Source organism: Hetaerina americana, unplaced genomic scaffold (genome assembly GCF_022747635.1).
Source record: "Hetaerina americana unplaced genomic scaffold, ioHetAmer1.1.p SCAF_2, whole genome shotgun sequence".
Taxonomy (NCBI): Eukaryota; Metazoa; Arthropoda; class Insecta; order Odonata; family Calopterygidae; genus Hetaerina; species Hetaerina americana.
The window spans coordinates 66,322,013-66,466,191 of NW_027286763.1; the positions used below are offsets into that span (position 1 = coordinate 66,322,013).

The 144,179-nt window shown below is 36.3% G+C and overlaps 5 protein-coding genes and 1 long non-coding RNA gene across 8 annotated transcripts in view; 4 read left to right on the forward strand and 2 right to left on the reverse strand.

Moving 5' to 3' along the window:
* Window positions 1-1,354, forward strand: part of LOC139687558 (26S proteasome non-ATPase regulatory subunit 8-like) — a 4,650-nt gene extending 3,296 nt beyond the window's left edge. For both annotated transcript variants that reach the window (XM_071584769.1, XM_071584770.1), the window contains one exon: window positions 1,123-1,354. In XM_071584769.1, coding sequence (XP_071440870.1) covers window positions 1,123-1,257 — 135 coding nt within the window. In that variant the 3' untranslated portion in view covers window positions 1,258-1,354. The remainder of the gene's footprint in view (window positions 1-1,122) is intronic.
* Window positions 1,355-7,592: 6,238 nt separating this feature from the next.
* mRpL17 (mitochondrial ribosomal protein L17) lies at window positions 7,593-9,130 on the forward strand. 2 transcript variants are annotated; one of them, XM_071585105.1, is made up of 3 exons: window positions 7,593-7,965; window positions 8,036-8,246; window positions 8,355-9,130. In XM_071585105.1, exons 1-3 carry the CDS (start codon window positions 7,768-7,770, stop codon window positions 8,474-8,476), a joined length of 531 nt encoding a protein of 176 aa, XP_071441206.1. In that variant the 5' UTR covers window positions 7,593-7,767; the 3' UTR covers window positions 8,477-9,130. The 2 variants fall into 2 exon arrangements, with proteins under 2 accessions (XP_071441206.1, XP_071441205.1); XM_071585104.1 differs by having other exon boundaries at window positions 7,594-7,965; window positions 8,328-9,130.
* Window positions 9,112-30,155, reverse strand: LOC139687795 (nuclear RNA export factor 1-like). The gene is made up of 12 exons (XM_071585103.1): window positions 29,745-30,155; window positions 29,472-29,558; window positions 29,289-29,390; window positions 26,087-26,225; window positions 25,813-26,012; window positions 25,020-25,129; window positions 18,662-18,698; window positions 17,583-17,827; window positions 17,084-17,252; window positions 13,604-13,771; window positions 12,877-13,019; window positions 9,112-10,558 (listed from the first exon to the last, which is right to left on the reverse strand). The coding sequence occupies exons 1-12, from the start codon at window positions 29,877-29,879 to the stop codon at window positions 10,459-10,461; spliced, it is 1,635 nt and encodes a 544-aa protein (XP_071441204.1). The 5' UTR covers window positions 29,880-30,155; the 3' UTR covers window positions 9,112-10,458.
* Window positions 30,156-30,231: 76 nt separating this feature from the next.
* On the forward strand, window positions 30,232-46,489 carry PQBP1 (poly-glutamine tract binding protein 1). The gene is made up of 6 exons (XM_071584973.1): window positions 30,232-30,361; window positions 35,579-35,721; window positions 36,615-36,790; window positions 38,980-39,145; window positions 41,205-41,368; window positions 46,047-46,489. Exons 1-6 carry the CDS (start codon window positions 30,292-30,294, stop codon window positions 46,189-46,191), a joined length of 864 nt encoding a protein of 287 aa, XP_071441074.1. The 5' UTR covers window positions 30,232-30,291; the 3' UTR covers window positions 46,192-46,489.
* A 6,103-nt stretch (window positions 46,490-52,592) lies between these two features.
* Hus1-like (Hus1-like checkpoint clamp component) lies at window positions 52,593-58,420 on the forward strand. Its single transcript, XM_071585549.1, has 7 exons — window positions 52,593-52,750; window positions 52,827-53,033; window positions 53,108-53,217; window positions 53,304-53,411; window positions 53,517-53,691; window positions 57,630-57,743; window positions 58,335-58,420. Exons 1-7 carry the CDS (start codon window positions 52,699-52,701, stop codon window positions 58,418-58,420), a joined length of 852 nt encoding a protein of 283 aa, XP_071441650.1. The 5' UTR covers window positions 52,593-52,698.
* A 4,161-nt stretch (window positions 58,421-62,581) lies between these two features.
* On the reverse strand, window positions 62,582-71,177 carry LOC139688042 (uncharacterized). Its single transcript, XR_011700721.1, has 3 exons — window positions 71,112-71,177; window positions 64,696-65,023; window positions 62,582-62,690 (listed from the first exon to the last, which is right to left on the reverse strand). It is a non-coding gene; the product is annotated as an uncharacterized lncRNA (long non-coding RNA).
* Window positions 71,178-144,179: the final 73,002 nt, after the last annotated feature.

The window sequence follows — 144,179 nt, forward strand, 5'->3', positions numbered from 1 at the left end:
GGTTACTTTCTGACATAAAATTTTGTACATGGCTTAATATAAAATATGAGGAATATTGAAAGATATTGATGGTTCACTTTGATTATATATTAAGAATCTATATCAGGATTGAGCTTTACATAAGGTAGTGAGTATTAGTTAAAGAGCCCAATGTCATCATCTTTGTATAAAAAGTAAATGCATGGGTCATATCTTTAGTATGTTTTAACGGGCATAGACATAGGTTCTTTCATTGATTGATGGATTGATTCTGATTATAATTACTATGTAAATTTTTTGTGTATGTTTCACCTTGACTCAAACAAACTCTTGTATTTGCATCCCATGCGTTGATCAAAAAACTCAGATTTGGTGGACCAACATATCATACCAAGTAGGGGAACTCCTTTTTAAACTATGTAAATGAAAAATTTTGTCTCACATTTGTTTTGGCCACAGGTGACCCTAAGGTATTTTTGTAATCCAGCCTTGTCAGTGTCTAAAAATCGTACTTTCTATATTCAAATTAAGTAGTTATTTGTTATTTTCACATTGCAATATTAGATATTTAAAACCATTTTCACATCAATCATATAAATGATAATTATACCATGTGTGTGTGGATTTTGGATTCATTTATATGAATTGATGGAATAAGAATAGAAATCCAAATTTAAAAATTGTCCATACTAAAAAGAAAGACTCATACTTTTCCACAGATTTTATTATACGGTACAACACGTTTCACCGACTTGCGGCATCATCAGCAAGTCGGTGAAACGCGTTGTACCGTATAATAAAATCTGTGGAAAAGTATGAGTCTTTCTTTTTAGTATGGATATTAAATACTTCCACGAAGTGAAGCCTGAAACAATGGAATATATTTAAAAATTGTCCTTGGGATAGCATTAGGTGAAGCTTTAGATTCGACCCCTCTCAATTGAAAAGGATAAATATTTGTTTGTGAAAATGGAGTTGGGTTACTTGATACCGTGGCACCTAGAGAAATCTTATAATTAAAAGGAAAATTAGTGTGATAATAATTTACAATAATTATCATAAACTATGGAGGAAATGAAATATAATATAAGCCTTCCTCTTAATGATTTTAATTTAAACATGTTACTTTTCTTTCTTTTATAGAGGAAGTGGGTTATTGACAGTGACTACTATTATTTTAGTTCTGATCAGAAAACCACCGAAGATACAATCCTGCCTTCCAGTGAGTTAGCTGCACAAACTATTGAATATGCCAGAGAATTGGAGATGATTGTTTAATTTTTTTAAATGTAATATTTGTGGTCATTGATATCGTGACAATTTAATATTTAAATTTTTCAACAAAATAAATTGTTAATTAATAAAAATTACAGTGATTTGTCTTGATTTCCTTGTTTTTTCAATCTTTCAATTCCAATTCGCAAAACTTATTCCCTTCGTTTATGATCATAAATGTTGTTTTTATTCCAATATGGAATTTGATTTGCACAGCATCAGCCGGAAACTTAGGGTCATTATGGAACACAAGAAAGGAAGTACATGTATCCTTATTTTTTTATAATGTTTGCAAATGACATACCTGTATAAACCTAAGTCAGTAATGGCAGCAACCATTACTGACTTAGGTTCATTAGCCAGTACTGTGTAAAGTCGTTCCTTTCAAAACCTTATTAAATGCATCCTCCAGAGTGGCAACTGCCAGAAAATCATGTTTGCAGATTGCTACTGTTTATGGAGAATTTCATCTTAATTAAAATATTTTGCTGTATCTATTTGCATCTAGCTGGACAATCAAAAAATTCCAAAGCTGAGAAATGCTGTGGTATGAATTAGTTTTTGTTCACACGAAGTATAATGTAATTGTATTTTTTCAAATAGTTTTATTTACTAAGAATTCCATTATGTTGGCTGCTTTAAATTAGAGTGAAAACAATTTTAAGAGTAAAGCAGTAAAATATTGGGAGATAGAATCATGACCAAAAGTGAAACGTGTTTGAACTATGGGTTGTCAAGACATTTTTTATCCAAATCTTGTGTAATTCTTAGAATAAACATCTTAGGTTAACCAGTTATGAGTTACAATACCTATCATTCTGTATTGCGTTCATAAACTTACACGTTAAAAGTCATTAATCCTAATTTGCTTATTGCAGCAAGTATCTTAAATTATGCAATGCATATTTTTGCAATTTTGCATATAATTTTTAACCCAACAGAACAAATACAGCATCAATAAAATTTTAAGTAATATAGACATGATGCATATATTAAACCATATGTACTGTAACTGCAGCTTATTTCTTAGCTCTACTTATTTTCCACCATCCTTAATTTCATTCAAAATATCTATTCTTTTCTTCCAACCAACATTTTCCAATCTGTCACATCCCTTCTTTTTATCTCCTGCTTGCACTTATCCTGCCTTTCTCTTAGCAACCTAATCTCCTGTGAAGGCTGCGTACCACCAGGTTTCAACCTATACATTACTTTCTACTAACAACAGTGCCACCAATGTTACAGCTGGCATTTTCAGGATGATGTGATTTTCATGGGCCTTATTGAGGCATCTTGATGAAATTGCTGCTCTCTGATTGGTCAGGTTTTGAGCAACTGTTGTTACATTCTGTGGAACTGGTGACCATCTTCTGTTTAATTTGGTACACCACAGAGCCTTAAAGAATGATTTTGCCTTTCAGTAGTAGCAGAATATACATGGGCTTATGTCATAAGTTAAATTTGGATGAAGCCAACATGATCTTGATTGAGTCACATTACTCTCCTAGGCCCATCTGTGAGGCCATTGGAATTGCTAAACATCCTGCAAATTTCAAAACTGTCATCAACAAAGAGCAACATAAGAAGTGAAGTGAAACTTGGAGGCTTGCAGTTTTCACAAACTTCACTCCTCAATGACTTTTGCCCTATTAACCTTATCTCATCCCCTACCATGTGAAGCCTTTCTTCATTTGGTACCCTCACAGTCCATTTTTTTCATTCTTCTAAAATACATTAAAAAGTTACCTATATTGATCTTCTGTGCTCTGGGACCAAGTTTCAGTACCATATAATTACCTTTCAAATGAAAGTTTTCACTAGTTTTTCAGCTGTGTCAAAGCATCCTTACCCGGCACAATTACAATAGAAATTTGATAGATAGATAGATAGTTTTATTCACCATAGAACAATACATAATTGTATGGGCTTCGTCAAAAATTCAATTACATCAATTGTATACAGGTTCTTAGGAATAATAATGTACATGACATATATGAGTATTAAGGATTTAAAAAAGTTGAATTTCCTACATTGGCTCTTTCTGTGTACTCTTGGACGCTATAAAAAACATTATTTTAAAAAAGAAATGTTTTAACATTTTTTTGAATTTATTTTCTTGGGGGAGTATTCGTTTTAACTCTTCAGGAAGCCGATTAAACAGTAGTCTTCCTGAAACTTCTGGGGTTTTTTTTAGTACTGCTACTCTGCAATGGCCATTATGAAGATTTTCCTTGCCCCTGGTGTCGTGCTTGTGAACGTCCCTATTTCTGATCAGTGAAGGTGTTTTCGTGCAGGCATACAATATCACATTATACATATATATACTGGGAATGGTCATGATTTTGTGACATTTGAAATACTCCCTGCAGGATTTTCTTGCATTTAGTTTAAATATAACCCTTAACGCACGTTTTTGAAGTGTGAGTATTCTGTTGATGTTTCCATGTGCTGAACTCCCCCAGCAGACTATGCCATATCGAGCTATGGACTCAAATATACCATGATATACTGGGATTAATACTTCTGTATTACAGTAGTTGGCAAGATTTTTTAAAAGGAATAGGGCTGAACATAATTTTTTACTACATTTTTCCATTTGAAACCTCCAGCTTAACTTGTTGTCTATTTCTAAACCCAATAAAGTGGTATGTTCTAACTCAGTAATCAATTGGTTTTCTATTTATACAGAAATATTTGACGGAAGGTCTCTATTACTAAATACCAAGTAAACTGTTTTTCTTGCATTTAGTTGTAAATTATTTACATGCAGCCATTGAGCGACTGAATTCGCCATAGCATACATGTCTATTTCTAATTGAGATGATTTAGTATGACCTGCTATTAGACTTATGTCATCTGCATAGAGCACCACGTTATTATTCTCTGGAGAGATTATGGCTTTTTCAATGTCGTTCACAAACACCAGGAAAAGTAAAGGCCCTAATACAGAACCTTGTGGAACACCATATTTAATAGTTTTCATTTTTGATTTGTAGGTAGCACCATTTTTTCCGACAATTTCTACATACTGTTTCCTATTTTCCAAAAAAGATGTAAGCCAATGATGAGCTACTCCCCTGATACCATAATGTGATCATACCATAATGATAACTTCTTAAGTCAAATTTTTGGCTACTCAAAATGAGTTGAATTACAGTCTTCTCTATTTTTTATATGGCAAACTAATCCTGTATGTTCTAGCAGATATGTCAAATTTTTGCCTAAATTGAAAAGGGAAATTCACATTTATACCGTTTACTGAAAAATATCTCTAAATCAAAGAAAATTTCCATTTTGGCTATTTAAATTCTGTGAGAAATATGATATCTTTTATGGAAGAATTCCCATAAGAAGTATGGGAAAAGGATTGGCTCCTCTTAGATTATTTGAACCATCTCTTCCCTTGCTAGTAGTAGACCCATATCAGGACTCCAAAGCAAAACTCTCCTCCCTTTCGGACATTCTGAATAGGTTTTATTGATGTCCACTGAATTGAGCAGAACTCATGAAAAAAGGTAGAACTTGGAAAATTAGTTTCAGGATTTCTAAAATTCAGTTTCTATCCTTAAATGCCAAGATTAATGAAGAAGGACATTGTGGCTGAATTAGGAATTCCTCGCATAATTTGGTTGATATTAAAACAGAAAGATCATCAAGCTAGCTCCTATCTTTCATAATCTCATTTATAGTAAGTTGAAGATCAGCATTCTCTAATCTTTCGGATTTTTAAAACTATCTTATTGGAGGTATGGAAAAAAGCTTACAAACAGATGTCATATATACTGACTTCAATAAGGCTTTTGATACTGTTAGTCATGAGCTTTTTAGAAAGTTTGATGCTTTGGGAATGAGTGGTACCTTGCTTGCCTGGATGGAAGGTTATTTGATTGACAGAAGTTGTAGTAAAAATTAATGCATCTAAAAGTAAATGTTTCTATCCATCATCAGGCATTCTGCAAGGATTCCATCTGGGTCCACTATTATTTAACTTATTTATAAATGATATTATAATGGCATTATACCCAATTCCTTTTCTTTTGTATGCCAATGACTAAAAAATGTATTTGACAGCTCAATCAATTGATGATCACCTAACTCTGCAAAACTCCCTTTATAGGCTTAAAAACTGGTGCGAGCATAACCATCTAGCTTTCAATTTAAAAAAATGCTGCGCTGTAACATTCAGCTGGCGAAGGAATCCACAGCATTATGAATATAGACTAAGCAATTATCCTATGGCCCGAATAACAAATTTAAAACACCTTGGAGTTATACTTGACTGTACGTTAACATTCCATCAATATTATAACTATACTCAAACTAAAGCATACAAATTACTTGGATTTATCTTCTGAAACTGGAAAAACTTCAAACATATAGAGCAATATAAAGTTCTGTTCATCTCATTAGCTAAGTCACTGTGTGAATACTGCTCTACGGTTTGGTCACCTTATTACAAACTCCATATTCATACAAACAAATGTGTTAAAAAAAATTGCATTCAAATTCAATCTTCAAAAATACCTCTATACATGGGAAGGTCCAGAAGTACCCGGCCTGAACTAGAGATGGCGGTAGTTGATTGAAAAATATCACTGTATTAAGAAGTATGCTATATATGAAGCATATGTTTCAAGTTTGAAGACGCTATGTAGTTTAGTATTTGGTTGGCCACCATCAATGGTGAACGTTTTCTGTGAATTTGTGAAAATTGGTCTTCATTGTATGATACAATACTTTTATTTGAAAGGCCTCAGCCCAACCAATACAAAAGCTTAACTGGAGTCTGATCCTTCATTTACAACAGTAAAATATTGGGTAGCAGAGTTTAAACGAGGCTTTACGAGCTGTCGTGACGAGCATCGCATTGGTCGACCAAATGAGGTCATGACTCCAGAAACAGAGAAGAAAATCCACAAAGTGATGCTGGATAATCGTCGACTGAAGGTGTGCAAGCTAACAGACATAGTATGCATTTCAAAAAGTGCAGTACCTCAGCATAAGGAGCTCTCAAGGGATAGCTCCAAAATGATTTCTCCTGCTAGAGAAGTAATACTGGGTGTTCCCAAGGGTACTGTACTTGGCCCAATTTTATTTTTAATTTATATTAATGACCTACCAGATAAGCTTAAGTCCATTAAGAGAATAGACCCATTACTGTATGCTGATGATACAAATATTATTGAGTCAGCCTCCTCAGTGGACTTTCACAGAAAGGGCAGCTGAGTTAGCTCAGATTTTCAATAAATGGTGTCTTCTTTACTTCCTAAGACCCTATTTAAATAAGTCCAGTCTGATTTATTTCACTAATAAAAACAAAGTTTCCACTGTATTATCATTAAATGCAGCATGCATAAGCATTCCTCAAAATTCCAGTACCCAATTCCTGGGAGTTATCCTGCATAGAAACATGTCTTGGGAGGAACTCATTTTCAAATTACATAGAAAGTTAGTTCCCATGCCTGGGAATCGAAACCAGGACCCTTTAGTTAGCAGTCCAATGCTCTACTCCTGGACTACCGCGACACACATATATAATATGTTTTAAATGTCATCTTTCATGCAAAGGGCAATATTTCTCAGTACAAGCCCAACCACGATTACCATAATCACTACACAATCAGTCTTCTGTCAGAACACACAATACTGCTCATGGACTTAAGGTAATTCAATAAACTTCCCCGAGAAATCAAATGTAAAACAGGAGTACCTATTTTCAAGAAAAAGCTGTTCAACCTATTAAATAATAATATGTTCAATTCTGTAAATGAATACCTGGAATTGTCACTACACATCAATTCCGGCTTAACTAAACAATATGTAAATATAGTAGCGTATTGGTCTATAGATATATTTTATTTCTTCTAAAATGGTGAAATTTATGTCTGACGTGTCCTATATTTGTGTATGTATGAATATGCAACAAATCTCAGGGCAAATAAATGCATTATAATTTATGTCTTGCCCCTTCCTTGGGTCCACCGTTGGCTTACAGAAGACCATGCATAGGGATTGGCATTCGTTATTTCCTATTCAATTGTATGAATCGCACAATAAATACGATTTAAGAAATATTAATATATCTAAGGATATGTTAAAAATATTTCCACGCTGGTTAAAATGTGGTATTATTATTTATCTTTTGTATCACATTAGTTGGGTAATGAAATTAATAAAAATATATCAATTGATTGTTGTGGAATATTATTTCGCGCTTGAGCTAAAACACTTTTCTTTTGAATTTAAGGTATTGCTCGAGCATAAAATTGTATGATTCCAAATGCTTCAGTAATTAATAAGTTCAAATCAACGTTTGGCTTTGCACGTGAGAAACAGTTGAAGCGTGTTCATCGTGTTCACCGGATCCACTGAAATGTGTACAGTTTCTGCCGAAGATTTACTCTTGGCTTGCGATTTAAACTCATCCTCACTTGGGAAAAGGTTGAATTAATATTATGCATTTTTAGTGAACCTACAACTTTTCCTTTAACTCGTAAGAAACTACACCTTAAAATGAATCAAGCTGATATTACCAAGTTAGTGTCTAGGCTTCGTATTCCACTGAACCCAAGTGCAAGGAAGCTTAAAAATGTAGATGGGCCATTGGGTAGAATAAATAAGCTACGGAAAACAGTAACTGGACTATTTAAGTATGAGCGCATTGAATTAAATTACCATCGAGCTGATGAAGCCAGAGGCTATGCTGAGCGGGTAGGAGAACGTTGAAAGTGTTGGTAAACAATGATATTTCATAAGATTGTATGGCCAAATTTTTTTACAGTTGATATCAGAAGCCATTCGTAATGGTGATCGTCATAAGGAGACGATGGAGATGGCAGATTTTTGGCTTCTGGAGAAGCAGCTTGTGCATAAACTTTTTAAAGTGTTTGTTCCTAGGTTTGAAAACTCAAATCAGTCTTATACACGCATGCTAAACGCCCCAAGACCCTACCCTGGACACAGATATTTTAAGTCTGTCTTAGAACTGAGAGGTAAGTAGAAACAAGCTACTCCATAGACCAGTGTACTTATATGTTTCATCTTGCAGAAGCCCACTTTTTATTTTATTCTAGGGAACCCTTTCCCACCATTAACGCCAGATGTCAGCAGCAATAAAAATTTAATTCATAACGTGCTATTGGAGGAGGCTAGGAAGGAATATACAGCTGCAAAATATTCTGCGAATACAGCCGAATCATCAGCAAAGAAAGAAAGCAGTTAATTAAATTGAAAAAGTTCTACACGAATATCTGTATAGCATGTTTTTGAAACTCATTAGTATTTCCTGTAATTTTGTCCGCTGTTAATACAAAGATTTTTCGCACACCTTGTTATTAATTGTAATTATTTTTGCCCTTACCTTAACACCAAGAAAGGTGGGGGATGCTTGCAATGTCTTCGCAAATTTGTTCCCATAAAGTTTTCAGCACTATCAGAAGAAATTCTGTAAGATTCAGGGCTGGCCGATGTTACCGGTCTGTTGGGTAAGGAAGTTGCTAGTACAGTAGTATTCCACCAGCTTAGGGTAGGTTTTGGACTGATAGTAATTATCCAGCTTATTCTGGACTTATCTGAATCTGGAGGTATCACAAGAGTCATTAAGTCAAAGAATAAGCTGGATTATTACTAATGCTGTACTCAGTCCAATACCTACCCTAAGCCGGTAGAATAATAATGTAGAATCACCTTTCAGGTTTTGGACTTGGAAATAATCCAGCTTATTCGTTGACTTTATGACAGGTATCACAAGAGTGATCCCGAGGCAGGCTTCTTGATTGTAATTTCATGAATAAATTATTAATGACAGCTATCAAAGGAGATCCCCAGAGATAGTTTAATGATGACAGAAAATAGGCAAACAATTAAAACATTTTATTTGATGCATTACATATAATGTAAAATTTATGGAAATGATTGCTGTGATTATTTTAAATCACAACTTGTTGATATGGCATTTCCATTTGATTTCTTCGCACATTTGCTGGCAGTAATGTTTTCAGATGACCACATGGTGAAAGAATGTATTATCAAGACCTTTAGTGCGATTTATTCTAGACAATAACATTATTTACTAGTAAACTAGTAAAACCTCACAATGCTCCATCAAGGCCTATTTTCCGTGAATTAAATTTGCTACCACTCCCATGCATCTACATTATGTTTTTAATTCTATATATAAAAAATAACATCGGCAACTATTCTCTTAACTCTGCCTATCATCATCATTACACCAGAGGCAGGAATGACTTCCATTATGGGAATATAAGAACTAAAGCATTGAAATTAGGACCCAATGAAATGGGCATCAGATTATACAACTAACTACCCAAAAGTATCAAGGATACACAGGGAACTGCTGCATTCAAGCATAAATTAAAAAGATATCTACAGCGCAATATGTTTTACTCGGTTGATGAATATCTCAACAATATTCCCAACCAGTAAGTTCATACTTTTAGTTTCTAACAATGGTCATGGTCTGATTCATGTTTGTGATCAATGATTTTTCTGAATTTGATATTGTATGTGCATGTTACAGCCGATGTTCATGGGTTTGTACCAAACACTTATGTAACTATGAGCATCTATTCTTTTATGTATCTTAACTGAGCCTGTGTCTTTGCTCCTCATTTGACGTGCCTTATATCATGTACATACTCCACCCACCTGGTATTTTTGTATTGTGATCTCTGGGCAAATAAAAAGTAATAATAATAATAAACAAGGTTTCCAAACAAATTTACGCCAATTGTCTTCATAGAAAAATTTGTTGATGTGGCAATTCTGACATCAAAATGTAATTAATAATGTGAAAGTGGCAGAGAAAATAGTCGAGAATAGAAAATCACCAACTTTTGCAAACATTTAACAGCCAACAAATATTCATTGTAAGGAATAATCTTAAATCAAGGATATTTTTGGATGAAAAAATTACGTCATTCTTGTTTGAGCAAGAAATTTATCTCTACCTGAATTTCATTTGGTAACTAATTGCTTACACTTTCTATTTTATTGCCCATGCAGCCACCAATTGAGTCCGCATCATGAGCCGTTGTGTGATGGTAGAATCCACTTTTATTCATGAATCTAGAGCAGCTTATTTTCATTACATATATAAAATTATGTAAAATATTCAGTCTTGATACCATATATGGCTTTACAATGATTCACTACCCTCAAAAGGTGATGATAACAAAAACATTTCTACGATTTGAATACATGAGGAGGAATGGTTTCTTTCTCATAACAATCCATGAAATTTTTTAGAGCTTCCTGGAAATCCCATTCTGTTTCAACCAAGCATCTACAAAGACAAAAATATTTTAAATTTAGAAAAAACAATGGTATTTTGGCATGCTCCCTAATTAACCTTAAGATTACAAGCCTTCAGTTTAAGTCTTTTCATACTTGACTCATGCACATGAATTATGAAGTAATCTAAAATGGTTGACAACATACAATTACGTTAGTGAGCTGTTCATGTATAATGCTATACTCAAAGTAAGACAATGGGATCTGGTAAAGAGTGATGCCACATGGAAATCCCTTATATTTTGCACTATGTATAAACATAAAATAAGTTACTTTCCTGCTTAAGTGAGGGAAGAGCTGACTATTCCATATTCATTGTTGCCATCTTATACCATCTTTGCATTAGTTACAAATCTTTAAGTCATAAGCCAAGTCTCAATGACCATGCAACACAATATTTATGTAATGCCACGCAATTGTAACCTCACATTCGGTACTCATTTACTTGAGAACACAAATAAAAAATTCACAAATTGAAATGAAAAAAAGAAAAAATTCAAGTTTCTCTATAATTATCCACCGTCTGCAAAAAATCAATATGGTCAAAATTTCAAGAAGTTCTCTCGGGATTCATGAATACCATTCGCTGGGAAAACCTGAGATCCTTCATGGTCAAAATTTGTAAAAGTCACTCCAACAATTTTACTGTCAACAGATATTAAGAAAAGAAACGAGTAAGATCTACTTGTTTTTCTAAGTTAAGTGGCTGACCTCTATTAGAATTTTAGGAAACTAAATTAGGTAGAATCCCTGGGATATATAGCTACCAGGATACCGAGCCCTTGATATATTGGCAAAGGCATGGGGTGACATTTATTATTATCATTCCTCAAAAATCATGATAAAAAAATTTTGAAAGCTGATGATTTATTTATTTTAAACTATGGTTCCCCTACTAAGACTATTGAAATTACATGGAACCACTTCTTAAAGTGTCATTAGGTTGCGTCTGAAGTGTGATTAAGGAATTTTGAACAAGATATATGCGGCCGTAAGCATTATTTATTAGATGCATGATAGAATTTCTGTTTTGTGGGTTATATAGCATCAGTCAGACTTAAACCCCAACCCTCACCTTGTGCAACAGACATGATGGAATTATGTGCCATACTGATGCAATGAAATACTGAAAGCAATAAAACTGTTAGTACTAAAACTTGATATTGGAGGATTGCTTGTCATGTATTGTGTGAAACCTTAGAATTATGACGTAGGTTTTATCTTATTCTTTTGAGATTTAAAGAGAACAAACAACATACTCTGAATGGGTGGAAGGTTTCAGGAATTTTTTCAAGGATGCTGTGAAGAAGGTGGAATTCATCATTAACACTGGGCTACCTTAAAGGCATGGATACAGACCAATGGTTTTTTTAAATTTACATAGGAGGGTAAGAAAGTCCTTCTCTCTTCAGTGAGGATTTAAAAGCTAAACTCCTAAATTATTGCAATGAAAAAATTTCTCATAGATAAACCAACAGAACTACCACCAAATTCAACTGTAAATCATTATAACAGATATAGAACTTTGTAAATTGTTATTTTATTGAAAAAAATGAGAGATGCCCACACAGAAACTGATTTTCTACATGAGGAGGTTCCATTAACATTGAAACATATAATAAATGGTACTTAATTTTCTTTTTATCTTAATTTTTGCTCACTACCCTAATGATAAATATATGCTGCTCCTCGATATTATTAGCTCTGAATTTTCATTAATATTAAGATAGGAAGATTAAAGTGATAAAGCTAATTTGTACTTTGCTTTCCTTTAATCTATGAATGTGAAAGAAGTGATGATTAATTCAAATTAACTCCACTATTTACTCAGGGTTTTCCATGGCATTTTTTTAAGCCTTACAGTGCCTACAATAATTTAGTTATTTCGCATTAGTCCGAAAACAGCACATTTTACATCGGATTATTATCAATGATAACAATGGTCACATTTACAACCATCCAAGCCCTAGGTGGAGGAAACCCCACCCAGGCAGGAATTGAGCCCGCAACCCTTGAAATAGCAGACGAGGACATTACTCCGCTGCCACCGGGGTCGGCGACTAATAAAATGGCCAAATATACCCCGGGGGCACAAAATTTTTTATTCACAAAAATTTTAACCTACGGTCTTTACTTAAACATTTGCTTATGGTTTTTTAAATATGATGTCATGAATTTTAGTTCCGAGTCCTGAATACTATAACACAGCAGTTTTAGAATGAGGAATAAAAAGCAACATATAATAGTTGTATATTATATAGCAAATTATTGGTGGCAATGCCATATTAGTTTAAAAAAATTAATACTTACTTTCTGGACCACCTAAGATTCATTTCAGTTATTTTGGCTAGTTCTTCCACCATATTTTGTCTTATTTCACAGTTCTTGCCATCAAGGTATGATAGATCATTTGAAGGGCTGGCAGGTAGGGGTGGCAAGGATTTCAATGAAACCTGGAAGACAACAAAGTTATTTGAATATTTTTCTTTATGGACTATTCCGGTGGGTCATGTGCCCCAGAGATCCTGACATGTCACTTATGACTTACCACAAGGGACAAGGGGGTCTTTACAATTTTCTTCATTTATTTAAGCTAAAGAATTTTAAGCACTTTAAAATGGTTTCAAAATTGAAACATTCCGCCTATTTCCCAGTCTCTGAGCCAAATTTGTCGATGCTATTACCCTATAAAGTGCTTAAATATTTGGGGTACATCTCCAATTTGTTAGCTTTAATTTTTCATTTCACAATTAACTCTGATTATTGTAAATTTTAAGAATTTTTCTCATCTGTTAAATGTGCTTTAGTTATATTACTGCCACATTCTAAAAAGCATGGCAATTTGCATTGTCACCAAAAGCCATTGAAATATCAGGCATAGCTTAGTACAACAGGCTGGACCAAAATTTTGAAGGCCAGTTTAAAGTTATTAGGAGATCATTTAGATAAAAAGGGGGATCATTTCTAATTATTTAAAAGGGTAGATACTACTTCTAATAATCTACCCCAAAATATAGATAAGTGTACTCATTCTCACCTCAGCTTGCTGCCCAGTTGCATTGGTAATAAATAGCATATCATTTGTAATGAAGAAATTATTTCCGCTACGGCTTAATACAAACACACGACTGAAAGAACACAGAGAGTTCTCTAAGCTGCCTAACTCTCTGAAAATTCCACGCACAGTCATGACTGCTTGAGTTGCCTACAAAGAAATTAAATTTGCACTTGAATAAAATATTCACTAAATATAGCATAATAGGTAGACAGTAGTAATATTCACTACATATAGTAAGCAGAACTTAATGGGAGCTTATTCATACAGTATTAAAATTAGAACTCAAATGGGAAAATGCTCAGACAAAAAATAAAGTTACATCTATTAACAAAATGCGGCAAAATTTGTAGCCACTTCAGGCAGAAGTTATGGAACTTGTCATTTGCTAGATGCAAAAATAAGCATTCCCACAATATGCAAATACAAGATTTAAGGGCAACATATTAAAACCCTACTTTGAAGAATTAAGCTTTAGTAAATTCTAGCATTTTGCAAAAACATCTTTAAAATATAACATTCAAAGAATAACTCTCACATTTTCACAAAGAAATGAGAGCCCACATTTTCTTGAATTCAGAATGAAGTAGTCAATTTTTTTTTTTAAGTTTCCTAGTTCCCAAATTATGCGAATAAGATCCATTACAGGCGATATTATTAGAAATTCATACTGTCGGTTAGAGAGGCAGTTTCCTTTATGGCTTGTGGTTTCCTATTAGTTCTGGCATGCAAAAATCACCTAGCATGGGTTTAACTGGAATATCACCCAGAATTACATGTCATTTGCCCTACTGTTTATTCCATTGATTTTTCTGAATATAGCCAATGGTTGTTGACAGAGAGATAAAATACTGTATCTTTCTGTATATACGAGATATCCATCATTTAACGTTAATCATTTTTTCTGTCATTACTCAATATATTGACATAAAAAGAGATTGCACTATATTTCTGCTCAAAAAATAAGCAATAAAGAGATTAACACCATTAATAAGCAAGGATATACTTAATACTCTCAGCAAGGGATTGAGATGGTGCAGTAGCTAATGTGCTGGCTTCTCACCCAGAAGACCCAGATTCGAATCCTGGAGGTGGCAGATATTTTTCAGTGGTATCCCAATCCCTACTTGAGGTGCTTTGTGGAGAGCACTTTAAGTGATCACGACGTCCTTTAACTAGGACGTTAAGCTACAGACCCCTTGGCGCCCTTCAATAAGAGTAGCTTCAAGCCGAAACCGGGTTTCTCTCCACCCTTCATACTTTCCTGTCCATCACTAATGACCAAATGACCTAAGCCGTCAGTCGCCTCCATTAAATATACAACTAAAAGCTCTCATTTCATTTCCGTGTTCTACAGATAATTTCCTGGCACATTGGCCATAATAATCCAATGATTTTATTCACTAGGTATAGCTACATAATACATACTACCTTGAACAAAAAGTTCCCGGAATAACCACCGTGTGGCGCTCCCATCGTTCCGATTTGAGTTCTGTTTTTTTTGTTAAATTGGTACATCTGTTGTTGATATTCCCTTTAAATCTTAGTGTCATAACTTGACATTTGCAAAAGTTACGTAGCCAAGAGTACATCTATCTCTGTGTGTGTTGGCGATTTTTTACAATTTCAGAAATGGATTTAAATTTGCAACAACGAACTTTATTAAATTTTGCGTAAAAAACGGATTTAGTGGCGCACGGACGTTGGAAATGTTGGAAAAGTGTTTCGGCAACGATTCTCTAAAAAAAACGGCCGTTTACCAGTGGCACGAGCGGTTCAGAAGTGGTCGTGAGTCAATCGAAGATGATGAACGCAGTGGCAGACCATCGACATCGAAAGTCGGTGAAAAAATTGATAAAGTAAAAGAAATGTTGGTCAATAACCGCAAATTAACCATCAGAGAAATAGCGGAGGACTTGAACATTGCCTATGGATCCGCCCAAGACATTGTGGTTAATGATTTGGGTTTAGCAGCAAAGTTGGTGCCAAAAGACCTCAATTTCATGCAAAAAAGAGACCGTGTTGACGTCGCAAAAGACATGATTTGCGAGGCTGAATCCGATCCCACATTCATCAAAAGGATCATTACTGGAGACGAGACGTGGGTTTATGAGTACGACACGCAATCCAGACATTAGGGAAGTGAATGGCGTTCACCAAATGAGCCGAGACCAAAAAAACCACGTCGTTTTCAGTCAAAAAAGAAGGCAATGCTGACGGTTTTCATGGATTACAACGGTGTAGTGCATCATGAATTTTTGCCAGAAGGCCAGACAGTAAACAAAGAGTATTATTTGGGCGTTATGAGACGTTTGCGTGAAGCAATTCGCCGAAAGAGACCAGAAATGTGGGCAGAAAACTCGTGGATTTTGCACCATGATAACGCACCGTCGCACAGTGCTATCATTATTCGTAATTTTTTGACGAAAAATGCAACAAATACCATCCAACAGCCACCGAATTCACCTGATTTGGCTCCCTGTGACTTCTTTCTGTTCAATCGAGTTAAAAAACCATTACGGGGAACGCGTTTTAGCAGCCGAGAGGAAGTAATGGAAAAATCGCAGGAAGCACTGATGGACATACCAAAAACCGACCGTAACTTTTGCAAATGTCAAGTTATGACACTAAGATTTAAAGGGAATATCAACAACAGATGTACCAATTTAACAAAAAAAAACAGAACTCAAATCGGAACGATGGGAGCGCCACACGGTGGTTATTCCGGGAACTTTTTGATCAAGGTAGTATGTTCCAGAATTATGAATTGTTTTTCAAAAAACAAATAAGGTGCCAAAATTTTAATTTGATGTTGTAACAATATTTTCTTCACTGATGCACATACTAATCCTTGAATAATATCTGATATATTTCATGACAATTCTCATTAATTTTAGTTTTATAGTTGCTCATATAGGCATCTCCTAGGCATTGTTGACGATCTTAAGTTTTTTGAAGTCATTTAAAGTTTCAAGATGATTTTACTTCATTCTGTTATATATCTTCCTCCTACGAAGTTCACTGAAGTATTTCAGTTTCTCGATTTGTAAAATGCATTCTTGCCCAAGTACATAATATCATTTCAAAAGTAGTGATTTATTTTGATTAATAATTATTTCTACAAACAATCACTGCAGATCATTTATGAGAAATTTTTTTCCAAATCCTAATGGTCTATTCAGATGTTTTATAAAAATAAAATCTTTCAATTTTATAGATTAATATATTTCTGCAGTACACCTTAACGGAAATAGCAGCGACTGAAGTTTTCCTTTTTTAATGAAAAACTGGTAAATTCCTCAGCAAATAAAAGCAAGGTTTGCAGTGGAATTCAAATTTAGTTCCAAAACTGATGGTTCCGATATGGAGTGATAGAATATATTCAAAAGGAATGTATAAGTGGTGAAACATGGCACTTGATTTGAAAAGAGAAAATAAATGAACACACATTTTCATACTTACGTCAAACTTGGTCAAATCAACACTAATTGATTTTCTGTCATGCTGCGTCAGAGGAAGGTCACTTATAAATTTAACGATTTGTTCTCTGCCATGGATCAAAGACTTATGGGTCTTTATGTAATCAGATATTTTCAAGAGATTCCTACTTTCTGAAAAATATTTATTCAATCTGAAAAAGATTAAGAAAATGATTTGAACTTATCATTTAAAATGAATTGTGCAGTTAAAGGACATAATAGCAGCAGAAAAAGATTAACAGTAAATTACATATTTTTTTCATTTGAAAACTGGTAATATTCATTTCATCATTGGCAATTACTTAGCTAAAAGTTTCAACTAAATGCCACACGAATAAGTATGCTTCCTAAATTCAACTCTTATTATGTAAAGTAATAACAGATAAATGATGAACCACTAATTTATGTGATGAGCCCAAACACTGTTGGTACAAGAAACATTAATAATACGAAGAATGGTGTTCGAGTAATAAAATTCTCACCTTCCAGCAGGCTGAAATGCTACTGCAAGCCCCACATTTCTGGGAACATCAGCCGCTGAGAGGGAGAATAACGCCCCTTTCGTGTATGTTCCAGCAAGATTCAAACGTGTTCTACTGCCACTCCATCCATCATACATTTTGAAATAATATGTTATAAACTGCTCTACAAAAGGCTCCCCATCAGGATTGCAAAGATAATTCTGCCAACCCACTGGGAATCCTTCTCGAGGTAAAGTTATGCCATCCTTAAAAAAAATTAGACCATCAAAACTATTACAAAAAATGAACTAGCATAATATTTTAGGTTTTTTCCCAATAGTGCATAACACATAATTAAAATAGGGTCACAATTAATTTAACTGTGAAGAAAGTTGAACACCTTGATTCATAAAATAGAAGCATTCATGGCTACATCACTTTAAATATGTACATTATATGGACAGTGCTGCCTTGTGAAAAGTACCTATTTTTGGTGCCATTGGCAAATAAAACTTTGTGCTCTACCAGTTCCCATTTAGGGGAACGGCTAAACAATTGCAAGCCATAGAAAATATTTCCAAATATCAGTCCACCAAGGAGGGCTCAAGGTAGTGTGCTGTAGTTACAAATTTACTTTAGTGAGTTCAATGATTAAGCACCTACTTACAAGTCCAACATTAGCCATTTTAAAATAACAAAATACTCATGGTATCAATCCACTTTGAAATAAACAACACATATTATTTGACCAGAAAATAATGAGAAAGTGAAAATATTGTGTTTTGCATCCTGTACACAAATTTTCATGCAATTTCATTTGGTGGTGAATTTATACAAACATTTTTACAAAATCTATCTTCGCTTGGAATAAAGATCACCAGAACCCACACCACTAGAGTTAATACATCACCAAACTTAGGCAGGACTAAAACCTGTGACCTTGATTTTTAGCTGGGGCTTATAACCCACTAGGTAAACCTTGCTGGCTTTTGAGAAATATCAACAATATTTTTTTTACATAAACTGGTAATATGTATCAATATTAACAATGATCAGTTACATAAATTTAAATATATGTAAGTGTAGTTACATTTACTTACCAACTTTACAATGGTCGGGAAAAGTGCCCTTACTTCCCTGTGAAGAGAGGAAAGATGAATTTACAACTATAATATTTTCATACAATATCATTAATAACTCAGCTTGACATTTGAAGTCCTAAATTCATGAACAACTGTCATTTGATTCAATAAAAGGGCTCAGCAAATTTCTCTTTGATATAATGTCATGTTAAAACAAAAGTTTCTTCTTGGTTAGAAAGAACTATAACTATTTTGTGCATGAAATAAGGCTAACACATTTTGAATATGGAATTATAGTTACATTTACTATTTTTAATACGTAAATTATCTAAGAAAAAGAGGTGGATTAAGACTAGATGGAAAAGGTGTCTGGGTACGAAAAGGGAAGTGAGTCAATTGGTGAATGAGAATAAACAAGACTGGGAGCAATGCAGAAGATTGATGAGAAAAGCCAACCCTAAGAATGGGAAAAGTCTTTGTGTAAGAAGGCAAAGTTGACTAGCTTTCAAGGTTCTGTTATAGTTCCACTACTGGGATACACTTGTGCCTACCCCTAAGCCATTGATCACTGTTTGTAACTAATGGTAACTATTTAATAATTTCAACTACAAAAAATTAATCTTTTTCTGAAACTGGAACCATAAAAGTATCATGATACATCCCAAACAAACCAGGAACCAAAATAGTCTGAAAAATATAAAAATCCAAACAAAGAATGGAAAAAATCTATTATGAAAAATTAATCCTCTTACATTACAGTAAACATTATAAATTGATAATTAAAACTAATCTGGCATAAAGACACCATGTAATATATACTGTCTCTGTCCACTAGGGCTAAAAGCTAGTCAATGGTAGCAGCTCAACTTATTACAGGTGCTATTCCACTGAGCAAGTTTGCCTATAGCAATTTCAAGAGATTATTTAGCTAGTCATTCTTGGCAATACGAGGTCTGTTCAAAATGTTAATTAACTTTAATTATTACAAAACAATACTTCATTTACAAATTATTGGCCAGGGTCCCCTTCAAAGCAGCCTCTTCCCTAACATATACACTTATCTCAACAGTGTTTCCACTTTTTGAAACAGTCCGGGAACACTTTTTCAGGAAAGCTCCCCAGCAGTCAAATATCGATCTGTACAAACGAGATTGTTCATTTTCTCAATCTGGGGGTCATCGGTTGTGGTTGATGGTCTTCCGGAATGCTTGTTGTCTTTCACTGATTGCCACCCCTTTTTGAACTGAGTAAACCACTCATAACATGTGGTTCAGGGACTTTTTGAACAGACCTCATGGAGCTGTATGTTTTGTTTGAATACCAAAATGTATCAATTTCTGAAGTCTCTTCAAAACAATTAAAATTTCATAACAGGAGCCAAAACTTGAAGTGTCAAATGCCAACAGTTTCAAGTATCAAGGCAAGTAAGAGTTGAAAGAGGTCCTCCTTACCGAGAGAAAGATTTTCTAAAAATGACTACGAGTGCAGACCATTAAAACACTCATATCCTTCCAACTCTGAGTTTAATGATATCAAGACATCATCCCACCGGCTACCATTGATATAGCACTAACACTTTGCAAATTCACTACCAAACTCCCCTGAATCATTACAGCAAAAAAATGCCCATCAGTGGGGCAAGACTTTTCAATGGCCGAAAAAGTTTTCAAGTTCATAACATAAGAATAATACCACAAGTAGGCCTTGCCCAGGGGACATTTTATGAATTCCAATTCCAGACATTTACCCAAACAACATTTCACCCTTTTCCTAAACTTACTTGATATTTTCTTTAAAAGCTGCAGCAGTGGTGGTTAAAACAACATATACTAATATCTAGTGAATTTTGCAGTAAACATGATAGTATTTTAGAAAAGATTTTTCAAAATCAATTTGATACTTTAATTGCATCATTTTAAAATGGCAGAAAACAAAATTTGTCACAAACTAAGATATAAAAGGTCATATCTACATCAACACCAATCATCTTTGCCCTATGCAAATGTCACTGTTATCACAACAGTTGGTCATAATCTAGTTTTAGTTAATCTTCTTACATAGTTGCATTCTTAGAGATAACCTTCAACCTACAAAAAATTCTTTTAGGCATAGTTTACCGCCCACCCAAGATAGGTTATTTTTCCGACTTGGAAGAAGCATTATCTTCCCTCATTCCGAACTATGACCATGTTATTATTACTGGTGACTTCAATGCCAACTTTCTTTCCTCAACTCATGACTCTAAAACAATTACTAACTCTATGTCATCCCTCGGTCTTAGTATACTTCCCCTAGAACCTACCCATCATACATCTTCATCAGCCACTTGGCTTGATGCAATAATTACAGCCAACCCTGACAAAATCACAACATATGGGCAACTTTCTGCCCCAGGAATATCCATGCATGATGTGTTATTTTTAACATACTCAGTTAGATGTCCTAAATTTAAGCAGAAATTCATTCTTACTCGCGATTTCAAGTCCATAGATGACAAATACCTGGTATCCGATGCGGCTACCATTCCATGGCAGTCTATAGAATTCATCAACGACATAGATAAAAAAGTAGAACTATTTAATACGTTCTTAAATGATCTAGGAGACAAACATGCACCGTTTAGAAAAATCCGACTGTCCAAACCACGCTCCCCTTGGATAACAGATGAAATAAAATACTTGATGCGTAGGCGTGACGCAGTCTATAGCCTGTTTAAAAAACATAAAAACGAAAATGTATTCAATATCTACAAAAAACTGCGTAACAAAACTAAACAAGTCATTAGAAATTCCAAAATCAGATATGCCTTCCAAATATCTAAAGAGTCCCCGTCACATATTTGGAAAAGCTTGAAGTACCTTGGTGTTGGAAAAACTAAAAATCAACACTCCCTACCTGCTGACATTTCTCCAGACGACCTAAACCGTTTATTCACAACCCCACCGACGGAAATCGACTTTAATGCAAAAAATGAATACATATACAGTTTGCAAAATTCTGAACCAACTCCAGTTTCTGCTGGAAGCTCATTCAAAATTTCTCCCGTCACACAAATGGAAGTCCTCCAGGCCCTCAAAAAAATCAAGTCCTCCTCAGATGGAGCTGACGGAATTTCAGCTATTCTCATACAAAAGTTACTTCCCATTGTACTTCCTGTTTTAACTCATATCTTTAATTGGTCTATTTTAACTGAAACATATCCCTCCCTCTGGAAACGTGCCCTCGTCCGTCCCATCCCCAAAAAATCCACACCCACTAACATTGCTGAATACAGACCAATCAGCATCTTGCCTCCTTTATCAAAAGCATTCGAGAGACTCATTCACGAACAAATTTCAAAGTTTCTGAATGAAAATAACTTACTTGATCCTCTACAATCTGGCTTTCGGTCCTCTCACAGCACAGCTACCGCTCTCCTTAAAATAACAGATGACATCCGACTATCCATGGATCGCAAAGAGGTGACAATAATGACTCTCCTAGACTTTACCAAAGCCTTCGACTCTATTGACAAAGATATTCTCTTAGCAAAACTTCAAAACCTGAATTTTTCTTCCTCGTCTTTACTGTGGATTCGCTCATACCTAAGTAACCGATTCCAAAGTGTCACTACACCTAATTCATCCTCTAACTGGCTTCAAATACACAGGGGTGTTCCACAAGGATCCATTCTTGGACCTTTGCTTTTTTCCCTGTATATAAACGATATTAGTAAATGCATTTTAAATTGCAATCATCACCTTTATGCCGATGATTTACAAATATATCACCATTCCCGCCTTCAAGACCTACCTACAATTATAAACGAAATTAATGCAGATCTGGCTGCTTTGTCACTATGGGGAATAAAAAATTTATTGAAAATAAACCCAATCAAAAGTCAGTCCATCATAATTGGATACCATAAAATACATTCTAAAATAAGTATTGATAAACTACCACCACTAAAATTGCAAGGATCTATCATACCATACCTAAGGACAGTAAATAATTTAGGCTTAACCATAAATGAAACATTATCTTGGACTGATCATGCAATTGCTATCTGGAGAAAAATTAACTCATCCCTGCATTCACTGAAAAGGTTAAAGCACATTGCTCCCCCCTCCTTAAAGATGCTTCTTGTGTCCACTCTTCTCATACCCCACTTTGATTACTGTGATGTAGTATACCAAGACCTTTCAGGCGAACTAAAAACCAAACTCCAGAAGACCCATAATTCCTGTGTGCGGTTCATATGTGATCTTAGGAAGTACGATCATATTTCCGACTCATTTAATAGAATATCCTGGTTAAAGCTAGAAGGCCGCAGGCATTTACATATTCTTTCACTTCTCTACGGAATACTTTCAAAGCACACCCCTAATTATCTATACAAAAACTTCCTCTTCATCAACTCAATCCATAACAGAAATACCAGGGGTAATAACAAACTTCTTGTCCCACACCATCGCACGGAAATCTATCACAAATCTTTTCATGTTACAGCATGCCGTCTGTGGAACTCTCTCCCAGATGACATAAAAAACTCTTCATCTACAACAACATTTAGAAGAGCACTTCACAAGTTCATTTTCCTCAGGTACTTAACTTAACCAGTATCCCTCCGTCATTCCACTCAGCTGTTATACAGATCACTGTGTCTACTTTGTTTTTTACCCTGCTTTTTGTTTTGTCATCTCAAGCGGTAGGAGTTTGCGTAATTATTTTTAGAAACATCAAGCTTCTCATTACTCCGCATGTGTTGTCAATGTATTTAATTTCTCCATTTCAATTTCAGTAACTTAATAATATGTATACTCTGTAAAAATGATTGTTACAATGTACATGTATCTTTCCTCTAAGTAATAGGGTTTTCGCAGGTTTTTCACACCCCCCTTCTCTTCGTGGGTGTTTTTCCTGCGTGGGTTTTTACTAGTTGAGCAATGCCACGCTCTCCCTAGCTTTTCCCACAAACCTCATTCTTTGCTCAGACTTTCCTCATTTTATTGTACTGTTGACTTCACTGTCATTTAATTTGAGTATATGTAGGTGTATTCTTAATTTATATACGTATATGTATATGTATGTATGTATGGGTGTGTATGTGCGTACTTATGTTTGTATTTATGTATGTGTATGAATGCATGTATGTATGTTTATGTGTGTATGTGTGTGTGGATATGTATGTATATGTGTAGGTATGTGTATGATAGGTATGTATGTGTGTGTATGTGTATGTATGTGTATGTGTGTGTCTATATATATGTATATACTGTTTTCTTTTCGATGAATTGATGTCTGTCTATATGTATTTATGTGTACATATGACTGTATTTATAAGTTTAATGGCTAATATAATATGTATATGACGATGGGTTAAATGGAAGAAGGGACCATTTGGTCTCAATTTCGCCCAAATAAAGACCACTATCTATCTATCTATCTATCTATCTATAGTTGAACACAAGACTATCTAGGAAGTACTAACAGCTCTTGATCCCAAAAACAACATCTTTCTCTTTGGGAATTCTCAAATCATACACTTCTAGTGTGAAGTTCTAGCACGAAAATTTCTAGCGAGGTGTCTCTCAGAGTTGGTTCCAAAAGAGTGTGAGAGTGGCAAAAAGGGAAAATTAAGTCACAAATTGGAAAAGTAACCTACTATCAATAAACTTGTGAAGTAAGCATAATATTTTTGTACTTTATAATCCATCTCTCCCACTTGTACAGAAGAGTGCATAAAGCATACAGTTTTTTCAGCTATTTTCTCCTCCATATTTAAAGTGTTCATTTTATTCTCTTGCCCCCTCATGCATGTTTGTCTGGCATTGGTTGATATTTCTTTGCTTTATATTCATCCTTTTTCTGCAATACCAATGAATATTTCGTGCATAATTCATCAAAATCTTCCAAATATGATACAGAGAAATACATAGATAGTGGGTGTGTATGAGAGAGAATGAGAGAAATTAGAGATACATTTACATGCCATTCAAGATTTCACTTCTGTTGGGCATTCCATGACATACCCATTTTTTGAAAATTTTTTCCCCAAGTTTTCGAAGAACTGAATAATTGCACTTTTCTCAACTCAATGGCTTCATAACATCTGATCCATAGATAATACGAAGCTATTGAAAAGAAATTGTTCGGATAACAAGGTGAGAGGAATCTATCAGCGCTTATGCTATGACAATGAATATTATGGGGCTAAATAAAAAAATATTCATCAGGTGACAAAAGTATTGACTGAAATTTTTAGCTTAACCACAAAAAAAATCATGTAAAGTTCATTATGGGTAGGTCAATTTTGGCACTAGGAATTCATAGTTAAAATTGCAATTCCAAGGGAATAATATGAACTAAATATGTACCTAATATAAAAGGAACTTACTCAATATACTTTGATTCTTTACTGAAAAGTCCACACAAGGGATTGCCATCAAGAATGAGTTCATGCAGTTGCAAACCTCGTATATGATAGAATGATGACAGGTCTGGGATCTGGAAATTATAAAAGTACAGGCTCAAAAACACTTCATTAGGTGATGATAAATAAATAATCACCTGAAATGCATAATTAAGCAACACTATAAATACAAGAGTATACAACTATGATAAACTAATATTCTTTTGTGAACCGAAAAGGAATGACTGGGTGGGACCAGGCATGAATGCCAAAGAGTGGGCCAACACATCCGAAGACCATCTTTCATAAAAAAACAAGATGCTCTGGAACTTCCTGAGCAACTCGGATTGATTGACTAAGATGTGTACACTCAAAATAATAGTTACTCTTTCCAGGATAACATTACAATCAACTTAGAAAAATTAGTTAAGAAAGGCTATGAAACTAAAGAAACATGAATTATACACCAATATTCATAATCACTTCTTTAAAACCCACATTATTTATAATGGAGCAACCTAAGCAACAGATTCTGCAGTGATGATAACCAAAAGAAATAATACTTAACATTAATTAAAAATAGCAATTTTCCACAAAAATAAAATTTATTGCGACCGGTTTCAATGTTACTACATCATCATCAGGTGTATCACCTGATGATGATGTAGTAACATTGAAACTGGTCACATTAAATTTTATTTTTGTGGAAAATTGCTATTTTTAATTAATCATGATATTCCACCATATCACGCCTGAAACGTCTCTTTTTAATACTTACCATGTTGTCACTTAGATCAATAACCCTGAGATTATGGGCAATCTGGATCAAATAGGAGAAGATGCGTACAGAAGTTAAGTTATTTTTTGAAAGGTTGATTTCTCTCAAAGAAGAAAGATGATGAAGGTTAAATAAAATGCATTCAACTTCATATACAATTCTTCTAAGATGCAATGGGCAATACATCCACTGTTCTAATTCTGCAAAAGATGTATTAAATTACAAATTTCAGTCATCAGGTAAGATTATTATGCATATAAGAACTTTTCCATACCTTTATCTTTGTGAAAATTCTGGAGTTGTAGACTTTTTTCAGATGCATTGTACATATTTTTTGAAATGACGTTTCCAAGGATACTTCTCATGCATATTTTGGTCCCCATTGGGTAACAAAGTTGAATTTGAAGCAAGAACTGAAATTAGATAGTAATGATCTCATATGTAGATGTTAAATGTGTCATACAAGTCAATGCTGTCAAGAAGTGAATTCAGCAGAGAGGAGAGAGAGAACAATAGCAACACATTAAATACGCAGGTAAGTTATCAGTACATAATTTTAGGTTGCTATGATATTCTAAAATTGATGAGAAAAAGCAGTTGAGAACAGACATCATTGAGTTAAAAGTTATGCAAATTAATTTTTATCAGCTTCAAGGATATGACTGCAGAGATCACAAATGGAGAGGGAAGACATTAGAATCATGAGTACATATGATGAAAATGAAGGACTATTTTACTATTTTGCCAAATAAAATATTATCTTCTCTTAAGATCTGACATTGACTTGGGTGGACTTGTGACATCCCGTGGGTGAGCAATATTTAATGAGTGAAAGGACAATAATTATATAATCGAACAAAAGACAAAAATTAGGTTTATACATTTTCTATTTATGTGTTGTACATGATCCTTGGACTATTAGGTCTGCAATCAAAGAATTTTTGAACATGATACAATAACATACATAAAATTGAACAGGAATCTTATGCAATCATTCCAGAATCAATGTAACTTTTGAGAATGAAATTTAATATTACGAGGGTGATCTGAAAAGTTTCTGACCTAACAAAGATATAAGACATTTTTTCTGAGTCTGAAGCTTTTCAGACCACCCATGTGTATGAACAATCAATCATCTTTATGGTTAGGAGGATAGTTGAAAATTTAAAACATTAACATGGCAGAGAAAGAGAATTTGGATAAAAAAAGTTTATATTTTGAAGACATGCATGTCTATTATGTGATTGAAAAAATTATGGATGAATATAAAAGATTTAATAATAGACAGGGTTAGAGTAAATTTTGATAGTCCAGAACTCAAAATTATACAAGTAAAAATAACCCATTTATCCCTGATGAGGGCATGTATAGCATGAAGCCCTGAGTCCTGGCCTAACATCAAGATTGCTGCACCTTAATATTTTTGAGATCCAAAATTATGAACCAAACTGCATGGGTAATGGATGTGAAAGAGGCATTAAATATGTGTATCATATGTGCGATTGGCCCTAATACTAAGCTATTACCTTAAAAAATGGACCAATTTGATGATACAAACATATTTGTGTAGTAAACAAAATGCAATAACCATAAAAACGACCAATTGAATTAACGACCATGCAATTTGATGGTACTTCCAAATACTAAAATACTTGGCATTACAATAGGATTATTTGGTAGTCTACCATATGAGGTAGGTTTTTTTGAAGACACAGACTGTACACACCTACATTTCCATAGCCTTGCTTTACAAGACAGAACCTATAACCCCACACCACAAAAAATTCTTCAATTCGGCATAAATTCTACCGCCCTTCATTCCATCCAATATCCTTATCCATTTTCTAAACCCCTAATCGCTTGCCTGATGTCTTCCCCTTTTACAGTCCTCAGTATTTCATTACCAATTAAAGTTTTGTATCCATTCCTTTCTGTAGGTTGATGATTGAAATAATGGTAATTGATGGTGCTCAGAGTAACTTAGTGGAATTTATGGGTGCTTAACTGAAAAGAGAAACTGTTGTATTCCACACAAGATTTTATTTAAAACATGACAATGTAGGTTTTACCACTTAAATCATCATAACAGGAGATATGATGCTGCAGCTAAGCAGAACAACTTAGGCAGAAGTATTTTACATAAAATCTTGCCTGAAATATAACTAAGCCACTCATCATTTAGCATGGAAACAATAAAAAAAATCAGGATACCTCCATGGATGATGCTGAATGAGCAAATTTAACAGCGAGGTTGTTGGTAGTAGGCAGAGTATTTAAAATATGAATATTTACCTATGGCAGCAGTGATAGCAAAATGCAAAGTGAACATCTCTTGTATTTTCTACATGGAAGTGAAAGGAGAGATATTCAAGATATGATACTAGACAATGATAGAAAACTATTTCAAATATTATCCCCAACTGGTTCAACAGGGATATTGGTAACGATAGATAAAAAACCATAAACACAGTAATCAACCCAGTACTAAGACCGACGGCGTGTGAATATTCACACATCAGGGTAGGGGGCAGTTCCTTTCCCTGTATCAGTTATGGTTTCCCAGGAAGTTCTGGTACCCAAAAAATCACATAGCTTGGGTGGAGCTGTAGGTGCCCGGAGTGCCTTGCCCGGGAATCGGATCCGGGCCCCTCCGGTCAGCAGTCCAAAGCTCTACCCCCTGGACTACTGCGACCCAACGATACATAGATAGCACAAAAAAACAGTAGTATCCATTTAGAAGCACGCAAAATAGGATTCATATGATTGCTCTTCATTGAGAAATTTGTATGGGAAACCAATTGGAATATGGAAAAAACATTAAGAAAGTAGAATCAAATCAACACCATTTTTGTGTACTGATCGGCAAAAAGAACTAGCGATAACATACACAGGCACGTGTAGAGTATGTTTATGTGCAAGAACTTCGAATAAGAGGATATACTTCCTCTGTTGGAGATGGTACAAATGGCAACAGAAAGTCAGTCAGCCATAAAAGACTGGAATGGAGGCACCTACAATAGGAAACTATGAAGGAAGAATGCTACATCGGTTTGATTTTGTTGAGAAAATGGATCATAACTGAATCACCACGAGGCTATAAGTGAAGAGCAGGTGGAATATAGGGGAACCAAAAAAATTATGGGTTTACACAATTGAGGAAACTCCCAAGTGTAGTAATATTAGATGTTAACAACATTGGAGCATACATGAAACGATAAACAACCTTGAAGAGGCGAAAGAAGTACACGAGTAGAGGGCAGTAAAATACTGGGCAACTAATTAATTAGAGTACCTTTCCTTGCAGAACCTAAAATTAGGATTTCATTGACAGGATCCAGGAATTAGGCATAAAGTGTATTTTCTTTATCAATGAATCTGTCCTGAATCGTAAGCAACTACTACTTAACATAGATACTGGTAAAAGACCCTTTGCCTGCGACTTCTTTGTATTCACCAGACGAAAATGGGAAACTTACAAATCCCGAGCCGTGGTAGACCTTCAGATTACGGCATAATTTTCGGATAGCATTAACATGGTCGTTTACGAAAAATACGGCGTTGTCTCCATCTTGTTGGTACTGAAACGAAATTAAAAGGATTATAATCACTGAGGAAAATAAACTTTAAATTATCTCATTAGTTAGTTAAATTATTATCACCAAAAATGGTATTATTTCCTCCGGTGCTATAGCCTCAAATATCCGATGCAAGACATATTCCTTCCCGTAAACCCAACCATTAAAAACCTGAAAGATCAAATAATAATGTTATTCGCGGTGGTCCATATTTTTACATGAGATCGCTATAACCAAAAACGCGTGACGAAATCCACGAGAAACATCCACCAGCCGGTCTGAGACATCTAACAACAGTGCAGGTGGAATTGAGAGCTGGTTATTCCTTTGCGACACTACTACATCGATGAAACTCACAGTAACCTTGTGCCAGGCCCTTCCGAATGCCATCAGTTGACATTGATTCAAACTTTCGTACGCAGCACTTAAAAGATTTCTAGAGTCATTTCGACCATCCAGGATAACGACAGCTGCAGTAGTTGACACATCCATAGTAACAATCACTTACTTCTTTAATGCGAAACGTAGTAAATACAGCAGCCTTACCGCACAACATGTCACTATCAATTCTTTGTGGGATTCATTATGGAAATGTTAAATATATGCTCGAATTTAATGATTTACATAATGTGGAGGGTGTCATTGGAGAATATTTGAATACGCTAAGAACTATAGAGAGTAAACTATGCTTTACACTTAATGCTTGGAATTCCTTTGTTTATAAAGCCATTTTTTGACAACTCGTCTGTCCACTCGTAATGTGACCAAAAAGGGGCGCTCTACTAAATCGATATAGGAAATCGATTACGACTAGCAAATCGTAGCGAGTAATCGAATGTTATTTATTTACTTCAGTTTTCGTGCTAAGTGGTACATTTTTAATTTTCGGTAAAATCATTGAAGTATGCCTCTACCTCCAGCGCTAGTTGCTAGATTAGCAAGACGAGGAATTGTGTCGCAATCAACAGAAAAAGGTATTTTCATATTTCTTTCTGTTAAATTCTTATTAGGTGAACAATATATAGATTTTACCATGGTTGAGTCGTTGTCTAACCCAGACGGCAAGGTTAGCCGGGAATATTTATCCACGAGCTTTTACCTTGTATAATGAATTAACAAGATCTAGATAATAAGCATTTGACCCTCCTGAAACAATATCCTTCATCGTCAGTTCAGCGGAAGACGTTAGTTAAAGACCACGGTTGTAGATTTTGGGATTGCGCCCGGGGACCAAAAATCCGCTCTTTTTATTAGGGTACCGTGAGGTATTTCCTTCTGATTAAATATGTTATGTTCAGATGTAATTTTAACTCGATGTACCTTTGCTCACTATCTTTTTTTCGTTGGACCACCCAATTATAATTGGACCATTATTGGATAATATTTTTATTAATGGATCATGCATATTTGCCCACCATAAAATCAGTTTTGGTGGTAGTAAAATCATAAACATAGTAATTAACCCAAAGGTCGGTCTGGTAGTTGTTGTTAGATTTCACCCATTACTAAGGCCAACTACGTGTAAATTTCACACAAGGTAGAGGGGCCAAATCCTTTACCTTGTGTAAATTTCACACAAGGTAGAGGGGCCAAATCCTTTACCTTTGCCGCCTATGATTGCCCAGGAAGTTCTGGTATCCGGAAAATCTCACAGCTCGGGTGAAGCTGAGGGTACCCATAGAGGTGTGACCGGGAATCGAATCCTACCCGTCGGTTAGTAGTCCACTTACCCCTGGACTACCACGCCCCCGTAATTGGTGGTATATCGCTGTTAACCAGAGCCAGCCCTACTTAGTCTTTAATAAATAATCCTTAATTTATGTCTAACCCAGTACATGTAGCTATTCGCTTTTAGTCATAAAATCGATTTGATTCGTACTTTACTCTATGTAGCTGTCAAAAATACTTGGAACTGTCTCTGGGCTTCACTATATGGAGTATGCATGTGTTTGAACAGATTTTGATTACATATCGACATCAATGAGCATCAATTATGCTTGCATTTCACTTGGTCTATAGAATGATGTAGCTACTTTTTACAATGGAGCACGGAATATGTTTAGTGTTCGCCTAATATTATTATAGTTAATCTACTGGATAAGGTAGGTTTTGGATGAACACAAGCTACCAAACTCTACAGCGACAATTCCCTTGTCTTTCTTAACAAAACGCAGCCCAACATCTAACTTTACTCCAGACTCCTCTTCAATTCTGCATACTTCCTTCCTCCCTTCATTCCCTCCCAACATCCATATCCTACTCCTGCCCATTCCTCGTTTGCCTAATATTCTCCCCTCTCTGTCTTTGACATCTCGTTGCTCATCAAAAGGCTCTGCATCTGTCTTTCCTGCCTCTTTTTGATTTCTTCCAACAATCCTCTTTCCTCCCCTGTCATACCTAGCACGAGTCTTTCTTTCTTTTTTAGTAATGGACACTTCCTCCTTTGTTTATCTTTCAGTCCACTTCACCTTTTCCATCCTCCGCACCCACATTTCAAAAGCCTCCAATCCATGCATCAATCATCTCATCTGTAATCCATGGTTTCCTTGTCCTTTTCCTACTAACAGTTCCTAGTAGTTTGTTCACAGCTTCCGATATCCCTTTTTTTATTAATTCCCATTTTGAAATTAAAAATAAACTACTTGACTTTTCCACAAATAAAAATTTTTTATTTACAACCTAGATTTGGTTATGGTAGAACATCATCAGGTAAAAATACTGGTGAAACACAGTATATATATCTCTGGACGGAGCGGAAGAAGAGGGAGGGAGAAAAGGATTGGTTGAGGTAATAAGAGGGGGGGCTGAAAGTTTTATAAATTCCCATTTTTCCTCTATTGTTACCAACTCCCTCTCTTCACTCATGATTTACTCTACAGCCTGCTTATATGCAGATAACTATCACTCCAATAATCCCTGTTATCCTTTCATCTTACTTTGCGCAGCCCAAAATATTTCCTCTTTCCATCTATTGATTTATATTCTTTATTTTTCCTGTCCTTAAAATTGTCTTGACATTAGAAGATCCTATTCTAACTAGTTTGGTTCTTCTCTGCATCTTCCCTGCCGCTGTTGTTGGCTTAGTTTTTGCTTTGCAAGGATTTCATGGGACGATGACCTCGGAAACCTTGCCTTTCCTGCTGCTGGGTATGACAAGCAGCTGATTAAGAGCGTTTTACAAAATTCTGAGCAAGTGACTTGTAACATTTCGAAACAGTCCACAATGGCCAAATTTTAGTAGCGTCTAAAATCGTCATATGGGACTAATGCACGATGGTGTGAACAAACGCATTTGAAGCACCTGCCCAAAAATTGAAAGATCTTCGCAATTACTCTAGATACTGGTGGCGCAATGATTATACTATCCAGCGATTTCGGCTACTGTGAGTCACTCCAAGATAGACTGCTGCCGATGAAATAAACGCTTGCCTCAAATCATCAAATTTGTGGCGCTATATAAAGAAACTTCAACTGACAAAAAACATGAGAGTTGCATTGCTGAACGATCCATCTGCTGAAGATTTCCCCAAGCAATTGTTAAATATCGATAATGATCGTGTTTCTGTGAATGAATTGAGCGGATTAATTTCATTTCCTCAGAATTTTTGCAATTCCGCTTCATTGAAAGATGAGCTCATCAACAAAGTGTTCCCAAGCATCATCGATATCCACAAAAATCAAAAATGGTTGAGTGAGCGAGTAACTTTGGTGGCTAGGAACAAAGATGTGGATGGCTTAAATTTCATAATTTCTGAATGAAATCATTGATACTCTGCTTTCCTTCAAATCTATTGACTGAGTAACAAACGAAGATGAAGTCATCACCTATCCATCTGAATTTTTAAACTCCTTGGATGAGCATGGCTTACCACAGCACAATTTACAGCTGAAGGTTGGCTTGGTGGTCATGATGTTTTGAAACCTAAACCAACCAAAACTATGCAATGGAACGCATTTAGTGATTAAAAAGAACTGATGATCAATGTGATTGACACATCTACACTGAAAGGAAAATTCAAAGACGAGGAAGTTCCCATTCTTAGGATTCCTATGGTCCCAACCAATATTCCCTTTAAGTTTAAACATATTCAATTTCCTTTTTGTGTTGCATTTGCGATGAAGATTAACAAATCACAAGGTCAATCATTGAGTGTTTGTGGTCCAAATCTTTAAAACCCATGTTTTTCTCATGGTCAATTATATGCGGCATGTTCACTTGTTTTTTGACCGTCCGCTTTATCTGTTCTTGCACCTGGTAACAAAATAAAAAATGTATATCAGAAGGTGCTTGACTCCAGAGATTAAACCCTAATGTATGTATAGATTGAATAAAGAAAATATCTTTCTGACAAGCCATTGTAATACTTATTTTTGTAGTTTTATTTTATTTTTTTTCTTATATTATTGCAAATATGATTAAAATCGGTATAGCCATTCTTGATTTATAAATGGTGTAGCTAAACTATTCTCTGATTGTTAGGCGGTACGAAGTTCACCAAGTCAGCTAGTATATGTCTATATATAAATGAAGGAGATCATAATATTTCCTCAGAGCTTTATAAGGGAACAGAATGTCCATGTGGAAATTATAGTTGATCAAATTGTGTCATTATAAATCATCAGTTAATCCCAAAACAATGATAAGATACAAGTAAAAGTCTTAGAAATATTCTTTGTATAATGGGTTTGAAATACTCAAAATCCAAGAAGTTCTCTCATTACAAATATGAATTTCACAATTTAAATTCAACTCACTGGTTTGTTTAAGCTCAACTTAGTAATTTTGAGCTAACATATTTGAATTATCATTTTTGGACAAACATTGTCTTTAAAATAGTTGAAAAGACTAAGTGAACCATGAATCATATACATATTTCCATGAATTTGTTTGAGTTAATTTCTTTTTCATTCCTACATTTCCTTCTTTGTATATAGAGAGAGTAAACAAATCCTTAATTTTCTATGGCCTACTGTACAGCTATTTTTTTTGTGGCAAACTAATCAGGTATTGACAATTTCAAAGAAACTCCAGGAGATGTTATTATTATTATTATTATTACTTTTTATTTGCCCAGAGATCACAATACAAAAATACCAGGTGGGTGAAGTATGTACATGATATAAGGCACGTCAATGAGGAGCAAAGACACAGGCTCAGTTAAGATACATAAAAGAATAGATGCTCATAGTTACATAAGTGTTTGGTACAAACCCATGAACATCGGCTGTAACATGCACATACAATATCAAATTCAGAAAAATCATTGATCACAAACATGAATCAGACCATTACCATTGCTAGAAACTAAAAGTATGAACTTACTGGTCGGGAATATTGTTGAGATATTCATCAACCGAGTAAAACATATTGCGTTGTAGATATCTTTTTAGTTTATGCCTGAATACGGCAGTTCCCTGTGTATCCTTGATACTTTTGGGTAGTTTGTTAAATAATCTGATGCCCATTTCATTGGGTCCTAATTTCAATGCTTTAGTTCTTATATTCCCATAATGGAAGTCATTCCTGCCTCTGGTGTAATGATGATGATAGGCAGAGTTAAGAGAATAGTTGCCGATGTTATTTTTTATATATAGAATTAAAAACATAATGTAGATGCATGGGAGTGGTAGCAAATTTAATTCATGGAAAATAGGCCTTGATGGAGCATTGTAAGGTTTCCTGGCGATGATTCTAATAGCTTTCTTTTGCATTTTAAAGATGGTTTGAGAAATAGCAGCTGATCCCCATAATATTATACTGTAGGTTATATTTGAGTAAATTTCCCCATAGTACAAATTGAGTAGTACAGTTTTACTTGTAGTTTCATACAGGTGTCTTAATAAGTAGCAAGTTGAACTGAGCTTGTGTTGGAGGGCTTTTACATGAGTATCCCAAGAAATATTTGCACATAGAGAAATACCTAGATGCCGCAAGAGTAGCTTTTGATGGAGTCATCCGTAATGAGCATCGCAATTAAACAATTTCAGAGACCATGATTCTGGTCAATGTATATGATTTTTGCGCTTTGACATTGTTGCATTATCAGACATTATATGTTTGTATCTTCAAATGCTATATCATACTAATAGTTTCCATTCATATTAATTTCTATTTTGTAAATTTATCTCCTTTAAAATTTGATATTGACCATGGTGTATTTTGAATGTTTATTTTTTCTATTTATTCACAGCTGTCGAGGCCGCTTCTAACAATGCTAGTGAAGCAGAGGAAGAAGAGGAGGAGGTAATAGCAGAGGACTATGATGACAAAAAAGAAACTCCCACTGCTAAAACTGACCCAGAAACCATAGATGGTGTCCCAATAAAATTATTGGTAGGATGTTTTATGGTTAAACTAGTCTTTTGCAAATTTAACTACCATTTATAATCAGAATAATCAGACGGAATGAATAAATCAACAAATTAAAGTACACAGTAGTCAGAATTGTTTAATGACTGGGCTGTGCACATTGTGTTTCATTGGCTGTATCTTCTTGTGCCAAATTAATTACATGTAGTCCCTTGAGATGTTTTAATATGTGAGGTATATTCAGTTCTTTTCATTTGTGTAACAATTTCAACATATTGTTATTGCTGTGTAAAAACTGGGGATCAAACCTGACACTATCTGTATGAAAGGAGAAAGGAAATGTGGGATTTGAATACTGCTGGTAAAAATTTTCCAATTACTAGAGTTTTACAATGGCTAGTATTGTTCTGTTAATAGTGAGTTTCAGATGGTGGTATTTTAACCAGGAAAGTCATTTAAGATATTTGATCGTCATGGGAGTTTGATAAAAGGCCAGAAAATTATATGTATGGTCTGTTTATTTTTAAAAATTAATGTCTATTTCAACACTTTATGTCCAAAAACAAGTGGAATACTAGTCTCAAACTTAACTGTAATGTGTTAACTAATTGGAAACATAAATTATATCCTATCCTGTAAATTTCAGAATCGGCCTTTGATGTAAGCATTAAATATTTAATGACAATTTGATTTCCTGCCTTATGAGAAAGTTCTTTAAACATTGCATAACAAATAAATACATGAAGCTGTTAAATCACAATTTATATGTGATTCATTTTTATAGAATTGACAAAATGTCTTTGCTGTTTTAATGGTTTACGTGCATGCTATGTGAAAATAAGATGGTGTGCTTATGTATTATTGACTGATTAACTTAACCATGGTTTGTTTTTGAAGTATACATTCCTTTTCTGTAGGGTCACCAGGGATGTCCAAATAAATATAATGTTCATCATGATTGCACTGATTTCTGTAAAACATATTGGGGCAAAGGTCATGTAATTCCAGATCCTGCTTACTTAAAAAAAAAGATGAACATGCTAAATAAATATCCTCTTCCTGAAAACTGGGCAGAAAATTATGATGCTGGAACGTAAGTTGGATTTTTGTTTCAAGTATTCTGAGACACTTCATATGCACCTTTTTGGGAATTGGGCATGAGTATTTTATATAGGAAAGCTATTACTCCTCCCTAATCATTCAAATCAATTTGATATTATTCTTGACAGTACAAAATGTTAACAGAGTGCAAGCACCCTTTCAGTAGGAATTATTGTTATTACTTGGTGGTTTAGTATTTTTGGGATTAGGTGGTGGAAGTGACTCCATAGTCTCCAAGATAAAGAAAACAATCTAACACAGTCTGAAGATCACTACATTTCTAAGCCTTTCCTAGCTAGATGGAATCTGACACCCTGCATAGCAAGAATCTCTTCATCAATTCTGCTTTCTTTCTACCTGCCTCCATACCATCCAATATGCCTATTATTTTCCAACTCTATCTCTTGTGCTTAATGATCTCTTTTCAATCAGTCTTCAACATTCCATCATCAAGCTAAACCCTGCACATTCACTTTTCTTGCCTACTTTGGATTTCTCCCAGCAACCCTCTTTCCTCTGTTACTGTGCCTCGTGCTCAATTCGCCATTGTTTTTCTTTTCATTAGTATCCTCTCCCATGGATCAAAAGGCTCCAATGTACGTAGATCTATCATCTTGCTTCAATGATCAATTCTGTATGCCGTACAAAATCTAACTAATCTTTTCTTTCATCTTTACTCAATGTCCCTGTACTCTGAATATTGTCATCCACTGCTTCCTCTTTTTTATAGCCTTACTATTTTACCTGTCGTGGCCTAAAACATGTCCAAAATTTGTCCTGTTAGGTAGGGCTAAGGAGTGTATATGTGGTGCCAGGGTCCAACAAAAACCTACTATTACCTGGTAGACTGCTGCTATTATTTTACTGACCATTAAAAAACCATAAACACAGTAATCAACCCAAGGTTGGTTTGATAGGTGTTGATAGAGTTCACTCAATACTAAGCCCAACGGCATGTGAATTTCAGACATCAGGGTAGGGGGGCCAGGTTCTTTCCATGTGATGCCTATGGCTTCCCAGGAAGTTCAGGTAATTGAAAAATTACTCAGCTCAGGTGAAGCTGAGGGTACCGAGAGAGTCATGTCCCAGAATCGAGCCTGAGCCCTCTGGACTGTAGTGAAATTCTCAGCCCCTAGGCTACCACATCCCCTATTTATAATTTTACTTGAAAACCAAGGCACTGATTTCCGTCTCGAAAATTCATTGACTGAGTAAAAAGCTTTGGTCGACAGCCAATAATAGTTTGACTTTGAACGATGAAATTTTGTTGCTGTATGCAAAACTGGTACTTTATTAAATAATGTGATGCCCATGCATTTCTCAGTGTCTTTGTGTTAGCTAAGTGTATGTATTTAGCCATAATTATGTATATTGGGTCTTGTAAAAAGATATTTTACATTTTCTTATACATTATATAAAATAACATAATACATACAAAGGTAATGTACATATATAGGCGGTGAACTGTCATAATGTGAAGTGGAACCTCGTGATACGAGCATGAACGATTCCACGATCATTCTTGTAAAACAAAATACTTGTTTAGTTAATAATTTTGTCTATGTAAAGTAATGTAAAATATGATAATGCAAAAAAATCAATTGATGATGGTCAAAAAAATAAATTTTGTGCAAGGTTTATGCAGAGAAAATTATATGGACAGTATTTAGGATGGTGGGGTATGTATACCCTCTCATGTATGATGGAATGAAACCCCTGGGTATGTGGATTCGATTAATAGAAAACAAAAAAAGTGTCTATCTTACATAAAAATAAGGAAACGTATGAATAATAAAAGCAGGACATGGAAATGGAGGGTTATTTATATTTTTGAAAGGTAAATTCCTGAAAGATAGATTCAATAAATGCCCTGTCATATTTTTTGTACTGTTCTTATAATTAATGTGACTTCTTTAGGTCAGTCTTGTACTTGGGTAGTATTTATCATCGGAACTGATGTGAATTTTTGCATTACTGGAATGAAAAGATTAAATATGATCTTTTGATTGTGCACTTTCAATAGCAAAATGAGTGTTTCGCATGCACCTTAATTTGTTTTTTATATTTATTTAGAGTTTTTATGAGAATTTGGTGAAAAATTTCATCTATTCATGAGAGGAATTGAAATTTGTTTTAATAGTAATTTTTTTAATTCTTCTCCTTATTTAACAATTTTTGTAGTGGGCGGCATTATTATTGGGATACCAGGACAGGTAATGTGTCATGGCTTCCACCTGACCACCCACGAGCAGTGATATCTAAGTCAGCTGCCAGAATACGCATGGATCTGTTTGGTGACAAGAAAAGTGTGGAGGATGAGGAGGAGAGAGAGGAAGCCAAAGAAGAGGTTGGATTATTAATATTTTATTCTTTGTACTTTGTCAGCCTGACTATTTACATGACCTAATTTAGATTTATCTATTTTTTGGTTGATAAAAATTTTTGGATGCCTCTTCTCAAATAGCCTGATGATTTTCTGTGTTGTATGATAACAGACTTATTAAATTGAAACATGACTTATTTCACATTATCACCTTATCCATGAAGTACAGTATTTCCTGGACCATAAGTCAGCATAACGTTAAATGCACTGTGATTTTTCAGGTTAGAATTTACGAAATATACTTGGATCAGATAGAATGGATCGAAATATTTTGATGTTAATATGTAATTGGAAGAAAATTGAATTGTTCTTTAAAAAATTAGTAGCTACGTGGATATCAGTGATTATTCATTGTAGAATCTCAGAATTTTGTTATCACTGCTCTAAGTCATTTCCGCAGTTATTTTTGCTGGGGTTGCAACTCTCCTTGCACACAGTGCGATCTTCACTTACATGTAGTGCATTATTAATTTCACAATTTAAAAAAAAACATTATGATAGTCTCACTTTCAACTTTCCATCACTTCAGTTACATGTAGTGCATTATTAATTTCACAATTTAAAAAAAAACATTATGATAGTCTCACTTTCAACTTTCCATCACAAACATTAGAAATCAACAGCTTTGTCATTCTTCTTGTTGGTGTGATGTCATGAATTGGTGACATAACTTTTTTTTGTATTCATGAGGCAGTTTTTTGAAAGTGTAGAAGATCTGGGATGTATGCACCGACCATTTATATGCATGAATCTCTTTGTCCATGATATCCCAAAAAAATTGGCAATAGACATACGTATCCCTAATTTTCTAGCTTCAATTAAAATTAGTTTGTTGAAACAGTAATCCCATGCTTTCTGTGAGATATTATCTAGTTCTTAACATGTTCTTCAAGTTATAGCCATGTAGGGGCACATGGACATAAATTTGTTTACTTATACCTGCATTTACTAAATCCACCTCCGGCTCCTCCTCTGCGCATCCCTTTATTCTCATATCAATTTCTTGGTTAGAAGTGGGCCAAAATATCCGTCAGCTGCCTTGCTTCGGTGTTCTGAAGTATAATTTACAACTTCAAGGTGGACGCAATACTATGCGACAATCTTCTCTCTTAAGATACTATGAAGTTATTATCATTTCAACTTTTTATGCAATGCCTAATTTCAGTTATTATTTTGATATTATCATAATGTGTATTTAAAGTGACCTTTTTCTATTCCTTTACAACGCTCTCATCCTACTTGAGGTTGAACATCTGTAGCCTCCAAATTTATTGGGATAGATATAATGTATTAGCTGAGGGGCAACATCCCCACGACCCCTCGCCCAATGTTTCGTGCCTTCATCACATATGAGATGAAACTAAATGTGCTACATTGTGTTAATTCACAATTTATTTGGCAATTTTTTTACAAAGTTCTTTCAACAAAATATTATAACTCTTTTGTGGACCAAAATCCAATTGCTGTGATGTTATCAAAATTTGTAATTAAGGCAACAATTTTTAATGTCTGATGCAGAAAAAAATACTTTATAGTTAGTATTTTCAGGCAAATTGGCTTGCACTTATAAGTTGGAAGTTATGCCTGTATACCTGAAGGGCAAGCTTAATGGAAAAACTATGATTTTTTTAATACTATTTAAAGTCAAGGGTATATCATGAGATGTGTGGCTGTATATTTTGATTTGTAATCACAGTTCACATGGACATGAAGAAGCAGAAGTGTATCTGAGGGCAATTGGAAAGAGAAATAATAGCCTATAAATAGTTTACGGCTACCACCATGTCATGGCCAAGAGTATTTTTCCAGTCCATCGACTTTTCTCTCCATGGTAATGATAGTTAAGTTCTTGAATGACGAGGAGAGAAAATAATTTTGTAAAATGTCACCTATTATTTCATGGGAAATTTGTGATGTGTTGTTGGTCTTTGTGAAGTTTAGATTGTTGTTCTAATATTATTAAAAGGCTTTGATGGATTCAATTTAGTGAAACTGAAGAAATTGATGCATGCTGCTGTTTCAGAGTGATGAAGCTGAAAGCCGCCCAAGACCTGCACCTAGAAGTGGGAGATCGAGAGACAATCGTGAGAGAGAGCAAAGGGAGTCTCGCAGAGGAAGTGGGCGATCAAAAGTTAAGGACAATGACTTAGATCCCATGGATCCAGCTGCTTATTCTGATACGCCAAGGTATGTATGCATACCGGGGAACATTTTTTATATTATCTATTATATATATATATAAAATAGAAAACATGTAAAAGGGTCTGACCTGAAGAAGGCTGAAAGCTCAAACAATCTATGAGTGGGGGACTCAAAATAACAGGATGTTGTTATAGATTCTTTAGTTCTCAATATATTTACATTAAATTTTGTTCACCTTCAAAGTATTCCCCATTGACCACAATGCACTTCTCCAAACGATGCTTCCACAGTTCGAAACATTTCTGAAATTCATTTATTGGGATGTCCTTTAGGCCTTCTAGCAATTTTTATTTTACCTCCTCCACAGTATCAAATGCTTTCCTTTCATGTCCCTTTTGAGTCTGGGAAACATAAAGAAGTCTCAGGGAGCTAAATCCGGTGAGCAGGGGGGTGGACAATCGATTTCATGCCATTTTTTGTCAAAAATTGCATCACAGAAAGGGCGGTATGAGCCGGCACTTTGTCATGATGGAAGAATCAGTCGCCTGCATGCCAAACATATGCTCTAGAATACTCTGAATTGAACTCCATGACGCTCCAGAAATCTCACAGAGTTGATCAATGGTTCTGCGATGGTCTTCACAAATGAGGGCATTGATTTTGTCAACGTTTTCGTCAGTTCTTTATGTTGAAGGGCGGCCTGAACGGGATTGGGATTCAATTGACATTTCACCATTTTTAAAACGTATAAACCACTCGTAGACTCTGGTTTTGCTTAGAGCAGCTTCCCCATAAGCAGTCTTGAGCATTGCAATAGTTTCCGTGGCCAATTTTCCCAACAGGAAACAAAATTTCACTGCAGCGCGTTGCTTTTGTTAATCTGCCATAACGTTTTTTGCCGAAATGAAAAAAGTTGTTTTGCTGAAACAGCTGTCACGGATGGACCGATCCAGTCACAGCAACGGTGCTGCGCATACTGATGCAGGAGGCATGAGCCTGACGTACGGTCGGCCGAATCAAGGCTTCCACCACTCTTGCTCCCCACCGCAGCCCAATGCCCGTTACTATTGGGTCCCCCCTCATACAATGGGACTGTCCTTTTACATGCTATCTATTTTATCTTGTGTCCTATTGTGCCATCCAATTGTTATATTGCTCTCAAGAGTGCTGCTACATCATCAATATATTTATTTATTCAGTATTAGTCCGAAAACAGCACATTTTTGCCTTTACATAGAACTATTAACAACGATAACAATGGACACATTTACAAACACCCAAGCCCTAGGTGGAGGAAAACCCACCCAGGCGGGAATCGAACCCGCGACCCTTGGAATGGCAGACGAGGACGTTACCCCGCCGCCACCGGGGTCGGCCATAGGGATATATAGGGATTCTTGGATGGTTAGGGAGAAATAGTGGTCAAAGGAAAGTTTGTGGGAATTTGCGTGTGAAGGAAGGAAGGAAGAGAAGAGAGTGAGGCAGAATTACAGGAGTAGCAGTGATTATTCATTCGAATGGTTAAGGGGATAATGCATTTGCCTAGGTAAAATGAAGGGCATTGTTTGCATGATAAATGATTGATTATGTTTTCTGAGAGGCAATTAGCATGGGAATAAGGTGAGGGGGCAATCAGGGGATGTGAGGAGAGGGGAGTAGATAAGCAGACATGTTTGACATTGGGGGCAGTTGCAAGTAGGGGAAATTTGTCAGGGCCAAAGGGCTCTCTAATAAATCCTTCATAGAATCTCTCAAACCTAAAAATAACCTCTCCACGAAAGAACGTCATGCCCTAAAACCCCAGAGTCCAATCCCAACATTGTAGTCATCACCGCTGATAAAGGCTCCTCAGTAGTAATTCTAAACACCAATGATTACATTTCCAAAGCCCTTGGTCATCTCAATGATACATCCACCTTTACCTCTCTCACTAACAACCTGACACCTACTTTCCAAACAGAAATTCAGTCTTTCCTCCTTCAATTTGGACCAGGAGAAGGCCTCACCTCCCAAAACATATCCCTACTCCCACCCTCCAACCCCAGAACAGCCCAGTTTTATCTCCTCCCAAAAATACACAAACCTAACATCCCCTGTCACCCTATAGTTTCCAGTTTAAACTCTCCCACCAAAAGAATCTCCACATTACTTGCCCACCACCTACAACCTCTTGTACTCTCCTTGCCCTCCTTCACAAAAGACACTTATGACTTCCTCCACCATTTAAATTCTGTCTCCATTACCTCCACTTATGGCCACCATCGACGTCACCTCCCTCTATACGTCTATTTCCCATGCAGAAGGATTGTCATCCCTCTGACATTATCTTTCTCTGTACCCCCCATCCCAGTGCCCCTCGACTGAATTTCTCCTCAATCTGGCCTCTTTCATCCTGACAAAAAACTCATTCTCGTTCCAAAATTGTTTTTAGTTACAGACAAAAGACACAGAAATGGGAATGGGGATGGCACCATCATACACCAATCTTTTCATGGGCCATATTGAAGACATTTTCCTTTCACAGTAATCTTTACAACCTCTTTTCTGGGTCCGCTACATAGTCGACATTTTTACTCTCTGGAGACACGGCTCTGAGTCTCTCATTAAATTCTTATTGGCCTTAAATTCCTCTTTCACTGTTAAATTCACTTCTTCCATTTCAGACTTCACCATCACTTTTCTTGATACAAATATCTCTCTTCTAAATTAAAAATTCACTGCTTCAGTACATATGGAAGCCACTAACCATCAGCAATACCTACACTACGCAAGCTGCCACCCTTCCCATACCAAACGCTCGATTCCCAACTCTCTCTCAATCTGGGGGCACCGGATTTGCAACACCACAGCCACCCTCAACAATGATGAATGGTATAAATTAAATTTATAAGACAACCTTCTGGATGTAATTTAAAAGATTATTGGGTTATTTTATTGCATTTAAGTTCAGTGGGCACTTCATGTGTACTGACATGTATTCAGTATTCCAATTTAAAATTAAACATATTTGATAATAAATACCTATGTGTTGTGTCTTGTGAGGTAAGTTCTGGCTGTTGAGTGAAAATTGACTGTTATGATGTGGAATATAATAATGACCTTCCTCCAGTGAGTACTAAAATACAAGTACAGTTAAGGGTCAATAGATAAAGTTATATGTTGTATAATTTATAACTTCCATGAAAGTTCGATATCTTTTCTTAACATTTTTGGTTTGTGAAAAGAAAACTTATATTATTCCACTAACACAGCTTCACATAAAGCTTCCTCTCGCATTTGCAATAGGCGATAGTGCCAGGGATCCTTATGCTTTCGTGCTTAATGTGTGCAAAAGTGTGAGTGAAGGGGCCCTGTTTTACAATTGGAAGGTAACCAGAGGAAAGTCGCATGAGACATGTAATGAATTCAAAAACTTAATTGTTGGGTAATGAATCTGAGAAGCTACCATCTTATCAGAACTAGACTAATGGGTAACAGGAATGTGAGCTACAATGAAGAATAATTGTCAAATATTTGCATTATTTTAATTTCTCTTTTATTAATGATTACATGAGAGATTGCAGACTTTCACTACTATTCTGTATTGGCTATGTAATAAGAAATAAATATAAGTCGTATTGTGGTAATCATTGCTTAATACGTATACATATTTACTACATGAAATACCTCGGATGAAATAAAATGATCCATCTTTATAATGGGAACTCTGTTTTAGTCATAGTACGAGGGTCATCCGGAAAGTAGTACCCGTTCGTGAAATAAAAAGACAAAAGTAAATATTAACAAACATAAAAAATTTTATTTGAAAGAGGATACTTTAAACTACTTCTCAACATAATCTCCAAGCAAATTAAGGCATTTGTCATAACGTGTGACAAGTTTCTGTATTCCTGCTGCATAGTCCTTCGCCGCCAGCTCATTGAGATACGCGAGGGACCCATCTTGCACAAATTTTTGCATAATGCAGATGGTGTTTAACAATTTCATGAACAATTGTTCGAGAAACATTGGGAAAATGCTCACAGATGTCATCAATTGTGACGCGCCGATCGTTCCTCACGAATTCGTCAACTGAGCTCACCAGTTGGTCTGTAATGACAGACGGTCTCCCCGAACGCTCATCGTCGTGTGTGTTCCCCCTCCCCATGTTGAAGTTGCGACACCACCGCCGAACAGACGACTCGTCCATTACATTGTCTCCATACACCTCCTTTAATTGGCGATGAATATCACATGGGCGAACGTTTCTTGCATTGAGGAATTTAATCACTGCCCTCACTTCACAACTGGCGCCGTTCTCAATTTTTTTAAACATTGTAAACAATCACAGAAACAACACAGGCAATGCTAGCATCACGCAACTTGGCTCAGAGAAGGCAGACAAGCCACTGAAGCTATCTGACCTCGTCCAGCGGCTACTCGCGTCGTCAGCACTTCATGCGGCACGAACGGGTACTACTTTCCGGATGACCCTCGTAGTATTAGATACTGAGCATTTTCTGCAGAGCTACATCTACTAAGACATCGACTTTACAAGATTTTAAAAAATGTTGTGAAAAAGAAGACAGTAATGTAGGGCTTGCAAGAGAAGTTCATGTGATATGTAAAACAGAATGGTCATAGGGGCACATTACCATCATGGATTAATTGTCTTAAGGGTTCATATTCAAATGCTGTAAATGAAAGGTTGTTATATTTTAAATTCTTGGGATTTCTATTTCAGGGGAACGTGGTCTACTGGCCTGGGTAAAAAGAATGAGGCAAAGACAGGTGCAGATACAACTGCTTCTGGACCTCTTTACCAAATGCGGCCATATCCTAGTCCAGGAGCTGTATTGCGAGCGAATGCTGAGGGCTCTAAAAAATAGAGCTTTGCAGAATGCATTTCATTGTTTCCATTATTTATATTTGGAGGAGCAATTTTATCTACATTTAAAAAACTGTGAACTCCATGTGATAGGTATTTAAAGTGAACATCAACATTTCTGTGTAAAAATGTGACTCCCGGAATTGACAAAGTTTTTACTATTCTCTGTGGAAGAATTAAACTTTGAAGGTGTCTTTCCTACCCAGCAAAATGTAGGCGTACATGTCATAATAAGTGAGCATGTGAAAAGATGATTATGAAAAATATGTGAAAATTATTAAAAAGGACTTTCTTTTAAATAGTTTTATTTCAGTTCATAAACCAAATATTTGACATGGCCAGCATTACAACCCCACTCTAAATTCAATTGGAAATATTGTTTGTATTCAGTCATTTTATGCAATTTCAAATATTTCTTATCTCAAGCAACTAACTTCCAAGAAAATTTAAATAAGAGAGTTCTCTTAGTTTTGAAAAATGTGGGGAATATGAGGGACTTCATTTGTATGTGCAACTGCAAACGTTGAGTATATTTTTCAGAATCTCTTGCAGGAAGTGTGATAAGTTGCATTGGAGTATGGAAGTGAAAGGGGTTGAAGGGTTTTGGTTTTAACATTAAATTAGGGTATTTTTGGCCTGCTGTGCTTAGTAAGAGTTCTTTGGAGGGGCCAACAAAACATTCATGTCAGGGAGTTGTCCCGGTATTGACATTTCTTAATGGGGGTCCATATAAAGATGTATTCAATTCCTTATTACCTTTGTTATTTTCAATAAAAAACATCTTGTGAAGTTTGTTGGCATGGTTATAAATTGCTGTGATGAGAGAATTGTTTCTAACTTCCTTATGAAATTGAAAAATTATCCTGTTGGTGAAAATGTTACCATTAGTTAAGATGTGCTAGGATATTGTTGTAGGTTTGACATTTGGAGGTATAACTTGATGAAAATCATTAAATCTAAGAAAAAATATTTATGGAGCAGATATAGAAATTAAGTGGGCAATAGCAGAAGAAAGCCTACTGCTAGATAAAATCTGCAGAAAATATATTGAAACAAAAAATCAATTTCTAAATGGCTGATATCTCAATGGTTTATGAATTCTCCTTTGGTAAATGAATTAGTGAGGAAGAAATTTCCATTTGTAGTGTGTGTATAAATGGTCCAAAAAATTTCCTAAAAAGGTTTATCATGGGTTATCAATGCAGGGATGAGTTGCAGCAGCTCTCCGACCTTATACCGACATTTCACATTACTTTCTTCTTATATTTCATCCTTGGCCTTCCTCTATTATTCTTTACCTCTATATTTTCTTCAATTATGGTCTTAAGTAAGCTATTATGCCCCAGGATGTGTTCAATTAATTTCCATCTTCTTGTAAGTGCCCTTTACAGGCTTGTCTCTTCACCCGCTCTTTGATTTGCTTCATCTGTCTTACTATTTTAGTTTCATCATTCTTCCATAGCAGCACGTTTCTATTGCCTCCTACCTTCTCTTCTCTGCTACTCCTAATATTAAAGCTCTGCATTCACAGAAAAGTGTTCTTCATGTAGTTTTATGAATCACTTTGCGTCTATGCTATACTGTTTATCATCAGTAGTTGTTTGCCTAATAGAAGCCTTCTTTTCCATTCCTAATGTGCTTACTATATCCCCTTTGCTTCCTTCTTTGCTAGTATATCTGGTGCCTATATAGTAAAACGCCCCACTTGTTCCACTATGTCATTCCCTAGTTTTTATTTAAAGATTGGTTTCCGTGCTAGACTGCAGACCATTGCCTTAGTTTTAATCTTTTCTATCTTGGGGTCATTTTTCATTCCTTCCTTAACTATAACTAGTTTCTATGTCAGGCTTTCTTTCATCTCTGCTAGTATAGCTATGTTGTTCACAAATTACTGGGTGTATTCATATCATTTCTCCTTGGATTCATATGGCATTCATCTTTTCCGTTAACTCATTAGTTGCAATCTCAATCTACACATTACATATCAAAGGTGAAGATGAACATCTCTCTATTACTCCTCTCCTAATTTTAGCTTATTGTCATCATCTTCATCTTGTACCATATTTTATCACTACTGCTTGATTTCTATGTAGAGCAAGTTTCGATCTCCTGTTAAACTATAGTTCGTTCCAGTTTCCCCAATGGTACTTAGCCCCATATACCTGTCCACATTGTCAAAAAAGTTCTCCGAATCAACAAATTTAATGTATGTAGGTCTGTTGATCTTTTTACATTCACTTCTCTGTAATGAGGTTGAAGGCAATAATATTTTCTCTTCTTCCTCTACTCCTGAATCCCAATTGGTCCTCATTTAAATACTCTTCCATTATTTTGTAGATACTCTTGCTTAGCTTGTTTAACAATGCATGGTTTGTCAAGCTGATTGTTCATAAGTTTCAAATTTTAAATTACTGAAGTTTTAAATCAGATACTGGATTGCATTCATTTGTTAAGGTAGTTTTTAAATAAACAGAAATAAAGTATTAAACAAGATTAAACTATGAATAATGATCAGTTGTGCTTTTCAAAGTTTTATTCAGAATTTTACCATAGCACTGATCATATGAGAATTGGTTTATATTTTACACTATAATATTCCTGAATATTAGTTTTGATAGCTAAGAAGAGCATTATTAACAAAGCCTCAACATTAATATTAAATCTTATATTTTCCATAGTGTAACTGTTTAACGTGAGTTCATCAAAAATAATGATTTAGGTAATTTTGTAATTGTTTATATTGTTCCTAAATAATGGTACTGATAAGTCAAGTGCTTGAAGTAATAATATTTTACTTTACCCTTAAATAAAGATAGCATGACATAGTCAGTATATTAAGGTATACTACTCTATTCAATAAGTACGCGAACTGAGGCCATAAAAACTTTATTTTGCAAAATTTAGTCTAAATCAATTTTGTCCCCTTCAAAGTACTCTCCATTTGTTGCTATGCACTTATTCCATCTTCTTTTAAACTGTTTAAAGCACCATTGGAGGTCCTCAGCAGTTAGGCTTTTTAGTTTTTTTGTCTATTTTTAGTTTTTTTGTCAGTTTTGTCTTCATTGTGTCCACATCTTCCCAGTGGTGTCCCCTCATCACATTTTTACATTTTGGGAATAGGAAAAAATCGCAGGGGGCAAGATCTGGCGAATAAGGAGGATGATCAAGGATGGTTATTGAATTTTTTGCCAGAAACTGTCAAATAATCAATACTGAGTGTGAAGGAGCATTTTCGTGGTGAAGGTTCCTCCATCATGTTCGGTTAAAATAGTGTGCACTGTCGATTTTCCTAAATTCAGTTCATCAGCTGTCATTTGGATAGTTTTTCGAAGATTGGTAAGGACAAGAGACCATACACAATCAATGTTGTCATCGACTCGGTTGAAGGTTGACCCAGCCTTGCATCATCCGTGGCGTATTGTTGGCCATCTTTAAAATGCTTAATCCATGTGAAAACAGATGTTTTATTCAGAGCATTATTACTGTAAACAGCTGTCAATATTTCCGTAATTTCTAGATAACTTTTACTGCACTTCACCAAAAAATTTGATGTTGATTCGTTGCTCAGTGATTTTGTCTATTTCCATTTTCGACAGACAGTAAAACAAGGACAACAGACACTAACATTACTAGCACCATATGCACAGCTCGATGATCCGCCAAGCACAGACAGCTCATTGAGTCTCAGGCAACTAGGGCTGCTAGTGGGTGGGGCTATATTCCGCATCATGGCCGCCAGATTGCACTAGTTCACACATTTATTGCACAGACCACATATGTGCTAAGTGTTCAAATTATTGTCATTAATAAATTTTTTAATTTATCAAGCAGAAGTAACTTGATTTTCAACTTAAAAAACAGATATGCAGGTAACAATTTTCACTTCACAAGGCAAAGCATTGAGCAGTCAAAAGTCTCATTGTATTAGAACCAAGTTCTTGGAGGTATGAGGGGCAGTCAAATGAAAACCTAACAGATGAACACACTAGACCAGTCTGTGCACCAACAAGGACATAACCCAAAACTGTGTGTGCCTGCGAGTTGTCACTATGGAGTTTTTCTACCATAGTTATGGCAGTATCGATATGTTACAACAATGTTGCCACCTTTTGCATGGACTAGTGTGTTAAGGTGGGTGCTCAGTTTTAATTTGACTGCCCCTTATACAAGGGAACAAAAATGTTATTTTGGAGTGAAGTGACTGTAAACATTATCTTTTTTTTCAAAATCAGTACTATGTTCATGGGTGTTTAAGAGGATATTCCAACTATAATTTAAGTGGAAAGGTAAAGGCACAATGTTTTAAAGATAGGACTAGAAGGTGCAAGAAAATGTTTGTTTACAATCAATCTGACAGCACTTTTTATCGGGTGTTTTAGGAGACCCGGAACAGAATACCATAATTTTAATATAAGTAAAAGACACTAGTACATACATTGTAGAACAAGCAGGACGTATATAAAATCTTATTGATCTTATCAAAGAGTGTATATCACTCAACTTGGAAGCCAAGGAATTTACATGAGGCATCAAGAGTCATTCATGGAAATATCACCCTGGATGACTGAGGGTTTGGTTTGTCATCAGTATTAACTAGAACATTGTAATAGGATTTTTCTGGTTTTGTAAACTGATGATGTACTATGTCTTCGTGCTGAGGTTTAAAATGTCGTTAGAACACCAAAACTTATTTGAGAAGATTAAACATTAATTCGATTTACTTTTTTTAATGAGGAGGTGAGACAATGGTATTTTTGTCTCGGCTTACAAAACCATATGTTCAACTGGGGTGTTAAGAACAATATCTTCTTAATTGGTCATTGCTATATATTGAAAATAAAATAAGCCTCAGGACAGAACTTGGTGTGCACCCTTTGTGGTAGGGGTAACAGTTGTCACTGATCTTGATAGTGGCTTGCTGAATTCTGTTGTGTAAATTTGACTAAATCCTGCTGTTTCACTACAATTAGTTTTTAGCTGATGCAATTAAAAAAAATAATGAATAGTTCACAACCCTAAAGCTTTGCTGTAATCAAATAAGATAATTTTAATGGCTATGTTATGAACAGTATTATGATTAGAAAGCCTAATGATAGCAACACATAATTATACCAAAGAGAAGCTTTCCACCACTTTTCCATTGATAACTAGTTAGTGCAATGGAATCTTTTCAAGTCAAAGTTATGGAGGTTTACTCCAATCATACATTTGAATATCTGAACATGAGAGGATGCATCAGTCCATTATTCAGCTTTAATTATAATTGATAAGTTTTAACAGTAGGAAACGAGAACCCTTTAAAATTGAAAAGAAAAAACAAGCTCAGAAGAGTAATTAAATGGTTGTGTAAAACTAGAGAATTTCTTAATTTTTTAAACCTCCTTGAAAATAAGGGTGGGAAAGGTATTAGATGCAAATAGCACAAAGGAAAAAATAGGATTCTTTTGTTTCTGGGCTGTCAGCCTAGAAATATGTTACATACACTAGAAGGTAAATATTCTATGCTCAGTTCAGATCAGCAATGTTTTAGGTGGATGAATATCATAATAATTTCAAGGTGTAATACATTTTGTGGACTTTCATAATATTTTTCTCCAAGTCATAGGCATTTTAATGGGTTGATGTTAATTTTGAAAGCAGGTGGTGACAAGTTACGAGTTGGAGGGCAGTAAAAGGATGAAATGTATGGCTGTATTGAGGAAACTCAAAATATGCTTAAAAATAAATGTTTACCTAACTTTAACCACGTGATTCATTCCAAAAGTCACTTAAAATTTTGATTTCACAACTGAAAACGCAGCTTTGTCAAAGTTGGCAGAATAACTGTTGAAAGATTTTTAGGTGATTTGAGTAATTGGATCAGTGGCCATGGTTAAGTGAGCGTAATAAATATGAGGCATGAGTTCTATTTCTCTCTGTACTAGAATAACTTAGCCTTGTGAGTGATTTATTTGTGTTTCTTATGAAGAGAAAAGGCATCGAATTACAATTCTATTATTGATTATAATTCATTGAGAGTGATCAAATGTTTTTCTTATTCCTACACCAAAAACTGTCAGGAAAAACCAATGGCATGATGTTTATTCCATTCTATGAACATTTGGCAAGCAAAGTTCAGGAGCGTATGCACAACATCTGTTTATTTGAGAGATTAAAGGCAGTACCATAAAAACATTTCCTAGTCACAACATTTTGTCTCTCTGATTAAAATGGTGAAAACTATGTGTTAATATTACGAAGTATATTCTAATGGCAATGAACCTTTCATCACAGCCGTAAGTTTCATTTACATCGACCGCCAAAAAATAACGGTACTCTTTTATGTTACTGATTTTATTTGTTAACATCCGACAGTAGATGGCGCCATTATACCAATCTGTTGGCGGTAGGCAGAAACTAGTCTTTAGTCGGAAGGCAACCGAAATTAATTTCCTAATCCTGGTGGGAAGGAAATTTTCTATCATTTTCAAAGTTCCTCTCGTTAGAAGATCATTTTTGTTATGTCAGAATGAAATTCAGGGGGAAAATGATAGAACTCCTTTGTATTCGACAGTTTGCAAGTAAGTAAGGCTTATTATTTTATTGCTACTCTATTATTGTGAACCAGTCTACCACTTATGTTATTCCTTATTCCAGATGTAGTGACAACCTTGGCCAGAATATCGAAGATATGTACAGTTAGGATCACTCCAGATAAACTGTATTTCATTGTACTCGATGAAAAGACGGTACGAGGGATGCCAACGCTGTGGTGTGTTTTGAAACAAGCTCATTTCTTTAATGAATATAATATGGTAGGAGTGTCAGCTGAGCACAATGAAATCTATCTATCATTCAATCCAGGTAAACTTTCAAGGGCCATAAGGAATGTGATAACGGCCAAAGTCAATGTAACTCAGTACAGTGTCTCATTTCAGACATGCTCGCCAAACCCCTGAGTTCCCTAAAATTCTCTCACACTGCCAAGTCTGTGAAAGTAAAGTTGACTAATAAACAATCTCCGTGTCTTACATTTGAAATTGAATTGGTGAGTCTTTTATTTCTCATTATTGCTGTAAGTATATTGTGTATTCCAAGAATATTGTCGTTAACACTTTATGTTTTCACATTTAGCCATCATCTTTAGCCCTCACAAGACAGTGCGTTCATGATATTCCTGTCGCTGTTATTCCGAGGAGAGAATGGGGGAATTATCAAGAACCAACGTATCCTGCTTTTGATGTGTGTCTCTCCCCCTTTATATGAACATGTTTGAAAGATTATCAGAATGCAAAGGCAAATGTTATTATTTGAAAAAATCTGATTGTTATGAAATTTATATTTTAGATAGGTGTACGTGTGCCGAATATAAAACTTGTGAGGAATGTTGTGGAGCGAATGAAGTCAATGAGTGCTAGTGTAGACATTACAGCTGGTAATGGCTCCTTCACCTTGACCATAGAAACCGAAGCGGCATCTGTTTCTACACATATCAAAGGTGTATACATGGAGAATATTAATGGTAGGTATAATTGGATAATATTGAAGTTTTGGTTTAAAAGGGTACAGGGTAAAGTGTACATCAGCATTTCAAATAGTACCTGTGAGTCTGCGACAGCCTACAAACTGTCAATTCTTAATCTGGCGGAGACTACCCTTACTAATTTGCGTACTCATTTGATTATTGTGATTGAAGTGAGGTAGGTTTGAAATCAAAATTATTCACTTAGATACATTTACTACGATTTTTAAATTTCGATCTACTTAAGCTACTGCTACCAATGCAGGACCTGTCCAAACCTAGAAATTTTTCTCTTCGATACGGCTGTCAAGGTATATTGTGTCCAATTCAATTCCTTCTCCTTTGTTGTTTTCTTTTTCTTCAGTATTCTTACATATTTTTGCTGTTTCTTTTTGTCTTGCCTTGAATCGCGTTGGAGTAGCTTGTCCTTAATAATTATAAAGTTTATAATTTGAAGATGTTAATTTCAATATTTAGGTAAAATTTAGGCCATGAGCTCATTCAAAGGCTTTGAGCACTTGGTAACATAGTGATTGAAATTACGTGTAAGTGCCCAACGTCAGTTTAGTTGGGATATAGTGTTATGATCGACTGGCATATAATACATGAAAAAATAATTGAGCATGAAGAATTATACAGTCAAGTATATGGTAGCATGGCTTGATTCACATGGCTTGATTCACATGGCTTTGGTTTACTGTGATTTAAAAAAAGAAATATGCAAGTAATGTATCGACCAAAACGTTTGTCCTAATAATAATAATAATAATAATAATAATAATAACGATTTATTCATAATTGCCAATGCACAGATTGCATAGTATCATCAAAGTAAGATCAAGGGTACACAAATATATTAAGATAAGTAATGGAGTGGTAAAATAAAAATATAACAACACACGGACAGGTAAACATCGGTGGAATGTTTTGGGAAATCATCTGATCAACAGATACTCATCAAGAGTGTAGTATGGGTGTGTTAGGAGGTGGAATTTTAACTTGATATTGAATATATGGAGAAACTGAATTGTTTTAAATTGAGGGGAAAGTTTTTTTTAAAGGATAATTTGAACTTCTGTCCCAGTGAGTTCATTACCTCTGTGGTATATGTTAAGGGAATGGCAGGTGTGATATTTATGTTTCTAGCTATTGGGTTAGGTTTAAGTGCATATGGCTGCAATAGTTTGAAAAGCCCTTTTCTGTGTTTGAGGCCTTGGGCGGTGGTGAATGCTGACTGTGACAGTTTTGAACCTCATAGGGAATTGTATGTGGGACTAGTTACATGACTTGAAGAGAGATGAGAGGAGCTGTCATAGGACAGATTTGCATTTTCTGTGGTACAAAATTTTTGAAGGTTCTGCAGTTAGCCTCTTGGAAAACTGCTTATGTGATGTCCAATATGATTACTATGACAGGGTTTAAAAATAATTCCTATATAAGCTAATAATTATGTTGCTTAATGAAAATGTCCAAACATGGAAATCAAACATTATTGCAATTGAAATAAATCAACTATTGTTAGTTCTGATACTGATGAAATTATTTAGAGCCCTCAAGAAATCACCTGATTAGACTGCCAAAAAAACACTTCAAATTGATTCTCACAGTCACAGATTTAAATGTTTATTTTTCTATTTCTTATTTAATTAATGCTTTCATGTTTAAGAAAATCTCACGTAGAAATTGCTAACGTGTAACCCCCCTTGCCAATTTTTTGTGAAACTAGAAATTAATGATTGAATGCATGAAACCAAGACTTTTGTTAGTGTTATGGTCTCTTTGCAGTTATGTACATTTCACTCTTTCTCGTTCCATTTTAATTTATCTAATTTTATTGGAGGGGAGGGGAAATAAAACTTTCTGACCTTGACTCCATAGACCAGTGGGGGTCAGGGTTACCCTTTCACTCTGCCTGATTCTGCACCAATATTCCATCATTGGTATGAGTTTAAGGTGAATTTTTTTGAGTGAAACCTTTAATGATACAATGAAGTTTCTAGCTGAATTGAAGTAAAGATAATATCTCATTTCTCAAGATGGAATTACAGAAATTTGATACCTCATTGTTTCTATCGATACATTTATATTCTTGATTGGGGATTTAATTCTTAATTTGACTCAGCCCTGAACCCCTGTCCATAGCTCCGGCCAGCAGCTGATTAGGTGCAATTTACTCAGAGGTATGCTTTGGATGCATGTGATGAAAATAATATTTGCCAGAGATGTATCAAGCTCTTTGTATTCCCATTGCCTTCATAACAACTATGTTACCATGATATGATGCTCTGAAAGTAAGTAGTATGCAAGGGTAATCCCAGAAGTACCCAACCCAACAAAGAAACACAAAAATTTTGGAAAAAAAATGTATTTATATTTCAACATAATCTCCTGTCAGCTCTATACACTTTTCCCAGAGATGTTCAATGAGTTTGTTACCCTTCTTATAATAAATGTCTTGCTCCTCAAAATAGCCATTAACTGCCGGCATCACTTCTTCACGGTTGGAAAATCTTTGACCACGAAGCCATTTTTTCAAGTTTTCGAACAGAAAATAATCTGAGGGGGCTAAATTTGGTGAATAGGGTGCATGAGGTAGCAATTCAAACTTGAGTTCATGAATGTTGGCCATTGCAATAATGGATTTGTGAGCTGGTGCATTGTCTTGATGAAACAACACGTTCTTCTTAGCCAAATGCAGCTGCTTTTGCTTAATTTCTTTGCTCAAATGTTATTTGCTCGAATATTCGCCGTTGATGGTTTTTCCTTTTTCAAGTTTGTCAATGAAAATTTTCCCACGCGAATCCCAGAAAACCGACGGAATGGCCTTGCCTGCAGTTGAAACGGTCTTTGCCTTCTTGCGAGGTGGTTCTCCCTTTTGAATCCTTCGTTTTGATTGTTCTTTTGTCTCAGGTGTGAAGTAATGGACCCATGTTTCATCCATGGTTATGAAATAATACAAATATTCTGCTTTGTTGCTGTGAAACTTTGCTAAACACCCAATTGAAACATCTTCACTACACTGGTTTTGCTCGAGTGTGAACAAATGCGGCACTCATCCTGCACACAGCTTTCTCATCGATATATCACACTTTTTGAAATGCCTATTATGTGTGCTAGCTCGCAGAATTTCAGTTGATGATCATCCAGTATCACTTTGTGGATTTTCTTCACTGTTTCTGGAGTCAACACCTCATTTGGTTGACCAATGCGATTCTTGTCTTGACAGTTCGTACTGCCTCGTTTGAACTCTGCTCCCTAATATTTTACTGTTGTAAATGAAGGAGCAGACTCACCCAAAGTAGAATCCAGTAAGCTTTTATATTGGTTGGGCTGAGGCCTTTCAAATAAAAGTATTATATCCCATAGCGATGACCAATTTTCTCCATTTTCACAAATTCACTGAAAACATTCATCACTGATGACTGCCAAACAAATACAAAACGATATAGCGCCTTCAAACTTGAAACATATGCTTCATATATAGCATACTTCCTAATACAGTGATATTTTTCAAACAACTACGGCCATCTCTAGGTCAGGCCGGGTACTTCTTGGCCTTCCCATGTAGTGGAAATTAGTGAAGTGAAATTTTCAGAGGCAGAGTATATAAACAATAGTGATTATGCATTTATATTATTGATTGGTAGTACATAATATTATGTATTAAGTGCGGAAATGATAACATGAATAAAAGTTCATCTGTACATAAGGGTACCCTTACACTGTCATGGCCATGGTTGTACACTTTGGCATTGTGTAATATGTTATAAAATTATATTTTTGTAGTGAAAAATCATTGTCCTTGTTGTACAAAGAAAATTATTCTTAGCAAAATTAGGTAGATGTTTAAACATGAAAATATGTAAATTTGAAACATGAACTGAGTAACGATAAAGAAAGTTGAAGTCTTTCAGAGAATTTTTAATATCATATTTCAGGCATACCATCTGATATGCCCCCAGGCCAGAAGGAAGTAACAGCCAAAGTTGATATCAAAAGACTAGCTCTGTTCCTTTTTTGTGAACAAATAAACCCCTCCAAAGTTGTATGTTGTAAGTATGTTATTTTTATGCATTAAATAATCAGTGTGCATGATGGTAATAGTTAGTTGTATTATGAAACTTTTAATTACATACTTAAATCCAACTGAGAGCAAAGAAGGGGTTAAAATAATTTCAAGACACATTTTATCACGCTACAAAGTCATGGACAAAGTGGAGACTACATCCAAATAAGAGAATTTGAGTTTATGACGGAATGTTGGATCTATTCTCCGATGTAAAGCTAATTTTATTGTGTCATTTTCAAGCCTGGAGATATTAACCATTCGAAAATTCTTGAAAATTATTTAAAAGTATGTGCACCATCTTTCAGGTTTTCAATTTTGTGGGTAGTTTAGTTAGAAATCAAAAATTTCAGAAGACTATTGGACATTGAAGCAATAGTTCATTCTACTTATTTGTTAATAAAAATGAATTTTGTGATGTTATTAAGTACCTAGGTATGAAGAAGTAGGAAAAAAGTGAAGGAATGGTTTTTGTTTATGGATTTACATCTATATCCATGTGAACAACACACATATAGTATGCATATTTTGCAATGGTAGGAAAAATTTTTAACATACCATTTATATTTTTTTGCAGATATCAGTGAAGAAAAACTGGTTTATATATACCTGGAGCATGAAGATGTTGTGTATAATTTTTTTATAGCTGCCAAAATGTCCTAAGGTTTGTTAAATAATTGTCATTCTTGTTTGAAAACCCAGTCATAATAAATATTTGTACATAGTTTTCATTCCCTGTGTCATTTTCCCTAATTTCAATGTTGTTGAGTATGAGTTGCAAATCTAATTACATATATTAATTTACAACGAAAATCTATCAACATTTATGTATGTGATAGTATGCTCAAAATGGGTGTATAAGAGAAAGGTCGTTTTATAGAGCTGGAAGCATATGACTGAACCAAAAGCAAATCCTTTGAAAGGAGACATAAAGGCATAGATATGGAGGAAGTAATAATTTTTGTGTGAGAATCAAAGGCCAATCTTAATTGAAGAAATCTACAAAAAGGGAGCCTTTTGCCTTTGATGGAAATGGGTGATTGCTTAGCACATTTGGCAGCCCTGAGAGAGTAGAATTACAGGGTCCATAAAATAAGTATCGGAGCTGGCTCCAAAAATCAAAATTAATTGCAGTTATCATTACAATTACTTAATAATCTTCAAAATACACTCCTCCTGCATCGATACACTTAGTTCGGCATGTCTGCCACTCGTCAAAAGCCCGCTGGACGTCGGTTTCCGGAATACTGTTGAGGGCCTTTGTCATCGCCACTTGAACCACCTCAATGGAGAAGAACCGATATCCTTTGAGCTCCTTTTCAGCTACACTTTGAGGTAACAATGTTTTCGAGAAAATCTTTATCTTCCTGGATGCAGTCCAAAATTTCTTGCAAAATTTCCACCCGTGACAGTTTCTGTTCATCGCTCAAGAGTTTTGGCTCCAGCTTCGTGCCCACTTTCATCATCACAAGATTCTCTGTTACAATGGTGTGGACGGTTCTGCCTGAAAGGCTGGTCTCCTCACTGATAAGGGCGATGCTCAAACGCCATCAGAATGAAAACTTTTTTCATTTTGGCCACCTGAGCATTGGTTCAAGAGGTCATCGGGTGTCCAATGTGGTGCTCGTCTACGACGAGCTTCCATCCTTCCTTAAATATTTTGTGCTTCTCAAAAATTCTTGTGAACCTTAAAGCATCATCCCCATAAGCCTGTTTAATGAGTTCAAGGGTCTTCGATGTCGATTTCCCAAGTTTAATGCAAAATTTCACAGTGTAGCGTTACTCGACGGTGCACTCCATGCTGGCACAACAACACCACAAACAATAACACGTCACAAAAATCCACCTCCTGTCTCAACGCCTGCCTGGAGGCAACTGAACTAAAGTGCACCTGAGTGGTGGGGGACCCCTCTACTGAGCCGACCACCCTCATCCACCACTCCAGCATACCAATAACGATACTTACTGTACGGACCCTGTACTGTGGTTGTATCCCTTAAGCTCCATATGGTTGAGAAATATATTTTAACTTGTCTACCAGTTTTACCAGAATATCTCCCTGGGACTAGTATTTTCTATCATGTCACTACATTTATATAAAAGTTGGAATTATATACACTGAATTTAACTTCAATTTTATATTAATTTCAATTGCCTGAAATTTTGGTTTTACATGCAATTTTGTGAAAATTTTCAACTTAAAAGTAGATATTCTGATGTAGATAATAGTCCTGTGATTTTGGAATAGGATGTGAGTGATCCTCAGGTTTCCTGTTGATTCATTTTAGTAACAGATTTTAAATGCCACTGAAGTGACACTGCCCTTGCCATAGGTATTCTTTATTATGTGCTGAATTTTAGTGAGAAATGTTAGAGAGCCTCTATTTTTCAGAATATTGGTTTCATTTTCCTGGATTTTCATGTTCTTCTAATGAGATCCTCTGTCATTAACTCATGGTTACAAGATATGTTTCTAATCAAGATGGTTCTATTCTCTAATTCTGTATTCTCCATCTATTTACATATACGAGGGTAGTCTTAAAAGTTTCCTACCTACCAAATAAAAGAGACGTTTTTTCTTCAAATTTATTTTTATTTTTAATATAGCCCCCTTTTGAGGTGATTCAGTTTTTCTGGTGATGCTCGAAATTTTTTAACCTTTCCCAATAGTAGTTGAAATCTTTCACCCCAACATAGACATTTACGTATACAATAAATGAAAATCTCTGTCCTCCAAGTGAAAAGTTAAGGTTAGGAAACAGGAAAAATTCACTGGGGGCAAAATCTTGTAAATATATTGGGAAGTTAATTGTTTCACTTATTTGAAGATAATCGATAAACACAATTCCATGACTGCCAAACTATGGTCACCATCACCTGCCTGGCTGATGGAACCTTTGCCTTTTTTGGAGCAGGTTTGCCCTTTGCAGTCTACTGTTTTGACTGTTCTTTCAAACTCTGGGGTGTAGTGCGGATCCAAGTTTCATCTACTGGTATGAATCAATGCCAAAAATCTGACTCACTTAGCTTAAACTGCTCCAACAGGGACTTGCACTTGCTCGTTTGAATGCATTTTTGGTCCAATGTGAGCAAACGCGGCACCTAACGATTGGATAGTTTACGCATGTCTAATTCCTCAGCTAATATATGACGTGCATTATTTCAATATGCCCATAGCTTCTGCTATCTCTCTAAACTCAAGTCAATGGTCCTTCAGTACCATTTGGTGAACTCATTTGTTGTTGGTGGTTATTGTAGTTTTTGGTCATCTGAAACGTTTATCATCAGCCAAGCTGTTTTACCTCCATATTTTAGTTCAGACATAATGTGATATCCTCCTGAAATTTCTGATTATGCAATACTCCTTCACCCAATTTGCTACTTCTTTTGTAATAATTTCAATTTACTTCCTCACTCTTTAAGCATTTTCGATTATGGCAATACTATCTCACATACCAGTAGTTTGTTTCCATATTCTCTCCTCATTTAAAAATGACTTCAGTATTTCTCTGTTGTACTTCCTTGTTGTTTTTTGGGCCTTTTCTTAGCATTAGCTAGTTTTTCTTTTACATCGGGGCATGTATTGTACCTTGCAATCCACCAAATTGGTGTGTGGCAGGGGAATTTGTTTTGTAACTGCCGTTGGTGATCAGCCTATTTTTTGAAAATTTGTTTTTTTCTTATTGGAATGTATTGGCGAAGCCCTTGCAATACCAAAGCTCTATAGATGTGTTGTCTTCATGATGGACAAAAATGGTGAAATCTTGTGATTCTTCTTATGAATGGGTGTATCACAGGGAAATTATTTTTGTACACATGTCCTTTTGAAATGGGTTTCAATTTCGAGTTTTTATAATGTTGCAAGTGGTTGGGCTCCGCTGTCAGTTGCTTCCCCTAAATACTACTATTACTACTTGAATCTACATTTTATTCTAATAATAATAAAAGTTGTTTACCGGCTTTTTAGTATTGGCAATCTATCATTTAAGATAGGTTTTGGATGAAACATGAGACTACACTTCACCGTACTTCAATTAACTGACAACTGCCAACTTGAATGACAAAACATCCATAGACCCCATGCTAAACATTAAAATAACTCATTCTTTATTTCTGCATACTTTCCATGATTTAATCCAAAATTCCAATTATTTTCCTTTCGTTACCTTGCTTTTCAGTATAATACATCACAATTGTTCTTCAATATTCAATTTACCTATTTAATCTTCCATAATAAAAAAAACTCCAGTGTCATCAAGTGTTTGGCTAACTGTTGACTTCATTCTGAAGCATGCAAATTATAGATTTTTTATATCAGCCATATTTATTTTGCAAAATTTTGGTGCTCTCCTTATATTGTCTCATTTCCTATGATTCATCTCTCTCCAGCTTGTTGCATTTGACTGGATCCCTCCTTTCTTTTATTTATATGACTTGAACCTCATCTCTCTTGACCTTAGAAATTTAATGTCCTCCCATGATAGCTCTCAATTTAAAATATGTGGTGAGTAGCCTTGCCAACTTTTACCCTTGAAAAGTGATATTATTTGTTGCTGCCCAAAAATTCAATTTTAAGATAAAAGGTACTGTAAGATGTAATGAAATTTTAATTGGAATTGCTGTTATTTGTGGTGTAGTAATATGTCATGGCTTGAAATACTAAGTTTAGATGCCAACTCAGGTTGAATTTTTGCTTGGAGCTGCAGCTGAAGTCATAATCATGGGTTGCAGAATAAGGAATGCATACCTTAGCTGTAACTTAGATTTATCCAAAAATAGGTTTTAAAATATTATGCTAATGAATATATTCAATGAATGCTTTTATTTTATCATGTAGTTATAAAAAAAATCAGGGGTTACAGTGTATAATAGAAGCCAGTCATTTTTCATATTGTTGACCGATTGTAGCCTTCAGGTTTGATCCAGCTGAAACCTATTAATAAATATTCAAAAGAAGGACAAATTAACAAAGGTCTTTCCTCGGAAAATACACATGTAGGATTTTATTCTAGGTACTTGCAAAGTATTTCTTATTACATTCACCCCTTTGTGACACACCACCTTGTGCCTTTTTACCATCATAAGAAATTGTTTTAAATATTGTATGGGTGAATAACTGGATATCTTGAGAAAAATTATCATTTTAATTTTTTTAATGACACTTATTAACTGAAAGCTCTTGAGTTGATTGATTATTTTCAATTACAGTGTCATTTTAGAAATAGGCAGAGAAGGAAGAAATACTATCAGATATGACAAAGCTGAAAGAAACATGATTAGAGAATCATATGAAAATGTGTGGTTTCATTAATGGTGAAAAGTGGATAAAAAGGGCTGGCCACATTAGTTTGGCAGCTGAATAGAACCCTTTTCAGATTAAAACTCTTTTCAATACTTCTGATGCTAATATGACTTCAGTCAAGGGACTAAATATTTGAAAAATATGTGTGATGGACAAAAACTTCTTATATATGAAGATGAAAGAAGGCAAGTACAAGCTTAATGAAAACTGGTTTCAATATTTAAATTTTGTTACACGTTGGATTTTTAATTCAGTTGTTAAGACTAAGCTATCTGTTATTTTGTGTTACATTGTCAAATTTATGCAGCATTTTTTGATGCAAGTAAAACTCTTCAAATTTTAATTTTCTATAACTGGGCATAGGTAAAACTAATAAAGGTACTGTTTTCATAATTGGATATTGCAAATTTAAATATGTTTCAAATTTTGGTAACTTAAAAGAATTTTTTATACATTTAAAAAAATTGTGAAATCGGAAAAATGAATTGTAATTATTTTATGCAGGATTTATCATAGAAGAGTTGATAGAAATTAGGTAACTATCCTCCATTCCGTGCATACAATTATGGGTCATATTTACCAATGTGTGTGATGCCAACTCTGCCAGCAGTCCAGTGTTAATAATTGCAAGTAAGTCAATTCAGATAATTTATTAGTTTGGATTAGTGGAAGTGATACACACCATACCAAAACATTTGAATTTTTTAACTTAATTTTTTAAATTGTTTCTTGAATTAAGTTAGTTCCTAAAATCCTAATTTATCATGAGATTGTTCATATCTTGTGGAATTAACTTCTTGATTATGAAAAGAGCATTTTTTCAGAATTAAAATTGATTTTTTCCTTATCTGTGAGCCAAAATGAAACCCATTGTGTTGTGCAGGTTGTTAAAAAATCTATCGCATGCAAAATAACCTTTAAATTCAAGGTTAATGTTTTCCATTAAAAACTCTTCCTAGAAATATCAGTTTTGACTAAATTTTTTGAGTTGTATTTCTTCTTTTTTAATGTAACTTGAATTATCTCTGATTAATCCCTGAAGAACTGATTTCCTCTTAAATTGACCATATTTCGCGAATACATTACAAGGGAAAGAATTTTGAGTGTGTCTGTGAAAAGATATTACATTAATGGCAATAACCAAATAAATAATTTTTGGACTGAGCATTTTTTACATTATTTGGTATTTTGACCATGATGCATACTTTTAATATGAGACATATCAGTTAGCCAGTTTTCTAAATGAAAGTTTCTTGATTGCCTTTACTTCTCGAGTGGCACGAGAACGGAGGTTCTGGACTTTTTATGGTGTCAGTTAGCAATCTCCATTCTTAATCATAAATACATGGCACTTACAAGCGTGATTTTATTATTTGAGTAATCATGCTTGTCCTTCATGTAGAAATTGGTACATTTAATCCACTCCTGACCATTTAATGTTTGCTAAATGCTGCTCATAAAGTGTCTAATGTGCACTAAAACTACATTCTATTGTGCACATATTCTTCCATATGGTAAAACACCTATGCTATTCTAGCATGTGAACATACTACAATTTATAAAAGCTTTCCTTAACAGAATTATACAAGGAGTCGTTAATGAAATAAGCACAGTTTCGTAATTTTTTTATATGTACCTTTCTCAGTGTTGTAAATGCTGAAAGTGTTTATCTTCTAGTGGTGGAAGAAACCATATGGATGGTATCCATAACCTCTGTAGTGGGGATAGTAGCCTCCATAGTGAGGGTAATACCCTCCAAAATGAGGGTATCCACCATAACCATGGAAGTAGTTGCCATAGTGTGGGTAGTAGCCTCCATAGTAATGTCCAAAAATGCCTCGCTTTTCCTTGTTATTGGCTTCAGGGAGTGTTGATGCTGCTGTTTCTGCTGTGGGTTTAGGTTCCTCAGATACCTCCACACATGCTGCATAAGCCACTATGGCCAGCAGTGCAGCTAGGATAACCTAAATAGGAGCAAAATTTCACTGTTATCTCCTTCCGTAACTTTGTTTCCAAATTCATTTTTGCAGGGAAGTGCTATCAGTGTCATGTAATGCAAGGTTCTACGTCTAAATTTTAAGGGTTGTTCATTGAGCATTATGCCTAATGCCTAGATAGTGTTAGTGCATGCACTTTAATTTAATAATGCAATATTGGAATGCAAGTGCTATATTTGAACTTAGTAAAACTGGAAAATTGTGTGTTCCCAGGGAATTGTTGTGGTTAAATTTAGGTTTGCCAATTGTCTTATTTTGTTGGTTTTTACATAATTAAAATCCTATGATTGATTTCATTTGTGAAGGCTCCCAAAGGTTTGTACTGATGCATATGCTTTAATATGAAATTTGATTTGTGTATACCATTGATAAAAATGCAACAGTTCCACTAGCATTACAGCCTGCAACTTCACTGGAGAATTGAACTGGAATGCTGGAAAAACTAGTGTGTTTTTATGAATACTTAATGTGGATAAAATCCGGGATAGAATTATATCGAATGACTGCGATTTTAATACATCTGCATAAAAAGTCATTCTGAAACTTGGTTCTATTAGTAAATATTTTTCTTGAAGCAATTCAGGAGCTCAATTTTTCTTAGCAATATGATCAATTAAACTAGGGGTGGCTAAGTTGACTTAGACTGCAATTTAATTAGATATTCTGAATGAAAATGCAAATGTACCATGACAAAAATAATTCATGGTTGAATTTTTTCACTATTATTAAAGTAGCTTTTAGTGAATTTTCAGATTGAATTATATTTTTTTTGTGTAAGCTCAAAAATTATTTATTATCAATATAAAAAAATTAAAGTTCCTTGTGTGGGTGTGAGTGACCTGTAAAACTCTTTCACATTTGACATGTTGGTTGTAATTGGACTGTTGGATTTGAATCCCTCAAAACTAATGCCTACTTTTTCTTCACCTTTCATACTCCAACTCCTGAAAATTCTACCTCTACCAAATTACCCACCTCACCTTAATGGCGCAGATGACCTCAGTTGTTGCTTGTGTCCCTTATAGCTAACACTATGCCTACCATTTGGCCAAATTAGAGATAAATTAAAATGTCTAATCAAGTTACCTCCCAACAGGCACAGACGAAACTTAATTGGGTGGGCAACTGGCTCAACACATTAGTATTTTACAAAAAATTTTGTTTCTGGGACATATTTAAATATTCTAAATGCACTTAATTCTCTTTTCAAAAGACCTAGTTTCATCTCAAGAAAACCCTTTGCTCCGTCCCCATTTGATCTATCCAGCCTTATACAGTGGTGCGCTTCAAAATCTTTCTTGCTAACGGATATTTTCAGAATCACAGTTTATCACACTCAGCAAAAAAATGTCGCATCTCTTTTACCTTTTTTCTTTTCTGAAGCACTAAGGGTGGGGTAAATTTTATGTTACTCTCTTGTGCCTATCTTACATTTGTAGTGAAATGATTTATAGATTTCTCCAAATATTCAAAATGGAACCCTTAGTGTTCTTGTAAAACAAATGAAAAAGATGGATATGGAATTATTTTTTCACTTATGCATCCTCTATGATTTGGCTAATGCAGTGAAGTTCTTGGAATAAAAGTTTAATTTGGAACATGCCACATCTAATGTTGCTCTGATGAAGAATTTTATTTACGCTAAACATTCTCTCAAGACAGCCATTTAAAGTGTTTGAATCCCATTTGTGGCGGACATATGAATCCCATATGGCGGTAATATGAATTTAAATTGAATACACTCCGTTCAAATTGACTGACAGAAAATTCAAAGGCTGATGTGTCAACATTTTTAGTGTAAGTCTTAAACTCTTTTCAAATTTTTTTGCTAAATTTAATCATTCTAATCCTCTTTCATGATCTTCAGTGCTTTGAGCAACAGTAGGTTGCAATACTGGGGAATATTGGAATGAAATACATACTTTTTCCTGGATGCTTCTTTCAGCATGAGTTATTGCTAGTTTTAAATGACTGGGTAAATAATATAAACAGGGACTCTAAAATTTAAGGTCAATACCCAATATATGGGCTGAGGAGTGCAACCCCCCCCCCCCACCTTGCTCTCTCCTGCCTGCACCCGTGTTGTACAATGTCGATGACCGTGATATCCGCGATCGTCATTCCCCATTTTTGTCACCCAAGGTTTAGCTTCCTGTATAATTATTTACGCGTGGTAGTCACAAGGTTCGAGGTCTGGTCTTTGGATGGTGGTCCAAAAACGTTCCTCCACTCAACATTCTTTCCTCTTTGTGTTGGTCCGCAAGCATTTTCGGTACCCACCTTGCACACAATTAGTGATACCCTAGCTTTTTCGTATGAATAGCGTTGCATCCTACAAGAGAACTTCATCAGCCAGAACAATTATCGTCGATCAGATCGCAGCTTTTATTCCAATTGTTGAACGATTTCATTGGCCTAGATACTGGACCTGCCACTACGCTCTTCATCGTGCACATTAGTGTGGCCATTTTTGAAGTCTCGACACAATTGCCTAGCCTTTCCTTTACTTTTTACTGTAGGTCCATAAACTAGGCACAACTCTCGCTGAATTTAGGAAGCTGATGATTCCTTTTGCACCCAAAGATCGAATCATAGCTCGCACTTAACAACTGGCGGGAACAACGACTCTCACGGACATTTATTATCTGCACTCGCCTACAGGCAAATTACAACTGTTGCGAAGCAATAACTTCAGTGACTTCAGAAATCATCAATAGATAACGCTGTTTGCTTAAAACTTTGTTCTTAGCCGCCAATATTTAAATATAAGCAAACGGCCCTTCCTTTTCAAATATGCCTCGTACCTTATATGTGGCGGTACCAGGTTCATTCTTTACAGACTTGGTTGTACAGTATACATATTTTGCTATAAAGTTATGGGATATGAACTCTGGCATGACAAACGACAAAAATTCTCGACAAATAATTTTTGCATAGCATAAGTATTAGACCCAAGTTTTCGATAAAACCAAGACCTTTCCCATCGACAGGCAAGTATCGCCTGAATAATATAGCTATTAAGTTTTGCTCAGTAATAAGTTACGTGCCAAAGTGTTAAAAGATGGAGCGAAGTGGTATTGTGGTGACCGTTAAAAGTTCAAAGTATAATTCCAGTTAAAACCTACGTTCATAAGAAATGGTATCATACGTCACTCGGTAGAAGCTTTCCCCGTTCATAATGAAAAATTAAAATCCTTTCTAATCGTTGGTTATTAAATCACGTCTTCAATGAAATGTGGAGGTATACCTAAAGATTTTAATGCTTCCTAATGATAGTGAAGTTATTTTACGGTGGGGATAATTCCTAAAAAAGACCAACTAGTCCTGTTTAGAAGTCGATCACATTGCTCACGATGCAGGAAGAACACTCGTATTAAAATATAAGCACTGATGTAGTAGTTAGGGAACAAAAATACTAATACAGGTAAGGTAGGGGAAGGATTTGAAAAGAGCGAATTCGTTGGTGACTAATATCAAGGTCTTCAGACTTTGACGAAGAGTATCTATTTAAGGGTGTTGTTCCGACGCTTAATTTTTGAGGAAAGAATGTGGAATATTTGGCGCTAATTTTGGCTTGGAAAGAAAATATGCATCTGTTGGGTCGAAGGAGGCTGACAAATATGGAAAAAGTGGTATGGTGAAAGAGTGGAATACATCAATATGAATGTTGGGCAAGCGGAAGGAGGAGAATAACTTTTTTCAATGGTTTGAAGTCGTTAGAACGCAAGTGAAACTGAATTATGAAAGTGTAATACAAGTGATGTTAATGCTAATAGCTGTGTTGGAAGTTCTGAGCTCTTAAGAGGACCACGGCATTGTGTATTAGATTTCAAGGTCACTCAATAAGAGATCAGTTTCCCTTTGTGTTTTATGCAATTTTCCACCCCGATGTTGGTTTTGGTGGGTGAGGATAGAGCTCATCCCGAATCAAACTTGAAGGCTTGCCACGCTTTCAGGTAGGGGTTGAGCAGTGCCTATCTTTGTGCTTATATTTGGTTTCTCACTGACTTAGTTCCCAGTTACCAGAAAATATCGCCACTTGGCTTTCTAGAAGGGGATGTCTATGGGCGTCTTCCAGCATTAGTACCCGGGACCCCCCTCTTGCAAGTAGAACGAGTAACGTTTGGTATTCTACCGCTAATGTAAGATACTATTCAGCGTATGGGTTCACGTTTATGATACTCCAGAGAGGTCAAGCTCAAGCAGGCACCACATAACGATTTAGTTTCATTCCTGAAATTTTTGGACCGTATATTGGATTGTGGTGTAAAATGAGAGGCTTAATCAATGAACATAGCATTAAGCAATAGTTTTTGGTTCGGGCTGAAGTTGGACGCAATCACCATTACTGCACGTGGTGATTCCATTTCATGTTTATGAGTTAAATTAACTCGAAGATTGGTTTCGATAGGCGAGGGTAGAAGTCATAATGTATTAAGCCTTCAATCGTACATATTAAGGGCACGTGGGAGCAGCTCCTTTTCCTGTACCACTTGAAGTGTCCCTCTTTGAGTTTTGCGATCCAGGAAATTTCACCGCTTTAAGTTTAGATGGAATTGCTCAAGGAAACCACCTAGGAATGGAACCCGAGACCCTCAGGCCTGTAATAAAATCTCTTTCCCGTTGGCTATTATGCTCTCATTTGAAACGTAGCAGTTTCAATACGTGCCCCAATCAAGTTTAAAAGACAATGATGGTCTGTAAGTCATCGGAGAAAGGAGTTTAATGCAGTCATTGAATAGTTACTAGATTTGTAAAATTGTTTCAGTGGGAAAATATTTAATCGTTGTTTAAGGATGGTATTTTTCATTAACGAAGAGATCAAGCCTAATGAACTATCAAAGAAAGTAAAGGGCACTAAGGTTAACTTTAATGCAGAGAATTTGAGAATACCGGGACAAAATATCTACAAGTCTCGTAAATAAAGGAGGACGTAGTTTAGTAAAATTATTTTGTTATAAACTGGGGTAAATGTTTTTAAATATCCAAGAAAAGACATGCATGATAGAGAATTAAGCAGTTGAAGCAATCTATTTTCCATTAACGGTTAAAATGGGTTAACTTCTCTTATGAAACTTCACAGAATACGACAAAACTACTTGTAGTACTCGCGGTCATATAAGCAGTTTTCAAATTGGCTATGAAATATTTTTTTTCATTCGTAGGTAGAAATTAAAATATTAATTTACTTTGCTATTTCTTTGTTAGGCAAAAAGTGTGCAGCATGTTCAACACATCCATCGTGGGGTTATTTTCAATAATTCTATCCAATATTGCTGTGCTGCTATATTTGTTTTGCTTCAGCTAGCTCAGAGTTTTCTAACGTAAAAAATCATGGGTGTTGAGGGTGCGTACGCTGTTCTCCTCAGCAAGTGCAGGAAAATATTGGGGATGGCTTGGAAAATTTCTGGAAAGTCCTAGCTTGTATTTCGAATTAAAAAAGAGGTTTTAACTTATTTTGCGCCGGAAATTATGTAAGTGCGTTAAGTGGTAAGCGTTTCGCTTCACGATTTTGGCGTTTTTTTCATCACGTGTTTTGATTTGCAAACGCCAGCCAGGTCCATGGTGAAATAGGGCAGAAATCTCAAATACGTAGCTGGGGCATAATAGCTAAGGTCGATGACGAGGTGTTGCCCTATTAAATTGCTGTTGTAATCTGTGCTGCTTTTAAAGATTATGGAGGCAACTACAATACTGAAAAAGTAATCCCCTCTTACAGGGTAACATTCGCGGTGGATGCGGAGAGACAAGATCACATTTCTATGACAACTACATTATTACTAAATTCGGGATTACACCAGGAATCCCTAGCCTCATTCATGTTTATGGTCAATTTACTTTTTCCCAAGAATTCGATGTAAAATATCGCATTACATCTGTACTTTTCATGATTTCAGCCGACTAGACCACGTTATACATCTAATCGTGCCCTGAAACTATCAAATTCACTTCTTTAAGTGTGAACGGACGGAATAAAACCTTATGAGGGTCTAATACCGTTGGTTTTGTAGGGGATGTAGGATATGACAAACTGGGGGATGGAGGCGGAACTCACCAAAGTCCTCATCATGTCCTGCGGGGTGCTGTCGGAGGGCGGGGCGTTGTCCAACTGTCGACTTAGAGGCGTTTGGTGACGAGATCGGAGTCGGGTGGTGCTTATATATTGTAAAAAGGGGCGGGGGACGCGATGGGGGGTGAGCTGACCTAAAGACACTTCTCCCCAGATCCTCGCAGGTGTACGGGGTTGGTAAGGAGATGAGAGAGGAGTGCATTCGCTTTTCCGCGGTCGGGGGAGAGCGCCAGTGCGGGTTCTCCTCTATGGCTCTCCTTTATGGTCTCCGGTCTTGACATCCCCATCCAACCTCCAAGTCCTTCAACATGGTGAAATCTGAAGAGGAGTGGCGATAGGGGTGGGTCGGTCGATTTCTCCGGCGTTTCGCGGTAGGTGTTCCGGGGAGTAGGCTTTGTGGAGATTCGGAAGGGGACAGTTACTGTTAGTTGAGTTGAACCCTGTGCAAGGACTCTCTACGAATTTCGAGTTCCCTCTTTTCTTGATGAAATTTCCCGCTGTGATACGTTAAATTTTCATCCTCCATCAAATACTTTAGGTTGGTTTTCTCAGCGAGTGTAGAAATGTAGAGTGTAGAGTGTACTGGTTCTAAGCTGCAGAACGCGTGAAATTCACATTCTTGGAGTAGGGTGCCCATTTCCTTTCCGTGTTCCGCCGTAAGTTTCCTAGAAGGATCTACTACTAAGAAAATCACACGGAGACGGTCTAAACGCGCTGAAAATTCTGGATGGGTTCAGAATCCGGATAGAGGGTTCGAATCCTTCCGGTCAGCACCGAAAGTTCTACCTGGAATAAATTGAAAGTTTGCTTTGGGGTCTACTATATCTCTATTTTGTACGTATTTTCAATATGATGCCCTTGTAATATCGCGAGTAGGAATCTTATTAGGATATGTTTTTCGCAACTTTTTCGTTCAGCTCCTTACCCTATTTGTTTTTGGATTTTTGTGAATGTCTTATGCAGTACTCATTTGGTTGTGAATTGCGATAAAACCGATGTATTGTCATACGGGTAGTCCTGATTAATTGATGTCGGTTCCTGGAGGGACTGATTGAAGGGCAGGGTGGACGTGACTTAGATGTTTCTGGTCGTGTCGGAGTTCTTAGCTATTGGCGACCTATCACGGTTGTTATTTTATTTTTATCATTCTTTAGTTTTCGCTAAGCAGGACTTTAAATATTACTGTACAAATTTATACAGCCACTGATTAATTTTAAGGCTATCAATGAAGTAATAGTGATTAAAGTTTTGTACTTTCATCGTACTGTGAAATTGATTACATGTAAAAATTAATTTTTGTTAACCAGATTACTGATTGCTTTTTATGACTAAGTTACGTCTTAGTCGAAACTTGATGAAACTCAATATTCAGGGTGGAAAGACATGAATTTCAACTTAAGCAAATTTTAAAACGCACATTAAGCGGCAAGATACGTTGTAAGGGTAGAAAAAGAAACTTTGCACTTCCACATAAAGATTTAATACTTCACTCGACCATGGTTTTGATGTTGCGCATCATCGAAACCATGGTCGTGTGAAGTATTAAATCTTTATGTGGAAGTGCAAAGTTTCTTTTTCTACCCTCATCATGAAGGAATTCTACAAAATTAAGTCTGAAACTAATATGTTCAGCAAGATATGTGTTAGGCAGCAGTCAAGTGGACTGTAATTCTTCTTCGATTTAAGTTCTAAAGAAATTCAGTAAAGTTTAAAAATATTTAATAATGTTTTTATTATTTCGTAGAAAATACAATTGGATGATATCCAAGTATAATATTGCTTCAAGCAGTTCCTTTTTATTGCATCGTATAAAAAAGTCGATTATTTCTACGCCAAAGAATTTTCTCTCTGTTAATGTTCCCAATATATCATCACGCAAACTTTCTGTGCTGCCATAATTATTCCTGCAAATGAAAACAAGCGTTTAAATTTATGTTCAAGTTTAGCAAAATCATGTTGTACTTCATGAAGACCCATTTAAAATTTGGGTTACTAATTAGCATACAACTTAGTCATTTGTAGTTTTGGGTTTATATTCGTAATTAGCGAAGTAGATGTTATGTAAGCAAACATTCTTACTGCAAAAATGGAATAATCAGTTTTCTTAGAATGATTATTCATAATGTGATTACTTGATAGCCCTGCAGATAGGTGATTCAAAGTTCTGGTAACCTCTGATAACCTCTTGATAACTAACTACTGGTCCAAAAGTCAGTCAAGTAAAATTCCGATGATGAAAAAATATTCACCATATTCGTTGTGGCTTTCACTGGAATGCGGTCAGCTGTTCAGTTCAGTTTCCATATCCTATGTATAACATTATTTTTATGGGTGAAGGTGTTAGACATATCATGGAAGAATGTCAATTCCTTCTTTCCTCTTCCTTTCTCCACTTTCATTTCTTTTTTCGTAACGCGATCTCTTTATCCATTCACCATCTTACCACATTCCCTTTCGCATCTCACAACCATTATGGTGAGTCTCTTTCCTGCTGCTTTTCCCGTTTTACAGGCATGCGGGCATGCCCTCCTCGCCACCTCTTGGATCTTAAACCGAGATAAATTTCTTTTAGCGAAGGAATTAAGAACGTTAGACTAGAATTCCGTGGGGAACGCGGGAAAAGCGGAGCATGTTGACTGGTAAGATGATGTGTGACTATTGAACATTTCTGTAAGTAAATTTGATTCGTTAGCTAATTTACACGGAAAATGGTTGAGGGTAGTGGCCAGTAAACTTCATGCCAAAACTGGAGTGCATGTTTTGTTTGAAACATGAGGGTCTTCAATGTGCATTTGTCTTATTATAATATTTATTAAGACAGCCTAATGAGGCAGTAGTTTTCTCTTCCTATCCAGGTACTTGGATTACACTGGGCCAAGAAGGCTATCAGCCGCCCTCTCAAATATTAGTTTATCCGCTCTCCCAAAGCCTATTCAAATACGCGGTTAGTTAATCTTCAAAACATAAATATTTCCCTGTGATAAAATGACAGTCCGGTTCAGGGAAAGATGTAATGCAGATCTACACATGTGACATTTTTCTAGGCTCGATTTTTATTTTTTGTAAATTGCTTCCTTTCTAATTTGATAGAGAACATGAGCGTATTTTTGGAGGATGCACCGATTTACACTACCGTAAAATGCACGGTTGAGCTACCGGTGAAAATCTTAAAGGATAAACAAAGGAAAGGAAAACGGAGTGTTTTCATCGAAGTGTATATTATAGTGCCCTTTATGATAAATTCTGTGTAATCCTCTTCTCCAACCATTAGGCCAAAGGAAAAAGGCCAGAATGATATTTACATTTTAATGATACTTGCTCTGGTGACCAAAGGAGAGCCGTAAAAAAACGTGAGAGGCATTAATCTACAGTATACGAGTGCGACAGGCAGTCTACTCGGTCGGTTTGTGTGCAAATTTTAAGTTCTTTCTCCGGTGGAACCGAAACCCTTATTAGGCTTTGTCGTAAAAAGTCGGTACATTATCCGCTTCGCCAGTTTGATACGTTTAGTTTTTTGTTCCGGTAATTAAGTGTGACTTGCACCTATGAATGAGGAAACAACTCTCGTAATAGCATCAATTTTTCAAGTAAAAAAATAGACGCCTATTCTTACGCAATTGCGATGATAGCCATCATGATGTAAAATGCATGGATGGGTCATTGTATCTTCACTAATTCCTTTATGAATCTAGATATTTCAAATTATGTGTGTGAAAATTTACTGGTCCTAATTTGCTTCTGTTTAAACTTTTGAAATTTCAATGCATAACTCAGTACAACACGTAGTGATACACTCGGAGGTTCTCAAAAATAATTAGAGGTTTTATTGCTTATTTTACAAAAGTGGATATCAACGTATTACTGGAGAGGTTTCCAGTAAATGTGTACAAAGAAACGGCTTATATTTTCGCGAGATATTTTATTCTTCATACATAACAAATTTACTACAAAATTTACACCCTCTTTGGAGAAAGAATCCCATGTAGCAGTCAATGCAAATATTTAGGCATTTACTTAACTAGGGATCTTGGGTGGGGAGTCCAAGTAGATAATTTGACACGGAAGGCATTTAAAGTATTGCATTGGGTACTGGGAAATTTAAAAGGAAGTAGCGTAGCCACAAAACAAAAATCATACAAGGTACTGGTTATCCCTATCCTAGAATACTCCTCCATAGTATGGGATCCATATGAAGTGGGACATATTAAAAAGGTAGAAAAAGTTCAAAGAAAGGCGGCAAGATATGTACTCGGAAGGTACAAAAGAACTGATAGTTTCACAGAAATGTTAAATATACTGGAATGGGAGAGTTTGAAAAATAGAAGAAAAAGGAGTAGGTTAGGCGCGATGTATAGAATTGTTAAAAAGGACGAAGCGTGGGAAGATTTATGGAAAGAGATAGAAAAGCCTAACTTTAAGGGAAAAAACGACCATAGTTTCAAAATAAAAAAAGGACGGAAAAAGCAAATAAGAAAAAATACTCTTTTTAAATAGAACTATTATTGATTAGAACCAGCTGCCTGGAGGTTTATTTGAGCCCTTTCCATCCAATTTTAGACGTTTTAAGTATAAATGTAAAGCAGCCACTGGGTGATAAACTTCATTGTAGTTATTAAAATATTGTTTCTATGTGATGTGGATGGCATTTTATATGTGATATGGACGGCATTTTGTATGTGATGTGGAAGTTTGTTTGTATGTGATGTGGAAGTGTCATTGTCTGTAAGAATATTTTGTCTCTTATCTGTTTTTCTAGTGCGTGTATGCATGTAATTTTCGTTGTAAGAGTTATCTTTGACCAAACTTGACCGTTGCCACCAGGAAAATCGCCTAATTGCAACGTGATTCTTAAATAATATAAAACATACGAAGGCGGACTACAACTCCAAACTATATGTATATAAGATGCCTAATATTCAAGTGTTCTTTTCAAATATTAGTGATCGGAATGACAATGTAGTACTATGCATATGAACGGTTTATTGTAGCGTATGTTTAAGTGTAATTGCTTTCTTCGGCCAACATCAGGAATACATTTTATAAAACTGAAAGTCATCAAGTGCACCCCTAGTTGAGTCCTATAGCATCTACCATTTTTGAAAAAAATTAAAACTTTTTTACTTAGAATCAATTAGTTATCCATAGCTTTAACGCACTTCGCAAAATTGTTGACCGGTATATTTTTTCCATCAAGTTTTTTATCTTATACTCATAACTTTTCCTCCTAAATTATTTTATTTCAATGAAATCAATCTAAGTAGCACCTCTGTTTGTGCCCTTTGTAACGATTCTCCCTTTTGGGCCCACTTCAATATCTAATAACCACGAGGAGCAACGAAGAACGTCTTTGCAAAAACGAACGTCAGCCCTATCGTTGAAAATAGTGAGTACGATTTGTTTCTCCGTCAATTTAAATGGATCCTCTATTTAAATGTCATCTACTGTAAAACCGGAGACATTTAAAGTGATATTGAAATGGCCAGTGTAGACAAGGCAGCCACGGATTCAACTTAGTGGTGCTAAAATTTTGTTCAGACGTACTGTAACATGCAGAAAACCCGACCCAGTTAAAGTGAATATTCTGAAAAGGCTGGAAACCCAACGGTTGCAAATATTTTGAGTCAGAGAAAGAAGCATTTTTCCTCAAAAAATCTTTTTTTTGTTGCTACTTTGAAGTTCTTAATCAACAAATTCAACATCCTATGTACCTACGGTATTCTCAAATTTACACATTTGCGACTAAATTTGTAAGAATCCGTGTATGAATATTTAAAAGTGTGAAATACGTGAACCACTGTTATTTCTTCATGCTCTCCGATTAGCTTCTGACCAGAATTAAAACTATCACAGAATTTTTTTTAGAAGTTTGCAAATCTACTGAGCGCGTAGTTGAGTTTTTAAGTACATTGGACAAGGTTGTACGATGTATTTTATTCGCCTCGTGAAGCATTGTTAAGTCATGCTTTTGGAAATATTTCCGAAGCAGTATGCAGGAATGGGTAAATTTTTTGTGATGTGTAATATCGAGTTTCTATGTCTATTGATTGAAAACTCTTCATCTCGTTGCGGAAAACTCTCCTCGAAAGAAACATTTCCTGAATTGCTAGAAAGCCATCGACTGTAATTTAAGAATTGGATCGTGTAAAAAAAGAGCAACTTTTCATTGACATTCACCCACCACTATTATGACAGTAGTGTCACAATTCTAGGGGAGTCGTTATCGGTTTCAAGTCGTGCTTGCTGTTTAATTGCCGACTATATTCAAATGCTCGATGTAACGGAAGGTTGAGGTGCTCTTATCCCTTTTGGAATTAAAAATAACGTAACTTGCGATTCTCTTATCCGGTTTACTTGTCATTCTCCCACCTTCTCCGTTTTTACAATAATATTGAAAATCGTATGTGGTGAGAAACATTAGGTGATTTATAATTATTACTTTTGCCTTTACACCTAGTTGACTTAAGTTGCCATTCTAATTACCAGATAATTATTTATTTGGGTTCAAATATCCAAAAAATGTTTAGGTAAATGTTCTCATTTAGTCACTATGCTGAGACGAGTAATGAGGTTTTACTACAGAAGATACAGCTAGAATGTTTATTTTTGTACCTTCTTTGAGAACATGTTTACATATGGACACCAGAATTACTTCTCAAAACTGTATATTTTCGATAATATCGTTTTATGACTATCGCCATTACTGTTTGCGGTTTCTGACAGTTTTATGTGATTAGGAAGTCATGTTTCCTGGGTCTCTGAAAATATCCTAACACTTCCGACAGACTCTCGTCAGCAGTTTCACGTCTTACACTTGCACTGCATACCGCGGCTTAAAATGTCGCGGTCTTTATAAAGTGGGGCAGGACTGACGGGGTGGGACGATATGCAGATTTTATTTTACCATTTTCTTGCATTTTACCCATTTCTGTCCACTTGAAATATCTTATCCATACGATATTCCCAACTTAAACGAGAGATTGTGACACGGGGCCCAAGTTGGTAAATCGTTCCTCCCGAGAAAGGGAAAAGATAAATCTCTTGGAGAATCTGAGTCTCCCAGTCCATGTCTGTAACTTGACGAAGCGCTTTCCGGGAGACCGAGAGGGGAATTGGAGTCACCACTGCCTACCAAGTCCAACATAAAGTTTTCTTCCTTCTTCTTACGTATTGTGAGAATTATTTCTTTTTTCTGCAATGGCCTGTCCGCTTATAAACTGGTGGAGATTATCTTTCGAATTCTAGGAGTATGTGGATGAGAAACTTCGACCCTTGCTGGAGCGAAAGGGATTGAGATTTATATTTATTCATAAGCCTCCTAGTCTCTGCCACTATCATGGCAAAGGTATTCTGTTACTCAGTTTATCTTCTTCCTTTTCGTTCTTTTTACCGAAGATGATCTCAGGAGTACTTGTTGATGGTCGTAAAATTGGGTTTTATTGTGATTATAATTTTGAACTAGGTGATTTGTGCATGAGTAAACTACCATTAATTTGGCAATTATTAAGAACGAGCAATGTAATTTCAACCAATAATGTTGAAGTAGGTAATTTCACTTTTAAAATTATTGTCACAGGTGTCATTCATCCTGAAACTCTGTGATCTTTAAAAGTAATAATTGGGTACATATTAGTAAGTACACCTACTTGGTAATGTGTACCTACATATAAACCATAAACACAGTAATCAACCCAAAGGTCGGTTTGGTAGGTGATGGTAGAGTTCACCCAGTACTAAGCCCGAGAGCGTGTGAAATTCACGCATCAGGGTAGGGGGGCCAGTTCCTTTATGCATTACATTAATAACTTGTGGGTCAAACGCGCTTTTGGGAACTTCGAAGATCTCTCCGTTCAACTTCCTCGGACCATGAGTTAAGAACCTGGAATTTTTGCAAATATCTGTAATATTTTGAGCAGGATTCATGAATATTAATGTATAGGATGAAAGTGATTTTATTTGAGTGGTACTAAGGGACATATTTTTGTCTTCTGGGAAACTTGCGTTTAGTGTAGTTATTTTTCAAATATTCTGTATGCAGATATCTGTATTCGGTTTTCTACGCTTTAGGCATCATTTCAGGACGGCTTGAAACTGTGTTTTTTTCCTCTACCTACTTTTTTTTCTGGCAAAAGCACTAATCGCTTTTGCTATTAGATTAGATTTAGCATTAGATTACCTCTATGGCATGTGCCGATGTGATGAATTTATCTATGTACACTATCAGCGGAATACGATTCAATTTGAATCCCACAAAACCATGCAAACAAGAAACATACATTTAGATGTAACCACAAAAGATGCGATTATTGCATACGCAGGTGCAACACGCCACTGCCCGCATTAGTAGGAGCTCTGCAGCGGAGGGTGTTTTCAACCTACCTGCAGCCTTAAAGAGGGTGCAGGGTCAGCGGGACTCTCCCTTTCCTCACACCCATTACTCACCGTGCTTAACCGGGTGAACTTATAAAGGCCTCTAAAAATTTCCTTTATTTAGCTCTGCGTCTCATAATACAAGTAAATATTTTTACTTCTGTTGCCTCGAGGAAACTATAGTTGATATACCGTCAATCTCACTCATTAGAAACTCACTATGTGTAAAATATAAATGAAATATTATTATTATTATTATCAGATAATCTACCGGTTAAGGTAGTTTTTTGGATGGACACAGCTACTAAATAAATATTTTGTGACTCCTAACAAAACACAAAATCCAGTATCCTACTCTACATCCGGTCCCTCTTCATCTCTGAGTACTGTCTTCCTCCCTTCATCCCGTCCAACATCCCTATCCGGTTCCTTCCCTTTCCTCGTTTGCCTAACATTCTCCCCTCTATTACCGTCTTCAGCATCCCACTGCCGGTCAATACCCCCTTCATCTACCTTTCCTGCCTCCATAGGATTTCTCCCAACAAACCCCTCTCTTCGCCCACCATACCAAGTACTTCCTCATTTGTTTTCTTCACTGTCCATTTCACCTTCTCCATTCTTCTCCACACCCACATTTAAAATGTGAAAATGAAATATAAAAAATAAAAAATGAATTCTACCGAAGAAGTAATAGATCAATATTTATTACTCAGGGAGTCCTGCTGCGATATTTGACGCATATATTTCAGTGTTAGAATTAAATATATCATCCTGTATTATTATAAAATCACTGATTAAAATAGGGAATGCCGCGTTTGTGATACTGCGCTATATTGAGAAATTAAAAGTGAATTAAGCATTCATAATCTAGTGGGTCATGTAATTTCTTAAACATTTACTGGGAAAAATGATAACACAAGTAAAGTTGCATTCTGACTCAGTCCCGCAGGATATAATTATGTATGTGAGTTCGATTCTCTCACTTATGACCACAGCTATTGGATGAGAATTTTTAAGTCTCAGCATGCCATACGATAATAGATATTCTCAAGTTTTATAAGAACCGGTAATATGGCCTGGTTATGCTAAGTTATTCTACCTCAATTATTTTGAACGTTAAACGTATGTTGTGAATATTTTTTTTCCTGCTATTGAAAATAAACATATTAAAATTAATCTGCAATTGATAAACAAAACTTAGGAACTACCTAGACATGCTAAACACTTTGGATATTATTGCAGTAACTTAATTATGCTTGAATTTTATATTTTTCCACGCAGATTCAATATTTCTCAGCGTGATTTCAACGCTAAAACGCCATTATCACGGGTTCACTGCTTTAGCAATTTTAAATATCTCGTTTAAATAAGCGTAGTAAGTAGGGACAAAAGGGGAAGGGAATGGGGAAACGTAAAAAATGAGAGTAGAAGATGTTGGGTGGGGGGTCAAAGGATTGGAAGAGGGAGGTGAAGGAGGTATGGGAAATCTGTAATGGCAATTCACTGTAATCACAACGCGGAGAGTGTAATTGGGAGAGGTTGGTTGAAATTTAGCGGGGACTTATGGAATTACTGTTATTTGGTTTTGACTGGAGTGGCAAATTTGGAAGAAAATGGTCGGCAATGAAAATCAGTCTAATTATTTAAAAGATCTGTATTAGGTAGTTTTTTCCAGTAAATGTTTTCCAATCATTGTAAAAATTCCAGTTGAAAACCTTCATAGATGTGTAGGATCTTAGGTTAAAATATCCCTCATGACCTATGTCCATCACGTTTTCAGAAAAGTTTAGCGTCTAGTCCTCGCTAATCTAAACTTTTTGTATTCATTCACTCTGGCGGAGAACTTTCCTCCAGTTTATTCTATTTAGTTACCATTAAATTTCTCCCATGACATCATATAAACTTTGCTTTTCTGTAATACATTTATTACAGCCTCTGGAATTAAATATTAATTAACCGAGAGTTATGAGTTATGGAAGTTTATGTTTTGGTTATGTATACATACGTGTCTGACTAATGTGTAGGTAATATTTCCCAGAAATAATGATTTCCACTAAATTTTGGATTTATCTGTGAACACTTGATAATGGCTTCGCAACGTTGAAATCAACGTTGGAGAATATTGACTTTGTGTGAATGGTTGTTTGTTTCAATCAGCATAATCGTCTACGACAAAGATAAACTGAAAGGTTTGTTAAGAATACCTTAATATAAAATACTTAACTTCAATGCTCTACAAAGTTCCCTGTATCTGCCAGAATTACGTACCGAAAGTCTGCGAATGTACGTGAAGACCGAGTAACAAAGGTTTGCGATGGTTCGCTGAAATACTTGTTAGGGATATTAAAAATCTTATTTAGCCTTCTTGCTAGCACATTTTTCCTCTCTCTCGCTAAATTGTTGGAATTCCTTTAAGGAGAACAAGTTCTTTCCTTAACTTACAGTCTTTAGTCGGTAGAAAAATATGGAAAAAATCTCCTCCATTTAAGGTAAATTGCTCGAAGTAGAGGTCTTGCCTTGTGGGGCGTTTACAGGTGGAAAACAAATTTATAATTACCCTGATGTAATGTATTTTTGCCAGTTAATCATCCTAATTAATACCTTAGCTACGAGCTGAAAGAGACAATATCGATGTAAACTGATGTGAAATAATAAATAGATGATTCATCGCTAATTTCGGATCAACGTTGACCATACTATCCGAATGTGACTCAAGGAATTTTATTTATTTTATTTTTTATTAATATATACCCGGCCAGCCACCACCAGGGTGTGTGACAGGGGGTGAATACGCACCGGAATAATTTTACCCGGACATGACCCTACCGCGGTCGAACAATGTTATTATGATTCCCTATCGTTCGTGGAAAAAATGACATCTTAAATCTATCTGTTCTACTCTTAATCTCTCTAATTTTATTAGCAAGATCCCTCCTACCGTCGTACGATGGGGGTAATAGTACATTTTCAACATCACTGCTAAAGAGACCACCTTCCAATTTATGCAAGAGGTTCAATCTGTAATTTAACCTTCGCTCCGTGAGTGATTCCCAGCTTAGCTGCTCTAATATTTTGGATACGCTACTTAGTTAATTATAACAACGTTTTACGAATCTAGATCCTCTACGCTGTACGCGATCCAATTCGGCAATTAATCCTACTTCGTGAGGATCCCACATGCTTGCAGAATATTCTAAATGAGGCCTAACAAACGACAGATAACATTTCTCCTTGTTACCTTTTCCATGTATTCCCCGCATGTGTTTGACCCAGAGAGAGAGAGAGACTCTGTGAGTGAGGGTAATGCTTAGGTATTTAATTGAGCCCACTTATTCCAATTCGATGTTCACAATGCAGTAGACGTTCGGGTGGGAATTTCTATTTTACCAAAAATTTATGACTACCACTTTTTTAAGTTTAATTCTAATTGCCAAGTGTCGCACCAGCGTTATGTAGCATTAAGGTCATCTAACAACGCGGCTGTGTCCTCAAGATCACTGATATCACGGTAAATCACTGCATCGTTGGCAAATAGCCGTATCTTACTAGCGATTACGGAGTCAATTTCGTTAACATAAAGTAGGAATAAAAGAGGTCCGATTACACCTCCGTTCCCAGGGGAACGTCTGAGGTAACTTCTACTACATTTGACCTAACCCCATCTACGGCTACTCACTGAACCCGACCATTCAAAAAGTCTTTGACCCAACCTTGGATATTTTTATTTATGCTATACGCTTATAGCTTTGCGAGTAGTTTACTATGAGGTACTTTGTCAAAGGCTTTCTTAAAATTTAGAAAAATCGCTTCCACTGGAACATTGCTTTCTCCTGAAATAAGAATATCATGAACAAAAAGCGCAAGTTATGTCTCGCAGGATCTACTTTTTCGGAAACCGTGCTGATTTTTCATTAATAACTTCTGATTATCGAGGTGTCTCACGATCGAACTAGCAACTATATATGTTCTATAACCTTGAACGAAATGGATGGGAGGGAAATAGGTCTGTAATTACTCGGTTCCTCCTTGTCCCCGTTTTTAAATATTGGTATTGCTTTAGCCGTTTTCCAATCTTTGGGAACCTTGTGATCCATCAGCGTCTTCTTAATTATTATTTCTACATTCGGCGCAATTTCCGAAGCTAGATCCTTAAATATAAGAGCGGGTATTTCATCGGGCCCGGGGAATATTATTAGGCTTAATATTTCTTCGCAAACTTTCTGTTCCATTATATGAGATTTCAATTTTGGGCATCGGTTGACCGGCACGATTTGGTAAGCTATCGGAGGTAGTTGGTGAGATATTAGCGAAGACGCTTTAAAAAAAGGAATTTCCTAAGTTAGCCTTTTCCAAACTGATGGTTATTATTTCGCCTTTATCATTTTTGAGTGAATCGACAGTTGTCTTATTTCCCTGAACTTCTCTGACGTATGACCGAAATGATTTCGGATTCTCTTTTAAATTTTCCATTAACCTTTTCCTTTTTAATTCCCTTAAAGCTATCTGCAATTCATTCTTGGTATTCGCCCTAGATATCTTATAATCGTAAGTGATATCATTATTTTCGCCGCTAGATATATCCTCCCTAATATTTTCCATCTTGGCGTGACATAGCCTTTGACCTCGTAATGCTTTTCTAACATCCGCGTTGTACCATATAGGTTCCGTGTGAATTTTATAAATTTACTGATACCACCCCCGATTCTATTTGATCTGTCATTTCTGTAAATGGAAAAGGATTTTGGGAAAATTTCACCGTCGACAATATCAGTGGATAACCAGCTTTCTGTCCCAATAATTATATCTGCGCCTGTGCTTTGAGTAAGGTGATGATATTCTGCGACTTTGTTTATTAAACTCTGGCAATTTACTGCCAATAAATATAATGTTCCCTTGACATTACAGTTTTTTGAAATTTTAACGAGGCTCTTATTCTTATTAATATCGAATCCCTTATAAAATTTTCCTTCCGATACTGTCTGGTTGGTGTTAAATGAACTATTACTAGTACGGAACCTCACTTCATTTAAAGCTACATAATTTGGCAAAGAAGACTATAGAGACCCACTAATTGACCTACAAGCTGACCTACTTTAATCTGAAAAGGCCCTGCAGTAAAACGTTTTACCTTAAAGAGAATCGGACCATGGGCTTTCAGGTTATACTTTCAGCTTACCAATCCAATGCCTTACCCCCGTACCTAAACGGAATCTTCCATACCATTGAATAATTGAATTAAAAAGCCATATGCTGACTCAGTTCCAACCTGAGTGCTTTGAAAAATCAATTTCGATATCCAGAAAAAGTAAATTTTTGTTTAATTTAATAAAAAAATAAACTGAATGATTTGAATATTAAAATCCGCACATATTTTGCAGAGATTGACGGTTCTGGTGTATCCTGTTACATTTTTCTGGTTTATACAGTTTCGCATTGTTTATACAAACGTATGTAGTGAATGAGTAGAGGACGTTAGGCAGGCGAGGAAGAGGAAGGAAAAGAATAATCAAGTTAAACAGAATGAAGGGATGTAGAATATATGTGGAATTGAAGAAGGCTTTATTGTAATTTGAGTTTTCATGTTGTGTTTTTTAAGCGGGGCTTACAAATATAGCAGTAGTTGGTCTGTATTCGAACAAAACTTACCTTAAATTGTAGGGTACACAATAATAAGACGTGTACTAATAATTGTTCATTGTGAAAACTCTCACAGAAGCGGATGAGCATGCTTCTCATAGAATAACATATGATTTTACTGTCATAATGAAGGATTGCATTATCAATGGGGCTTTATTTCAGGAAAATACACTACACGTGTGCAGTTTTATCCGTGAGAGGCATCGGATATCGTATTTCATGAGCGCGTATCCAAGTGATGTTAAGTCGCAGCGTGAGGAAATATGTGGTAGCAAGGAATACACATTTACACATCTTATTAGCTTCGTGTTTTTTCACTACATGAAATTCGATGCCAACGTACGTACGTAGTGGCAACAACAGAGAACATTTTTCCTCAGAGAATACTTAAGATAATGTTAACGGAAGTTGGAGAATTTTCAGCCTAATGTTAAAACTTTTTCTTCATCGGGAACTAATATCCAAAGCGACCCTTGTTGCTTTATGTTTTAGGAATCGTAATTTTAGACGCCATAGGAGTCGTGGAGAAAGATAAAATGCATGAAGGTTAAATTAGGTTGTTTTTTAATCATTGAAACTTATGCAAAACAAACAAAAAATGAGTACAAAAGTGAAGAGAGGGATACATTTCGTCTTCGGAGAGTCGCTACACCCAGCTGCTGGGGAGTGCTTCTCAGATGAAAACTGAATAAAGCATCATTCGGCCGAATTGCAAGAGTTCTTTTCTGTCCGGAAACGAGATTCCGTTCCAATCCTTAAAGTTTACTGAGTTCCTAGAGGTCATTCGTGTTTCTGAGTGAATATCGTGGAACGCCGAGTAGTTTGTAGTACCACACCTTCGGATCCAATCTGGCAGGAGAGAATTCAAAGAGGTTCCAGGTGGCTCTGCAGCTTGTGGAGTGGTGTTACTTTTCTTATCCATCAACTCCGGTCATAACCGTTCGGAACCACTTTTGACCGGATCTTCTCCGGCTCAAATCACACGCGGCGACTCCCCGTCAGGCCCTCTGAGTTTTCTCTCATTCATTTCAGAAGAGCTCTCCCGAGCGTCACCCTTCGGATGTCCAAAACCAGTCCTCTTGTCGTCATGAGCCGTCAGGGTAGGCGGGGGATGTCATTACGCCCACCCAGTGGAATAACCCGCGCCAACCTACGGGTGATAACCGTATCCACCGAATCCGTAACCACCGTATCCGCCGAATTTGCCGTATCCTTCGTATTTGCCGTATCCGCCGTACCCACCGTCTCCACCGTATTTGCCATATCCGCCGTATCCGCCGTCTCCACCGTATTTGCCGTATCCGCCGTATCCGCCGTATCCGCCGTATCCACCGTATCCACCGTATCCGCCGTATTTGCCGTATCCGCCATATCCACCGTCACCGCCGTATTTTCCGTATCCGCTATATCCGCCGTATTTGCCGTATCCACCGTATCCACCATAGCCGCCATATTTTCCGTATCCACCGAATCCGCCATACCCGCCGTATTTGCCGTATCCACCGTATCCACCATAGCCGCCGAATTTGCCGTATCCACCGTATCCGCCGAATTTTCCGAAATCACCATATCCACCGTATCCGCCGTATTTGTCAAATCCACCATATCCGCCGTATCCGCCGAATTTGCCGTAATCGCCATATCCGCTGTATCCACCGTATCCTCTGTATTTGTCAAATCCATCGTATCCGCCATATTTAGTGAAGGAAGGTGCATATTTCATGATCGGCCGTGGAATGGGATGCGATACCTCGCTCTGGAAGTGAGTATAGGAGGTGGCGGCAGGCTTAGCGATGGCGACCGGTTTTGCGATTGCTATTGCGGGGGCGTGGTAGACAGGAGCATGGTAGACAGGAGCATGGTAGAACGGGAGGTCGTAGTCCGGGGCGTGGTAGTCGAAGTAGCCTCGTCGTTCCCGGACGGCTTGCGCGGTGGCGAGGATGGCCAAGCAGGCGAGGATCTGAAAGGGTGTGAAGAGTGTTGGTTAAGATTATTGTTCGTATGATACGACCGGAAAGATCTTTCCTTCGGGCCTAGAAGCTGTCAGAATGTCGCGGCAGTGGCTTTTGGCAACGAAGCTTGGGTATTGGAAAGGTGGATTAGAGGGGGACAAGTATTGAGGAACTAAGCAATGTCACTAAAGAAAGAGGAAATATGAGGAAGAAACACTTAAGAATTTTTGAGTTCCCGATTACAATCGGCATAATTAATAATGAGAAAAATTGTAAAAAACAGTTATAGTTGAAAATCCACCTAAATTCCATGAGTGGGAGAAGATGTTCAAACTCTTATTCATTGCCCTTTTTTAGCTTCTAAAATAATCTCTCGTTCAATGGAAGACTTGTTATTTTGAAATATTCTTAAAAGTACTCATTAATTTGCGGTCTTGCACTAGACCTCTTTGCCACGAATTGTTGTCCATGATTAATTCAGTGAATTGCTAAGACACCTGATGCTTCTTTTTTTAGATACGCAATGCACCCACGTTGTCGAGAAATGATCTTCGGTGCTCTATATCTCTTACAGATATGTGATTTGAGTACCGCTACAATGGCAGGTCGATTGAATATGCTGGTCCAGACTTAGAAACTGTATGGAATGGATAACTTCTGCATGGAATACATTGCGTTAATACGTATACGATTGATAGTAATAACAGAGTAATGTTGATACTTCATGATTGTAAAAAACGGTTTATCTTTTGAAATACTAGTAAATTTATAAGTATTAAGGAGTTAGAGGACATACACTCAATGCCTTTCACCACGTTCCCTTCAAGGTAGGCTACGTCAAAGATGCCTGAGCTTATGCTCTGAAATGAAACATCCTTTTTTTATAATTTATCCTATTCTGTCCCATCCTCGCTTCTGCCTTTCGTTTGTGTAATATTCAAATGTAGTTTCATTAATTCTCTTCTTCTCGTGTTTTATTATTTCTCATCTAGAGAGTCTCCTCTACTACCTTCATCCATGCCTTTCTCGGCTTCTCCCGAGCTTTCGGTTTTCTCTTATATCCCTCATATTCGCCTCTCATCCATTCTCTCAATATGGCCAAACCAGTAGGGCAGCTCTTCTTGCATATCTGCCTTTAATCGGTGCATCAATACAAATTTTTTGATAACGTACATACCTCACCTTATCTCTCCGATGTTTATCGCAAACACTTCTGAAGTACCACATTAACACCTAATGCCTCATGGTGTGTGAAAATGAAATTATCACATCTGTGATTTCGTTGTGGAAAATTTTGAATTTGGTGAAAACTCAACCGCAATCTTTCATGACATGTGACACTGTTCTACTACTGGAAGAGTAAAATTAACTGTTACCTTTGATGTAGATTTTCCCTATGTTCTCTATAGCCGAAACTCATTCTTATATTAAACATATTAGTGGTACTACATAACTTACATTTTATAATACTGAACCGTATTGGGTTTATTTGGCTGAAATTGATAAGATACAGTGTATAGTTCATTTTATTATTACTGCTACTATTATAACCTTTTAACCCTGTTTTAGGGTACGGCAAGTTTAATAAATATGACTAATACTATTAATTAGTAATTTCACAATGAATGCTTAAATTAAATTTATGTTAATTTCGTACAGTAATAGTGTAAGTATTCGAATCACTATTTGCTTAAATTAACTTTAATACATGTAAGTGATCTTTACAGGGGAACATGATCTCCTGCGAGGATACATTTACCATACAAATGAGTCAAATTTGTAATTAGCTGTTAACCTTGAAATCAACTTGTTCACTGCGATGCTCCAGACTGGCTCATGGGAATACAACAAGTGTCCGGTTTTCTGATAATTCACGAATAACTATAGAGCTTATCATGCAATATCTAAGATATTAAATAGGGCAGTGTTATTTTTTCCAAGAATATTTAAAGGGTGAAAACAAACAGTTCTATTAAAGACTTGGATTTGTATACTGTCTAAAATATGTTGAAATCGGAGCCGCTTCCGATTCACGCAAAATAATCCATTAAAATTCACCATTTTCAACTGAAATTCGTGGAAATAATCGTGCTGAAAGTATCGGTAAATGGTGTAAACGATACATCCCTATACCATCAACTTATGCCCTGAGTTTAAAAATTATTTAGCATAAGTAATTTCATCCATGAACCCTATTGATTATCCTTAAAATACCAAGAAACCAATAAAGCGAATTGAAAGAGAAATGATTGTTGAAGCTTGTTTTTATGAGCAAACCCGGTTCAGTTCATAGTTTAGGAAACATTAATAAGAAAACGTATCATTTATAAGTGCAGCTGTTAAGAAAACTTTTTGTGACGAACTGATCCAACGCTTCAGTTTCCTGCAAACACGAAAACCCGGCGATGCGCAACGTATGGAAATGTTATAGGTGAAGAAAAAAACATCGAGACGACTCCGGTTTTCGCAAAGCGTTTTCGAGAAAATGGGGAAACCTCGGTGGCAATGAGTATTAAATCTGAGAAAATGCACGAAGGGTCATGCTGTTGCGACCGCCGTGAATAGCAGCCATAGGTGGACAAACGGAATGGTGGTGACGCGCCGCAAACTTGCTATGACGAGGAGGAACTTATTGCGTGGATGTCGGGCGAGGTGCTCAGCAGAAGTATGCCATCCAGTTTCGTAACTGGAATTCCACGAGGTCCATTCAGTTCTGACCAAATGGGGCACATGGCTGGCTCCTTATGAGTCGGCCAGGTTGATTAGCTTACCCTGCTAGTATATCCTATTTGACACATCCTACGTTGTGATTCTGAAGAAGAGCCGAAGCAAGCGAATTAAATCCAGGCGGAAGCGAGTTTCAGAGGATGGTCTCGGTACGCACGTGACAGGTGAAAGCGTAATGAGTGTTTCTATTCGATAGCGTGACCTTACGTGACCATGTGCGGCTTATTTCTATTTCTATTTTTGATTTGGTTAGCTGTCGTTTCCGTAACGTGATAAGGCTACAGACATTTGTGGTTGATGGGTTATAGTTTATGCTCTGTTCACTCCGTCATTCCCCACATTATGTAAGTCACTGGCCCATTGGTCAGCAGCGTGTGTGTTGCTATCCACGGTATCATATCCGTAGCGTACCTTTTTTAGGGAAAGTACGTACTTTGATCAGGGTGTCTATCAATTCTAAAAACATACATGCCATTAATGACAATCCATTCGATGGAGGCAAAATGAAAAAAGTTTCATTAACTTATATCACCCCTCCATACTTATCTCTTCCATATTACACAGTGCATACCCCCTTCTCTCCTCTTCCACGTTCATAAGTTGTTGCATGTCTACTCTTCTGTTCATGTGACAATATATCATTTGTATTCGATTGTCTCCCCGTCAACATTCGCTTATTTTTCTTGATCTACCCCTTCATCTCAAACGTATCACTCCTCTCGTATATCTGTTGGGTAAAATTATGCTCTGATCCATTAGCAGCTCTGAAGCCGGAGAGTAGAAGGTAAAATATGCTAAACTAGTGAACCAAAAGCTGGAAGACGTGAAAGAGTTTGGTTATTTGGGAAGCAGTGTCAGCTACGTCAAGAAGGAAATAGTTAACTGAATAGAACAACGAAAGAAGGAATTACACCACAAGAAAGGTCAGCCAGATTCATGAATGAAACGAAATAGTTATTAAAGCGTATGTGTAAAACGTGTTCCCTTTTGGCGGTGAGGCTCAGACGTAGTAAAAGAGGTTCGGGAAAATATTAGAATGGCGAAAGTTAAATGAGGGATTAATAACTAAAGAAAAGATCATGAAAAGAGTAGCAAATGAAAGGAACATAGTAAGAACAATAAGTCGCCGAGGAATGTGAAGAATGTGAAATGTATAAAATGGATTGCAGGTATCCCAGGTATAAATGAAATGCGTAACAAAAGTTACGAAGGACATCAGCAAGGAAAAATATGGAGAAATGGAGGGGTAAGACGATCAAGGAAGTAAGTGTAGTGCTACACCAACCTGCTTTTTAGGACTGGTGACCCCTGATTTGAAGAGAAATCATATTGGTTTGGATGTGGAAGGCGATCAGTTTTATGCTGCAATCAGGATTCTCGATTTTGACGGTTAGGAATGGCGAAGGGCTAAATACTCTCTGGTATTTGATAAATACCATTAAACCACCGTTACTGAAAGACTCACTATTCATAATATCGAGTCGCGCTACATATTTGATTAAAAAATTGTCGCGAAGGTTGTGTGAGGCTTCTGGCTGGGAAAACTTAGCAACTTACGGGCTTTTTGGCTGAAAACTCACGAGTTCTGAGAGACGAATGAGCTGGCGCGTCATCGTGGGGAAAAAACCCCGCTCCTTCCCGAAAACGCTCCTTTAAAGTTCGAGCCGTTTTCGCCTGATTGCCTCTCTTAAGCGTTTCATAACCCCCAGGTAGTAATGTTGACTGACGGACCTTTAGCTAGGTAATGGTGATGCAGAACCCCCTTTGCATGGAAAAAACAGCAACACCTTGACATTCGAGCGAACTTGTCGAGCTTTTTTCGGGCTGGAGGATGTTTCACCGATCCATTGTGAAGGTTGCAATTTTGTTGCGATGTCATATCCATAAACCGATGACTGTTTCAATGTTATATCTGTAAACCTGTTATGACCCTGGACAAGAAGGTTTTATCCTCTTCAGCTCGATCAAACAGCTCCTGACAGAGTTGAGCTCGATGTTGTTTCTGGTCTGCTGTCATTAGGCAAGGCACACATTTGGCGGCGACTCGAAGCATCCTCAATTTTTCAGTCAGGATGTCATAGTACGAACCAATCGAGATTCCGTACTCTTATGCAAGTTCCCTGACAGACAAACGTCGATTTTCACGAACGAGATCGTTCACTTTCTCGGTGGGATCATCAGTCGATGTTGATGGTCTTCCAAAACGCTCGTCATCTTCAACTGATTGCCGCCCCTTTTGAACCAGGTAACCCACTCATAACACGCGGTACGTTTCATATCATCCTCATCATAAGCCTTAGTAATCAACTCAAACGTTTCCGTGAATGATTTGCGGAGTTTCACGCAGGATTTCACAGAACAACGTTGTTCCTTCAAAGAGCTCATTTCCGCGAATCCGATTTTTCACTGCACTCCACGAACACCCCTTCACATAAATGGCCGTAACTAATCAACAAAACAACATATCAACAAAGTGATTGAAGTCAGTTATTTGGGAAGTTTCTGCAGACACAACACCTATAAGCGGTTTAAAAAATAACCAACTGGAGTTGGGCCAAAAAATAACCGCTATAAAAAAGTTCGAGAACATTTGGAACACACCTCGTAAGTAATATCGAGTGATACAATTTTGAAGCATATTATCGCTTTGGTTTACTCTGCCTGAGATTATTACTTATATGATTAATTAAAATAGTCTATGATCAGATTGGACTACCGTCCTGAAAAAATTACCTCCCAAATTTGTCGATAGTCCAGGAGAGTCCAATGCTAGAATAGAAAGTGTAGCATCCTTTGCATCCGTCGTCCTGTTGACTTTTCTTCCGAGAACTTAGGACTCTATTTTTGGTAGAAGAGTGAAGGTCAATAATTCGCTTTTCGGAAGTTTATTGGCCGTATGATGAAAATCCAACCATGGGATTTCACCACTAGATACCTCTGGTTTGTTGCTTACATTTCCGAAATTTCCTTTCCTTTAGCAATGAGATCAACAACTTACAACTCGAAAAACGTGTCTAAAACCTCATTTGAAAAAACTACCGTTGATACCGAATCAATTTTATTTGGGATTTGAATATTAAATATAAATTCCATGCAACGTGAACCCCTGTTTGACGTAAAATTCATCCTGTCGATTCAATTAAATGTAAAATACTTTCCTCCCTAAAAAGAGTGTTACTAGGTTGCAAATTTTAAAGTTATATATGTTTTCCTGTACTTGAAATTTTGACAACGATTTCATGGATGGATATATGGGGACGGAGAAAAACTAGAGGAGTAAAATCCCAATTTTTGTAATACGAATTTAACGAAAACCTCTATTATAGTGTAATATTTGTAGGCTTTACCTTTTCTACTGATATATTTCAAATTAATTATTTTGGTCCGTTTGCCAAGTACTGTTAATTTTGCTCTCCGGACGCCGATGGTGGTCCATGTGCCCCTGGGATCCCGACACCTTATCATCATATTTCCCACAAGCCGAACCACCACAAGAGTTAACAGAACAGCCATACCCAAGGGAGGGCTCAAACCTGCCAACTTTGGGTCTTCAGACGAGCGTGTTACCCACCTGTTTTACCCGGTCGGCTTATTGAATAAAATATATTTAACATTACGAAACCTAACTGCTTAGGTAATGTAGACAATCCTGTTTCCGATGAAAATGATGGAAAGAAATGACGAAGCTCATTTAAAAAAAGTAAAATGAACTCTTTGCATGAAATTATCATCATCACGGATTGGAGGAAGGTTTCAGACAGCCCATTACAAATATTTCACATGAAATTAGCTTTCTAAGCACTATCTTCTAGCCTCAGTGGTTCCCTCTCCATTTGGTTACCTTAATCTGTTTTCTTCTTCGGTTCTTAGTATTTTCTTCAATCGTTAGTTTTTTCCGAAAGATTTGGTCTCTTTCTTTCCCTGCTAAACTGATATTTTTCTTTCTCATCAAAGCTCGAATTCACTATCTCTTAAATAAAGCCGGCCCAATTTTTGAGCGAATTGTCATGCAACAGTAGGGCTACATACAATATGCGGACAAAAATTACGCCACTTGCATAAATCCCGCGATTTTAACTCAGAAGCGAATGAATATATCATTTTTAATAAGGTTAACCGGGAGTACTTGTAATGGGAAAATGTTGCCGAAAACTCACCGTTTTATTTGATTACTGGATGCACCTAGTGATGAGGCCACGTCCAACGGTAATCTGGCTCTCATTAACCTCCGTTTAAAAGGATTGCAAATGCATTTGAACTGTAATTCGGAATTTGGCCTATGGTTTTCGTTTTGATGCATGGGCGGAAATACATAAAACTGATCGGTCGAGCGTATTAAGAAATGGAACGAAATTCTGCTAGTGATGAGGGTAACGGAAACACTTAAATTTGTATATCCTTCCTTTCATCACATGCAAAAGTTTAATAAGGGCCTCGGACGACCGAAAACTTTATGGACGGAATAGTTCTCGTCAGATGGTCCTTAAGAAACGGTCATGTCGATATAACCGGGATAATTGCTACAATTAGGAACTTTTAGAAATGTGAATGGAAAAGTACAAAAGGAGATGAATGGTTGTCCTTATGAAATCAATTACAAGTTGTGCGAGGTTGTTAAATTAACTGCAATATTTCGGCGTTGTTTTTAGGGGTAGATGATATTGTCCGCGGCAGTAGAGGTGATCATTGATTTTAAACGATAACAAATGATATCAACGACTAAGATGGAGGCAAGGAAATGAGTCCTACTTTAATATATGGGTTCATATAAGAGTAGTTATTGGCATAACTATTAAATTTTATATGGGTAAGTCTATGGCAGGTCTGAGAGCGTGAAGAATGATTTGTTGGAAAAACTGAGAGATGTCTTTAAAGAATATTAATCTGGTTTAAGCAGCAGTTTTATATGACATGAACTCTTTGAGCTGATATTAGAAGGGATGCTTGTCGAAAAAGGTGAACAAAAGTCGGAAAGGTTGTTGAAAAAATGATAATAACGCAGTATGGGGGGGATGGAGATGGTGCGGGGGCTAACGTACTGGCTTCCCACCCAGAGGGCGCGGGTTCGAATCCCGGCGGTGTTGAATATTTTTCAGAGGTATCTCGATCCCTACTTGAGGTGCTCTGTGGAGGGCACTTGGAGGAGGGTGGAGTGAGTACGCCGTCCGTCGGATGGGACGTTAAGCTGCGGACCCCTTGGCGCCTTTCATAAAGAGTAGGCTAATGCCGATGTTTCTCCCCACCCTTCATCCTTTCCTGTCCATCTCCTATGGCGCAAATGACCTCAGTTGTCGGTCGCCTCCCCGATTAGTGACAATATTGTCTAAGGAAAGATTGGTCGATTGTATTACTCTATCCTTGCACAAAAGAAGTGGGGATAACAGTGAATATAAGGATTATTTAGCGATTATCTGCTGAGCATATTTGCGAAGGTATTCGGAAAAATATTGATTGAAAATAGTATTTACATGACATTGAGAAAAACCATGGAGTAGTAATATGTCTAGTATGTGTTGTACGAATCTTTTATTAGCACTTGAGTGAGCAATTAAGCAAGGCATGTAAATATATTTGTGCGACAAAAGTTTAGTTTTGATTATTTGCAGAAAGGATTTGATGGGCGCATAGAGGAAAGTTTGGAATGATTTTGCGAGAACGTAGTGTAAATGATAGTACATTGAAAGCTATGAGAAGAATGTGCAATATTAACTAATCTATCTAATCTTTAAGACTATGAAATTTTAACAACTATGCAATGCTTTTATTAATAAATGTCTTCGGAATGGATGCATGGATAAATTGATTGGCAATGTTAAGTTACGCATTATTCTACATGTCGACGATGCAAATTTGTAACTGAAGGCTCACAAAATCTAGAGGCTACCCCTGATAACTTCCGTGGTAAAACGGAGAGGGCAAATCCATCTAACCCGAAAGTAATTGTGTTCGATGAAGAATGGGTTAAATGATGGCGTATGGATGTAAACTGCAAAATAATTGAATGAGTGAATGGTTTTTGACTGAATGATATTGTGAATAATCTTGGCAGAATGCCTGCGATCGATGGAAGGAAAATATTCAAAGTTTACGGCTTGTTAATGTGGAAGGAATCCGTGATTGAAAGAGAATTTTATCACTTCAACAAAGTAAGTTTTTCTTGTACAGTATCTCCTCTTTCTAGTATATACTTTGATCCTCTTGATTTGTCTATCTCGTACCTGAACATGACCCTGTAAGTCGACACGTGCCTTGTTTATTTTAACTTATTTTGCGGAAAAGTATTACATTTATATTTTAATTATGGATTAAAGTTGGAAGAATAGATGAAGAGATTTAAGGCGGGTAAGTAATGATAGCGGGTAGTACATGGAAACCCTTGACTCAAGTAGCAAAAATGGCAGCGTATAAAATAGTTCTTTCCATCACGTAATTGTGTAGAAGTGAAACCTTTGTATTTCAGAACAAGAATAACTGCGGTGAGTAAGTCGCAAAAGGAGTGCTAGTCGCAAAAATAGGAGAGATTGAGGAGTGAGGGAGTGGGTTGTGAAAGAATGTGGGTTGGATGAACCAGTGATAGAAAAGTATGAAATTAGTGTACTACTGTGGTATGATCTCGTCGCAAGAATAGATGAGACTCGAATCGCCAAACAGGTATACGAGTGAAGAGTAAATGGCTTGAGAGCAAGGAGCAGACCAAGAAAGTCATGGGTTAATGTTCCCGGAGGGAATCTCAAAACATGAAATATTGGAAGACTCCGGAATAGATGACTCAGGACAAATTTTCGGAACATGTGAAAGAAGTAGGCAAGGGTAGAAAGAATTAATATAAGAATATGTTTTTTGTCTTAAGCTAAAATCAGACTTTTCCTTAAATGTGTCTGTTTATAAAAGGGCTGAGAAGGTTCTGCGTGTGCGGATACTTTAGAAATGACATCTTAAAAATACCTATCGTGTTTGGAGAGACAGTCCCTGATGTCAACATTCAGTGCAAAATACAATCAATCACGAAGTTGCCATTCGGGTAAGAATTTTGAGATAGTTTTTATTTAATTTGCAGAAATATCTAGCTAATCATTATCAGTATGTTATAAAGGTTGTATTTTGAGTGGTGGAAACAATTTTTCGGTGAATAAAAATGTGATGAGGTAGTAAGGTGGTATAACACCTTGTCCGTCGCGAGGTACCCCTTCGGGAGGTCATTAAGCCCCTCTTAGCTGCACGTATGAATTGATCTCTAGTGTGTAAGTAATTCATTAAAAATAGTGAATTTTAACTAGTTTTACTTGCTATTGACAAATACGACTTCTTATACTGGTATTACGAGCCTTTACTGTCACACGGGAAATTTACGTGCTAAGATCTAGTGCATTACTAACCTCGAGCTTCATGATGGGTTTACTCTCTCACCAATGTTGTGATATGTTCCAATGGCTGGCTTTATGACGAATGAAGTTTATAAACCTTACTGCTGCTTATATAGGGGTGGATTTTCTCCGGATAATCTCATTTATTTTTCAAGAATTTTCTAAATTTTTAAAAAGGTCGTAACATATTTGGCGTAGTTTTCCGACCGACCGACTTTTTTATGCGCGGAACGTCAACTGCGTCGCTCCGCGCATTCGTATGGTGCGAATATACCATATTATATAAAGGGAATCATGAAAAGCCTTAGCGTCGAACTCACTGGGGGTGGAATCTGTGACTTGTGTGATTGTATGATTCCTTACTTAGAGTAGCGGGCTGTGCATTGCTGCTAACTTAGAAGGAACCAGGAAGTGAAGGGATACATCCTATTTCTGTACCATATCGGTCCGATTCCAGTGAAGCTGACCCAACGTTATTTGAACCCAAACGTTAGCCAGAACCCGAAACGTTTTTCTCAACCATGCTCATATTCGTCTGAGGTTTGGTCTAAAACTCTTTCAGTAAAATTCCCTTTTTTAAAACTCCAATTGGTCCAAATCCTAATAGCTGCCCTCCTTAACAGCTTCGCTCCTTTTAATGGCACTCCGCTTCAGCTCCGCAGCAGTTCCCTCCTTTTTAGTTGCGCTCCTAAATAAATTCATACCGACCAGTGACTTCGAGAACTCAGACTAAATTGGATTGGTTCATTGCTGTGATTTTGGTTTCGGCTCACAACCCTGATTTGTAGGGAATCTGGCAAAACACAATTTAATAACCTTTTCAATGATCTTTGGCTCATCCTTCAAGGGCTTACAGCATTGCAGTAAGGTGTGAACTGAACACCTGTCAAAGAGCTGTTGATGATTGGAATGCAATTTCCTGTATGCATCTTAAGAGATAACTACATAAAGTCCTACTTTATTGTTGTAAAAATTTTTATTATAATTTTACTTTGATTTCTTAAATGTATTTATTTGTATGATAGTTTCCCTGTTTTCACTATTTATGCCACCCATCTGGTAATAAGTGAATGTGGATGGGGAAAATAAACAAAAGAGAAAAAGGGCAGACAGGATTATTTTCTATGGTATCCTGTATGTGAATTTCTCCTCTTGTTCCCGTAAAATACCGTAATAATGGAATTTTTACAACAGTTTGCGACATAGTATTAGTAATTATCGATAAAGGAAACGTTTTTGGTGCATATTATGGAAATACAATTATTCCTGCTCTTTAGTGAATTCAAACAAACGCTTCTTAGTATTAGATATGTTAATTTTCTTACATAGGTGGTAAAAAACTGTGCATTTTAACTACCTGAGGAGGCTGAGGAATAATTTAGGTCTAAAAAAATTAGCATAGGAAACTGGAAAATATTGGTGAATAAGAAGCACTTCATAAGAATTGCAAATGGACTGAGGTTATTAAAATGCCTCAGCAATTTAATAGCCAAATATTTGAGGCTCATTTTGTTAGCAGTATTTTTTGTTAATGTTAATTACAAGGTGGACCTTGAGATAGCCTTGAAAAGTTTCAGCGAATGAAAAATAAAAAATGGTGTTGTATTTTTCCATCAAAAAGATACAAATTTTGTTTCAATTCTTCAAAAATGTTTTTGTAATTATTCAGATTCGGCAAGTTAAATAACTTACTTTGTGTATAAAAATATCGTGCTTGTTTCAAAAGCATCTGGCTTGATACTCACTTACTGATATACTTGTATGGCTGTTTACAGGTGACCCATAAGTTAAAAATTTCGTAGGATGGTGGATGTTGCCGGGAATTCCCCTATTAAAATCAAGCTGCCTGGAAAATTAGGTCTAGTTTGAACCCAGGATATATTTTACATCTCTATCAATAAGCATTGGAATCAATGGGAACATGAGGTAAGTCTAAAATTAATATGATCTATGACTTTATAAAATAAAATCAAAGTAAAGCTGTGAGGTGGCACTCAAGGCGCTTAAAAATTGAAATGTAGTCTTTATTATCATTATTACGTATCGCAGACAGTATATGTGCATCAAAAGCCTTTCCGCTAACTGAGGTTATTTACACCACATCGCGTGTGCTCATATCGATAGAAATGCATCGTTTGCATATTTTAATGAAACTGCACAGCTGTTATGTACACACGGAAGTTTTTACGGACATCCATGGAAGTCTGTCACGGGTGATTTGAAATTGCGTAAAAGCTCAGTATCCGCAATCCATCCAAGCGGTAGGAAATGTGATTATTCTATGAGTATGCATGAATTAATTGCCATCAATATTTATTAATATTTTCTCCACTTGGAGTTCAGGATGCACTTAAACGCCAACCGTCTTCAAGTACCAATACGATTCGCTAGTTCTATGAAGAAATTACAATGCCGAAGTCACTTAGCAGTATTAATTTTTATTTAATAGCCATCACACATGATGGCTCTCACGTAATGCTTATCCCTAAAATACTCTGTAATTTTCTTCCGGAGAAAGTTCCGTTACAATTCAGTCAGTAGTGGTTAGGTAGTTAATATTCTTAGCAAGACACTTGTGGCGTCTTTTTCCAATTTTCAGCTACAGCTCTGGTCTCATTTTCAACTGTATTCTCTTCTATGCATTAATTTTCACCAGCTATAAAGTATGAATTAATTTTGTACTCTATACTACTCCCATGCAGGATATCAGATTACTCCCTTCAGCATACTCTTATTCTGTATTCAAATCAGGCAGCATCACCAATCTTATTTTATGTTGCATTCATCCCTCTAATTTCATTTTGAATTACCCTTTTGATCTTTTCCCACAACAACGATTTATTTTCCTCAAAATCACATTGCATTTTTTTCTGTTTTTGCCAGTCGTATTTATTGTATAGTTATCTTCACAATATTTTGCATTGACTTTCTAAGGATCACATGCACTCTACCGGTCTTCCTCACCTTCCATCCATCCATAACCCCCTTATACGTCTCTTTCTTTGCTCTCATGGAAACTCTAACTTCCATTTATAGCATCGCCTGCATTATTTCAATCGCCATTTCCCTTTTAGGGGCTTCGACTTCGGCTGCAGTTATCCTCTTGTACGTCCCTCTCTTGTACTTACCGAAACTTGCACTTCCGTCCATGGCATCACTTGAATCATTTCAATCTGATTAACCTTTCATTTTTCGCAGTGAAACTTTTCCACTCACGGTTTTAATGCATCCAACAATCATTCTTTTCTCAAGGGTAGGTTACACTTCGATTTCCGATATGTTTTCGGCCATTCCACCTAGTTTGAGTTTAACTTATCTTTATGAATGCGTTCAGACAGCGTTTTTATCTTACATATATTGTCTTGAAGTTTTTCGACTATTACACTCAATTACTCGCCTTTAGCGCTTTCTCCCCAGATCCAATTTTGATGCTAGTAGTCAGTGATCCATATATAATGAAATTAAAAAGAAACAACTTGACTTTTCCGTATAGAAATTTTTTATTTACGACCTAGGTTTCGTTATGGTATAACATCATCTTAGGAGGGATCTCACAACATCACCACAGGAGGGATGATGTTATACCATAATGAAACCTAGGTCGCAAATAAAAAATTTCTAAGTTGTTTATTTTTAATTTCGATATGAAGATTTTCCTCCAAGTGACGCCAGAAACTTCTTTATTAAATATATGATGAACTAATATTTTTCCTAGAATCATCCCATCCTCATGCATAATAAGACTTTTTACTTTAATCATGTATTAGAGACAATCCTATGGTCATATATTCTACAAAAATGTTTACATCATCATTATTTACTCTTTCTTCATTGATGACCTGACCACTTTCTGAGAGGTATCGTTTCTATTTTCTACCAAAAATATATTTCTTTAACCAGGGTCATATTCATGTAAAAAAATCAGAATACTTCATTTTAAAGTTTAATTCCTCGTTCATCTCAGGCAATATCACCAATATTCCTCTTAGGTTTCCCACAAAACATCCCTCAGGCTCTCAAACTCACATACAACATTTACTTAGACTTTCAAATAATAGCTTTCATACGAGCCCCAAAACAATCTAAGGTACACTCACCAGCTGTTATTTCCTTGCGTGGATCTTAGTCCTACTTTATGGGCCATCTTTATATTGTTTTCAGGAGTCCGATTCAAGTAATAAAAGGAAGAACATGGATTTTAAAATGATTGCATAACCCGCGCCAACGCTTCATTAACACTAGGGCACTAATGCACTCGAACGCTGACAAGACATGCGGGAAGAAGATTGGGAAAAATTTAGTATGCAGACATAAATCTGTGCCGCCGGAAGCCTTAAATTAAATTTCAAATGAAAACTATTATTGCTAGTCGATCGGGATTAAGAATAATGGCGTAGTTATGAGGGTTTAAGTACTCGTGCCATAATTAGAAAGAGGAAATCTTTTAATTCTCTTTATTGACATTCTTTTACCTTCTCGTTAATATCTTTACTTTAGTGAGAGTTAATATCCTGCAAGTATTTTCAATAAACACATTCAGTATAATGGGATAAAATCAACCCCAGCTGTAGTCTTAACGCATTTAGTATTTTTTTAACAAATCGAAAATGAACGGTTATTTATTCTACGCGATAAATATTCAATTATTTACGCTAAGCGATTAAGAATCTGACACAGAAGTGATTAGAATAATATAGTCTTATTGAATTTTCGGTCGGTTAAACTCATTGATAAAATGCCATAGAATGCAAAGATAAGCTCTTCTATGAAAAAGAAAGGCTTCCATTTATCCTTCGTGCTTTCGACTTGAAGTGTGAAAGTAATCATAAAGTAACTTCATAGTTGTCAACCGTGACTTTCGAATAATTTTGCAATCTGTAAAGACTTATTATCTCATAAACTAATGCGAAGGTAGGAACCGTTGGCAAGAAGGGAGTTGAATTCGATGGTTTGAGGCCTTACATTGTGAAAATTCATGATTGCTGAAGAACTTAGTATTTTTTGAAACGTATTAGTTTTTCGCACAAAAAATATTATACTACTTCCGGTTTAGACGAATGGAGAGATATTATCATTTTTGTCATCATAATCGTCATACCTGATGTCGCCTATGAGTCGAAACCGGTAGTGATATAATACATTTATTTGTGTGAAAAATACTAAGTTTAGGATGCGAGTTGATTACAGGTAAGATTTGTAAACAACTAAAGAAAATTTTAGGAAAGATGTGTAGCCTAGCACTTTATCCACACAATCCGGAACCTGGTATTCGAGGCGAGGCTGAGCGTAGGGTGTAGGCGTTTGGCAAGGCAAAGTCGTGAAGGTCTTCTAAAATGAGGTATTGTACCAGAAAACATTGATAGTGTGCAAAAGCTAGTAAAGGGAGATCGTCATGTGACTTATCGTGAGATTGAGGCCTCCTTGGGGATTAGTATGACGAAAATCAATAAGATATTGCATGAACTTTAGGTGTGAAAAAAATTTGTTCGCGTTGGATCCCGAATAATTTGAGAAAAGCTCAAAAAGATGCTCGTGTCAAATGGTGCAAATAAATGCTCAACAAATACAATCTCGGTGCATCAAAAGCTGTGTATAACATCTAATTAGGTGACGAACCTTGAATCTATGCGTATGAGCCCGAAACAAAACAGCAATCCACTGTATGGGTCTTCCAAGACGAGCAAAATCCGACGTAAGTGATTCGTACAGGTACATGAAGCACATCGAAGCAAATGATCGCCTATTTCTTCGGAATAACTGGGCATGTGGCAATCGTACCGTTGGAGCAACATAGAACCGTGAGTTCTGAATGGCACACGAGCATTTGTTTGCCAGAAGTGCTTGGTGAAATACGGAAAAGGAAGCGGCAACGAAGGATCATTCTTCATCATGACAATGCAAACTCTCACAGATCGGCTGAAACAACTACCTATTTGACTGGCCAAAACGTCGAATTTATGGACCATCCTCCGCACAGCCCTGATTTGGCACCAAATGACTTCTTTTTATTCCCATTTATTAAGAAAAAATTTCGTGGCCAACGTTTTTCGGCGCCTGAAGAAGCCGCTGATGCATTCAAAAACCATGTTTTGGAGGTACCTCAATCGGGGTGGAAAAAGTGTTACGAAAATTGGTTCGAGCGCATGCAAAGTGTATTTATTCTCATGGAGAATACTTCGAAAAACAAGAAAACCTTTTTCAACAATAAATTGCCGTCTTTTCATTATTAGGCTGAAAATATAAATAGCAACCCTCGTATGATGGGATAAGAGAGAAAGTTCCGAAGCGAAATCCGTAGGAGGCAGAAAAAGTAGTCAGCGAAGATATTGAGAAGTAGTGTACTTTTGAAGGTCGTGGTAGAAGGGAGGATGCGGGATGAGTGGAATGGAATACGGAAGAGAATTGGGTTTTTAGACGGCATGGAAGGAGGTTAGAATGCGCGAATAAATGAAGAAGGAAATAAATTAGGATTACAAAAGAAAGTCCGCGCAATATATAAATCGTAATAGTCTTTAGAGACCTTCCAAAACCCACCGTTAATAGGCAGATCACCTTGAATTTCTGATAGAACGATTATGCATGAATATCTACGAAAGCGTGTGAGCGTTTGGTTTTACTGAAACATCCGAGTGGCAATTATATCGCTCTTGGATTTATAGTTAAACACTGAAACATTTCCTGGATGATGCCTTTCTTATCTGATATAATATTCAATTCCAAGTTATTTAGATTTAGATACAGCTCGTTACTATTGACATGCTATCATTATTTACCATTAGATATCAGCCAGGCCTTAATGTTATACATCATGAACTGACTCGATTTAATAGGGCAAGAGAGCTGCGGCTAAACTTCTGTATTTGTAGGGCACCACTCGAAAATTCACTCGGCCTATAGCGGGGCCCATATCGTGTAGGCCCCGCTGTCATCCCTGTGAGATCAGTGTTTTCAGTTGGTCTCAACTTCTGTTTAAGGGATAATAAACTCTTTTTTAATAAACTTTAAAGTGCTTTCCTAACGGGGTTAGGGGGACATCGCTGAGGGAAGAAAATACCAGTCGCATTGACACCGTATAGCGGGATCCCTGATGTGAGACGAAACTTCCCAAATCTCCTTGTAAGACCCCAAATATAAATTTGATTCAAGCAAGCTTGGTTTTTTTTATTGACATTGACTTTGGACTCGCATTTTTTTATCTCCATGAATTAAGGATGTAGAGTTCCCATCTCATATTATTCCAAACCTATGAATTAAAAAATTTTAAAAATGTGTGTAAAAAATGAACACAGCATTGTTCGTATGGAAAGGATAGTGTGGACAACAAACCGCAACTCTCTATCCGTACAACTTGCTGGGCATATCGCTTTATATGCAGTTCTCAGGAGATCACAAAACCTGAGGGATTCATCTGCCTTAGCGTCCACTTCTCTGATGCCTGGTCTTCGGCAATCTTATACACGTAAATTAATCTTCTCTGAAAGCTTGCCGAGTGGCTAGATTTATATAAGCTTAGAATGTCGCTTGGTTCCTACCAACTGAGACTAAAATAGACTGCGTTATAAATGTTTGAAAATTATTGTTAAATGCCTAAAGTTTTCCTTGTGAAGGCTTAAGCGGTGTGATGCTGTGGAAGCTTCAGGTTTTTCAGGTTTCTCTCGCTTAGGTCCATCTTTCTAGGATGGTAGTTTCGTAGCCGTGACATTCGGTGACTTCATGGGGTTGGTACATTGTCACAGCTAAATTACTTTTGGTACGGGGACGCCAGTTGGTATCTTGCTGAGCTGAACACAACGAATGTAACGCGGGCTATACTGTCATTCCAGAAAGATAGACCGATGTCAAAGAACGCCCAGAAGACAAGAAGCTTCCGCTGCCGTAGGTCTTGATTAATTATTGATGAAGAATCTCCAAACATTTGATTGTCTCTCTTTTTGTTCCACCTTGGCTGCAATTTATCAAAAGTATATTATGAATGTCTTTGTTACGTGTGGTTCGTGCGTAACTGGCCGGAAACGTGACCTTAAATACGGAGGAAACAAAGAAACAGGTTAATACGTTGCCTTTTAAAGGTTATATGTTTAGTACACGTTTTATGATGGATGCGGTTTGCGGTTGCGAGACGATGATTGCGATGTGGTGGGTAATCTTGTCGAAGGTCGCCGGTGTGAATCCCGGTAATAGTTCCATTTTTTTACCAGTCGAGTGCCAGTCGAACGCTTAGTGGGAAATGCCCGAAGTACGGTAGGGATCGTAATCCTTGGACTTCGCTATGCAGGTCAGCCCCGTAACCAAACCAGTGGCAGTGTTCCGTTAACAATCCGTAATCACGGCCAGCTCTCCAGACACTTTCTCTTCCGCGTATACTACCGTCCAAACCCTTTACGTACCTCTAGCCTCTCACCAAGGAATAAAATTGGAATGTGAATGAAATGAAAAGAGACGGTTTATTTTTAACACTTTATGGTGTTTTTACTCTAAGAAAATTGAATGATTAAGAGTTAAAACAGCCGTCACTTGAGACGGCGGTGTGTATGCACCAATTTTGTAAACCGCTGTGCTTTTTTTTGCAGAACAGAAATGGAAGCTTTCCGATTAAAATTAAAAAAGAATATTTATAATCGCCGAAAGTTTTTATTTTATGAAGAGAAGGTTTTTATTAAATGGAGATAAAGTTTTTATTTTATGAAGAATTACGAGGGTCATCCGGAAAGTAGTACCCGTTCGTGAAATAAAGACACAAAAGTAAATATTAACAAACATAAAAAATTTTATTTGAAAGAGGATACTTTAAACTACTTCTCAACATAATCTCCAAGCAAATTAAGGCATTTGTCATAACGTGTGACAAGTTTCTGTATTCCTGCTGCATAGTCCTTCGCCGCCAGCTCATTGAGATACGCGAGGGACCCATCTTGCACAAATTTTTGCATAATGCAGATGGTGTTTAACAATTTCATGAACAATTGTTCGAGAAACATTGGGAAAATGCTCACAGATGTCATCAATTGTGACGCGCCGATCGTTCCTCACGAATTCGTCAACTGAGCTCACCAGTTGGTCTGTAATGACAGACGGTCTCTCCGAACGCTCATCGTCGTGTGTGTTCCCCCTCCCCATGTTGAAGTTGCGACACCACCGCCGAACAGACGACTCGTCCATTACATTGTCTCCATACACCTCCTTTAATTGGCGATGAATATCACATGGGCGAACGTTTCTTGCATTGAGGAATTTAATCACTGCCCTCACTTCACAACTGGCGGCGTTCTCAATTTTTTTAAACATTGTAAACAATCACAGAAACAACACAGGCAATGCTAGCGTCACGCAACTTGGCTCAGAGAAGGCAGACAAGCCACTGAAGCTATCTGACCTCGTCCAGCGGCTACTCGCGTCGTCAGCACTTCATGCGGCACGAACGGGTACTACTTTCCGGATGACCCTCGTATTTTGTACACGAAGAGTTAGTTTCTGTCTCCCTCTGATGCCTGAAGTGGTTGCCGTATAAAGAACGAAAGCCCTCTTGGAAATGCATAACAGGTAGTTATTTTTAGTGTAATAAAGCTGTGTAAAACTTGGCTGCATCTTTTCAAACCGCATTATTTTGATAAAATTGCAAGTCTTTATTCTGAGCTCTCGTATCCTATTTGTTTCAAGGAAGAGAATTGATCTGTTCATTTATGGTATTTTACCCTTTGCTTTTCCTTCTTCACGAACTCCGTGTGAAGGCACAATGTAAGTTCATCTTCTTTTTTGTCTACATTGGTATTACAAACATGTTACACATTATAAATACACATATCTTCTACCATTTTTACACGACTTCATAAATTTCTTGGTCTTATTATTTTTCATCAGTCATGGCCAAAACGAAATTTTGAAAGCTTTGCGTCGAAGAACAAAACTAACCACATATGGTATAAACTGAATCATCATCATCATTAGTAATCTACCAATTAAATGGCATATAATGACTGTTATCTTCTTCGTATCGCGAGGCCTTCCTCTTATTTCCCCACATAATTTCCTTCTTCACAACTTCGTTCCTTCTACTGTCTTGCTATCTTTAAACCTTTCAGTATTCCACTTAAAATTCTCCTTCTCACGAGTATTACTGCCTAGTGTAACCTTCCGCATTCTCTCAATGTTTCCCCGGCCAGCCTTTCTGCCTTTTTAGGATTTCACCGAATGACTTCTTCGTTTTTTCCACTATGTGTAAAGCTTCGTCGTAGTAGTAGTAGTAGTTAGGGGAGGCGACCGACAGCTGAGGTCATTTGCGCCATAGGGGATGGACAGGGAAGGATGAAGGGTGGAGAGAAACCCGGCGTCGGTATTAGCCTACTCTTTACGAAAGGCGCCAAGGGGTCCGCAGCTTAACGTCCCATCCAACGGACGGCGTACTCACTCAAAGTGCCCTCCACAAAGCACCTCAAGTAGGGATCGAGATACCTCTGAAAAATATTCAACACCGCCGGGATTTGAACCCGAGCCCTCAGGGTGGGAAGCCAGTACGTTAGCCGCCGACCATCTCGATCCCCAGCTTCGTCGTTCGTCTTCCTTTCTCTCCAGCTTATTTTCTCGTTTTTTTCGTCTAACTCAAATCACCAGTCTTTATCTGCGCTTGTCCTTTTGCCTCATGGACTAAGACTTTACTTAATGTTCTTGCAATGTCCTTGTTTTTATAAATTTTTTTGCCAACACTGTACTTTTCCTAATGTACCTTCCAGTGCACCCATTTTCCTCCATAATATTTTACACTCTTATATTTACCAGTGCTATCTTCTTCTTAAGTTTATCACCGTTTAAAACCTACTTTTACCCCATATGAACAATCTATTCCCTTCTTTCCTCTACCATGCTACGTAACATTATCCATTATATTACGATGTTTCATATCCCCTTACCTTACAATATTTTCGCCACTCACGTTCTCTTCGTTTTTCACTTAGTAATTCTCCTCCCGTCATAACATATTTGAACTTCGTCTTTGGCTAATATACTTATGAGCATAAAATACAATAATGTATTTTATTTATTTCGTATCCGCTAAAGAGAATGCGAACCTAAAATCAGAGTAATCACAGTAAGGTTGGTTATTGATGAATGAGAGTACAGCTCATTTCTAATTATGCCTTTAAAATTCACTTGTTTACAATTGCTCTGCCTGATTTGTTAATTCAATATCATTGGTTAAATGTTATTAGCCCTATTATTTCGCTTTGTAAAATGGAAAATATGTATCGCTTATAGTCAAGACTTGAAACTGATTCAATAATTGTCTAATATCATATGTGCATCTAAATATATAATAAAATTGAAATAGATATCATTTTGGAGGCATTTTTAAATTGTGAAATAGAAACTTCAAATTATTGAATTTAAATTTATTATCGTAGAGTGTGCGCGTATTCATCAATAATACGTCAGTGTCCATTTATTTCCTACACCACTTATGGTTACTCATAGGCCATACTATAAATTCATAGCGTTACCTTTGCGAGCATTTAAGCTACTAATTTTGGTAAACACTTTTGAACGTATTATTAGAAAATGAAGTGATCGATTGAGGTAATAAATTTGTGTGAAATAGTGTTTGACCGTTGGTAAACATTATCCATCATTGAAGAAATACCTCTGTTTGCGTTTAAGGTAGTATTTTAAATGAAAATAAATCAGATGGACATATGAAACTTTTTACATGAAAAATATAAATAAAAGACGACTGTAGATAATTGATTGAGAGACAATAAACTAGGCTAAGAAATATAATATTTTTGAAATTAAATTAATAAGTGTTTTTATTAACCTTTCAGGATTATTATATGAAAAGATTTACTCTTATGGACAAATTTCTATGATACTCGTATCTAGGTATAAGAAAAGGTCGGTTCCATAACGATAGTTAGTTCAATAGTTAATGCAACTGGAGTAGTAGAGGTTTTTCTATATTGCACTCAATTATTTACTTGTATTATTTTTTTATTGTCACTCCTGAATGCTTACCACTGTATTCATTTCTTCCAAAGCAGAAATAATATCCGATTGGTTGGTTTTTTATAAATAGGAATGTAATATATTTAAGATTTACCTATTCTCTTTCGCCTTGCTACTTTATAATTATTAGATTAGACCATGGATGGTATTTATATGTATATAAATAAGTGGGCTGGTCATATTTCATTTTTATAATGATATAGGACGTTATTACCAACGGTAAAGTATTGATCTCGTAGGAAGTGGATATTATTCTTCAGTGCCAATATTAATATATTTTATAGCGGTTTGATCTCTGAAAAATTCCTCTGAAAAAATGTCGCCGACTGTTAAACAAATATCTTTGAAAGATTAAGTATACGAGAGATATGAACTATCGCTCGTATACTTAATCTATATATTGTATCTGTATATTGTAAAGCTCATGCAGCTCGACTTGGGGCTTCTATTTCTGTAATTCGTTTATTTGATACTTTATTGAAAGATGCTATCAAAAATATTAAAAATATTTAATAAAGTTCATAGAATGAATATGAATTTCGGCAAAAATGCCAGATAAGTGGAGGAATTTCCCGGTAAAAGATGTGGTTAAGTTAGTATGATTTGAAAGTGTCCGCGCGCTCAAGTTCTAGCATGAAATGTATCTGTCTCTAGTTCTTTGAATTCCTGCGAGATGGCTGTAAAGTTGGTCTATGTCAGAGTCCTCTCGATGGTATGCTACGTACTCCACTTCGTGAGTAGCTCGAGAATGCAATCAGTGGACTGTGGATCAACTTTAGATAAACTATGCGTGCCAAGAAGGGGAATTCTATTAACCGATTCGCTTCTCGGCACTCTCTTTGCTACAAATACGATATATTTACAAATTTTGACGACATTTATGTTCAATATTTATTTTTGTTAATAGACGAAATCTTTGTTAAAAATCCTTTTTGTGGTAATATGATTGTTTCACTTAATATTGCGGGAGAAAAGGCCTTTACAAAGAAGTCATAATCAGGAACAAGTGTTACCGTATATAAACAATGCATTTACTTCGTTTGTCTCTCACGATTGTTACGATAGGGCAGCGAAATAGAAGTATTCTATTAAGAAAAATGTAATAGCATTAGAAATAATGTCATATCAATCATTTACGCGTACGCTACTTATAGTTTCACACTGTGAATTCTCCGTATTTGACGGAGAATTCAGTGGTGCTCATACAGTGATGAATAAATAAATTCTTATCCTGTTTTCAAATTAGTTTCGAGTGCGCTAATAACTTTCAGTTTTACTCGGGGTAGTTTTGAGAACTCAGATATCTATTGCTCCTTTCAGATAATTTCTAATAAATAAAAAATATGCGCATTTGAAAGGGTGAACAAATCAACCAAGGATCATTCTACTCGTATTAAATTACTTAACTCTTAAATGTTATTGTTTATTAAAAGCCGTCCTCCTAAGCAATGACATTTTTTTACTTGGGTAAAATAGTTTTACGATTCGTATTGTTTTCATGAAATTCAAGTATGTCATGCGGATACAACTCCTGGCGTTCCAAAAATGGATTTTTCCCAAAACTTGTAGAATCGTATGGAAAATTGTCGCAACTCAAACGAAAGCTATGATTTTCCATTTTGACACTCTTCCTCCGGCATTTAAAAATTAATGCAAGTGGGCTGAAGGCGCATTAAGGATAGTATACATGAATACATTTTGGTGTATGAAGTATTTGAGATAACCTTATTAAAAAACGTAAATTTTTGAGTCTTCCAAAATGAAAAATACCAGTTACCGTGTTAAAAACCAATATATAATGATCTGTGCAATGAATTTCCTCAGTGCACATGTGGTAATGCAGATTGAATCACTTCCATAGCAGAGACGTTTTCTGAAATATGACAACATGAAAAACATTTTTATAATTTGAAATAGATAAACATCCTACGACGTTAGTAGAGTTGGGGACAGTCAGCATAAATAATAATCTTCGTAGAAAGTGAAGCATTTATTTACAGTGATGTTTATACCACAACTGTGGTAGTAAAGTTAACGGAGACGTGAATTCGATAGAATTTTATTCCAGAGCCATTTTTAGGGAGGTATAAGACCATAAGACCGTTGGCTAATTATCCAGGAAGGAGACATTTTTTCAGGAACAATCCATCGTGGTCGTCATGGGAATCAAGACTTATAAAGGATTTCACTGGGTACAAAAACTGTTCGCGGGTGAAGTTACGTGTGTTGAATATAAAACGATCCTTTCTTTCTGAATAACATATGCCCTGGGGTGCATAGACACGCATGACTTCGTACGCCGAAGATTTGAAAGTCCGGTTAGGGGAAGGGCGGCTTTTTGTAGAAGGCAGACCGTTATTGAAGGTATGTATTCACAGTTGACGAGCCGGGACGTGCTTGGACGATTTGTACCGTGTTATTTTGGCGTCTTTGACAATTTTGCAAGTGAGTCCAAGGAAAACAAAACGGTCGAGTGTGGAAGGAGAAATGGCTTACCACCAAGGGGTCACCTACTCCTTGATAGTGAATAAGGCGTCCTATGTATCTGGGATTGCTGTAGGTTGTTGTATTAACTGATGGAGGTTATAAATGATGAAGACATTTTGACATGTGTTTGAAGTGCATGAGAGAAAATGTTTAAGGAAGTGGAGAATCAAGAAAGTGAATGCTGGATCCTTTTTACGTGTAATCCACACAGTATTTTCGATATCCAGAAGTAGTCACAAGAGTGAGTCAAAATCATTCTCCTCGAAATCATAGGTTAAATTAAAAACGAGTGAAAAGGTCGTATCTTCTCTCGAGTATTATCAGTTGAAGGTACAATTAACTGTAACGGAATATCTTCACTTGTTCAATAATAATAATACCTTCTTAATTTATGAAAAAATCTATCTACATATATGTATACTTTTTTAATGTTAATACAACTTTTTGAAAACCTCTTTCTTAAAAAGTCCCTCTTCAAAGGCATCCGCCTTTTACGCGGGGAATAAACGTCCACTGCACATCGTCTCCGAAAAGACGATTGTCTCTTTCGCAGACAATTTAATGTATTAAGACGTAGTTCAATACATAAAATCCCTAAATATTATGTTAATGACATGTGTAAAACTTACTACGTTTTTATCAGTGGTCACTAATGAAGACAGGGAAAAATTCAGATTTGCCGAACAGAGTATTCAGTAACGTTCCCATTTAATGTGTGCGCGATTGTGCTGTGATAAACTGGACTTCAAAAACCCGGGTGGACCGGTCTTCAAACCGAATACACTTTTCTCGGGTTCAGGGGTATTTGGAATTCGTGTCTCTATCCGTCTCTCCGACAGGGCATCGAGTCAAAGCCTTAGAGCGCCATGGATGTAAAATCCGTCGGTTTACGAATGCGGAGACAAGAAACTCGTTGGTTTAGAGGATATCCGAGTTCCTGGAAACCTAAAAATCATGAAATCTCACGAAAAACAGGTTTCTTGAAACCTGTTTTTTTTAACAGTACGAGTGTGCGAATCGTTCTCATAGGAAATAAAAGAAACATGAGCCGTTTGACAGTATTTATATTGTGGAAGGTGGTACTCTTTTGAATTGTGTTTGTTTAGTGCGTTGCTTTTTCCAAGCAGAATTTGAAACTAATTAAAAAACGACTCTTCCATTTTACATCTGAATGGTTTGTTTCAAAATTGTGGCGTGAATTTCCATTGTATCTTCGACGCACAGAAATATGTGCCTTGTTTAAAAATAAACGGAAAATCTGCTTTCCTAAGAAATATTAAAGGCAACTCTTTCCCATCGGTGAGAGTTTCCTTGTGAATAAATAAATAAATAAATAAATAAATAAATAAATAAATAAATAAATAAATAAATAAATAAATAAATAAATAAATAAATAAATAAATAAATAAAAAATAAATAAATAAATAAATAAATAAATAAATAAATAAATAAATAAATAAATATATATATATATATATATATATACACACACACACACACACATATATATATGAATGTAATGAAAATATAATCGAATGAAATCTGAAGAATTTGTGGATGAACAGGTATTCTTATGGTTACAGGGAGGTATGGTCGGGTAGGCACATTATTCCGAGGTGACAATAGATTTTTTGACATCGTGAGATGGTTTGACAGTTCTAGATTTATCTGGGCTGTCGTGAATGTCAGTGAAGTTCTGTGTATTGACATTTTCCTTCGTTTTCTTTGAACAGAAAACTGCCATGTTTCCAGGGAAAGAGACTTTTTCTGGAGGGTGAATTCTGGGATGAGATTGAATTTTTCATTTGGGACTGGGAATTCACTGTGGGTTTTTCGAAGAATGAGATGAACCTGCTATTATTTTTGTTTGTTCTGGACCATATTTGGCGATTGATGAAGTATAACTATCTATCAAATTCCCGTTTTTAAATTTAAAGTTTCATTTTTATTTGTAATTATTTATAATTTAATTTTTGTATCTCAAGTGTCTATACCCTATTATATTATCCATCCCTATTCCATTCAAATAGTCCCATTTAGGTGTACGTTATGAATAACTTTGGCTGGTCAAATAACCTATTGTTTACCCAATGGTCATGCCGTTGATATTAGAAGTCATTTTTCTCATCCTATTATTCACTTTTTCCATATCATTCTCTTTCATCCCTTAAACACCATACATATATGTAAAAATTGCGAGTCTTATCGCCACATATTTTCATAATACTTTGCCCTCTGCTGTCTTTATTGCTAGTAACTATTAGCTTATATTTCGGTGAGTATGATTGAATACGTCTTAATTAAACTTCTCATATATGCAACAAGCTGTTAAAAAACAACTGAAATTTTCATTTCAGTTGTTTTTTGTCAGTCATTTTAAATTGACTGGTAAGATTCTCTTTCCGTAGGAGTAGGGTGCATAACCTTCATTTTCGTATCATTAATCGCGAATCCTAAAATATTCTCAGCTATTTGCATCCCTTATGATTATGAAATTCTTTTGCAGGAATTGACATTTAAACACTAGTTAAATTTTAGGCCATGAAAAAATGTACCAAAGCTACAAATATTGGTCTATAAAGCTACAAATCTGGCTAAAAAGTGAAAATATCTCTACTTTTAAATTAAGTGATTTATTGATTCATTCTAACTGCGTACTAACTGAAACTCTGAGCACAGAAATCGTAACTGAGATGAGGGTAAGATGGTGTAATGAGAGTCACCATTAATTCGGAAATAGGACCCCATTCGTCAAAACGTGAACGTTGAAAAATCTAGAGAACGTCTCATATGCGCATGTGATGTGGCAAACAACAAATCACTGTAAAAATATTCCCCAAATGACCTCTAACTATCGCAGAAAAAATGATATGATGAGCCTATGGTTAAATATATTTATGGCCATGCAAACAGGCGATTTTCGTAAACAAAATGATCACGCCCACCTACTTTTTACCGAAGTGTTAATCATAAATATTAAAAAAATATAATCATGATGAATTTCATTGTTGGACGCTTGAAATGCATTTCATGTCTGAAATGCTTGCGTTTTCTGCATTTCTAAGTATATGGTAGTTGGAGGTGAGCGTCGAAGCTTTCTCTAATAAAGTATGGGTTAATGACCAACGAAGCAAGTAGAGGCTGGAATAAGACTAGAAACCTGAAGTCGACAATAGATTGGTCTAACTAGTTATTGTGAAAGTAATTCGACATTCAGTGGACGGACATTGAAGTAATTTCTCCAGAACGTTTCACACTTCAGCGATCAAAAGCCAATTGGGACAGTGCTTAAATGTCAGAGAAATTTTGGTGAAAAGGGAAAATACCGCTAATTCTTTAATTAGGTGTTAGATTAATTCATAGTATAGAAAATCTAACTTGTTTCTCCATAATTATTGATTAAAAGAAATTGGAACCCTCCATCATCCGCCTGTCATTTCAACGGTAATACTGTGATACGTGTATATCTCCAATAGTATATGCCTTCCAGCCGTGTGTTGAAATGTTTCTCAATTCGTTTTTTTTTGTTTCGTGAAGATAGAGGTCAGAAATCGTAGGCTTTGTTTTCATTTACATTCCTCGAAACTGTAATGTGGTGAGAGTTGTATTGCTTGCATTATGGTGGTTGCGTTTTTTTTAACCTCTCAGGCCCTGCTAAATTCGAAGGGGCAACTTTTCATTCACGACAGGGAGCTCTTGCACCATTATCTTAACCATCATTTGAGTCACATTGCCAGTCAATGCCAATGATAAGCATTAAGTGAAATTTTCCTTCTGATCGATGCGTTTCGGGGCCTGAATTAGTATCATTCTGGATTTAACCGGAAAAGTTTTAATTCTTGAATAGACAGAGTAATTGAATTTTTCGAAAATTACTTGAAAATAGCTTTAAAAACAGAACCAATATTTATGGTATGATTGGACATTTTTTGATGTTGATCGAAAATTGTATTTGGGTTGCTATGGATACGTAATAATTAATGAACTAGGACGTAGCAAAAAAAGCTATACTCTAAATTGTAATTAAAAATTTTATAACTTAAGTTTACAAGTGTTGGGTCATCAAAATTAAAACATTTATGAGTGTTATTTAAGGTGGTCTTCTGGTGAGAGGTTTCGAGGCTTTTGGTGAGTTTCTAAATTCGATGATGATCGAATTCCAGATTAACACTTCTCCGCAACATAGAAACATTCAGGAATTTTCTACTTCAACTCTTTATGCTTTCTACCTACCCATTTATAGCATTGTAGTTTCTTTTCTTCTATTTATCGGTTCCTAATACTCTTTAGTATTAACATCATAGTCTTCTACAATCCAAAATCTGTCGTGCCTCCAGATACTCATTTTCTTCTTCTGTACCTTCTAACTTTCTTCAACATCTTCTTCTGTTCCCAGACATATCCAATTTTCCTTGTATGCCTTCTTATCGGTTTAGCTTATTTTATCTATCCTCCGTAGCTTGATCTCAAAACCTTCCAATAACACCTCTTTTTTTAAAAAAATCTTATTTGAATCAATGCAACGCTCAATAGGAAAGCTTTAATTCATGGAATCTTAATGCTGTTATTTAGAATCTCTGTAGACAAAACCTTATTCTTTCGAAATTATTATTTTTCCAGCATTATTCTACTTGTAACGCCCAAACTACGAAGCCCATTGTCATCCATAAGGCTGTCCAAATAGCGCTACTAAATAGTACCACGATACAAATAGAAATACTATACAATATAATTTATTGGATAGAGCTACACTACGTTATTTGATCACTCTTTCTAATGAAATTTTAAATAGCAAGTAAAAAGTGATACCCTGTGTGATAAGTACGATACCTCGTAATGCATGTTATTTTTTATTAATATCGTAGTGTAATAGAAAATTTAACGTTTACTCCTTCGACGCTATCGAATTTAAATTTTTCATGGACCACGTATTGCACTAAGTGATAGGCATATATTCATCCGTGGCTCACATTTACGGCCAGGGGAGTCTCTCATACCGAATGATATTTTAAAAACTTATAATTCCGCAAGAACTGTGTGAGGTGGCAAAAGAAAATGCCATGCAGTTATTTGATTTCAAATAACTCTACTTGTATTAGAATAACTGAAAATGGCTCATTTTAAACATGAAATATGGAATGTATGCTCATGTAACTGTATATTCTGATTTTGTTTAGCGCCTTTCGAAATCATTCTCCCGAGGAAATCAATTTTTGCTTACAAATGAGCATTTTTTCCCTTCAAACATTGAATATTAGCCCTTTTTGTTTTTTCAATTTAATGGTTCATCGACTGTTGTACCTACATCTACTGGCTTGCGTATGTGCATACGTATATGATATAAGAAGGTACTTTACTTGGAGTATGACTCCCAGGAGTGGTATATTTTAAAAGTGCAGTGTTTGAAAACTTGGCTAATTTAGCATTATTTGCGACTAAATAATATTACAATAGATAAACAATCGGTGGAAGCTTATTATGTACGGAAATAGATTACCAGCAACCTTTGTACTAAACATTTTCTTCAGGCTTTACATGCTGCTAAGTTGTCGGACAAAAAAAAAACTATAGTTGAATTTCTATATAATATATGAAACGGCGTATATTGGTATTTTGTCGATGCATAGTATTTAGAGTCGAGTAAAACCATATATTGGATATTTTAGGGGGAAACGATTCTCTATTTCCATACAGTGCTTATGCCAATGGTTCCTAGTAATTGTATTGTTATTATTTATCTATTTTTATTTTTTTCTGCTTTGATGGATCTTCCAATTTTTGAAATTGAAGCACTATTGAAACTTTTTGTTACTAAGGCATGTAATACGAGGGTCATCCGGAAAGTAGTACCCGTTCGTGAAATAAAGACACAAAAGTAAATATTAACAAACATAAAAAATTTTATTTGAAAGAGGATACTTTAAACTACTTCTCAACATAATCTCCAAGCAAATTAAGGCATTTGTCATAACGTGTGACAAGTTTCTGTATTCCTGCTGCATAGTCCTTCGCCGCCAGCTCATTGAGATACGCGAGGGACCCATCTTGCACAAATTTTTGCATAATGCAGATGGTGTTTAACAATTTCATGAACAATTGTTCGAGAAACATTGGGAAAATGCTCACAGATGTCATCAATTGTGACGCGCCGATCGTTCCTCACGAATTCGTCAACTGAGCTCACCAGTTGGTCTGTAATGACAGACGGTCTCTCCGAACGCTCATCGTCGTGTGTGTTCCCCCTCCCCATGTTGAAGTTGCGACACCACCGCCGAACAGACGACTCGTCCATTACATTGTCTCCATACACCTCCTTTAATTGGCGATGAATATCACATGGGCGAACGTTTCTTGCATTGAGGAATTTAATCACTGCCCTCACTTCACAACTGGCGGCGTTCTCAATTTTTTTAAACATTGTAAACAATCACAGAAACAACACAGGCAATGCTAGCGTCACGCAACTTGGCTCAGAGAAGGCAGACAAGCCACTGAAGCTATCTGACCTCGTCCAGCGGCTACTCGCGTCGTCAGCACTTCATGCGGCACGAACGGGTACTACTTTCCGGATGACCCTCGTATTAAGCGTATTCTCACGTTATTTCATTCATGATGACAGGTGTTTTACATCATTAGTTATAACTGGTTCTCTGCTTTGAGTAAATGAGCTCTATCAGTGTACCTTCATATCGTCAACGAGTTGGTTCAATGATATTTTTAATGTTATAACATATAATTGGCTCAAACGCACCGATTGAATTTTGCTTGCATGTGATTTCATATATTTGAAATAAAGACAAATGAAATGTTCTCAGAATGTTAAATTGAACGGTGGTGTGGATCCGCATTAAAGTAACTGGCCTAGTTATCGCTAAAGGCGTTGATTTTTCCCGATTGTAGGAAAACTTTCTTTTTGTCTTCATTTGAAGTGACCGGAAGAGAAGGAAATAAATAGAAAATTTATAACATCGATTTTATTAACAGCGATTTAGCAAAAAGTTAAAAAAACATATTGCGTTATTGCTTTCCAGACCTTGAAGTGACCTAATTGAAAGAGTGATTTGACATTTCCTCAATCGCCTTTTCATGCCCCTTCTCTGTGCAATCAGTCATTTCCTGTCGTACTCAGTGGTGAACGTGTTCGAAGGGAAAATAGCTACCTTTAAAGAAACATAGCATGCATTCAAAAGTTATATAATGGCACATAAGCGTAGATCGGTGTGAAAAACGGGTTAGTGGCTTACCTTACCATATTAAATGTGAAACATGCGCATTTTGCTCAGAATTCCCAAAGTTAAGATTGTTTTTTAGCTAGTTAGCGTGTGCTTGCATAATAACGCTCATGCTGGATAATGTTCCTTTGCTAAATACAATTTCCCTTTACACTAATCTTGAGTTATAATTTATTATTAAATTGTGATATCTAAACACAGCATTTCCTATTTTAAGTATTGGAATTTGTTTGAAAATGATTTGTAAAATGCATGCTCGTTTTAGATGATTCGGTTTGTATTTTGGTGCACTAAAGGTTATATTATTTATTCCCCAATTTCTTCATCCTAATGGTCAATTTGTTATGCATTGTCTGATTTTTAGTAGATTGTAGTAAATCTACCGTTTGGCGTATCAATCGGCATTAACTGAGAACAATTTAAAAGTTGTAATATGTGCATGGTATTTGGCTTCGACGCGTTCTCATCATTGCCTAACTATTAAATCTTGTCCCATCAGTGTCCAAAAAAGTATTCAATTAAATGTCTACTCTACTTGTCAAATAATGATCAATGGGAATAGTGAAATTTATGTGCTTTTAGACGTGTTTGAGGCTGACCGAATGAAATGAAACTTTGTCTGATGAGTTAAGAAAAAATATGCTACCCATTATTTTTATAAAATGTTTCGAATTCGCCTCGGTTGGTCCGGATGGAAACTCTCGGATTTGAGGACAGTTTTGTTTTGCTGCTGGGTGGATTTTTTTTTTCGAGGATTCAAGTTCTCGTTCCGATTTGTCCTATGGCAAGGGAAAGTGTTTGGCCCAAAGGCCATGTGAATGGAATGGGTGTGCACACCTTAGGGAGGCGAGCCAGGCTAAATTCGGAAAGTATAAACTTCGTGAGTTATGCTCATTAATTATTCGCCAGATGGACCAATCCGTGGCACTATTATAGCTGAGCTGGAAGGGAAAGATTGAGACCATTGAGTGAACTCAAACAAGGTCGTTAGCACCGGGCTCAATTCCTATCGGGGCTTCGGGGTGTTTGATGCTTTTGTGTGACTGGTATGAGTCGTGGGCAGTTTGTTTGGGCCTTAATTTCATTTTCATAAGGTTGTTCACAAAATGTTAAAAGTATAATTTTTGGTGGAGTAATTAGGTAGCAACATAAATTACGGTATCAATATTTGTGTTGGAAACTCGTGTACGAAAGGGGTGGGACTAAGAAAAAGCCGCAGATGGTTGTTATTTAATGGCATTAGATGACGCCCATGAGACTTCTTAAAGTTGTATTCTTGAAGAAAGTCTCCTTTAGATTAACTGAGTGTCCACTCTTTCTACAAATGAGTTTGTTACTGTGTATTTTAAACTGATATCGGTTGGTGACAATATCGCATATATTGAACGGCTTATTGCACACAAGAACCGTTTCATTATTATCATATTATTAACCCAGTAAATATCTGTTGTGAATGGCGCTTTGCACAAAAACCTTAGAAAAGTAGTAAGATTTTTTATCAATGACTGTTACGTTGACTGCTACAATAGTGAAAGGGATTATTACAGTTTCGATATCACGAACCCAAGGTGGGCACGGGAGCGCGCTCCGCGTAAGTGCAAGTGTAGGAGCAAAAGTTTAAGAAGTGAAGGAAAGAGGAACAAAAGATAACAACAGTGCAGAGCTAAAAGAACGGTCTCATTAGAACGTTCCATGTTCAAGCTTTATACTGGCGGGCCCTTTGTTCCCAAGGTTGGCGCCGCGAGTGTACTCTGGGAAGACTAGCGGTAGAATTCACATGTGTCCCCCATTCTCATTTGAATTTCTTACGCCGTTGTCTTAAACAATGAATGAACGATAAAATTGGCGATAAAAAGTTAAATTTTCCTGTCGAAACGAGCGGCGAGTGATCAAACATTCAGTTCAATACTACCGAGCTTTCTGGTAATTACTTTATTGCTGGGTAATTGTTCAATTTGTATTTTTTTTAAACGAACGGGTGCTTTTATGGCGGAAGTTGTGTACTCTCTAAATCTTGGATTGTATGTGATGCCTTGGCGCAGAAAAACTGTGCAGTTGAATCTTATTTGGGTGTTTTTCTTTGCGGGAGTGTGTGAGAGGAAGTGCAACCAGCAGTCGGTTGCCGTTTGGGAAACGGTCAATTCGAAGCACATGCGTGGATTGACTATATCGCCTTCGCTCCGCAAGAATGGCGAATTCTCAGGTCAGTCGGTAAGAGCTTGCTCCTTCTCTTTCTCTCTATTTTTTTGTTACTGCACCTAACCACCACCACCCGATGGACCAATTTTCACAACGTGGGAGGTTATAAAACTCGCTTTGTAGCTATCTTTGATCGACTCGATGCCTCGACAATCTTTTCCTCCGCACAGAATGAAGTCGAACGAAATAATTCACATCACGACGTTATTTCAGGTTAGAAGAAGTGAAAGGTATAAAAAAGGTTGCGCTCGGATAGAGACCATTTTCATTGCTTATGTATGGGAGTTTTTGTATCTTTCGCTCTTAAATAGTGAATACTAAGGGTTTAAGTGTTTCGAAATCGTTATTTTCTCTGTGCGCATAATGATTTGATTTCCTTTAAACCTTTTTTGTTCTTGAATCAGTTGTCATAAATAAACGGAACCGACTCTTTTGGGGTTGCGGTAGAATGACCTATTACGATTCATATTGTTCCTAAAGAGGAAGAGTTAGGTCCGCTGATGTTTTTTTAGAGAATAACACGGCGTCTTACTTGAAAGATTAAATTACTTAGATTAAGATACTTTTACAAGAGCTGATTAAATGTCAACGTTAATATGCCATACTTTTTACGCGAGGAACACCTCCAATTGAAATATGAACTCATATGCTGAGTTATCACGCAAATGACCTAGGAGATTTACTGACATTTCGATATTTAATATTGAATTTTGAGGGATAAATTTACCTGTGGTCATCTAAGTGAACTAAGATTGAACTGCACAAAAACATACCTCTTAGTTATGGCCACCAGTCTAGGGTTCAAGATATCCTAAATTCGTTAGTGTTGCATTAATGATATGTTTGATGAAGACTACAATGGTGTATACACTTTAGATAGGGAATAGCGTAATGGATGACGTTGATCAGTTTGTAGAATTGCTTATCAATAAAAAAGTATTCGTAATCAGGATGATCCATTGGTTTCTACACCCTGATATTTTCATCCGTCGAGCAATGCAAAAATCTCTGTATCATATATCTCTTTTAAAGAAATATACTCATTACTCAATATCTAGAATAATATGTTAAATTTTGAGAGGTTGTCCTACCGAAGAAGTTGTAGAAAATGAGAATATCAACAGCTTTAAATATAGTTGTGGAATTGTCAGTTATTTGGACCGAATTTCAAATGTATAGCTCGTTTTGAAAGGTGTCTTGTAATTAAGGTAATAAGTAAACCGTTTTAATTTTGAAACTATTCTCATATTTTGCTCAAATTTTGTATTCAAATGTCGTATACTTAATCCTTTGTGGCTGGCAGTATTTGCTTGCCTAACTCAAAGAAATTTGTTTGTTTTTTTTATTTTCTTAACATATTTCAGACTAAATGTCGATAAATAAATATATGATGATCATAATGTGGACAATACAAGTTAACAGCAGTAATTTTTAGCACCTTTCCTTGCTGCGAATAATGTACGTAGGTATTTAATGTGTAAAATATTTGATGGAGAATATCATGAACTGGGTTATTAGAATGCAATTTTCGACAATAATTGGATTTTCAGGTAATATTTTTTATAATATTAATTAGAAGAGATACTAAGCAGAAGATACTAAGACTTTCTGAGATCACTGTTAGTTCCTATTCCGAAAAAGCTAAAGGCTATATCATGTGAGGACTACAGGACAATAAGTTTGATATCCCACACAGCTAAAGCTGCTCTCAGGATCATCAACAAAAGGATTGAGAGTAGGGCAAATGATTACTTAGGGGATGATAAGTTTGCGTTTAGGAAGGGGAGAGGTACGCTTGATGCCATTGCAGTAATGAGATCACTAATCGAGAGAAATATAGAATACAATCAGGACGTATTTGCCTGTATCGTGGATTTCAAAAAAGCGTTTGATAGAGTTATATGGGTAAAATTAATGAGTATATTGCAGCGAATAGGAATAGATTGGAGGGACAGGATGCTAATCCGCAACCTGAACATGTCTCAGACTGCTCAAGTGCGAGTGGGAAACGGGGAGTCCGGATGGGCAGTGTTAGGTAGAGGTGTAAGTCAGGGTTGCCCAATATCACCGTTGCTGTTCAACCTGCATGTGGAGGAAATGATTGAAGGGGCATGGGAAGACCTGGAGGTAGGAATGAAAGTCGGTGGGGAATTCGTAAAATCAGTTAGGTTTGCTTATGACCAAGCTTTAGTTTGTCATTCAGCCTAGGGGTTGCAAGCGTTGCTGTGTGAATTGGAATTTCAGTGCGACAGGTATGGGATGAGAATCAATATTAATAAAACAAAGATTATGAGATTATATAGAAAGAAAAAGGCTAAGCTAAACATTAATATAGGAGGGCAAAAACTAGAACAGGTAGAACAGTTAACGTATCTCGGAAGTGTTTCGTACCAACACGGCCAAAGTAGTAGGGACGTATGGAGAAGAATTACGCTAGGCAAAGAGGGAAGGAGGAGGGAGTCGATGACAGGGACGTTGAGTAAGGATAATAAGAATAAAGACGATAAGATGATAAGACTCGTAAAATAATAAGATAGATAAGACTCGTAAAATCTTTGATATGGAGCGTAGCTATGTACGGCGCGGAAACGTGGTCATTGAAGCAGGAGGATAGACGTAGATCGGAGGCTTTTGAAATGTTGGCGTGGAGTAGAATGGAGAGGGTGAAATGGACCGAAAGGAAAACAAATGAGGAAGTACTTGGTATGATGGGAGAAGAGAGGGGTTTGTTAGGAGAAATCCTATGGAGGAAGGGAAAATGGATGAAGGGCGCATTGATCGGCAGTAGGATGTTGAAGACTGTAATAGAGGGGTGAATGTCAGGCAGACGAGGAAAGGGTAGGAACAGGATAGGGATGTTGGACGGGATGAAGGGAGGAAGAAAGTACTAGGAAGAGATGAAGCGGGACCTGATGTAGAATAGGTTGCTAGATTTTGTGTTTTGTTAGGAATTACAAAATCTTTATTTTGTAGTTGTGTCCATCCATCAACCTACCTTGACCGGTAGATTACCTTATAGTCATAAACTAAAAGTTCGGTTTATAAAATGGGTTGGTGTTAGTGTCCAGCAAACAAAATGACAACCACGCAAAGTAAATACAGCTTTTGCCTCTTGGTGAAGATTTCATCCGCGTCATATGATGTAAAAAGTTTAAATGAGGTTCGAGTGGAATGGTTAAAATAAAATAATTTTTTTAAGAGTGACTGTAGGTTTTATTTACACGTGCCTTTAACAGCTTTGATGTTTTGAGGCTGAAGCACATAAATTAAATGAGGTTAATCCTCGCAGAATGGTGTTTTCTTAACGATGGAGGAGAACGATGGTTTTCCCTGGAAGAAAGGAAAAAAGGGCGTTTAATTTTATTGGCCCTCGGTATTTATTTCATTTTTATTAAAATTTGCTGTAGAATAAACCCTTTTTCTTTCAGTTTTGAACTTCAAGCTGCACATTTAGGCTCTAAAATAAATAATTCCATATTATTTTTTTAATGAAAAAATTTACTGTCGAGAAATTTAATGTTTAATTTTTAGCAATATGTGATTATGGGACTTAATTAATATTAACTCATTTTACGAATTACATGTAAATGTTTACCTAGTAAGAGGTTTTCAGTGGTAGTTTGGGATGTCACACAGGCGAATAGCATATAGTTCATTCAATATCATAATTTCTTCACCTTTAAAGAAGATGTAGTTTTGTGCTCTTTTGACCGTAGGGATTTATGATTAAAAGTGTCCTAGATTCACTAAATATATATACATTTATCACTTGATAAGAAACATATTATCATAAAGTATTTTCTCAGCCATGAAATACTATATGTAAAAGACCTTCCAACCATAACTACAGCTGTTCGACCTATTGTGGTATTTGAATTTCAGACGCAAAATACAAGAATTTAAAAACCTCTAAGGCCATCACGGTGAAAGAGGAGGGCAAATTAGGAATGATGATTTACCACAATACCGTACATAAAAACAATATACAAATTAAGTTATACGAAATATAGTTACACGAAGATTTTGGTTGCTTGCTTAAATTCTATTTGTAGAGCCATAGAACGGGACTACACTGAATGAACTATAGTTTGAAGTAAAATCTAGGTAATCAACCTGAAATCAGTGCATCATTTAAGTGAGAGTTAAATGAAAACTGGAGTCATTTCAAACCGGTATAACCTTTTAAAGGAGGAGAGCGATAAACGTAATTGCTTAACTTTTAAGCGTTCTCTATTGAACTAGGTAAATGTTACTGAGAATGCGAGCCCCCGTTTCGAAGTTTCGCCCAGAATTGGCAAACCACGGGGAGGGAGGGAACCAACCCACCTATCTTTTATCCGCTGAGGTCCTGCTCTTCTTCGGGGGCGTTCTTAACCGTGGAGTCCGTAGCCGAAACCGTGTCCGTAACCATGTCCGTAGCCAAGGCCGTAGGCGGGGGCGGCGTGGACGGCGGCGACGGCGGGTGCGGCGTGCACAACAGCGGGTGCGGCGTGGACCACGGCGGGAGCGGCGTGGACGGCGGGTGCGGCGACCACGTGCTGTCCGACGTGGAGGGAGTTGTAGTTGGCGTAAGAGGTGGCGACGGGGGCGGCGACCTTAGCGATGGCGGGTGCGGCGACGATGGCGGGGGCGGCGTGGATAGCCGGGGCGGCGTATCCGTGCAGACCAAATCCGGCGTGAGCGATGGGTGCGTATCCGGCGGTAGCCACGGCCACAAGGGCGGCGATGCAAACCTTTCGGTGGGAGGGATGAATATGTCAGAAAAGCCGCTTGGAATTATCGAAAGCGTTTCTGTGGATAGTGTCGCTCCTCGAGAAGGTTTCAATTGTTTTTTCCAAGAGGCTTATTGAAAGGTGGAAGGTAATGGTGATGAAGGAGAAAACAAAGGGAACTCCAAATTATACTAAATATGAGACCGCCTTAAATAGAATTTAAGAAGTCCGCTAGGGATTGACGTAAATAGAGGATAGAAAGAGATTTTTCTTCGAAAAAGTTTATTAAATAAACGCAGAAACCATATGTAGACTGGAATCGATAATGCTGGGTCGCGAGAGTCGTTATACGAAGCTATTGATTTTGAGCTATGTAACAATTGAGAGATTCCTTGAGAATGAATACAAATATTTATTATATCATGAAATATGAAAATAGTGAACGTATTTTAAAAATCATAATGGTGGATTTTATTCAAATAAAAGTAAATAAATGTAAAAACCAACAAAATATTGAAATAAAAATATGCAGACCCTTTAAATAATAGAATGCTTTCATGAATGAGGTAAAGTCAACTAATTTCTGGAAGAGCAAGTCTTATTTGATATTTGATGTGATTCATAGCAATTTTTATATTGCCCAATATAATAATATGCAACACATATTTTATTCCTATCTTAAAGTAACATTTTAGCTTCGTAACATATAGTAAGTGCAGCGAATGGTATAAGAAGGAAGTCACAGAGTGACGGTTATGTAAAAAATGTTCTAACTAAATCTATATTCTAATTTTACTTCGTGTTTTTAACTATGTTTTGAGAATCGCAATTGACGAATTCCAAAGAAACTGCGGGAGATGCCGCAACAGTAACTTTTAACGGAGTCATCCGCTAATGTGCATTTCAATGCAACAATTTCAGAGTGTAAAAATCATTCGCCTTGACTGGGATCCCAGTCAAGGCGAATGATTTTTACACTCTGAAATTGTTGCATTGAATCGCAATTGAATTTCACCAATTTTAATCCTATTGTTAGTAGATGGAGAGTTGAATATATGTAAAGCCACTAGAATTAGGCGGAGGAATATCAGTATACCTTTGAAAATAATCTCATGAAAATACTTTCCGATCGTTTGTGGCCATTTGAGCCGAGAATGGAAAACTCATAAGGACCATAGGAAAATTACATTAGGAAATCAAAAATATTCTCTCTAGATAGTTACTTGTTTAATTACGAACTTCGGTTTTTGGCTTAATTATTACTATCCATATCAATGTTTTCCCTTTTGGCCCAGCGTATGTTATACGAATGTAATGCAAGAGAAGGATTTGCTCACGAAGAATCATATTAACCAAATAACATATTTAATAAATTAGCTATTTTCTTGTGGTGTTAGATCTTGTTTTGTGACAAAAATTCTGCCCACTTCTCAATGTGACTTCCATACTAGCGCTCTCACTTTTCTGCTCTGAGAGTTTTGTGTCTGCAGTAGACAGATCTTGAGGGCAGATACTTCGGCGAATTTCAAGAAGGCGATCTGATTTCAAAAATATCTTCGCAATGCAGAAATACTTAAATTAATGGTATACTCTTTGTTAAGGAACTTAAGTGATTAGATGTTGGAAGGTGAACTATTTGATTTTTTAATGCACAGAAAAAGAAATTTCAATCAAATGCCTGAAACATCTCTATGTGACGTCGATCAGACAGAGAGGTAAAATATGCGAAAAGTCTTGCCCCTTAAACACGCTTAAATTGCTTAACCACGTTTTAGGAACAAATAAATATTTGCAGTTGCTACGAGACGCTATCCAATCCATTATAAAAGAATGATTCCTTACCACTCGTGTTGTCTGGAGGAGAACTGAAGTCAAGATAACACTTTGCACTCGGGACTTACCAGGAATTTCATGGTGATTGGGAGTTGTTCGTGCTTCTTTGTCTACGAAGGAAGGCGAATTGATACTTCTGCTCTGAATCCACACCCTTTATATACTTCTTTACCATCGAATCTACAGCAACCCTCCTTCCGCTCTTCCCCCCTCTCCCTCCCTTTATCCTTCGGGGCCACACCCCTTCTCTATCATCACACTCAAACCTCGCATAGCGCCCCTACGCCCACCCCACCCGATCAGTCCTAACAGCGTGCCCCTTCCCGCCTTTGTCCCACCTCTTCCCCATTTCCAACCTTTCTCTTTTGGGACATAATTATGCCCTTGCCGCTGTATCGTTGACATTTGCTGGTCAACGCGGGTAAGGCTTTACTGCATAATAGGAGATGATGGAGAGGAGAGAGGGCGAGAGGAAACTGTTGGTGATTGCTTCTGTCTTCAAGCGTGCAGCTTGTGCGAGAAGGGGTGGACATAGTTAGCTTCAAGGAGTCGATTGCTTCCCCTCAGTGATGCCGGATTGAGATTGAGTCCTTTCGGTTTTCCCAAGGCTTGGATTGTATTATGTGCTTTACACGGCGGATTGCTATGGGAATCAGCGTATGAAATTTAGACGTTGGGTTCACCAATGAAAATGTGTTGATTCTATGGCGTTTAGGTCTCCCATCCGTTTTTACGAGTGTATTGCTCATTGAACTTTTTGAATTAATCATTTCAGTGTTTTCCAGCTGTTCTATGACTGAATTCGGGTATGGTGGGGTAAATGATTTTGTTGGTTTACTTTCGTCCAGTTCGTTGAGAATGCCTATGTGCCAAATTTGCTGGACGGTCTAGATTATGACTGAATAAATACTTGTTAGAACCGTTTATTTTAGCTTCGTGAAATATTTAGGCTCTTGAGAATTAGGTTTGAAATTAATAATATATGTATACATATATATTATATATATATGTATATATATATATATATATATATATATATATATATATATATATATATATATCAGTAGAATTTTTTAAATCTACGACGTAAACTCTACATTTCCCTTAAAGCTATGCTTGTTGGATCTCCTTGAATGTAAATTATACCAAATCAGGCTCTACTTAACACAATGTGGGATATATAATTATTTGGTGTATAAAATATAGTTTGGACCTGTATGAATCGAATTTAAATCTGAGAGAAAAGTCATAATATTGAATAAATAGTTAATGAATACATGAAGATTTGTGTATTTGCATACATTATATTCTTCTAAATTTATTCAAAAGCGTTTAATTCTTGGTTCATTTAAACAAAAGTTACGATTATTAATATTTTTCAGCTCCAGACAACTATATAGTTTCATTTTTAAACAAACCACCCAGCAGTATATATTCCTGACGAGGACTAGGAGTTGAAGTGGTATGCATAACCATTAAAATCAACTCCAAACCCATTGATGACCATCATGCATAATATGCATAAACATCAAAATCAAACCCCAACTCTACATTTAACCCCACTGTTTATCATGGAGTTCAGTTTAGATTAGCTCAAGATGACATCCCTCAGTGAACATGAAATGTAGTGATAAATTAATATCGTGTAATGCCACCTAAATTGAGGAATTACACTCTCTGAGTTATTGTAGTAAACAAAGAAAATCCGTGAAGCCATTTACTTAGAGATGCATGAAAGATCTTGGTGTAAAGATAAGTTGGTGCGTATAAATGTTTAGCTGCAGGTTCTATCAGGTGATATTATTAATATCTCACCCTAAATATTCGGTATAATACAGGTATGTATGTATGTACCGGTATGATAAACGTAGAGTTGTCAGTTATCCATTAGTTTCTAAAGTCACCTTATCTTTATGTTCTCATTCCATATGGATAGTGTCTTTATTGAAGACCGATGTATTGTTTTCATGTAAATAAAATTATCGATATCATCTTGTTTTGGGTTACATGAAATAAAAAATATAATCAAAAAGGCTGAATTTAAATGCCTATACAGAGCTTGAAAATGGCTTAATGTTATATATATATATATATATATATATATATATATATATATATATATATATATATATACAGACATACAATTTGTACGACAAGCTAGGATTGTAGTCTCTATATTCATAATTTTGGTCAAGTCTGTCTTAAAAACATTATATCAACACAAATACAAGGAATATGTTTGGAATGATCATTGCATGGGCATGTTTTTGGGCATATTTAATTTCTTTTGCAATTCTAAAAAATGCTGATTTCCTTTATTATTGCAGTCTCCCTATCATTTCTATATAAATGATTTACAAGCACTTAAAACTTGACGCGGTTGGGCACTGATAATTATTGTGTCAATCAATGAAGTTTGAGATCGTTAGTTAAACTTCATCCTTTGAAAAGCCGCGAACCGAAAGTAATTAATTAATTTTAAATGTAATAATTTAATTATCGCTTACCAATGCCCTACGATGTCTTCATAGCGACGGCATCAGTAATTGGCGACCGAGTTAAATGGGCGTAGAAAACGATCGCATTTTACCCATCTTTGGCTAACTTTGGATAAGTTATGTTACTGGTAAAATATTTGGATTTCATCGCCGAGGTTTTGACAATACTGAATCGCCAAATACTTGTTGAACTAATTATTTAAATTTTCCTCACTCTTGTATTTTCTGTTTTCTGTCTGATTTCATTAACTATGATGGTCGCGAAAGGAATTAATTGGATTTATCATTAAACTAATGATATGGCGCGGCCATCATTTTTCATTTCAAAATTTTTACATACCTGTAAGCCCATATTATATATGTTTTCATGGAATTTTTCTCCATGTATTTTGATAGAATATATCATAATAATAATAAATCAATAATAAATTAGAGTGAATTATTTTACTTACGCCTCAAATGTACACTCTAATTGTACGGTACTTAAAAAAACTTAATTGCATGATACGCTGCGTATATCCTTGATCGGATGAAGGCCATGTAGGCACCTCGTACCAGTGAAATGATGTCAGAATAATAGGCTCAATCGAGAGTTGTCTACGTTTGCAGCCTCGAGTCATGTTATTAATAATAGGCGAAGTACTTCTTTCACAATTCGTCTAAGGCCATTGCTTTACCAGTGTATAACTCTTAGAAAAATATCACGTAATCAGCGGGCCCCATGACTATGTTTCTTTTCAGTGAAACACAAGTTACGCACATTTACCTTCATCGATATATTCAATGACAACCAGCAGAAATATAACTTTCACGTGCGGTGACCCTAATACTTCGCACTTGGGAAGTCATAAAACTTTAATTATACATTCAATGGATTTTTGGGGGTGAGGGTTTTCCAGTTTATATTTATTCCGAACTATTTAAGTTACCAATTAATGTGTGCAAATATTATTTTAACTTCGGAAATTATATGAAATTAGGTTTATAATGGGCGGAACATTTCTTATTTCTCATGAAATATTGAAATTATTTCAGTATCGTAACGTACCATACATTTGATGAATAAATATACATTTCTATAAATAAAATTTGTTTATAAAATAATTATGAAAAAAACCCAGAACTGGTGATTACAAACGTTTGTAATGTTGAACGTATCTTGATACCCTGTGTGATGATTTACATTCATTTAAATAACAAATTATCGGTAAAATGAATAATTCCTGTTAAAATCCGAAAGAGAGAGAGTGCAGCCTGGATATTTTTCAGGCGACGGAATTCCAGTGGAAAAAAGATTTGTGTCTAGTCGCCTCTAACTTTCGTAACATTTCCACTTTCTTCGTAACATTTCCACAATACATGCATAAGAGACGGAAGTTCGTAGTTCAATTATGAATTTCCGAGGTAGTCTACACAACTCGTATGTATTTCGATGGATTTAAAAGTTAACAATTTGATTCTGGAAAGTCGGCCCAGCAATTTGAACTCTTCATTCCTGTGTTAAGGTGTAAGGAAATTATTAATCCTATACAAGTATAAGATCCGCTTGGCTGTAAATAAGTTGCACTTAAATGAGTCAAAATAAATTTAGCACGTTAAACCCCAGAATAAGTAAGAAAAATATTTGGTTATCAGTGAACTGAGGGTTATGGAATGACGCACCAGATTCTTGAATGAAATGTAACAGTCACAATACTTCATCTGATAATTTACACGCCTAAGAGTGACTGAATACCGGTGTAACTTCATGTATCAGTGACCTTTTTCTATCCCAACATTGAAAGAAATTATGAATAATTTGGTTTCAATCGAACTTTTCTGTCTGCTAAAAAACTCTTGTTTACATGATAGTTATTGTATACAATAGCTACTGGTAATAAGCTAAAAAGTGAGCGTGAATAATTGGCATATGAAATAAATTACATATTAATTAGCTGATATTTTTACTTGAAACCCTTAACACTGCTCCACAAGGATTACAATTTAAAAGCAAAGTGAATGCTAATGTTTTACTTCCTTGGCAAGAATTAGGAATACCATGCCTTGTGTACAATGTTGTTTCAAACATTACTTATTGTAAAGTATAAAATTAACGCTCTGTTCGCTTTTTTATTAGTTACAAAACTCGGTCAAATATCTTCTGTGATGCGGACCCTCTTCCTGTTAATTCCATTTTCAACTTGCATTTGCAAATGAGTTTAGGTTTTCTAGCCTCATACCTGTAGTATGGGTTATTTCGGCTCGGTTGTGGAACAGTCATTGTTATTATTGCTATTCACATAATTTTGAAAAATCTTCATTCTTTTTATGTTACATTGTTTCTTTCTGTATGCAAGGGCCACAAGATGATTACCGATTACGTTGTGAAGATTTTGTGTGCGTAGTCGTAGTCATTAATTCAGCCTGATGATTGCGGTTATAGCGAGTTGGTGGGGAAATATTTTTATTTACATATCTTTCGCGGTGGTTTTTGAAAGGAGCGATTGTGAAGCGTGACTGTTTCTTGGTTAGGGTTCTACTATAAATTATTGCCCCCGTAGGCAGATATATGGGCTTGGTCGTGACTATCTTTGCGGTTAGGTATTTCCTGACCTAGTAGCTTATGTTAATGGTTCTAGTGGTATCGCAACAGTCTCGAGGAGTCCAGGAGAAAGCAAAAATGCAGCAAAAATGTTTCTATAGATTAAGTAAAATGGTCATCTGTTTCCTGACAATAGTTTACAATTGTCGATACAGAAAACGGTTGTTAGCTTATCTTTCCGAAGAATTGGATTCATTTCTAGAAAATGATTCGGAAATATTTAACTGTAAATGAGAATATGGTCACATTTTTTTAACGAACATTGTGAACTGAAAATTAATTCACCATATGCATGCTAGATACTGCAGTAATTTTCGTTTTAGATGACAGTTGTTGCTAATTTATTAACTATATTGCTCCATTAATGCATTAATTAGAAGTAATGGACATCCGTCGGAAGAGTGTGTCGATGAACTTCAGTACTTTATTGAAAGAGTAACTACTAGTATTATTCCGTTTAAACTTTTTAATTTACTGCGAAATTTATTTTTAAAAAATTTAACCACGTTGTTTATAACCTGAATGTACGCGTGTGAATAATTAAGTTATCTTTCAGCGCATAAAAAAATAAAACGAGAAATGTGCAGACTGGTGACTGTTGTCAGTGCTATCTCTGTTAGAATTGTATCTAAGCGCGAAATGGAGTGAAAAAATGAATGCAACATAAGTGTCTGAAAAAATACTCAAGGCCACGTTCGCCTGCTGAAACGTAATGATTTTTGCGAGAATTTTTTAAATGACTTGCTTTCTTTGTTCCTCAGGTGAGTCATCACTCCAATTCATCTCGTAGAATGTCGCTTGCCCCGCTGTTCACTCCTCTCCCCCTTCTTTCGGCGCTGGGCACTGGAAACTCAGTACTTCTGTACTTTCACACCTCATGGGTTAAACCAGTTGTTGCACTGAAACTGGAATGAGGGGTCACATGGATCTTTTTGCCCTTGCTTAAAAGTCGTACCGTTCATGATTTCGGTAATATTTTGGAAACACTGCGGACGTTCTTTTCGTGTACCCGTAAATTTTTAGACAGCTACTGTGATAGGGCAGGTCTAAAACACTCATTTTGAGATTGTATGTCCAGGGGTGTCCAAAAGGGATGGAACAAAAAGTGAACTTAAATTAACTGGGGTATCATTAATTATTTGTTACTACCATTGATGGATTTAGACTAGCTGTCTGAACGTGTACGACGAAGATTTTGAATTTTTATCGCACGCTTTATTACATCAACATAAATACCTAGAAATTCGGCAGAAAGGTGCGTGGCAGGGGGTGCTAGCACCTGATAGGACAGGTAAGGGGTGAGAGAGAGAGAGATAGGGTGTTTGAAGGGTTAGGAAAAGGTAAAGAAGCATTCACAAAAATATATCTGAAAAGGCGTAAAAATCCCGATATATACTAGCGGATAGCTTAGTTCCTAAAAAGTGTTAATTTCGCTCACTATAAAAGTTCTCTGTTATAGTAAAAAGGTGGGAATAAAAATGAACCACCACCACATACTTATATGATAGACTACCACCATTACCAAGACAAGTCATGCAGAACTGGAAAGCAAGCTGGGGAAAATTCTATTAATCCATGGCACCTTATGGCCCCCGCCCCTAACATCACAGATAGAAGGGCCCACCAAAGAAAGGTTTACCATTACTGTGGTTATGCTTGATAAATATCTGAACTGAATCATTTTCAAAAATAATTTATTTTTTATTCTTTTTATTTTCTATTCAATTCATGTCTTCCTCATTATTTGGCTTCATTATATTTCTATACTATAGTGTTAGCAGCAACCCAAAATTGTAGCACTTTGTTATTGTAGGGCTTGATTTGGAATCTCAAGAATAATAGAAATTTGGAAAGATTCCAATTTTAAATTTGGATGAAATATTGTAGGGTGATCTGTGATTAAATGTAAGTATGGTACCATATTTTTGCAATGTAGCTGGTGTCTTAACAACCCTTGCACTTGTGGCGGGGTTGCTGGGGCATATTTGCCTAACGGGAGCTTGCCGTGAATTTTTCTGAGCCGGCAGATAATATTTGCTCTCTTTCTCCTGGAAAATAGTCCTCGTCTACTTAGTGTACCTATCTCTTCGGTAATCGTAAACACTAATTTCATTTTTTTGAAATAACACTACGTTTAACTGCTTAGGTTATATATATATTAATTAGAGCGCTGTGAAAAGTTCTTAAATAAAGTTGAAATCATATTTTACATAAAATTTCGAGAATTGTTTGGGGGATCAACATCTTGCCACCTTGTAGTAGAGCGAAACTGGTATTTTATAGTATTAAAGCGTTGAATTAAATCACGAGCCATATCACCAGATAAGTGGAACTGGTATTATTTGCTTTGCAAGGCGTGGTAAAAGCAATCGATAACCATTAAACGTGAATTTTCATATACCTCACGTTTTTATTTTAATTGATTGGTACAAATTGGGAAGGACTTCTGCTAAAAAGCGCTCTTTGGCAGTGCACTGTCCCTTATTACGTTTTTGAACACATTTCGCCCTCAAATTGAGTTTTTCATTCGCTCCAAAGAACCGCGTCTCCATTTATTTCCTCCCCACGGGTTTTGTTCCGAGCCAGGAGAGACAGATTCGTTCATCCGTGGTCTGCGAGAGAGGATACATGGAAGAACTTTGTGATTTTTAAAACGTTGGTCATGGAAGAGAGGATAAGGCAGTCTACCAACTGAGAGAAGTTGACCAGAGCCCTTCGACTAGGAGTCGACAAGGCATGAAAGGCTGTTTGAGGGGGCTGGAGTTGAAAGCATGTTGAAATCAATGGCCAAAGCGTGGTAGCGAAAATCACCTCGAGAAGCAATAGGACGAGAGAATAAAAATGAATTATTTGGGAGAAGTTTGGGAAAGAGATAAAGGATCATGTGAAATCCGGATTGACAGTGTTGGAGAAGGAGATGAAGAATGAAAGACGAGTTTTATAGACTTTAGTTTAGGTACATCTACAAGGTTTTGGAAAGAGCGCGTTGAAATCACCACCACTGCTGGAGGAGCAAAGGAAGGCATTTTGAAAGGGCGTGGAAAAGGTATAGTTGAGACCTTGAGGAAACCTATGAGAGAAGAAGAAGGCACATAGCATTAGATTGAAAGCTCGAGAAAAAGACGACGGAATCGGGAGGACTGGAAGAATGGTGCCATTATTGCGAGCGTTCAAGTCACCGACCCTGACAGCAAAGTGAAGCGAGGGAGAGGAGGCGATATTTGAGGAGGGGGGGGATTAAGGGGAACAGAATGGTATAGTGTCCTGTATTGGATTTATCTGCGACCCGCTGTCAGGCAGATACCAACGCATTCGAACGTGGAAGGGGCATTGAAAGTGTAACTGTTGGAGAAGAAAGTGAAAACGTGGAAACGAATGCTCTCGTGGTCTCATTTTTGGGAGATTGATTCGATTCCAGAAGCATACGAGGAATGGTAAAAAAGGTTCCGTGGAGATTTTGGCCGGTTTGGGATTAATTTTCAATTCATTCGGCTTTGACGACCGTGAGGCGAGGGACGTGAAGATTACGTGAGAGCTACTAGGCTCCAACCAAAATTACTTTTCTTCTTCATTGAGGGGAGCGATCAAGGCTTTTATCTACTCTTGCGTGAAAAGGTTTGCAAAACTAAGTTTGTCTATGTGGGTCAATATCAGTCTAAGGCACGGATTATACTAAAGAGACTTGCCCAGTGACTCGACGTATTTTGCGTGTGAAAGGCATGAGATTAGAAATTACCCCAAAATTCTAAAAACTCAAAAAAGGTGAATAAAATATAGATATTACTGATAGCATGATCCAGTTGAGCAAATTTTTTGGATATTGTATTGTTGAATTCATTACTTAGTGGACTTTACCTACCATTTGTCTCAGTGACAAGATAAACTGTTTTTTCCTGGCTGGTTTGGATGCATGGCTTTATGATGCCTCGTCTGTTGTGTAAACCTTCCCATTTTCGCCTCTTTCCATTTTCTTCCACATGCAAATCAGTGCCTTCCAAGAATTTGTTTGTCTTATTCAAGGTTATATGTGGTTACATTTAAAATACAACCTTCATGATCAGTTTCTGGTGTAATAGACTCATGGAAGGAGGGACTATTCTTGTGAATTACTGTTACTTTAAAAGATACTTCAGGGATACGTTTTGACTTTATATCTCTCTATTTTATGGTGATTGTGCCTAATTGAGTCTTATTGACATAAAAGAGTTTTATTTTTCTTGAAACAGTTGATTTTACTAGGGATACTTATTTTTACTCCACCGTTTAAATCTGTGATGGCTCATGGTCATGAAAGTAGGTGAAGAGCTAAAAGATAAACATTTGTTCATAAAATTAGTAATTAGGTCAAAAAATATGACTATTGTTTTTAGACCGTCTATTTTCTTAACCATCACAGTTTTTTTCGGAGACGCCCTCATAAAGCGACTTTCTGAATAAGGTGAAATAAAAGTTCCATGTGAATAAAAAATATGTTAAAGAAGAAAGTCTGTTCTATATTCCTTAAATAATTGCTCAACACAAAAGGAACATGTTTACACAAAAGCCACAATAAAGATAATAGTGATTGTAGAGGTATTTCATGAACCTTATTAAACTACACTTGGTAAATATATCTGTGACCGTATTGTTTTCATAAATTTCTGAAACCTCATTAGCATATGACAACACAATTTGTTTTCTGGACGATGTAAATTTATGTTATTTTTTGAAACTTTTTAATTAACTTTCGCTGGCGGTATAATGAAAAGCACATGAACATTTAATTTTAATAAGGCCTGGGATATTAATTTCTCTTTCTCTTAACCTCAAAAACTTGTTCCAATTTTCATTAAAATATCTTCCATAGTCATAGAAAATAAACCATTGTAGTTTTGACGATTTTCATATTCCGTTGTGAAGAAAATTAGCTATCTTGGCGTTAGATATATAATTTTTTTAGTTATGCGTATAAATTTTTTGCAAATAATGGTTAGCGTCTTTTAAATTGGAAAAATTTCAACCCCTCTTATCTTTGTTGTTCATTGACTAACATGAAATTTTTTCCATGTAAATACAAGCAAAGTACATTAAACAGTAGATATCGTTTAATAAATGTATGGCAGTGAAGAATATAATTATATAATTTTCACATCTTCCGCAAACTTTTGAAGGGCTTATCCGATTTTTATCCGATTTTTCGTCACTTGTAATTTACGTTTAACTAATTGAAATCTCAAGCAGTAGCATCTACTGAATGACTTGAATATTAAGCGATGGAACCAGTAAGTGTCGGCCACTATCTGACTACGATTTTTATTCCCGAGGGTTTTTCAACCTCCAGGAGTAACTATGGGAGACAAAAATTCACACTTTAGATCATACAATAAATCCTGCTTGGGTGCTCCTTACTTGTAAATTTTCGACAAATTAGTATTCCTTATTGATCATTTAAATGCTATCAGAAAAGTTTTCGAAACTTTAGGAATGTGAGCCCCTTCTTATTCGATGTAAGAATCATGAGGGAAAATATTGTTTCCTACTTGATTGTATTTCCAAATTCTCGGTCTACAAGAATAGATTCACTGATTCTTCCATGTCTGTATCACTCGAACTTTTTAGTTTTGTTAGACATACTACACTATGACAACGGGGAACGAATTTATCGCTAGGACTAACTTCGCAACTTGACTTGGCCGGACACTACCTCGCACGCTGCCATAAAGAGCAAAAAATCATTGGACATGACGGCATCCCTTTTGATGGGCCCCCAGCGGGAAAATCGGGCATCTTAATGCCGTCTTAAAGGACATCTATTAATTATTTTAGAAAAGAAATTGTCAAAAAATATTTTAAAATAATTTTTTGGGTTGAAGATCTGAGCTTTAATATTTTTGAACTTCAGTCTGTGTTGGGCATGGATGAATCACTAAATTGTCTCTGAACTTAGCATATACAGTCTGATTTATACCTTTGCCGTGTGTTGAAGAGTCCACTTGAAGCCTGCCGCTCATATACATTGTAAATTTTCATGTTTTCTAAATTAGGTTCAGTGTGCTAGAATTTCTGAGAAATATTATTAGATTATTGCTAAGTTCTGCTGGGACACGGATCAAATCTCATTTACGATAAGTTCAAAGCCTTCCTATGATTAATTAATTATTTGGAATGACTGGTGACGGTTAGGCTTTCATTCTCTTTGGGCAAATAGTCGATATGTTATGGATTTATAAATTTTAAAAAAAAATAAATAAGTTAAATGGAAATTCAGTGTGAAAATAAATTAACCAAATACGACACGAGTCTGTCTGAGTTTCAGATTTAACATTCGCCAAGGGAGCTTATTTTATGCTATGAGTGACGGCAGCTTTTATTCTCTTCTCAAGTTTACAATCGATTTTGATGTTCGGTCCTTTTGTCTTTAATGTCCTCATAATTCCAGTTTTATCACGCACTAATTCTCGAATTTAGGTGGGCTCTCGAATTTCTTCTATCCACTACCAGCACCAAGGATGGACTAACTGTAGAAGATATTGATCTCTAATCAAATTGTATTTACCAGTTTTGGAATTCCGAATGACGTTCAGTTTTCAAAATTGAGCGAGGAATGTGATTCATGATTCGTCCTCATTAGTTTATTTACCTCAAGACTTATGAGCCTTAGTTTTTTCCCAAATATTATGTGAAAAAGCCGATAGAGGACGTACTGAAACGGTATTGCTGTATTTTAACTTTCTTATATTGCGGAAGCCCCAGGGAATAGGAATATTTCCCACCCGGATGCACTTTATAAATACGTAAGAACGGAAATCTTTTGGAGCGGAGCGACTGATCTTGTTTTTGTTTCAGGAAGTCGTGATAAAAGTAATACATTTGTTCCTCTTATGCCTCAAAATGTTCTCCTTTGAACCGATTACATTGTCTTTGTTCTCGAAAATTCCTAGAACGATATAATTTTGATGTCCTATTGTTTTCCAGAAATAAATAACTCCTGGGAGAGTATTACCTTTTATTCCTCAGAAAAAAGATAAAAACTACCTAAGAACAAAAGAGGAAAGAATTTATTCCTGCGCTCAAAGACAGAACAGGCAAACATTTTAAGTTAACGGGTGAACTAATCTGATCGTACGTACCATACATATAACTGGTGATCTCTATTGATTGTGCACAGTATTCAATATAAACGAATAATTAAAAAACATATTTATCATGAACAATACCTAGCAATATCAAAGATATAATTGTTGCTATTTCTGGATCTATGAGTAAATAATATTTAAATGTAAAAATGAGTGAATTACTTCTCACAGTTTGTCACTCCCCTTATTTGTTGGATTTAAGGCGCCATTCTCTGCATTTGCAATAGATTAAATTAATGATACATACCTGTAGGAATATGTACATACACTTGCTGGGTGTTTTGTCGGGAACGTGGGAATCTCGACCAGTTGGCGCATAGGGTGATATTAGCTGCAAAGTGGACTCATATTTTTCTGGTTTATGCTTGTTGGCTTGAAAAGATCCAGTATTTAATTTTAATCTTCTTGCATTTAAAAATGGCGCTATGTTAACTTGGAAGCACTAAAAAGACGCTATAATGATAGCCTCCTTATTCATACTTGAATGCTTGCTTTACATTATCATTTTCTGTAGGACTTAGATGTTTTACTGATGCTTAACTAGGAAAGTGGCAAGTGTTTTTCTGCTTCCTACCTCCTCCTTATTCGTATAATTTTGTTTGAATTTTTTTTTATCTTTTCTGAACTGTTCAGTCATGTAATTCCTCACAGCTCCCAATGTGTTTTGCGACATGCAATCAAGCGGGTAACGAGCAGTTATAAGTCTCGAAAGGCAATTATTTGTGCTATTCAACATGTCAATATTTCATTCTTTAGTATTTTCAAATAATTCTTTGTGAAATGTTAAGTTATTTATTCGTTTTGGTAAAGGGTGGTTAAGTTTCTCTGAGTTTGTGGCTTAAGTCAGCACCTGCTTTGGATTACTCTCATTCATAGTTCTGAGTAATGAGTACCCTTATTTTTCATTATTTTTGTCACGGAACTTAAAAAATAACTGCGCTTTTAATTCTGCTCTTGAGTTTTTCTCGGAGGTTTTAAAGCCGATGCAAATTGAGAATGCCGTTTTCATTCGCTGATATGAAGGAGCCATAGTATTTTAAGTAGAATAATTTCTTGAAATAAGTTTATATTAAAAACAAGGATAATTCAACCTTTGATCATAAAATCAGGACTTGAGTTGAGGAGTCACAGTTTGTGGCAAAAAATTACCACCTTACGTGTAGTGTTGAATACATTTGATACAATAGCCTCTTACGTGCCGCATTAATGTCGTAAATAATTCGTCAGGCTTTCAAGTGATATTTAGCTCACTCTTGGTATAAACTTCCAGCAAACTGATTATAACGTAACTTTCCTTTTCCATGTCTTTCAAGTTTTACAGGCCTTTTGTTTATTGATCGGTAACGTTTCATAATCGGTAGCTCCGATATAGCTTCGAGTTTTAATTTGTGACGCATAATTTCGTGGGCTTCCAGTAAAAATTTGCATTTTTTACCATCTGTGCGTAGAAAGTTTTAAACGAGTGGCGCCCACGTATGTTTTTGAATAGAAGCATTGATTACATCTTATTCGCTGGAAAAGAAGAGCATGGGATTTTTCATGTGAAATTTACATTCCTCTATTTATCTACCGCTGCGCCATATTATTTGTACTTACAATTGCTGGTTTTTCACTGTCAGCTTCGGTATTGCTAGTTGTACGTACGTATGTTCTTTCATTGCTCTTAAATTTGATTTAGAATTGATTCAAGAAACAATGAGGGTAGAAGAGATATGAAAAACATTTTATGTTTACGTCTGTCGCACACGTTCTATCCACTCATGTGCCTAATAATTTATTGTGCTGAACTTAATATTGTTAATCTTTCTATTATTGGTAGGTAGAAGAAGTATCCTTTGTTGCATTGGAAATCATCGATTATCAAAAACTAGAGGGCCACCACCAACTGAAAATAAAAAACACAAGTTCAGTATTATTTCTCAGGTTTGGTTGAAGATGAGGAATGAGGAACTGAGGAGTTAAGCGTCGAAATGAATAACTATGGAGACTTTTATTTGCCTTCGATTTTTAAGAAACGCGTGTACCAGACAGATTCAGTGTCCTCAGGCATTTCGAGTTTAGATTCGCTGAAAAGAGTGCGCGGTCACAGGCAGTTGAAGTATTTGAGTACTCATTTGTATCGCCGCGATAATTTTTTTCTCTGCTAGAGAGAACACTCAAGGTCGCAACTCCTTTTTCCACGCTATGAGGAGGTGAGGGATGAGGGGGGGGAGTTAATTGAAAGGCGAAGATTAGACTCTCCGCGGGGTTCTGTCTTAATGGCAGCCCTCGTCTCCGTCCCAGCAGCCCGGCGTACCAACCCGCTCTCTTCCCGCGGTCGTCCGGCACCTCCCCCTCTCGCCCCCGAGGGGGTCATCTGTAGCGAGAGAAAAAGGAGCTGGCCGTGGCCTATACCGGCCGCGGGAGAAAAGGAAACTGGTCAGCGGCGGGAGAGGATTTGGTTCTTGAAGGCATCGACCCGCAAGAGCATCACGGTCGGGCGGAGAGAATTGAGTGACCGCGCGCGGTTTCATGCACCCAGCAGCCGAAGACCGCTCGGTCACCGTAATTGTGAAAAAAAGATGGGTGTCGAGGGCAATTCCCCACCTCTCATTCCTCCCTCCCGTTACCACATTTGTTTTTTTATCTTCTACTTACCTTTGCTTCTCCAAGCATGGTACGTGTGCCCTAGTTACGCCACCTCGAGGCGTCAATCGAAATGAGTGACAATTGTGAGAAATCACGCTCCTATCTCGCATGATGAGAGCATTTTTATTGTCCGTCACACTGACTCCATGAATGGACTTGTCTGCAAAAAAATGAATTAATGAGGTCATAATGCAACTGGTTATTTGTAGGTGGGGAGAATGGACATAACCTTAAGGACACTCAATAGGGTTCACAATACGCAGTTCACAAAAGGTAGCGAATCCTATAATCCTGTGGCGGGAAAGATGTTCTCATACATTTTTTCTGTTTGTGTGCCTAATCCGTTTTTTCTCTGAACAACAATAGAAGCATGTAATAGAAGAAAATTCTTTTCTTAAACTTCGCTGGGCCTGATCGACTTCATCAGCGTATAAGAGCTCGTATATCAACCTTCAGTCAATCATTATCACTTTCATCAGTCGCATTCTTGAATTTAATTTTCGTGAAGGATCTTATGGAACAATTATTGATTCCAATTAAACGCTACTGTTTGAAGATAACACTTACGAGACACCAACCAACTTTCGCCGAATGGAATAAGCGAGGGTTTATGCTATTTATTTCGCGTCGACTTGACAGTCGCTATGCAAAAACTGCCAAATACATCAATCGTATCGATATCCCAGAGAGAAATGAAGGAAAACCTGTTCTAGGTTTTTCTTCTCTGTCTTTCCGTCCAATCTAATTCAATTCCAATCCGCCAGGCCCAATAAAATCGCCGAATTGGCAGCCACAGAGAGATTATCGTGCGAAAATTCCAGCAGAAGTGGGGCGAAAAGGTAATCCCCAGGTCCTCGATTTTAGTAGTCTAATCAAATTTTAGATTTAACTGTGTCTGATTCATTCATATGAGCTCATGCATAACAATAGAATAATCTGCGATGAGATTCGATTGCGTGACCAGTTAAATCAAATCGTGGAATAATATAATGGGTTAAAGTGAATGTGCTCTTTACATCAATCCTCAACGGAAACTATCCATTAACATGGATTGTCAATTTCTTCAGCCGTTCATCCATAAAGGGTAGTACATTCACTGGAAAAAAATATTTCTCTACCGGCAGAACTGTGTAACTGTAATTTTGTGATTTGATATTAGTAATGTCTTTCATTTCATTCAACCTTGATTTCACCTAGACATGATTTTTTTTAAAACAAGGAGTGGTTTTGTCTGGAAGAAAACGGATTTTATTACGCCACTTTAAATAATGATTGAAAATTTATACGGAGTTATCATACGACACATCTATGTTGTAATAAGGCTTTACCAAGTATACGAACTCTGAATAAACACACTCAAACGATATTTGAAATGTGACAATTGAATTTCCGAATCTGGATCAAATGGTCTTGTAAAACCTTTGAGTGCAAAATTTCGACACTATTTATTATACAGACGTATTTTTTAGGGTTGTGTTGTTAAATAGCAGAGATTTGGTTTCCGGCTAAGAATGTATTCCACATTAAAGTGAAATCTTGAAATTATCTGTATCAATGCAAGGTTTGGAGTTGATTAGTTTCTTAGATTCAACTGATAACAGTAATTAAACAATTTATGGAATTTTTTAGCAGTAAATCTTCATCAGTTTTTAAAGTTGAAGAAGTAACTGTAGCTTTTCATTCACACATTCCTTACGAGAATAACCTTCCTTATTGCTGTTATTTTT

Coding starts and splice junctions, on each gene's coding strand:
- mRpL17 (XM_071585104.1), top strand. CDS start 7,768: ATGAATCAAGCTGATATTACCAAGTTAGTGTCTAGGCTTCGTATTCCA. Junction 7,966..8,035: donor CCAGAGGCTATGCTGAGCGG/GTAGGAGAACGT, acceptor ATTTTTTTACAG/TTGATATCAGAAGCCATTCG. Junction 8,247..8,327: donor GTCTGTCTTAGAACTGAGAG/GTAAGTAGAAAC, acceptor ATTTTATTCTAG/GGAACCCTTTCCCACCATTA.
- LOC139687795 (XM_071585103.1), bottom strand. CDS start 29,879: ATGGATGTGTCAACTACTGCAGCTGTCGTTATCCTGGATGGTCGAAAT. Junction 25,130..25,812: donor TTGATCTAAGTGACAACATG/GTAAGTATTAAA, acceptor TATAATTTCCAG/ATCCCAGACCTGTCATCATT. Junction 17,253..17,582: donor GCATTTCAGCCTGCTGGAAG/GTGAGAATTTTA, acceptor AATCTTTTTCAG/ATTGAATAAATATTTTTCAG.
- PQBP1 (XM_071584973.1), top strand. CDS start 30,292: ATGCCTCTACCTCCAGCGCTAGTTGCTAGATTAGCAAGACGAGGAATT. Junction 36,791..38,979: donor GAAAATTATGATGCTGGAAC/GTAAGTTGGATT, acceptor CAATTTTTGTAG/TGGGCGGCATTATTATTGGG. Junction 39,146..41,204: donor GAGAGGAAGCCAAAGAAGAG/GTTGGATTATTA, acceptor CTGCTGTTTCAG/AGTGATGAAGCTGAAAGCCG.
- Hus1-like (XM_071585549.1), top strand. CDS start 52,699: ATGAAATTCAGGGGGAAAATGATAGAACTCCTTTGTATTCGACAGTTT. Junction 53,034..53,107: donor CTATCTATCATTCAATCCAG/GTAAACTTTCAA, acceptor GTCTCATTTCAG/ACATGCTCGCCAAACCCCTG. Junction 53,412..53,516: donor CAACGTATCCTGCTTTTGAT/GTGTGTCTCTCC, acceptor TTTATATTTTAG/ATAGGTGTACGTGTGCCGAA.